The following is a 144,179-nucleotide window of genomic DNA, read 5'->3' on the forward strand; positions in this document are numbered from 1 at the left end:
TCACTTCTTCCAATAATTTCTCAATATGGACATTAAATTAAAGTTAATTCCTTTTTTTTTTCCATGCTGTGGGAGTACCGATAATTTGTAGCAATAGTTACTGGGCAGAAGGAAACCTAAGGTGCTAAACTGCATAAGACATTGAAACACAGTGATTTATAGCTTGAAGGGAAGGCACTGGGATCATCAAACACAACTCCCTTATTTATAAATAAAAGGCTGAAGCCATCCCACCCTGCACTCTTTACCTTTCGGTTTCTTTAAATAAATGATATCAATGCAAAGTGGTTGAATTTTTAAAATATTCTTCCCTTTATGTCTTAGATCTTAACTCCTTCTTACTAGCTGACTAGAGACAGAAGTTACCATTGTACCCCTCCGTCAAGGTCAAGGAGTCCAGCCACTGCGCTCCCCAAGGCTGCTCTCCACGCCCACATGCCCACATTCAGCGTCTCTTATACCCAGGCCAGTGCCCTTCACGGACTCTCCACCGGCTATCTACCTGTCTGACCACCAAAAAGAACAACTGTTAACCTCATCTGAACAAAACTGCACCACAGGAGGGTCTTCCCAAAGGGACAATAAAGGAACCGTGCGCTCTGCAGCCCGGAGCGCGTCAGTGTGGGTCACCGGCCGCAGGGCTGTGTGCGCAGCAGCTTCCCCCGGGCTTCTCCAGCGCGGAGGAAAGCTCTGGCTCTCCCGCACCCTTGGCTGTCAAGCTTTCCAGGCACCGCCAAGGAAATCTTGGCCGACAAGGAACCAGACAAACCGCAGAAAGCAAACCCTGGAACCCTGAAGCCGGGGCTGCGCTGGAAAGGAAGGGGTGCAGGCGCTCTGCGTGCGCAGTGGGCCCAGCCTCACCCCAACATTTCCCTCAGTCCCAGGCACGCCTTAGAAAATGCCAGGGGCTTATGGCCATTTTCCCGCACGCACACCCACCCTCCTGAGCCATGGCCCTGCTGGTTGTAGAATAAATTGCTTCCATTTCGATTTTCCTTCGTCTCTGGTCAAGAACAGAGGAGATTTCGGGTTCTGCTTGTATTTGGTCAAATACACACAACTCACCAAAAAAGCAGAAGAGGAAGAAGGGGGCCAGGAGGAAGGAAAGAGGGAAGGAGGAGAGGAGTCGGTGGACGAGGGGCAGGTGGTGGTGAGGGGGCCCGGCAGGAGAGGGAGATTTTCCCTGTATACATAAAAATTACTTTATAATAATCGGAGAGATTCACACATATCAAAAGAAAATAAAAATAGCATGCATAACTCACCATCTGATTAAATTCCTCACTGGCTTTTTAAAATTTCAGTTTTATTAAGGCATAATTGATATGCTGTTGGTAAGATGTTTAAACTGTACATCATGGTGATTCGATGTAGGTATATATTGTGAAAGCTTTTTGCTCATGTCATTAATTAACACATCTATCACCTCACACATTAATTTCTTTATTTAGTTAATTATTTTTTGGTGAGAACACTTACGTTCTGTCTGCCAGCTAATTCCAATTATACAGTACAGTGTTATCAACTACAATCACCATGTTTCACATGAGATCTTCAGACCCTGCTTGTCTCATAGCTGAAAGTCTGTGCCCTTCTACCAGTGTCTTCCCGTTGCCCTGTACCCCACCTCTCGCACACACCTTACCACTGTTGCTTTGATTTTGACTGTGTTTTTTTGTTTTGGTTTTTTAGGTTTCACATATAAGTGATACCATATAGCGCTTGTCTTTGTCTGCCTTGTCTTAATTTATTAACGATGCCCTCGAGACCCATTCGTATTGTCCCAGATGCCAGGATTTCTTGCCTTTCTCATGGCTGAATGGCAGCCCGCCCTTTTGGACCATTCAAGCACTGACGGACGCCTAGGCCGTTTCCACATCTCAGCGACTGTGACTAACACAGCAATGAGCACTGGGGGCAGACCCACAACCTTTCGGTGTACCGGACCAACTAACTGAGCCACACCAGTCAGGGCAATCCTCTATTTATATATATATATATTCTTTTACTTTATCAAGAGAGCATTTAACTTGCCCTCATCTGTGGAAAATCAACCAATCCATCTACACATATGTGGACTGGGAGCTCCTCCAAATTCTATTCTTGAGTCTCATCTGGAGATGAATTCTTCTTTATTTTTCCCATGTTTTGTTCATTAGCAGTAAAGAAACACTAATATTTTTGTATCTACCCATCACATGGCAATCCTGATGATTGATATATATTTTAATATTCATGAAATGATGTGGTAGAACATATAACAAAACACATTTAGTAGACACAAACTGAAACTTGGATCTAAGAAGGATCCTGCCTAGGAGAAGGAGACTGTAATCATGGTAAAGACAAAACCCAATCGCCTTTCTGCCTAAAGCTGTACTTGTGCTTTCTCTCCTGCTCCATCCCACTGAGCCCTTTAATCTCTTCATCAACACACAGAGAGTCTCTGCCAAGGCGTATCTGCCAAAATGCTTGGTGAAGAGGGTTGAATGGTGGCATGTCCTAACCTGAGAACCTACGAATGGGACCATATTTGAAAATAAAAAGTACTTGCAGATATAATTAAATTAAGGACCTTAAGATGAAGTCATCCTGTATTTTCTGGTGGGTCCTATATCCAATGACAGGCGTCCTTATAAGAGAGAGAAGAAAATTCACAGACCGGAGAGAAGGCCATGTAAAGACAAGAGGTAGAGATGGGAGTGATGCGGACACAAGGCATGCTGACGGCCACCAAAAGTCACCAAAAGCTGGGAGAGGCATAAAAATATCCTTCCCTAGAGCTTCTAGAGGGTTCCCAGCTTGGTTTACACCTTGATTTCAGACCTGTGCCTCCTGAACTGAGAGAGGAGCTTCTGTGTTTTAAGTCACCAGTTTGTAGTAATGTTATAGCAGCCCTAGAAAACTATTCCCCCTGGGTTTGCAACCTAGTTGACAACTTTTTTTGCTCTCTGATCTACAGAAATATATTAAAGCTCTCTGGGCATCGGTTTCATATCTATAAAATGAGGATGAAAGCAGCTATCCGGTTGTTTTTGTAATTAAATGATTAAATAAGTGCGAAATGCTTAAACATTGGATGGTGCAGAGTAAGCCCTCAGTAAATCTTAAGTAACTTTATGATTGATTTCTTATCCTGCCAACTAAATTTTAAACACGTAAAACAGGAACTAAAATATATTTATCTTAACATTCTGACAGAAGAGCCTAGCACTGTTCTTATTCAAAATCTTCACCAACTTGAAATAGGAAACAGCTACGCTTTACCAGCCAATTAAACTGCTCCACAGCAATTCTAGGGATATAGGTTAGTTAATAAGAAAACACCCATTATCTGAAATTAAACCACACTTTAGTCATTACTGAATTTTTACAACATCTTCCCGGTGATTCAATAATGTGGTGCTTATGGCACACATAGGAAGTTAAATGTAAAGGAGACTTTATAATTTCACCAAGTGGAAAAGCTTTTTAACAGTATATTTTTGGAAAATAACTGAAAATTCAATATGGTCTCCTCCCTCTAATTGCTTTAATTATCCCAAGATGATCAGCCTTTGACAAACCAAATTCAATATTTTTCATCAACATTACTTCCCAAGTACTCACCAAAATATGTTGGGCGTGGCTGCCCTTCACTGAGAGTGAACTTGGGAGCAAGACTGCTCCTCACAAACCAGCCAGAAGCGGCCCTTGCTTGGAGGGCTGGTTATCACAGCCGCATGACATCATCTGTTCATCTTGGCTAGCCCTTCCACAGACTGGGAGTCTTGGCGGTGTTGCTCTGGCTAGAGTTTCTTGTTTCACCCTATTAAGGAACTTCATTACCAGCAAGTCTGCCACTGTATTTCTCGGCTCCCCACCCAAGGAACTTTTATGCAAAGCCTTCTTGGCCCGTCAACAGGAGCTCGTCTGACAGGAATCTACCAGCCTGGACAGGGGAGTCCCAGGATTGGATTAATAACCTCTCTCTTGGTAAGTTTTTCAGCAAAACCAACTTATGTGGGTAACTGTTTCAAAAATTCATTATTGTCCCTATTTTATGTTAACATCACTAGAAATAACCTAGTGTGTGTGTCAGAAAAGTATAATGGGCACTTACTCAGTATAGGATTAAAGGAGCCTGTCTGGAGACAAAAGCTCTGAGTTCAAGTCTTGCTCTCTAATTAGTTGTGGGAATGTGGGCAAGTACTTGATCTCTTTGTTGTTCTTTTGCCTTGCATGTAACGTGGGTGAGTTAAAGACAAAACAAAACATGGGCTTACAATAAAAATTCTACGACCTCAGGAATGTATGATACACAGATGGGTAGTCAATAAATGTCAGCTGTTACTTTGATATGTTCCTTTCATCTTGAAGGAAAGCTTAGAAGACATTGAGTCTATGCTCTTAGGCTCCGGAACAGGTATAGTTGTCCTTTTCAGGAATGACTAACTATATATTTTCACAATGGTTGGATTTAACATAGGTACAGCTGAGCTCATGGATGGGAGTCTCTAAGAAGAAAAATGCATACTACTCTTTTTCCTTGTGACTGTGTGGGGCCAAGTGTGATGCAATAGAAAGGAGTTGGCCATCTCATAAAGACAAGGTTGGTGGCTATGTTCCAGGCTCTCTGTGACCTAGATGTCACCTTGGAGAACACTCCCATGTGAAAGATAGAGTCTGCAGAACAGGCCCAATGCCAGGTGGATGCCTTGCACTAGCTTGATGAGGAGTGCCTCAGCTGGTTCTGGCTCTACAAAAAAAATGCCATAAACTGGGTGGCTCAGAAAACACACCTCTATTTCACAGTTTTGGAGGCTGAGAAGTCCAAGCAACATCAAGGTGCTGGCAGAGGCCCCTGGTGAGGGCGCTCATTCTCATTCATAGATGGCCATCTTCTTGCTGTGTCCTCACAAGGCAGAAGGGGCAAGGGAGCTCACTGGGGTCTCTTTCATAAAGACATTAATCTCACTCATGAGGGCTCCACTTACATGACCTAATCACCTCCCAAAGGCCCCACCTCCCAATATCATCACACTGAGAATTGGTGTCAGCACATGAATTTTAGGGGGACACAAACATTCAGTGTATAGCAGGGGGAAGAAGGGAAGGACCTAAGCTATAGCATGTGCCCACTTTATACTCAGAAACTTTGCTAGACTTACTCACCACTGTTTAGAAATGTGGACCAAGGGCTGACCCCCACCAATCAAGCCTCTCTTGGTGGCTCAGGAAGGGCCCAGAGTATTCAGTGGATTAAACAATGAGTAAAGAGCATTGGGAGTAAGACACTGGAAAAGAGCTTCCTAGAGTCACAATGGGGTGGTCCTACAGGAGCTTTTGATCTTTCTAATGATGGCTTCACAAAGTCTCTTCTATTCTGTAGACATCAAACTAATGCTTGAGAGAGAAGAGACAATTTTTACAATTAAAAAATAATTGAAATAAATGGCTTATCTAACTAATGGGCTAAAATATATTTTAAATATACTAAACCATGACCTCCTAGATGTAATCCCGTGTACACTGATGGAAAGAAGGGACTCCAGAGTTAGTCATTCTGTCTTCACCCATTAGGAGCTGTGTGGCAGATAGCAAACCACGATGACCTTACTTAACCAATCTGAATCTCAGTTTTCACATGTAAAGCATAGTATGAGGTTTAAATGAATGAATACATTACTTAGAAGAGTCCCTAGCATGTAATACCTGCTCAATATTGATTAATAATATTATTGTTCTTAAAATTGCCTCTTCCCCCTTGAATTGCACACAGTAAATTGCACATAGCAGATGTCCAAAAAAAAAAAAAAATGTTTAATGGGACTATGAACCCAAAAACTTTACCAAATACTCTAGTACTATATTCCAAGGGCTTATTATTATATGACTATAATGGAAAAATTCTACAACTGAGCAAACTGCCATAAATGTAGGCAACCAGCAACTCAAACTTTACTTAGGTAGAAAGAAAATTGCTAAACAAAATTTGTAAAGAAACCTTACAATGAGCCATGTGAAAGTTTAGAATTGATTTATCAAACACATATTGAGAAGCATTTAATCAGGCCAATGTACCAAGGTGGAGCAGACATGGCAGTCATCTCCATTTCAGGGAAAGCATCTCTACGGAAGCCTTGACTTCATTGTGGGGGACAATGTCAATGGAATCACCATTTTTACACTGAAAAAGTGATATATACATGAGAGTCACAGGGAAGAAATTAGCATGGGCTGCGTGCCAGCCTCATGCTGGGAAATGCATAAGCACTTCAGATATTCAATCTTATTTAATCCTTACCATCACCCTAGAAAGCAGGTATAATTATCTTTTTATTTTCTTTCTTTCTCTCTTTTTTTTTCTTTACAGATGAAAAAAATAGATGCTCAAATGATTATATGAACTTTCAAGACCAGACAGCTATTAAGCGAAGGAGCTGGAAGGGGCACTCAGGTTTATTTAACTACAAACATCGTGCTGTTAGCAATATTGAGAGGAAGATAGGAAAAGCGAAAGGAAGGGCAGCATTTTACTACAATTCAAAATGGCTTTTCTGCTTCAGTAAAACTGTGCCTACATGTGTAACGATATTTTACTAAAAACGAAAATGCCATATTTAAAAAGAGAATAAAGGGATATAAATGAGAATTCATGTGCATGTGTTATTTTATGATTTTTAATATTACTGCACAAGAAATCCCATCAGCTGGAATTTAAAATATGAAGGCAGTTGAGAATTCCCATTAAGGCACAATAATTTGAATTCCACTCAATGATAGGTACTCCTTTGAACCTATCCTGCTATTACTAAAAATGAATTTAGCATCTAGATTGCTACCTGGGAAACAGCATCGCTGGTATGCTCGGGAGCTTGTGGGGCAGGTGAGCTTATGCTGCCAAAAATGCTTTTAGAAGACAGTGCAGAAATAAAATAGATCACATCAAATACATAATTTCTAGATGCGGTTATGTAAGTTGTATACATATTTTAGTAGTGGGCCCATGTACTGTGGAGGGGTCTGGAGAAAAAGTAGCCAAATTCTGCAGAGCGAACTTAATGTCACAAACAGCTCCCAACCCTCAACTCAAACTCACCATATATTAAAACCTCACTGACAAGAGTTTAAAACTTCCTCTTTCTCATATTATCACTGTGAGCTTTCCGATAAACACTATGTTATCAAGCGAATTTCCTTTTAGAAAGCTTGCTGGAATATTGTATGAAGAAAAACTCTGGGGTGATCCTTATGGTCCCCACCTTCTGGTAGCCCCACCCCTGCATAGTTCCCTTCCCTTGAGGGGGTACCTAGCCTGTGACTTGCTTCTAGCCAAGAGAATACAGCAAGGTGAAGAGATGCAATTGTAGGCGATCACTCCATGCAAGGTGTAACCCGTCTTTCCCATTCTCTTTTTCTGGCTTTCGGGAAGCAAGTAACCAGTTTGGGAAGGCTCACATGGCAAGGCACTGACGGAGGCCTCTGGTGGGCAGAGAGGAAGAAACTGAGGCCCTCAGTCCATACACCTGCTGGAAGCTCCATATTGCCAACAACCATGTGAGCTTGGAGCACAGTCCCCGGTCAAGCTGAGATGAGACTGCAGCCCTGGCTGACGCCCAATTGCAGCTTTGTGAGAACTGAAGTAAGGACTCTGCTAAGGCAGTCGGGATTCCTAACTCACAGATGCTGTAAAATAAGAAATATACACTGTTTTAAGCCTCTAATATTGTAGTAAAATTGTTTTGCAGCAATAGGTACCCAATAAATTACATATGCATATGCCCTTGGTTTAAGATTTTTGATCAACAGTTATTTATTAAGACCTACCATATGTCAAGGTCCATCCCAGGGTAAACATATGGTCACTGGCCTGAAGGATGTTTATTCTTTTGGAAAAGACCAGATGTGTATACCTCAAGGAGCAAAGCACAATACGAATCTCACGAGATTATAACAGCAAACAAATAAGACAGTGCATGAAAACACTTAGCAATATGTCTGATACATAATAGCTATTCAGCTATTCATTCACTTAAAGGACTTTTTTCTTAAAATTAAGTGCTGAGGGCACTAAGTAAAGGGCCGAGGGAGGGGAGGTGCTGACAGTTGGATAGATATTAAGGCCCATGTTTGCAAGGAAGGGAAAAATGGCCGTGCGATAGTAGGTGAACCTGTGAATGAGGGAGTCATAGAAGTGCTACCTTTGAATAGCAGCAGGAGGAAGAGGTGGAGTAAGAATAACAGTAGGAATGTGGTTTTTATATGGCGCAGGACAAAGGATAGATAATGGAGTTTTCACTGCCTGAAGCACTAAATATGCAGCCAGAAGTAACCCTGCTAATTAAATATCCTACTTCTTGAGTCATTGCAATTAGATTTTTATTATGTTTAAAAATTTGCCAACAAACATTCACCCAAATTAGAAAATATTCAGTCAGGAATGATAGCATCTTACCTCAAACATCGTGTTTGAACTTTCAGCTGTGACGTTTATTGGTAGCTGCTGCCACATACATTAGTGCTTAGGAAATCCATGCCAACTCAGTCGTTATTACTCACTCTCAGTTCTGCTTGGGAAATCTATTTCCAATTCAGAGTTATTACCGGGTCTGCCCGATTTTGCCTGGGAAGCCTATTGCCAGTGCATTGGTTGTCATGAATTGGGTTTGAAATTTCAGCTGTCGCGCTCAGCCTTCGTTGCTACCAGATACAATTATACATGGGAAAGCTGTTGCCAAATAAATCTAACATGCTGCTCCTTGCTATATGCTAATGAATTTTACTTTGCTTCTTAATTAGAATAGTCAATTTAGCCAATTAACAAATGCTTAAAAATAACACAATATTTTATAAAACAGGGAGGATCTGTAGCGATGGATTTATTTTGCAGCAGCCATTCAAATTATCACAGACCCAGAGGATTCACTGAAATTAGACCTGCCCAAAAGAAATCAGGAAGGAATCAAACATATTATCAATCAAAAGTAAAAGCAAAACCAAAAATCACATCACTAAAATAATAATATAATTTATTATCCAAACTGGGATGCTTGTGAGAATGAACACATCAATATCCAGATGACACCCTGAGTGAACAGGCAGAAGTCACAATGGTCACACAAACAGCCGGATGTGCAGTCACCTTCCCTACTGTTCATTGTTAATGGTCATTGTTACTAATCATATTGTTGGCCCTCAATAGTTTCTTTGTCCAGGATAAATTGCCCCATAGATGTATCAATGGTGGCCTGGAGGGGAGTAACGACAATATGAAAGTTAGAGTTTCTCTAGTTTATTGATGTTCACAATAATAACACTATATGTCTTTTTAGTTCTTTACAGGTAATAATTTTAGAGTCAACTTCCCACGAACTCGTTACATATGAAAGTTCTATGATCTAAATGGTCATTTATTCAGTAAATCCTCATTATCTTCTATGTGCCAGGCACTGTTGTAGTTACTGGGTATATACGGAGCAACAAGAGAGATGAGGTTCCTACACCCCGGAGTTTATATTGCGATGAAAAAGTAGAAAACGATTTCAGTAGAACACGGCTAACCAAATTAACACTGATACCGAAACATGCATCCAAGATCTATTAATATCCTATGCAAACCAACTGTGGGAAACAACTGGTCCACCTGCCAGCTATTACTGCCACTTTAGAGATCAACTAATCCTCAGATTCACCAAATGGAGCAGTGACAACTCTTTAACATAATTGATAATGAGCATGGGAACCAAGTTGAATATTAGAATTGAAAAGGTATTTTAGATATTGTGGAAGAGGCGGCTAGGCTGATCACCAAAATTCATATTTCCATTTTCTTCCTAAGGACACAGAGAAACTACAAGTCCAGCCTCCCTTTCAGTTAGATGTGTCTAGGTGAAATGAAACCCAGGCAGCAGAGAGTGGGTCGAAGCGATGGATGACATTTTCTGACCGGATCATACAAACTCTGATGTGACAACACTCTACAGCTCATCTCTATCACTTCACTTAGAACTGAAATCAAGTTCCCCAGGCTGGGTCACTGAGTGACTGAGTGGGAGTGCCCGTCACACCAATGGGTTCCCTTGTCAGGAGACAAAGTTCTATTGTGTCTCAGCCGGTCTTTGTTGCAGCAGTTCACCTACCTGGAGTAAAACAAATATCTTCTGCAAATGCCTTGCTGTTATATGGCCACTCCTCTCTACGCTTCCTTCTTCTGAATCTAGATAAAACTCAAAATCTTTCAAATCCCAGCACTACAGAGAGCCAATGTCAAACAAATGGAATCATGATACAAAGTGAAACATGGTGGTCATTATATTGACTGCCACTAATTTATACTTGATGGAATTGGGGCCTGGAGAGGTTATGAAATTGGACCTACATCACCTGGGACATGAAGCTAAACATAGAAATCAGAGCCAGCTGTCTACCAAAGCACGCTGAAGGCTCATCCCAAGAGGTAGATGAAGTTTATTGTTAAAAATTTGGGGGTAAACTTTTCAGTTAAAGTCTGTTGAAATATTACTTAATCTATATTCTAGAATCTTATTAAAACCAGTTTTCCTTATTTGGGGCCATCAGGAATAGGAAATAAGTCATATTTCCCTAAAATTAAGGTGTTGTTTTAATAGGACGTAAAGATATCTAATACAGCTTGAAATAATGGAGGAGTGACAAGATCTGAGGCCAATTTTTTTATAAGAAGTTTCTTTTAAAGTGACTGGTAGTGATCAAACTTTAGTTCTGTTACATTATTGAAACATAGACACAATAATAGGAAAGCTTAGTTATAATTTGGCATATAATAAGTTTTAATATATGGAAACTGTCATTTGGAATGGTTATTATTGTGCTATTTTTTCAAGAGAATATGGAGTATGGAGAATGGGTTTCACTATCACCCTACCCCTCTGACACTGACTCTCTGGTATTAACAAGCCACGTGCCCTCTGTGGTGTGGTTTCCTCTACTCAAACATCAGAAAACTGAAAACCAAACGACAACATAGATGTACTTAGAGAATGAAATAGAAACTGTATGTGAACTGCGTAAAACAACATTGGACACATAGCAACCACTCAATTAATGGTAGCTTTTATTAATACAAGGGACATGCAAAGGATTTCTTTCTTAAAAGTTGTCTGGAGTATTGGAATATCAACTATAATTGTTGTCATATATTTTTCATCCCAGAAATAACAACAAACAAACATAGGTAGTTCTAGAAGAAATGGTATCATTGTGTGCTGGAGGTTACACCATAAATACTTATTACAATATTAGTGTATTTATTGCAAAAAAAAAAAAAAAAGACAAATGGGAGTTAGAAAGCTTGAGTAACTTGTTTAAAATCACATAATAAGTGGAAAACTGGAATCCAAATGCTGTCTTTCTCACTCTGTGATGTACTTTTCTCTGAGATTGCCTCTCATTAGGCGATGCTGAGATCTCTTGTCTCTTAACTTTCCTGCATTAATCTCTATAGTACCTTTAAACTTTTTGGTTAACTCTGGCTAAAGCCTAATTCTGGTGTCTATGAAGCTATTAATGTTGTGAACTCTCAATGTCCATTGTCCTTTTAATCCTTTTATTCTTCTCCTTGTATCCACAGAGCTAAAAGGAGCCTACTTTGTAGAATATAGGCCTCAAGAGGAAAACAGTTTTAAGAACATTAAGTAGCAAAACTCTTGCAAATTTTTGAAGTATATTTTGAGCATGACTGCCTCTAGAACTGAATGCATAGTAGTCTGGCATTTGCTCTCCATTTCTAAGGACATTAGAGTAAACTTTTTTTAAAGTGGTATGGATCCCCAAGACCCTTCTTTGATAATTAAAAACACTTAATTAAAAATAATTTTGTCAAGTAGAATGTAATATCCATGTGAATACTTAAAGTAATCATTAATGAGCTGACAGGAAAATCTGTCCTACTAGCACTGACTTTGAGGTTGCATTTTCAACTGGGCTACCTTCGGGTGATTGCAATATTACAGTTTCTGTGAGGAAATAGATATCCTCAGATAACATATCACAGAGGTCAGTTCAAAGGCTATGATTAAAGGGAGAAATTGAAATTCAAATTTATCTTACTTTTCCTTATGTCTTTTTATTAAGTGACTGCATGCAATTGGAAAGGAAGATATTAATCAAAGAATAATTACCATCATTTTTCAAAGATGTTGGGAAGAAAAAAAAAAGTTGAAGGTTGGAAACCCAGCATTTTGGAAACTTTGCTAAGTCTTTGAAATTTGAATGTGAACTATAAGAAGCATGCAGGGAAAGAGCAAAATAAGCAGGTTTCATTGTATTTAATTTGGCCTCTTAAATATAACATGATGGAACTTGTAACCTAGAAATATTTTCTTAGGTATATTCACTGGGGAAGGTAAGCGTAATTACAGCTGCTCAGACTTCATGCAAACTAAATTGGCGTTATGGACAATTAATCTTTTGAAACATTAAGATACCTCTGTAATTTCTCACTTTTGTAAAAAGTAAAAGGAAAGCAACATAAATCAAACTTTAGTTAGGAGGCCAAAATTTTACTTAATTGACAATGTAAGACAAAGCGTCACTAAATTTTTATAACTTTGGTACAACCCATAATTCACAACAGTCTACATAGTCCTGAGCATGCATAATTATGTCCTAATTCTTACCTACCTAGGAGAGTTAAAAAAAAAAAAAAAAAGTGGGAATTGGGCTTTTTTTTTTCTTTCTTTCTTTCATTTTTCTCCTTTTCTTTGTTTTTTAAATAAGTTTGATGGAGATAGCTCACCAAAGGGTTGAGATTTCTTAGAATAAGTGATGTTTTAACCTATTCATCATCTATTCATGTAGAATGTGCTAAAAAAATAAAACAAACAACAAAAAAACAAAACAAAAAAACACAAACAACAAAAAAACAAAACAAAAAAACACATGGTTTCAGTGGTCTTGATGAATTGGAAATAAGAAGTTAGCTTCTATGGACCTAGCACTGTGCTATAATAAGAAATATTTTATCCTGGCACAAAGCTCCTCAAACCACTGGAATTTCCAAAGTGATAGGAGTGTCCTTTGCCATCATTAGGTGTGACTTCTGAGTTTTGTTAATGAGGTGACTTAGGGTGGGGTCCCTAGGCAGTCTCGGAATGGGGTGTTCACCAGAAAGGCTAGTGATTAGAAGGTTGGGACTTTCAGTCCCTGTATGGGTAGGGTAGCTCAGTTGGTTAGAGTGTCATCTGAATAAACCAAGATTGTGAGTTTGATTCCTGGACAGGGCACATACAAAGAATCAACCAATGAATGCATAAATAAGTGGAACAGCAAATCTCTCTTTCTCCCTCTTTTTATCTCAAATCAATAAATTAAAAAAAATAAAAGTTGGGACTTTCAGCCCTACCCACCAAACTCTGGGAAGGGGAATGGGGATAGGGAGGCATTAAGCTCTAGAAAAACTCTTGAATATTAGTATTTGATAAGCTTCCAGGCTAGTAAACAAGATGTGTCCACATGTCAGGAGGGTGGCACACCCCAAACTCACCAGGACAGAAGCTCCAGTGTTTGGAACCCTTCCAACCTCATCCTATGTATCTCTTCATCTGGCTGTTTATTTTATCATTTAATATCTTTAGTAACAAACCAGAAGTCTAGTAAGTAAACTGGTCTCCAGAGTGCTGTAACCCACTCTAGGAAATTAATGGAATCCAAGGAGAGTGTCATGCAAACCTCCAATTTATAGTCAATCATCAGAAGGACAGGTAATAACCAGGATTTGTGATTAGCCTCTGAATGAGGGGCAGTGTTGTGGGACTGAGCCCTTAACCTATAGGATCTGACACTATCTCCAGGTAGATAGCGCCTCAAATAAGTTAAATTTGTGGGACACATGGTCAATATCTGCTGAAAACTGGAGAATTGCTTAGTGATATGAAACAGACACAAACACACACACACACACACACACACACAGTGAACTTACCACTAAAGAAAGAAATTAAATTTTGGTTAGAATTATGCCCAATAGGATTGGGAGTAGATGTGTAAGTGATGAACTTGATATAAAACAAAGCTGAAGAAATTGGCCAAGTTAAAGTAGGGTGGGACAATGACCTATAATATTTCTGACACTTTTATTGACAGTCAAGGCTGCCTATTAGGTGAGTTTCTTATAAAAGTCAGAAATATACAGATTAGTATATGCAACTCTTAATTATGTTCCTGCACTTAACAGAGAGAAGCTAATTACATTGACCATATGCTTCCTCCCCTTTTCATTGGGACTCTCTCATGTTCTGCCTTTGCCCTCTTCTTGTACACTGCATTGCATTTTATTTTAATTGCCACCTTACTATCAAATGAAAGGGAAATATTGCTATAGGGATGGGTGGAAATTATAGGGTTTTCAACATTCCCCAGATGGGCTGGCTCCCAGACTTAGTGGCCTTGTTTTCCAGAATGTAAGTTTGAAGGTCATGGCCCAATTCCTAACCTGAGCTCTATGGGCAACAGCACAGTGTGTGGCTTGGAAAACAAGACTTTATGCAAAAGATCTGTAGCTGAAGGAACTCTGGTTTCCTAGTTCTTAGTCTCCATGGCCATGTCGTACAACCTCTTTGTCTCCACTCATTAAAATAAGTTTTGTGGGCTAGTTAACTTCTAATGCCTCTTTTAGTTATAACATCTTTTTCATTTAAAATTTAGATGAGGTTCCACCTCCTTTTGAAGACTTCCTCACACACATCCTCAACCATTCCCAAGACCAAGTTAGGTACGTTTCTTCATCGAAATACATTATTGGAATTCATGTCTCCCTGTGGACCTTTCCCAAGATCATAGACCTGCTTCTTACAGACAGAGACACTGCCTTATTCATCTTCAGATCATCATTTCTTTGCATAATGTCCAGCCCATGGCAGGCACTCAATAATCACTGGTTGAATCAATGAATGAATGAATTAATGAACAAGAAATAGAAATTAATAACTTAATGACTTCAATGACTCAATTAATTTCAAATGAAGAACCCAATTTTCTCTTCCTCATCTTCTGAGTCCAGTATTGACATTGTCGAGGCCTGGAAGGTAAGAGAAGATACACTTCTCATTTTGCACACAAGGATATGAACAATATTAACTAAAATGATTGAGCACTTAGTGTAGACCCATGCATAAAATTAACTTATTGATTAGACACAACAAACCTCTGTAATCAGTACAATTAGTAACATCACTCTAATGACAAGAAAGTTGAGATTTAGTTGTATAATACATTCAAGGTTTCACAGCTTGTGAGCAGGGAAGCCTGAATTTGTGGTTAGTCTGACACCAACACCATTGTTTAATCACATGGAATTATGCCTCAGGCTCCAAGCTTTACAGCCAACCAGTGGCTGAGCTAGGGCTCTAGCCCTAAACCACCATTCCAGCATTTTCCGTCAGTCTTCATGGAAGCAGACTCTACACATAACTATTTCTAGAACTTCCTGCCCACAGATTTTTGCAAGTAGACTAAACTTAATTCAGTAAAAGTTGCCCGTGTAACTCATGAGCTAATGAACAGGGGTTGCCTTCTATTCACACATTTCCTCTTAGGTCTAGTCACAAATAACAGCAGAGCATCACTGACTACAAAAAAAATGCAGAAACTAGATGGCCGATATAATCATGATATTTACATTTTATGAGAAGCAAAGGTACAATTAGGAAATAAGATTTGGTGAGATGTTTTGAAATAAGTAAGGTACTTGGATAATACTATAGCAAAGGACACATCTTAAAAGGAGAAACAGGGTGTCAATTGAGAGAAGTAAGTATTTGTGTGTATTGTATTTGTGTGTATATGTGCGTGTATTGTATGGAAACTGATAAACAACATATATATTCCATACATGTGTAGGTACGTCTAAAGGGTGCATGAAGTGAGGTAAGTGCTTATTGTTTCCCTTTATATGAATATCACTATGAATATTTTTTCTCAAGTCATGCATACCAGATGCCTTTGATAATGTCACAACATGACTTGCATTTTTTTTTGGCCTGTTTATGTGGAGAGTTAGCTCCCTCCCCCATGGCAGGACCCTCTCCGTTAAGAAGGTCTCATCACCTGGAGGCAAGGATGCATGTTCTTTTATGGTGGCCTTGGCCTCTTAACAACCATTTGCACTGAGCCTGAAACAGAGGCCTTCAGACCCGCTGTGAATCTCACTTTTCTGCTGCATAAGGCTTACGGTGTTAGAAATGATAACATTCCACTGAGATGTTTTCATTAACTGTCTTTTGTTCAACCACTGATAGGAAAATAGTACAAGAAGAAAATGAGAAAAACACAAACCTCCTTTCCATTTAGACTTATTAAATATTCAAGCGATTCCTCAAATGTACTCAGCCTTGCTGCGGCTTCATTAAAGTGCAGCTCCGTTGCATTTTACGATGGATCACAGTACAATATGCTTCCTGCAGTGGCTACCCACAAGCAAATAGACTGCTGCATTCCTCACCAGCCCAAGCTCAAAAGCAGCCCAAAGTCAAGAGTATTATAGTAATCAAGACCTCAGGTTAGAGGCATGGATAATGATGGTAAAATCCACATCAGTGAAAAAAGAGGCCACAACTTCCTCATCAAGTGCAGATGGAAATAACAAACAGCTATTTCTAGTCAAGGGTTAGTGGCCCTTATTCAAGAAGTCACTTCTAAAGACCTGCTTCAGAATCTACATGTCCATCAAGGGGTCATGTTCAAGAAAGACGGTATTGGAAATGAGTAAAAATGATCATTTGTAAGACTGTAAAGAAACAAAAACCCAACAATCTAATGTCTACTGTGAAATGATAAATGAAAAATAACAACCTAAAGACATCAAGGACACACATAAACTATGGTTGCAATGACTAAAATATGTGGGCATGGGAGAAGAGATGGGCAAACAACAGAGCAAACTGCAAAACCTGTAAAAATGAGCTTCATTGAGTAATTATTGTATGTCAGGCCTTTTCCAAAGCTTTAATTTATATTATTTTATATCATTCTTAAAAACTATCCAGGAATATAAATATTTGTACACATTTATAGATCAGAAAACTAAGCAAATACTAAGAAGTGAGAGTGATGTACCTACTGTCATATAGCTTGGTAAGAAGAGAAAACTATCTTCTGTTGAACTCTAGGTACTTCGTTCTCTGCTACAATGCTTTCTCCTGGTAAATGATGTTTGGTTGAATGATGAAATTATATACATTGTTATCTCCTTTATCTTTCTAATTTTATTATACTGGTTTTAAGTTTTTAAAATCTGTTTTGGGCTATACTCCATGCAGTGTTTCAGCCCTAGTTTGCAGAGATTTCTCTTACCGAAATGCACATTGTGAGTCCTGCTGGAGCTAGTTTTATCAACATTAGCTCAGATTATCTCTCTCTATATATAGAGCAGTCCACAGTCAACAATTAGCCCAGAAGATTCCATTTTGAAGAGGAATGTGCCCTCTACCTCTTGAGATGGGATTTTGAATCTACACAGGAATATGTGATATTCTTTTTCATAGCCTTTTATAAAACCTGATGATATATGAAGATCATAGCTCCTAAGGTTTCATGAGTCAACTTAACTGTGTGGGCAGGATTTATTTGTACAGAGAATACAATAAAAGAATTATGAAATGCATTAGTACTAAGCTCATTCAAAGTATGTAAACTTAACTTCTACATTGCCCCTACCCCCCAAATCTCTAGAAGGAACTAGCTTTAATTTTAGATTGTAGTAAGCTTTACATTCATTCCAGAAATATTTCTTGTGTGCCTATTTATTGTTGGGCATCTTCTAGGGGTGGGGAACGCCCAGCCCTTGGGCCATATACAGCTCACAAAATCATTTGGTCTTGCCCTGCCAAGGCAACTGTAGGCAGGACTCTTAATTCAATAAATTCAATTAAATGTTTGACCAAATATAACAGGCTAACTTTTAAGTTGATAATTTTGTATGGCCCGCAGATGATGTTATAAATAGCCAAATGGCTCTTGGCAGAAAAAAAGGTTTCCCATCCCTGTGACCCTAGGAAAGGAGGTGATTATCATCAATAAACTGACGGAATCAGAGGAGACAGTCAAGCAAACAGGTGATGACAGTTATAGACATGTGAAAAGATTAGTTTGTTGGCAAATATTAATAATATGAGTGCAAAAAAGCAGACAAGTAAACTTACAAAGGCCAGAGGACTTAGAAACGTTTTGTTTTCCTTCCCTTTCAATTGGCCATCATCACTCAGGCTCCCCTGAAAATTCAGGAATTGAGTGCAGTTCATAAAGCAAACAAATCGACACATTCAGCCTAAGTGCTCTCAATGCATTCAATTTTTGTTTTTTGCAAAATGCCAATAATTATCTTTACAATAATTGAATTCACCTCACCATCTCTTTTAAATATACTAAGACCAAGTAGAGAAAACTAGTGGAAAGTACAAAAGATCTAAACGGATTAAGAACCTTAGCTGGAATTCAAAGGGAACTTGAGGGTTATTTTGTCTGACCCATGTATTCATTTGTTTAAGCATTCGCTCTCATCACTGAGGCAAGACAGCGGCCGGGCGTGGGCTTACGGGGGAGCACGCTGGGGCGGCAGGTCCTCTGCCAGGCACTCTGCGAGGTCCGGAGTTGGTGAAGATGAGGTGACAATATTGGCTGATGAAGACGAGGCCAGCGCACAGAAGCTAAAACTGGCCTCTATCCCCAAGGAGCTTACGGTTGAGTATTCACACTAGAAATGGGTGGTTACACCATGAGGAAGGATGCCCTAAGCTAAAACAAGAGAATGCCAGTCGAAGCTCACCTGGTAAAAAGTTATGGATGCTATGCAATAAAAAAAACTAACCTCCAAAAAACTTAAACCCCAATGCCACAGATTTTTAGAGGAGAGAGCCAAAGAGGAAAGGTCTTCTTTCTACCTTTTAATCCAGTGATTTGCCCCAAAGCTATACATGCTCCAGGGTAAAAGCAATAATGAAAATCCTTTCTTCCTTGCCACATACCACACTCTATAGTTAAATGTTTTCTAATTGGGAAGTAAATGCTACTAAAGATGGCTATCAAGTTAACAATTAGACAGTGAATCAGAGAAAATTAGCATGTTTAAGATTTCTTTGCCCTTCCAAGCTATCTTTTCCACTGACAAATATAAAAGTATATTTGTGTCATGCTATTTCTTGTTTTACAGCATTATACATGGAACAATTAATAGAGAAAGGCTTTGAATAACATAAACTTCATGGTTTTGAGATATGTTTTGTTTGTTTAATGGCATTTAAAGGAAATATCTTTTTTCCATTTTTAGTGGTGTTTGTTTTTATTCATCCTCATACCCTGAGATGTAAAATAAAAGTGGGTAATAATTGAAAGTACAGGTACTATGTGTAGACGGCATGGGTGGGTGTAGGTGCGGGACAGCTGCTCTAATACAGACAGAAGCAGAGCAGGGGGTCCCAGGAATGCTTGCACTGTGCTTGCTAAGTGCACAGCTTTATTCTGATTTATTAGATGCATCAACTCCTCCATTCTCCCAACAAGCCTATGAAATAGACAGGTAGGCTCGTTTGCTTTGGCTGCGACAACCACCAGCCACAAACGAGGTGGTTTAAAACAACAGAACTTTATTCTTCATTTTTCTGCCCCCGTCTGCTCACGCCCTTCCTGCCTGTGCCCCCTCCTGTCCCTGTCAAGCTCCCTCTGCCTCTCTCATTACAGCCCAGAGGGAGGGAGCATCCAGGACAAACCCCATCGCCCCAGATCCTTACCTTAATCACACCTGTTAGGCTCTTTTCCCTGTTAGGGCACAGTGACCGTTTCTAAGAAGTAGGAACGGGTATGTGGGGATGCCTTTCGTTCGGCCCACTGCAAAAGGTTAGGAACCTAAGAGAAGGTCACACACCTTGTAATCCGTGGGACCTCTCAGGTGCTCTGCAGGTAAATTCTGTGGCTCAGTGATTGTTTTTGCTGACCACTGCCAACTGCCGACTTCTAAGAACACTGCAAAGCATTAATTTATTCTAAGGCAATGGTAGGTTTTAGTTTAATAACACGTTTAATTTAAACTTTATCCACTTCACTAAAGTCTGGGATTTTTCAAGACCCACTTTTACCTGAATGTAGCCAGCTTTTTATTATATATATATTTTAAACTTTCACGGTTTACAACTGGCCTGGAAAGGGTACTGGTAGTGCCCACCTGCCCCACTCAAAAATCAGTGTTCGAGTCCTATGATGACACCACAGTAGTGTAATAAAAAAAATAAGCATTTGTTTTAATTTTTAAAACTTTATTTCAAAGGCATGTCTTGATTCTAACAACAAGCTCTTTTTTTGCTTGCTTTCTGAATAATTATCTCATGTGGTTTAAGAATATTTTTGTAAATTTTTATCCATCTTATAATGTGAGGAAATCTTACAAAATAATGTTTGTTAAAACCATCCAGTGAATTACACAGACAATTCTACCAAGCTCTTAGGAGTTATCATTGCCATTAATAGCACTTAAAACATTATTTGGGGATATTTTAATACTGATTTTTCCCAAGTCCAGTAAACCACCTGCAAGACTGGTTGCTTTCATCAACCCCAGGCCAGAGAAGAATGTTCCAAAACCTACTGTTGATGTGATTTAAGTTCCTTAGTGATAGCACTGCCATGAAAATTAGTCAGAGGACAGACTTAATTTTACCCTATATAGGCAGCCTGATATTAATGATAAGGTTTGGTATAACTACCATTTTATGGATCGATTCCATAATCAACTGAATAATAATTTGCATCTGTATAAGAATCTAGCTGTCAAGTTTTTTAAAATGTTAAGTTTTGTGAATTTTTATTACATATATAGATATGTGTATATATGTACACATGTGATCACATATGCTTTATATATACATGATTGGCTATAACACACATGCATATATAATATACTTTCTTATAAACATCAGTGGAGATTTGACTACTTCTTAGAGAAAACTTGTGATCATGGTATGAGCTGAGTAACAGCATGAAGTCATGGAAACAGGATGGACTGAGTTCCAGTGAAGGATTTACTGCTGGCTCTCCATCAGTTACTGGCTGTGAAATCTTGGCAACTTTGCTGACTGCTCCAAGATTCAGTTTCTTCATCTACAAAATAGTGAGAACATTGACACCTAACTCATTGTATTGTTAATAAAACTCTACTGTATAAAGTGATATAGTCTCTCTAATTGATAAAGAAAAAAATTGAATTTAAGTAAGTTGCCCAGATATATTTAAGCCCAAAACTGTGGCACCTTTACTTGCCTTAGACTGAGCTCTTCCTATCTACCCAGCTTGGAGTTGCCTGAGGCGAAGGAGAAAGAATACATTACACTACAGAATTGAGATCCCCACTCACTCTTTATTACTTTTTAAAAATATATCTTTATTGATTTCAGAGAGAGGAAAGGAGAGGGAGAGAGAGTGATAGAAACATCAATGATGAGAGAGAGTTGTCATTGATCAGCTGCCTCCTACATGCTCCCTACTGGGGATCGAGCCCCCAACCCGGGCATGTGCCCTGACTGGGAATTGAACCTCGATCTCCTGGATCCTAGGTCGATGTTCAACCGCTGAGCCATGTGTGCTGGGCCCCGCTAATTCTTTAAATGAATGATAGCAGAATCATCCCCAAAGACCTGATACTTCCGTAACCCTGAATTCACAGTGCCAAGAACCTTGTATAATACAGTATTTGGGGAAAACCTTTAAGGTAATGTTTATGTTTTAACCATGTGATTCCATGGACTGACATTTATCATAAAAGATTTGATCCTATTGCCCGTGGTTTCTTTTTCTTTTCACTAATTTCTGACACAACATGCTCCTTGATGAAACTGTGAAGGGTTCATAGAATGCAGTCAGGGAAAATGAAGTCCCAACAAAGGTGATCACAATAATTAACAAGAGAGGAAACCCCACATAAAAGGAATTGATTGAGATTATTATTTTGGGGTTTTTTACTCCCAATCACAATATCCCATCACTGCTGATCAATAAGAAAACAGTTTCAACTTCTGTCTGTTCTTAAAACTGATTTCCTTTGGAAGCTCATCACAGAGCCAAGACTGGCTGCAGGATGTTACTTGCTGAGCATAGGGTCCCCTCATGGCTCCAGAGGCAGTTGTGTTGGCTGTGTTGGAGTTGCCACCGGGCCTAGGTTTGTGGAGCAGGCTCCTGTTCTATCTGTCTAGAATATCTTTCTTTCTGGAAGCTATTTTTCTTTGACTAACCTTCCATTTTCATTTGTGTTAGGAAAAATGGAACTAAAGATTCCTTTGGGCTATTTTCTTACCCTAGAAACATAAAGCAAGTCAAATATGCTAAAAACGTAATAGTCTTTATTTGCTACTCTGTAGTGAAAATTATGGAGTTATAAGTAATCATTTCCTATTATAACATTACATCTTTAGATATAGATTTAATAATAGGAATAATATATGTTTTAGGGTGTTTTATTTTATGAGCCTATTACTACCTATAAAACAATGTTTGATGAATGTTATTATTACTTAGCACTATGCCATGGGAAAGCCTTCTACCTCTCTGTTTTTTAATAAATTATGTTCCTCGTTTTTGCTGTTTTTATAATACCTGATCATCAAGATAATTTTTAAAGAAAAGAATAAAATATCTGAGCAACCTCTGGATATTAGGAACAATAAAAAGTTGAATTAAGCTAATAGTGAGAATTATATTGAACAGATCCAGCACGGACGTGTTTCACAGACTTTTGGAGTAGGCAAAATTACCATAACGAATAGATGATTTAAATTTTGTTAAAGAGACCATTTACAATTTTTATGTAGCAGACAGGGAGGTGGGTTGAGCAGGCCGAATGTGGAGGGTAGCAATATAGTGTGGAATATGGTAAAGAAAGAAGGGTGTCAGAGTACCAGTCATTAAAACCTGTACTGATGGCATGCCTAACAGAAAAGCTGGTGATTTTGCAAAGAGATTTCTTTCAGGCCTAGTAAAGGAGCACTATTCAAATGGGATTGAGGTTATAACAGGCCCTGAGCTTAGTCCAGGCTATGCCTGGACCAAAGCAGACTGTGCTGTCCAATATTCCCTGCCCTTGGTTTGCTCGCTGGTGATTCCATCTCCCCCACTCCAACATTTTGAATTCCATTTTATCTAAGGCTCTCTTTGTATTTGTGGCATAGTTAGAAAGCTAGAGGAGTGAGTTGGGTAGTTTTGGGATGTCATGAAGGGCACTCAAAAACTTCTTAAGAAAACATGACCTGTGCCCCTTAAGATTTATCTAAGTGTATATATTTGAAGGGGGCGGTTAGAGTGGGAAGACCCTGCCTAGGTACCCAGAGGATCACAATTTTTCTCCTTTGAATGGACACTGATTATTTGGGATTTGATGACAAAGGCAAGGGTTTGATGTAGGAGGCCAATGAGAACTATGTCGAATATCTTTGGGTAGGGGAGGGCTGATGCCAAAACCAACAAGCTCATGTATATGGCTCCTCACCCCACACACATGCAAGCTCACTCTCTCTCTCTCTCTCTCTCACCCCAAACACACACACATGCAAATTTTAAGACAAAGTATAGAATATAGGTTTCACTATCTGGTAGACCTGGATTTATGCCCCAGACCACTGCAAAGTTATTTAAACTCAAATAGCCTTAACTTCCTCACCTGTGAAAGGAGGAAACAAGTCCTTATTTCTGATTATTGGCTTGGAGATTAAATTAAAAGATAATTGTGTTCAGTGTTTCTAATGGAAGCACTGTCACAAAGGAAATGGCCAGTCAATGATACCTACAAATATGGTTCACAACGGTAGTAGTTTTAAGTTAACTAATGTAAGCTCAACCCAACACGTATCCTATATTCCCAGAAACATTCATGAGATCAATGAATTCTTCTAAGATTCCACAGCCAAAATCAGTCTCTGAGCTCACTAAGTTTCCACAGAAACTGAAAATTGTTTGGCTATAGGCAGGCTGGGAAGAGGGAGGTTCTTTGCAGTGGTGTGGCAGCTTGTATTTTCCAAAGATGGTCCTAATATTGCCCATCTCTGCCATGTCACATTGAGAGGAGATGCACCCTTGAATGAGGAGTGGGGTAGAAGGATACTGTAAGCACTTTGACCAATAGAATGGGCCAGAAGTGGGACTCTTCTATGAGTTCCAAGCGTGACCCTTAATGGGCCTGCCTGCTTTTGCTCCTGCCTCTTGAATTCTGGCTTTTATGGAAAAACTGTGACCACTCTGAGTCTACGATGTCGCAAGAAGCCCCAGCCAGATGGAAAGGTCCTAGAGGATGATCCGCCACGTGGAGAAATAGATCAAAAAGGATAAGGCACCAGATGTAAATAAAGAAGACATCTTTGTGTTTGAGCCTCCAGCCAGCTCCAGATGCCCCAACTGACACAACATGGCTCAGATAAACTGCCCAGATGAGTCCTTTCAATATTCCTGACCCACAAAACTGTGAGCAAAATAGATGGCTTTGTTAAGTTACTAAGATAGGAAGTGGTTTGTTACTCAGCAATAGATAAGCAGATGAATACTATCAGCTTAGTTAGGACTGAGGATAGTACTTTTAATTTTCTACCATTAGACCCAATTATATCAGCTTATCTCTTTTTTTATTCTTCAACTTAAAAATAGCTGTGTTATTACAACCTCTAGGTCTTTACACTAGTGACTGAGCCAGTCCACTTTGAACTAGTGACTGAGCCAATCTAAATGATTGTGAAGAAGAATCTCAAGACTGCAGTGATGAAGATGCTTTTGGTGATAGCAGCTGAGCTAAATTCTTGCCAGGTATTGGTCCCTACCTGAATAAACCTCTGTGTGTCTTTGAAGGTGACAGGAAACAGACAAAAATTTCATAAGAAAAATTGTGTAACATAAGAGTCATTTCCAAATTTGAGCCTCAACTCTGGGTTCCATATAGTAATATTCTGAAATTGTATGAAGCTAGATTCTAGTAGGTTTGAAGATAAGAGTGTGGATTTTGAAATGGATACACTTAGGTTTAATCTTTGACCCACCAGTAACATAAAATTCAAGTCACTTACTTAAATTCTCTAAGACTTAGTGAGTTTTCTCATTTATTAAAATGGCTGTTATGAGAATAAATGTGTAAAATGTACAAGGGGCTACAGAACTCGTGTGTCATCCCTCCAGTGTCCTAAGATCAGTTCCTGCTACTCAGTCATATAGCTAGAGCAGTAACTGTCATTCTCACTCACCACTCAACAAATGAATTAAATGAACTGTTTCTCATAACCAAACCAATGAATCAACTCAATGAATCCAGGGACAAGAGCTTAACCCAAGGCAGCCCAATCAGAAAACTTGCCCAAAATTTAAGAAAAAAAGTAAAATAAAAAAAAAAAAAATCAGTTCAAAACATGGTCACATGAAAACCTGCACATAGATTTATAGTAACATTATGCATAATTGCCAAAATTTGGAAAAACCAAGAATATCCTTCAATAGGTAAATGTGGGTAAAAACTGTGGTACGTCAGACAATAGAATAATATTCAGCCATAAAAAGAAATTAGCTATCAAACCATGAAAAGATGTGGAGAAACCTGAAATGCATATTAAGCAAAAGAAGTCAGTCTGGAAAAGCTGCAAACTCTATGATTCCAGCTAGACAATATTCCGGAAAAGGCAAGACTATGAAAACATTAAAAGGATAGAGATTGCCTGAGGTCTACCTGGGAGGGCAAAGAGGGAGGGTAATCAGGTGGAGCACAGGGGATTTTTAGGGCAGTGAAGCTATTGTGTACGATACTATGATGTGAATACATGTCATACATTTGCGAAAACCCTTAGAATGTACAACACAAAGGGCAAACTATAAACTATAAACTTTCATTAGTCACAATATCTCAATCTTGGCTGATCAATTATAACACAATAATTAACGCAAATTAATATGTACCATATTAATGCCGAATAATAGTCAGGAAAATGGTGAGGGCTGGTTGGCGAGGGGGTAAATGGGAACGCTGTTCCTTCTCATTTTTGTGTAAGCTTAAACTGGCTCTAAAAAAACAGTCTATTAAATAAAAAGTAAAATAAAATTAGCTCCTCTTTTAGGCAAAGTCAAGGAATGTGCTGTTGGCAGTCACTTGTCCCTCATGGGGAGGGATCCACCTGAAAGAGCATTAGGATGACACACTTCTCGGGAAAGCAGGGGTGAGAGACAAAGAGACAGATCCGGAGCATTTCAGTCCCTGGTTCCAGTTGCTCTGAAGTCCAGATTTATTCTGGACCTCCTTGTAGGTTTAGTGTTCAATGCTTAATTGAGTTCTGGGAGTCAGCATACTCCTGTCCCCAAATTGTCCTCCTAAAATGATTACGATTCAGTTTCTTTTACCTGCAGCTGAGAGCTGGAACTGCCCAGGCCCTGTGAGGGTCTTGTGCCCAGTTAGCACTCCACGCTCCACATTAGTTCCTTAACCTAACGACAAGGAGAGAAGTGGTATTTTGCACTGCTTATGTATTAGCAAGGAATTATCTTTCTTCATTTTTCATATTCTTATGTATTCTTCAAAGTGTATTATTATGTAGATTTCCCCCCATCACGTTCACCTAATTAAAGTAACCTCAACCCTAATATTCTAAAAACAATATTTTGATTTCCTAAGAACATTTTGAAGTGCTTAAATGTGTAAGTAAATAGAACCAGGATTATTTATTTTTACCAAAAAAAAAGTAACTTTAAAATTTACTTTACAAAAATAGTGTGTAAGGAATGTCAAACCACAATACATGTGTCTTGGGAAAATGCTAAAGCAGCCGTTTTCAGATGATTAGTGTTAAAAATGGCCTAGAATATGAGAGTTTCTTCAAAGCGCTCCAGCTCACCTTCACATACACTTGCTCCACTGCTCCTCACAACAGGGCTTTTCTTCTCTCCCCTTTACACCTGAGCAAAGAGTGAAGCCCAGAAAGTGCCCTGAAGCCAAACCACAGAGCTGAGCTGTGTGATTGCTTGAACTTGAACCTCCGGGCTCTCCCCTTACACTCAGCACCCTGTCTACTGGCCCACAATGACACTCACAGGTTCATTCAGAAAGTATTTAAGGGACACTGAGTACAGGCCAGGTGCAAAGGCTCCGTTGTAAAGTGGAAAACCTTATCATTTTCATCATGGTCTTTTCAATTTAATGGATAAAAGAATGGCACTTATAAGTAATCATTTAAAATATATGATAACAGTGTCTCAAAAAATTAAACATAGAATTACCATGGGATCTAGCAATTTTGCTCTGGATGTATATTCAAAAGAGCTCAAAGCATGGACTCACACAGATAGTTATACACCGATGCTCACAGTAGCTTTTTCCGCAATAGCCCACAGGTTAAAACAACCCAAATGTTCATTGGTGGATGAATGGAAAAACAAAACATGCTACGGACATTGAATGGAGTATTATTCAGCCTTAAAAAGGAAGGAAGTTCTGACACATGGTGCAACATGGATGGACCTTAAAGACATTATAGTCACAAAAAGACAAAATTCGCATGATGTCATATACGAAATTCTTCAGTAGTCCAATTCATAGACACAGAAAGCAGAATGGTAGTAGCCAAGGGCTGGGGAGAGAGGGTAAGAAGAATTAGTGTTTCGAGCACATGGAGTTTCTCTTTGAGAAGATTAAGAGTTCTGTAGGTTGTTTGCACAACAATGTGAATGTATTTAACACTAGTGGATTCTAGACTTAGTCAAGGTTAAAATGGTAAATTTTATGATATGTCTATTTTATCACAATAATGAAATAGAATAGCAAACATGTCATGTATCATACTAAACGTGTAATAGATATTGTTATCCTGTTTAGTCCCAATAACAACCCTAAGAGGAATATGCCATTATTTCCCCGTGTTATACACATGCAAGCTTAGGTGCAGAGGTTAAAAGCTTTGTTGATAGTCACTCAGCTACAGAGCACACAGGACGTGAGCACAGTGCTCTTTCACTCCAAAACCTGGCATATAAGTCACTGTGCTCAATGTTTATTGATAATGCATTGAGGTCATCATACTATTGCTTTGTGGCTCCCAACCTTTTGGGTGAGAGGCCATGACAGGTGTGTGTGTGTGTGTGATGCTCCTTTGAAAGAAATGTATCTTTTTTTTAATCACCTTTTCTTTTTCATTGCCAAAAAAAATACTATAATGTATCTGGGTATGATTTACCTTTGGTGGATACTGCATGGAGTTTGCGGAACTTTGTCAACCAATGGCTGTATGTCCTTTGTAAGTTTTGCAAAATTCTTGGCCATTTTCTTTTTAAAAATTGCTTCTGCTAACATAGTCTCTCTTTTTTTTAATCGATATTTATCAATGACTTTAATGTTAGATTTTTCACCATGACCCAGAAATCAGCATTCACTTTGCTCTACCATATTTTTCTTCCCTACTTCAACCTATCTGGGGTTTTGTTGTGCTGTTTATTTGGTTTGTTTTTGAAATTTTACTGCCCCATCTTCTGGTTCACTAACCTTTCAGTCTTTCCTTCAGTCATGGAAAGCTGCTCAATCAAGATTTTAATTTTAGTTATTTTATTTTTCATATCTAGAATTTGGTTTTAGTTACTTTTGTATAGATTCTGGTTTTCTGATTGAATTTTTTTTTCCTGTCATCATGAGCTTATTAGTTGCAGTTATTCTCAACTCTAGGTCTGCAGCAAAGCTTCTTCCATTTCCTGCTGTTGTTTTTTTTTTTTAGCACATAAATTTTCTAAAAGACAGTTTTGTAATTTCAAATAAGCACAGAAACTTTTACAAAGCTCTCCAAAGGAGCTACAAAGCCATTACTTAAGACATTTTCATGCCAGGCAGTATCTAAATTGTCTCAAGTGGAAAATAATTTTCATATTATATTCAGAGAAAGACAGATGCTAAAGTTTAGATTTTCAATGATTATTTACTAATGTTTGTTTAGTATGAATACTTTATGAAGTTAGTAGATCACATTTGAGGGTCTATATATATTTTTTATTAAATAAATATTTGGATGCCAATTTCTTTTATTGATAGTCTCTATTCCTCTAGTAGCAGGAAAGAGTCATAGAGGCATTTAAATGCATTTATGATAAATCCAGAGCTTGTTTTTCCTAGTGGAGAGTCGGGAGGAAAGCATTTTCCTGGGTTCTGGCAGATAACCTCAAAAAGCAAAAACAAAAAATTTTTTAAAAACCCATACACACAGGGAATGATGCATATTTTCCTGTTGCTTAAAAATTTAGTTTGGTCATGAGTCAGATGTCAAGAGCTAACCATAGAGGAAAATTCCTTTTATTGATGAGGCTAATATTCTAAAAAATAACAATCATGTGGATGCTTATAGACACTATATTTGAAAATTAAGATTCAACTGCAGTGGTTTTGTTTTGGTACTCGGTATATGATTAGGAAAATGGTTTAACTCACTGCTGAGTGAGTCATGCAGATGGGTTAAGAGAGGTAAATGTAAGCTTGTGGTTGGAAACCAACAAATTTTATAGTGATGAAATTGATATTTCTTGAGATCAAGTTGGTAATTGGTGGTGGCAGAATCATAATAGAAACACATACTGTATCCATTATGCCTTGGTTTGTGAAGTGTGTGTACATTGTTATCAGAATAGTATTTTGTTTTTAGTACCTTACCTCTGAGTTAAGTAGGGCAAACCTAGAAACAAAGACACAGAACTTGCCTGAGATCCTAAAATTAGAAATATAAAATAGAAATAATCTGATTTGAAATTTAAAACAAGCCTTCTATTTGTCTTCAAGAAATTTGCAACTTGAGTTTGTTGAGCACCTACTACAGGCAAAGTAGTGATGTTGGTACTTGGCGACCAATAATGGCCAAGATGCAAAGCCTCAGAGTTTAGGGGTTTCAAAGTCTAGTGAAAGACAGACCAACATAAAAGTATTAAAATTATATTATGCCACAGGTTGAAGAGATCTTTCACAGTGGAATGCACAGCATTGTACGAAATGCTAAGTGAAAGGCTAAAAACTAAAGGGTGCTTTTCCTAGGATTGTTAAAGGATTACCTACAGGCAGTTTTGTAGAGGAAAAGAGAAAATGACACCTCAGATGGAAAGTGTAGCATGCTCACAGGCACAAAGAGAAAGCACGGCCTGCCTATGCAAGGAGTAAAGGAAAATTGACATGAGCAGGTTAAAGAAAGTGCATTATGATATATGTTGGTGAGGTGAGATCAGCATGGCTAAAATTATAAAGGGCCCTTCCATTTCTATGTCTATAAAATGGAGATTTTAGTGGCTACACTGAAAGATACACTGATCAGACATCCTTCCTTCAGGAATAAAGAATGGACTTGCCCAATTGCTGGAGATATCGTGCTTATAGATTTCAGTGGACGTTTGCTGGGAACTGTGCTCTGCTGCACACAGCCTCCTTACCCATGGTCAAGTCTCCAGGCAATTCTTATCAACATGGGAGAATTCACCCAGGCCCTCTTGTCTCTATTTGGGACAACTCTGAAAGGCCACCTCAGCTCAGGGACTCCCTGTAGAATGAGCTGAGGACTTTGCTGTGACTGCCTTGCAGCTGGGGGTATTCTCCTGCCCAATCTTGCTCCCTTATTGCCACATGGGTGCTGATCCCTAGTGCTGTCCAACAAACTTCCAAAATAGAAATCTCTCCCAGAGTCTGTTTTCCAAGTGCCCTAACCAAATTTCCCAGGGTTGTTAAATATATACAGAAGTCATAAATGTGGAAAAATATTTCCCCCATATGAAACACTACATAAACACTAACTGTAAAATGAACTATTAGGTGAAACAAGTAGTGATTGTGAATAGCTGTAGAGGTTAAGAGTAATGGCTGGCATATCAAAGACAACCTATATGGCATTATGTCCAAACTTTATTATCTTTTCAGCTAGATTTATAAGATTTTCATTAATTCTTTAATGAAAATTAGCAAAATAATACTTGTATATGTTTTTTAAAATGCATGGAAAAGCTTATGAAAAAAGCAATAACCTCCTATCTAATGCCCTACCACCACACCACCATACACCCACCATTCAGCATCCCATTTCTTACCTACAATCATTCTCAACAAATTTTGTGTTTCTTCTCCTGAAGTTTCCTTCATCATGCTAAATTATATCTTTACTGACCTTCTTTGATTATCAATAATATATTGTCTCAACTTTCAGTTCCTATAATATATTGTCTCAACTTGCAGATTTAACTCTGTCTCCCATCTCCCTGTCTTAACTTGACATGTTAGATGATATTAGCAAGTGTCTCCCCTCCTTCCTTTGCTTCCTTCTATGTTCATCACCATCTGTTGTACCTTGATGTGTTAGTAGACAACCACTGATATGCCAGGTAACCAAAATTCAGCTCTTTACCCCATGAAAATCAACAAAGTGTACATTTTTGTGATTCCCTCAACATGTGTACTACAGACAAAAGATAGTGCCATAGCTGACATTGGGTTTACCACGGTCTCAGTCTAATAACCTTAATGCTGCTGTGGCAAATACATCCCTGGTATCAGGTCAAATCAATAGCTGCCTCTTTTCTTACCTTCTCAGAATCATGCCACATTTGGGGTTGCATATTATTTGGAAGGTACATATCTCTACTTCTCTTCACAAATTTTACTTTTATCTCTTTGTCTCTATTCTCTGGCATGTGTACCCTCCTTAACAGCTACTTCAGCCTCAAATTTTCTTTCTAGACTCTTCTTTTATGTTTTCTATTCTATGTTTTCTCCACTATTCACAATTTGGACTAAATAATACTATGTTCTGGGGCTGTCATGCATTGCTGGATGTTTACCAGCATCCCTCTACCCACCAGATGCCAGGAACATTCTCCCCTCCTCAACTGTGACAACCAAAAATGTCTCCAGACTTTGTCAAATGTCATCTGGGATTTAAAATCATTCCCAATTGAGAACCAATGATCAATACAAATTACTGTCAATAATATTGTAATAACTATATTGGGTGTCAGATGAGTGCTAGACTTATTGGGGTGATATAAGTTATATAAATGTCTAATCCTTATGTTGTATACCTGAAACTAACATAATATTGTATGTCAACTGTACCTGAAAAGTAAAAAAAAAAATAATTAAAATTATAAATTACTGATATAATCCAATTTACCCTGTGCATATTTTGAAAGTGACAGAACTGAAGATCCTTCCCTTTGGTAAGCTTCTTGCCTAGGCCTTTGGACTGGTTCATAGGGACTGGAATAGAGGCTGTTGTCCTCAACAGGCCCTGCACTGGGTTTATTTCTCTTTTAGGAAGATTGATAGGCAGGCTGACGTAACTACCGACAACACTAGCATGGTGCTGAATATGTTTTGCCAACTGAGCAAACTCCATTGATAAGGTTAAACATAATTTTCCAGACCTGCTTCCTCACAAAGGGCCTTGACACTGATGTGATTCTAGTCGTGGTTGCATGATGTCATCTCCAGGACCTTCTCATTATGAACCACGGTGCTGACTAGAGGCATCAACTAATAATCATCCAGGAGGAGGGTGTTAAGAATGCGTGTGGTGCTAAAAGTCCCAGCTCCGCATCCTGCCCATCCCCCAGGCAGCTTTTCAGGAATTATAAAGGGAAATCTGGATTTCGTTTTAAGAATAGGAAATCCAACTTAATATCCTTCAATTCAAACCAGTAGGCCCAGTGAGCACATTTTCACAACTTTTAATACCCCAATCAAGAGAAAACAGCATACTGGAAATCTATAGAAGGCAAGTAAGACTTCTTTTTTAGCCCCTCCTAAATCCAGATCCTCAGAGAGGACTTTTAACCTATCTAATCCTTTTAATGCTTACAGTGTTTATTCTTGCCCCTCCCCCCTCCCCCCAAGAAGTTAGATAATTTACTCAAGGTCTTATAGCTAGGGGCAAATAGCACTTAGGTTCAAGCCCCGTCTTCAGTCATCAGAACCCACTCTGCTGTTCTGCATTGAGTGAGGATGGATGAGCCTCTTCTTTAGGAAGGAGATGACCTTTTATATGCATTTGGGGGTGCCCAGCATAACCCATGTGGAGGAAGTAGTTGTTCCTCTCTGCTTATCTAGAGAGAGGTGTACTTCATGCACTTCTGCCTAGAGGACTTGGAAAAAAAGTTTCTAACACTAATAAACTGCTACTGGTTTGATTACTGAGCCTTACTAAGTCCATTTAAGAACCTTATTTATGAGAAATGGATTATCATTCCTACAGTGCATGAAGTGTGAAAAGAAACACATAAGTTCATAAAGAGTGAGAGTACAGACTTTTGATTCTGAAGACTTAACATCTATTTCCTGCATGTCACCCACAAGCCAGACTTTGTGTTAGTTTTATAAGCATAGTCTCTGTATTAGTTTCCTAAATATTTTGGATCAAATCATCAAAAAGGAGGTGACTTAAAACAACACACAATTTTCCATCACAGTTTGCAGCGATCAAGGCGTCAGCAGCACCAAGCTCTCTCTGAAGGCTGTAGGAAAGGACCCTGCCTTGCTCCTTCCACCTTCTGGTGGCTCCAGGTTTTCCTTGGCTTGTGGCTGCATCTCTCTGATCTCTGCTTCTTTCCCTCTTTGTTACAGAGGCATGTGGCATTGAATTTAGAGTATACCTAGATAACCCAGAATGATCTCACCTGGAGATCCTTAACTTAATTACATCAGCAAAGACTTTTCCCAAATAAGGTCACACAGGATCTAGGGTTTAGGGTGTGCACATAATTTGGTCAGGGCACCATTCAACCCACCACAATATCTTGTTTGGGGGAGCTTAGAGCTTAACATGGAAGATTAAATAAGCAAAATATATATTATATAGATGCTATGACCGAATTCTGTTGAAAGGCTAATGGAGACACAAAGGAATGAAACACATCACCTGGAGGGATTCAAGAAAGGCCTCACAAAGAAGGTATTCCTTGGGTTTGGTCTGGAAATACCAGAAGAATGAAAATATGGAAGCATAAAAGTAGTTTGGGCTTCTGAAGCAGAAGGATCACACTGTATCCCATCACCTGTAGATGTGTTTCATTTGGCTCACACAGTATTTGTCTACACAATGTTTAATGGTTAATTGAATGAATTGCCAACATTTAAGTCCTGGGACATTTGACACAATAATCTTAGTGTCCTGATTATTTTGAAAAAGTGAAGTATCTAGCAATGTTGGACCTGTATTAGCACAGGACACAAACCATATGAGGCTGAGAGCAAGTGTTGCCTTTGGATGGGACCTGTATGCTTCCGTTTTAAAATATTCCCACCATTACCTCTCATTTACCTTACCATTATGTCAAGTGTCAAGTGTCACTGTGGTTGTTAATGAACTTGTTCTGTTTACTAAAGTATGATAATTAGGGGGGAAGAAAATTTAATTTTATCTATGTTTCTGTTAAAAGTAGGAACATAAATGATAGAGCTTTGTGATTTTAAAAAATGTGAGAAATGATACTTGCATATGGAAGGGAAGATTTTGTTTTTTTCCAAATGCAAGGTGTGTCTGAGGTTGAAAGTAGAAATTTTATTGTTCTTGCACACTTCATTCATTTATATTTCCTGTGCATTTTGCTTCTGTGAGCATTTAAGCTTTCAGCGTTTGCCTTTACAGCTTAAATCTAGGAGGATATGTTGATAAGTAAGGGGCTTCTGCTATAGAAAATGTGATCAACTCTAGTCCCCATTGCTATGAGGATTTGTCAGCAATCTATAGCCAATTAAGTTTCATAATTTGTACTCATCTATTTCTGCCCCAATCAACTCTCATTACTGACATTTTTAATGCGGTGCAATTTGATGCTATTATCCCTAATAAATTTTCTTCCACTTTCCAGTTCAAGAATCCAACCTGTTGAGAACTTTATGAATCTTCCAAGACATAATCTATCATTTTCTGATTTATAGTAGCAGCAAATCTGTCTTCATACAAGGCATCAATAAAGATGTTGCAGGATGAAGCCCACTACAGCACCCTGAAGACCCAAGTCTCCTTTTATAGATCAATGTGGATCTAAAAATCAGTATTCAGTATTCTTCCTCGGCATTGCCATCTAACCCTACACTTCTTCCTGTTTCCAAAGTTAACCTGATAAACTGTTGAATTCTAGGCAGAGTGACACTAAAACTGAGACAGAGAAAATGGAAATGAAACAGAGACTGAGAGACAGAAGCATTGAGAATCACAAACATCGCTGAGGATCATTTGATATTGTTTACCTTTATTAAAAGTATTTTTGCTTCCTGTGATTGCTCTTTTATTTATGAGTCCTCACAAACTACGTGTACACTTAATGTGGGTTTTTTTACTAGAAAATCATCAATCCTTTCCCTGGTTTACAGTTTCTAAAATGTATATAGTTTCTTTTTTTAAAGAAATTTGAGAAAATATTTGTATAACAACTTTAACAATTTTGTAAAATACTGTTTTATGAATTACAATACCTTTTTGTAGTAAAAGAATAAATCTAGTTTATAACAAATATTTATTAGATGCTTGTTTTGTCAAAATATTAGAAAATTAATCCTGACTTAATAGATATTATATTTAACAGCTGCTTTAATCTTTCAAAAATAATTTTAGAATTCAACCTACTATAGAATTTAATAGCACCTCCACTTAATTTATTTAAATGACTCAAATATTAATTTCTTTCCAAAAAATTATTGTATTTGCAAAATAGTCAATTTGCAGAAGATTGGAGGGAGGAACAGGCAGTTCCAAAATTTCAAATGCTCATATTGTCTCTAGAAAACTTGTAGAAAAAATGACTACAAACATCAGAAACTTTTTTCATCAATTCTGATAGCTCAGACTTTGGACTCTAACTTCAGTTCTACCCATACAACTGTCGCTTACTAGATATGTACACTTTGGCAAACATTTTTAAAACCTTGCTGGGTCTTACCCCTCATTTGCATTAATAAGATAATTAATACTTTATATAACACATTTCTGTAAGATTAAAGGAAAGGGGGTAAATTTAAGGCACCTTTCATAGTGCTTAACATACAAAAGTAGCTCAATAAATGTTTCCTCTCCATAATGGCTTTCCTAATGAATGAATGACTTCAATTGCTCACTATTTTGCATTTGAACAATTCCCCTGTTCATTGTAACTGAGTTAGAATAGAATAGAAAACCATAACATGTATTTTTCTGCATGCATATCTGTAATCCTCCTTAAACAACTTGGGATCACCCATTCTAATTCAATCCAGATTTGACAGAGGCAGAGAAAAATTAGGTTAGGTGGGGCCTTATAAAGTTCATAACAGTCTGGGGCTGCTTTTAGAGTAAGACTCTGTTGAGCCAAAACACCAGTTTGAAGGAACAATGGGATATGGGCTGAGACTTGGTCCCAAGGACAACAAGCTTCATTAAGTCAGTCCCTTGACCAAAAACTCGAACTATGTTTTTGTTACTTTTCCCCGGAACTCAGAATAGTCTGTAGCTGTACTTATGTGGAATGAAAAGGTGCCCAAAGTTCAAGTGAGAAAACTATAATGAAATAAGGGAAGGAAAAGACCTGAACCAGTTGTGGTTTATCTACATTTTATAATAAAGAGGCTTAAATCGTTGAGATTTCTGGCTATCAGACTTCAGAGAAGTAGCTGAAAAAAACATCTTCATTAAGAATAAAACATGTGGTGGCCATATTAAAAATCAGAAAGACTAGTTTCCTCATTCCTTAAGAAAGTGTGTCATGAGGCTTAATTTTACCTTTAATTCTAGATTATGGAATTTTAAAAAAACAACTCATGAAAGAAACTATACTTAGGTTTATTTTGGTTTGAAATTATCTTTCCATTGTTTTAGGAGAAAAAAATTCAAGCAAAATGCCACATTATTATAAAATTAGATGCCCTTTGAGAATTTCCAAAGAAACTTCTATAATTCCACAGTCATGCTCTGAAGAATACTTAGAAACTTTCTCACTCAGATGGCAGCCCAGCCTGGCTATGATCAGAATAAGTGGGTTCGAATCTCAGCTACAGGCCCTCCTAACTGTGTGACTGTGGATTAATTTCTTAATCTCTCTAAGGCTTAATACTTTTATTTGTAGAAAGGTGGGTAACCATTGTTATTGTGAGCATTAAACATGATAAAGAATGTAAAGTACTTAGCATATGCCTGGTACACATCCTGTCATATTGTTATTGTTACTATATTATGAATTATATATTTATACACATGTATGCACGGAATACATATTGGACCATTAGGGTTTTAAGAAATAGACATATTTTGATATGTAAGAATATATAGTATTCATGTGATTTCAGATGAAGAATTTGACCAGTTAACCAGCTTCTTTGCTCTTATTTAAGCACTAGCATCAAGCCCTCCATGAAGTCAAAGGCGGCATTCACCTCAGACATCAGCAGGGCAACCCCGACCATTTACAGAATTCAGACGTAGCTGCCGTTCCTTTCGGTGGCATAGGGCCACAGGAGTGGAGGCAAATATCTCTGAGGCCTAAACAGGATCAGACATGACAGCAGATATCAAGGGGTTCTGGGTTGTGCTGCAATAGTGCTGAGCACGGGACCCTGAATCTCGGAGGCATCCATGAGTTCTTCAATAAAGGCATTTAGGTTTTCTATTTGTAACATGTGGGGGCCTCTAAAGTAAGGATTCAGGGAAAAGCCCCTTCTCGCCCAAATGTAAGGCTGATACTGAATGCGCATCACCCTCCACACTGAAAAAGTTGTCGTCAGTGGCCTGAGTGCCTAATCCCAAGCGTGGGCCCCTTGAAGGCAGAGGCTGATATTTTTCATCGTTTTTAACCAAGCAAGTAGCACAGTGCCTAGTATAAGATCTCACTTAATGCAAATTTTAAACAAGTGAATGAATGAATGAATGAATGAATGAATGAATGAATGAATGAATACCCTTGTGGTAAGTTCCCTCCAACTTCTACAGATACTTAGAAATGATGGGCTGGGCTAGCTTCCTTCTGGGACATTAAAACTCTAATAGAGCCTTCCTCCTTTCCTCCTCATTTCCCACCCCAGTTATTATAATTGACTTTACTGGCATTCAAGAGTAAAATTTCGATTTTTCTATCCATCTTTACTCATTATAGACAGGAAAACAATTTTTCCTCTGTGGGGTTTGGGCTAGTACATTGTTCACATTCTATTTCCTTCCCAAAACATTAAACACTCACCTTGATCTATACATATTATAGTACATGAAAAATCTCTGTATTATTTTATAGAGAAAATTATTGTATTTTTTTCATGTTTACTTCTCAAACATATACAAGATCATTAGATGGCTTGTAATTTTAAACTCTTTTAAGGAAGGAACTATGACATTATCTGACAAAACCACATTTCAGAATTATTTTCAGAATAATTTTCTGAAACACCAGTAAATTTCTGTGCATGCATGCACATGCACACACACACGCACGCAGAATCCCCTAGGATGAAGACATATCAGTGATGTTTGCCATGAAAATCTTTTGTATGTGTTTGTGCACGACCTGTATTATTAACTCAGCTTTCTTGAGAAAAATTAAGTAAAACCAGACAACGTGTTTTTTTCTGCTTTTTAGAACAGTTTTCCTCTTATAAGATATTCAAAGAGAATAGCTGTCAAAGGTTCTTTTGCAAGTTCACCTAATGAATTGTTTCCACATGTGTTGAACTTCTAGCTTACTGCTGACTTGGAGACAAGAGGATATCCAATTGCCAAAGCTTTCCCTGAAAGGCAGTTTTATTCCGTTTCACTGTGGAGCTATTGGGGGACATTCTTATTGAAGAAATTCTCAAAGGTTCCTTCCTGTAAACTGTAGCTTAACTTTAGACAATCTTCCCACTAATAAAGCCTTGATGTTTCATGTACGTGTCTGTTCTGGGACTTTAGAGCATATTGCTTATTTGAATTCTGTAGTAAAATTTACAGTCTCCTAGATCTTTTAATGTGATCATAGCAACAAAACTAAGCCAATATGCAGCCTAAAAGCCCATTAAATGTGTGGCCTACTCAGTGAAAACATTTTGTTTTAGCTCATCACCCTTAATATTTTGTTAATATTATTATTATTACTACTGTTTTAAATCCTCACCTAAAGATATGTTTTTATTGATTTTTTAGAGAGAGAGGAAGTGAGGAAGTGAGGGAGGGAGAGAGAGAGGGGAAGAGAGAGAGAGAGAGACATCTATGGGTCTACGGGTAGCCCCCTCCAAGCACCCCAACTGGGAATGGAACCAGCAGCCTTTTGCGTACAGACTATGCTCCAACCAACCAAGCCACCCAGCCAGAGCCACCCCTAATACTTTACATATGAGGATCCAAACATAATTACAGATTTTAAATTGGAAAAAAAAAAAAATCCAGGTATATACACCCTTGTGACTATAGTGCTCACTTGACATTTTAAAAAAATTGGTCTGTAGTTGTTATGGCCAAAATTTGTTATGTGTATTTTCGAGTCTCTCTCTCTCTCATTTCTCTCATTTACAACTCAACAAGTAACTGAGTGCTAAATATGTGCTAGGTGCTATTTTAGATTTTAGAAGGCAGAATTAGAATAGCACATAAGACAAGCAGAGTCCCTGACACAAGGAAGCTGATATTTGAAAGGCGGAACAGCCGGGCTGGTAAATAATCACATTAACATACAGCCTAGAGAATGATAGCCTTAGGGAGAAAATAAAAGTCAGCAGACGGACAGAGTTACTTGGGGACTCGGGGATGCCAAGTGAGACAGAGAGGGAAGGCCTCTCTCTGAACTGACAATGAAAGGGACATGCTTCTCCTGTCTAAAGCAGAGTGAGGTCTTCCTCTGTTTAGTAAGCGTCCTCTGACCTGTATCTTCAACTCCTCCTCGGGGCTGGACAGCTATTATTTTTGCTGCCAAGCCTCTCAGTTCCCCCCCTTCTGGAAACATTAGCCGTTCTACTGAGTACAATTCCTTCACTATCTCTACTTGTTCCTATGAGGTTCCAAGGCATAGTCCCGACCTCTGGCCCAGGCTGGCACCTGGTGCAGGCCTGATCAACTATATTTCACAATGCTCCTCCAGTTATCGCTAGTGGCTCAGTGATGGACAGTTGAGCCCGGCCTTGTCTGTCTTCCTCTAAGATGATACATGCTGACACTGAGAGAGAGAAGTTCTATTATTTCTTCAGAATGTAATACAAAATCAGTTGGATCCCTAGACTCTCCAAGTCAGCCTCACTGCAGAGTTTGTGTTAGTATTTATTTTTAAATTTTCTTTCTTAAGTAATTTGATATGGGTTGCTGTCCTACCCAGAAGAATCCTGAATATATATGCCCACACGGCTGGCTCCTTCTTTCCATTATGGGAATATGTTCAAGCCTCTCCTTTTAAACACAAATCAAGTTACCTAGTCCAATACCACATCTTAGCCAGGCACCAGTAGTCTCTCTCCCATTCCCTTCCCTAGCCCCTGAAGCTTTTTCAATCACCCCTTAATAAAATTGTACATCCTCAATGTCTCTAGTTCCTTACTTTCCAATAACTAGTCAGATTTCAGTCTGCATTCTGTTCTATCACACAATTTTTAACAACATTATTGCAAATGACGTGGCAAAATCCAATAGATACAGTTCAGATGTTGCTCTTTTTGACCTAAAATACAAAAGTGTTCTGCCATTGCTGGACAAACCATGACTCTACACTTCTTAAACTTTGTTCACATTTAGTACCCATGTCTTTCTTAAATATTGTGGTTCCCCATTGGTGTTCTCTTTGGATCTCTTGATGTCCTTTCTCTCTAGACCATCCCTGGCATTTTCAGGGCTTCAGTTGCCACATATTCTAAATCAATCTTTCCTGGCTAAACTTGACTTCAAAGATACACACACACACACACACACACACACACACACACACACACACACATAAAACATAGCCTTTTTGGCACTGTTGAACATAATCTCAAATTCAACATTTGCCAAACCTCATTGTAGTCTTCATGAAGCTCACCCCACCCCATGTTTCTCATCTCAGTAAAGACAGACACAAGTCACCGTGTTCCAAGGTAGATACAGCATCTATAAGGTGATTAAACTTATAGGACTGTTCTGAGAATCAACTTGCATAGAAATTACCTAACACACTACTTAGCCCAGAATGCTCATAAAAGAACCGGCATGAAAAATATGCTCTGAGGAGTGAAGAGAATTAAACCCATTTTAAGAAGATCACGATATACATAACATACATATACAACTTGCTAACCAGGTAAATAGGCTAAAACCATGCTAATTCATTTATTTAGTCTTTCACTGAAAAAAACTGATGGTGATAGTATCCACTTCTTCAACACAGAAACCTTCCTGACTCCTAACGGGCTGTGGGGGTGCCTGGAAATCATTTCTCAGCCTTCAACAGACGTGTCAAGCACTCAGTTCTCATGGAAGCCTCTGGGCATAGATTCCCAACTCCCTCCCAAGGGCTCCCCCAGCTTCCTGTGCATTCCTCTTTGTAAGAACATTCATCACACTGCATCAATATTATTTGTTTGTGAGCCTGTCTCTGCTATAAACTTTAAAATCTTGAGCTTGAGATCTCTGTCTACCATCATGCACCTCTAAGTTTGATTTGATGTGAACTCTCTATGAAACACACACATTGTAAGTGGACAATGACATCCCCCCCCTAATTACACACTCGTGAGCAGTGAGGCATTCCCAAAAAAGTGAAACGACCACAGCATTCGAGTCACTTCCCTTGTATTTAAGAGCCATGTGTAGTAAAGCAACATTTTTTTCAGCTTACCTCCCATAACAATAAGTACATGTAACTATGGTGCATCTAATGATTGGGTCTTCATATTGGGTACCTGCAAACTTGTACTGGGGATTGACCCCAACATCAGCTCAGTCTGAGGAAGCTTGTTGTGGAGAACATTGGCTTATCTCAGCTGTCTTTGATTTACTCTGTAGCTTGACTCCCAAGTGGAACCCTCTGAGTTGAGTTCATTTCATGGCTATGCTCTATGATGCTGATTGTTTGAATTAAAATCTCTTTCCTCCTCATGCCATTCACATGCAATCACTGATGTTAGCTTTCCAAGATGTAAAGCACTCTGTGCAGTGGTCCCTGGCCAGCTCAATAAGAAATGGCAAAGAGTGGCAGCAGGAAGGTGTCTAACTCCAGTGAGCTTCCAAGAAGTGTGTTTTCTAGGTCTTGGTTCAGATTTTTTACCCTCTTTTATAAAGTAATCACAATACAAGAATCAAGGGACCCAGCCTACCTTTTAGTTCAATGACCACCAGTGTCTTCATGAAAACACATGCATTACTTTACCATAGCTGCCATTAAAAAAATAGCACAACTTTATTGTTTTAAAAGCAATACAAATTTGCTATTTTATAGTTCTGGCGGTCAGAAGTCCAACAACGGTCTCAGGGGGCTAAAATCAAGATGTCGGAAAGGCTGAATTTCTTACCAGAGTCTCTGAGGGAGGATACCTTTTCTTGCCTTTTCCAGCTCTCCAGGCCACTCACTTTCTTTGGCTCAAGGCTCCTTCCTTCATCTTCAAGCCAGCAATGTTGGGCTGAGTCTTTCTCACACTTCCATTTCTGTGGTTCTCTCTTCTGCCTTTGTCTTTCCCTTCTAAGGACTTTTGTGATTACCTTGCGCCCATCTAGTTAATCCAGGATAATCTGCCCATATTGACATCAGCTGATTAGCAACCTTAATTCCATCTGCAACAGTATAACCTCAGGTTCTGGGGATTAGCACATGGACATCTTAGGCAGACCAGTATTCTGCCTATTACAATATGTAAAAAATATCTTTGTTGAATGTTGCTGGGAGAAACACAGGAGCAGATAATGGTAGTTTATCCTACTTCCCAAAGCAATGTTATTTTGATGATAGAGCTAGTTAGGCTCTATTGGAACAATATAGAGATAATTTGTATACATGAAATTTATTCACCATGTATGAATAGAAAATATTCTACATTGTGTATCATGGTCACTTAAAAAATATATACTCCGTTCAGTTCAAAAGTAAACAGTCAAATTATAGAGTCTGTTTCTTTTAAATTAAACTCATTCAAATGCCTGTTGGTCTAATAACACTTGAGGAAACACATCACATTGTGAGTATTTAAAACTGTGATATAATCACGCAGATAACAGTATCAGGAATCGCTGTCACACAACTTCAATGCCTTCGCTAATTAGCAACATTTGTGAGAACCTGGTCATTTCCAGCAACTTGCTCTTTTGATTAATGTCTTGAAAGGAAAGCCAGCTGTTAATTATGTTAACAACCAATTCCTTGGGAATCATCATAATCCATTTTAATGGACTGACAATTATTATTAATCAAACCCAGAGAACTGAAGAAGTGTTAGAGATTTGAAAATTCAGCTTTCCTGAGCATCAGAGAATAAGATATGTATGAAAGCAAAGAATGACAGAATAACCCTCATTTTTTTTATGGAGAAAGTAGGGTTGTTGTTTTCTAATTAGATGCAGTCCTTTGATTGTACTATTCAGCTGAGCCTACTTCCATGATGCAGAGCAGTCAGCCAGAGCGTGGAAAATGTAAGTCAGAATTAGTTGTTTGGCATATCACAGGGGGGGGAAAAGGGTTGCTAGATAGAAGTCAGCAGGAAACATAAAAACAAACAACACCTGACACTTCGGGCATAGGTTCAAGAGAAAGGTCACTGGAAGAAGAAAGACTCTGAAAAGAGTACCAAAAAGAACTTTGTGTTTTTCTTCTTGCACTCCCCCTCTATCATTTACTACTTCTAGTCATTTGTTTCTTGTAAGTGGGACAAATGACATTCAGACCATTCATATCATAGAGAATGTCACATGGATTAATTCCTAGCCCTGGAGCCACAGGCTTTAATGATGATAAATACTTGGTACATTTGAAAAAAGCTCAAGTGAAAGACTATGAGTACATTCTGTCTTGCATTTCCAGTTAACAGATTTATATCAATAGCATTCATTCATTCACTCATTCATTCATTCATTCATCCAATGCTAGTTATCCAGCACCTGTTTTGTGGAAGACTCTGTTGTAAGTGCTGTAGGTACACAGATGAGCAAGAAAGATAAGGCCTTGCCCTCGAAATGCTAATGTTGTGTGGAGAGAGCAGGGGTAGCAAGAGACTAAGTGAATACACAGTTCAAGTAACTCTAAGTTGATAATAAGAATTGCAGAAAACAATCAAAAGGGTGATGCAATAGAGACTCAAGAGTGGAGTCTCTATCAGACAGGAAGGTAGTGTTACTGTAGATGGGATAAACAAGGGAAAAGTCCTTGAGGATGTGACATCTGCACACAAGCCTGAATGACCAGAAAGAACCAGCTCAGTGTTCTGGGCAGAGGGTATTGGTACAAGATCGCTAATGTGGAAAGGGGTTCTCTTGAGTGCTAAGAGAGACCCGTGGGCTTGGAACCTAGTGAACAGTAAGGGGACAGTGATGAAATTAGAGCTGTAGGCAGGCAAAGCCCCGATTTCTGAGGGCCTCTAAGCCATACGAAGGGTTTATTGGATTACACTAGAGAGCGATTCATAGAGTGCTTAGCAGGGCACTGGCATGATCTGAAATTAGCATATTCCGAAGAGCAAAGGTTTTTCAGCTGATAATGGATGGTATAGACACAGGAGTAGATTCCAAAATCAAATCATATGTTTTCATCACCTTCCTTTTTGAACAAAGCACATTTAACTTTTAGCAACAACAACAAAAAGACTTCGGCTTTGAATTGGTAGGCATTAATTTATCTAATACTTATTTTTCTGTGAAACTGATTATAGGAAAAATTTTCCTCAATTAGAAGACACCCACTGATATATCATAATGAGCTTGGAAGTTTTCTGGTTGTATATTCAGGGTTCTCAGCACAGACAGGGTGTTAACATATAAGCAAAGATCAGGCACCACCAGATATTAACTTGCCCACTACTGAGTGATAGTTCATCTACCATTGCCCCCTTGATGCCTTTGAGCTCCAACCTCACTATCTTTGCATCACTTGTTACACTCAAAGGCTTTTGATAAGCATCTGACTGCCTGCTAGAAAGAGGTCCCTCCCATGGAAGGTTTGGGGAACATTACCAGGGATTAAAGAAAATGATAAATTCCCATGAGTTATTTTATTTAATTATGAAGCGATTGACATTCGGAATCTTGGAATTGTTTTTGATACTTAAGTTAATTTGGGGCAGGGGTATAACTAGAACTCGGGTCCCTGATTTTTTTATATCATGTACTTTTTAGGAAACACAGAGCCCATCCTGATTTATTTTTTATAGAAATCCAGGCTCCTCCACCTGCCAGAGCTTCTTCCAGCTACTTTTTTCTTCCTTGTTAATGTGAAAAATAAGCCTAGTGGTCACTTTAGCCTGTGTCTATTAATCACAATTTAAAACAGACAAAATATTTACCATTTGTAGATGTAAAGATCTTAGGAAAATACCTTATGTAAGAAATAGGCATGCTATACATGAATACTCATTGCTATACATGAATTATAAGTTTTAAATTGTCCGTGGGCTTTGTCATAGATCATTGTTTCATAGCAAAATAAAGGATATGAATCAGAATCTCAGGGAAATTTTGAAGATGTTGACCCCAATTAAGAAAGAATATACTGCTTTGCTTGATATATAATTGTTCTTCCCTGGTTAGAAGAAAATTAGACTTTGATGCTTAAATAATATGTAAGTATTGGGTCAAGCTTTTCTTCAATGCTCTTGGTAGGAACAGTGGTAGAGGCGAGGAGCTAGCCTAACTTTTGATCTTACCGAAGAAAACACAATGGCTGGGATACAGGAGACCTGGTTGCTAATTCTAGTCAAATTCTAGAAAGCTTTGTGATCTGGAGAAAATACTGGATCATTCTAAGTTCTCATTTATCCTTCTGTAAAATGAGATGGTTGTAGGGAAATCCTTCTAAAATTCCTCTTTATTTCTATATTTCTGTGATGTTGCATATGTGGAAAGAGTCACAGATTGTCAAGCTAGTCCTAACCATGCCACCAACTAGCTGTGTGACTTTGTGTACATCTCCTTCCCTCTCTGAGTGCCAGCCTTATCTATATACACAAAGGACTAAGACTTGCAATGCCCCTTATAGATTTAAAATTCAGTTTAATAACTACAAAGAAGAAAAGGTTTTCTTTGCTGTGTTGTTTTCCTGATGCCTCTGTGATGTAACTGTTTTTCCAGATCCCCTGCCCATTAAATATATGTTTATAGATTTAGCAGAATTGAACCAGCCAACTCTTGGTGCATGAATGAAGTTCTCAACCAACTGAGTGACGCTGGCCGGGGATCATTGCAATTTTTCTATTTTATATTCTTTGCTTCTAAATTATCATTCAATTTTCTGTTTTTCAATTTTTCTTATATCTTCTATTATTTTGCTTTTGACATTGTCATCGCGTATTATATACAGTTAATTCATGTATCCAACACTTACTGAGTGCTTTCCAAGCTCCCAGCAACATGTCAGGTCCTGGGAGACCCAATGATGAATAAATAACACTTAGTCCCTACCTCAGAGTTTGCATTTTAGAGACAGGAAAAGAAATCATGTAAAGAATGTAATAGGTATCATTGGACAAATAATAATAATAGTAATAATAATAATAATGAATTAGGAAAACAAAAAGCAGAACGAACTTAAATCTATTTAGTAGTGCTAGAGGAAAGAAAGAAGTTAGAACTGCATCTGAAATAAGGAGTGGGCATTTATCAGACCAAATATGTGGGAAAAGCATGTATAGGCAAAAATCCACATAATGAAAAATCCACTGTAATCAGGGAAATGTCTAGAATTCCCCAGACTAGCTCAAGCAAGGATTCAGAGTGAGTGACTGGTAATGAGCTAATAAAATAAACTAGAGCACCAGAAAGCCATATGGAAATGGATTTTGAAAAACAGTCTAATAACAAAACTAATGACGAAGATAACACTTACTGAATATTTGCTCTAGGCTAAACACTGTGCTAACCACTGACCACTCTGGGATTTCCACTCTTACTATGCTCGTCTCAGAGGTGAGAACCCTGAGTAACAGATGAAATAAGTAACTCAGTAGCACACGGCTACGGCAAAGCTGGAGCTTGACTCCACAGGCACTGTTCTCACCAACCTCCTAGCCAGAGCTCCACAAGGCCTCTCTGTCGGCCACAGCATGCCTCGCCATAGGCATCAAAGAACTGTAAGAATAGAAGTGAAAACCCCGAGCTGTACAAAGATCTCTCTATGGGGAAGAAAATATTTGTTTCTTCCTGTGGCAATCTCCCTTGCATCCTATATTGTGGCATTCTTGAATTACAATAAAGAAAACTCCTTTGATTTATATTTAGCTGAATTTGCTTCCTAGCACAGGGCTAGAGTAAGTTCCCTTCAATTGTTTAAAGCTTTGTTTCTTGACCACAGGCCAAGAAAAATGCTTTTCTCACCAACCTCCCTCATTTATCATTTTTCTACTGGGTCCTCAAGCAAATCTCCATAGTTCTCCTGTGATATTAACTTATTTATAGTAATGACAATATTTGCATAGTGGCTTCCCCCATGGATGCCATAGAATGTTCAAGTAATATTAATCAAATGCTGAATGTCATATTCTCAGGACCAAGCCTATTCCTGACAGGTGGACCTTGACTGGTAAATAAAGGAGCCCCTGGCAAGTTCATTAGCATTTTAGTGGCACACTTCAGTGGTAGATTTTCAGGAAAAGGACTCTGGGTGTGTGTGTTGCAACCTTTGACGATGATCTACTTACGAGACTGGGATATGTGGGTAAAGCTTTGTTAACCTCCTTAAAGTTACCTCCACCCAGAGTCTTCTTGCTCTTTCTCAAACTGCTTTAACCAGCTGGTTTTTTCCAAAAGACTTGAAATGTTTGTTCCACTTTGTGGCTCCATAGTTTTTTGCAGATATGGATACATGAATAACTTGGAAAATGCCTAAGAGAAGGTAATGGGAGTCATGGGGACGTGGGTCATGAAGACAAACCAGGGGAGCCAGAGGCGAGTGAAAAGGAAAAGATGCTTAATGAATTTTTATGTCCTGGGAGAGATAGTTTAAAGATGGAGGCAGTGAATACGTTTCCTCTCTTCTTATTTAGACAAGGGAAAGAACTTATATGTTTATAAGCATAACCCATGGACATGGACACTGGTCTGGGGAAGGCCTGGGGTGGGGTGGATGCAAGGTGGAGGGGATCAATGGGGGGAAAAGGGGACATCTGTAATCTTTCAACAATAAAGATAAAGAAACTTAAAAAAAAAAAAGTCATGGCAACAGTGAAGAGGAGGAATTAAGGTCAGACTTAAATAACAAGTATTATGAGGGGAGGGGGAAATGTTGGTAATTCTAAGGATCTCTGCAAGCTTCTACACTGGAGAGCCAGACAGCATATGTAGAGATGTTCTAAAGTTGAACCCACGTAACAGAGGAGATGGTGATAAAGAGGTTAAGGCTTCATTTCTTTCTTCCAAGAGCCAATCATCTACCTGGAAGAGAAAATGAAATGGTGAAAAAAATAGATTATTTTAACACATGACACCAGAATTCATATAATGGGAAGGCTCTCATTTATATGGTTTAAAACATGAGGCATCTTCCTTTCAAATAAAAGGGAAAGACCTTGTAACAATAGAGTATCTGGCATCTTCTGCAAGACAATATGAGATGTGCATTTGTCTCTGGTGATTGAAATTTGATGGTCTTTGTTAATATTGGAATGCTTAAATCAATTTAAAATTGTATCTGTTGCCCTGGCTGGTTTTGTTTAGTTGGTTGGGCCTAGTCCTGTGCACTGAAAGGTTGCTGGTTTAAATCCCAGTCAGGACACATGCCTGGGCTGTGGGATGGATCCTCAATAGGGGGCATGTGGGAGGCAGCTGATCGATATTTCTCACTGATGTTTATCTCTCTCCCTCTTCCTTCCTCCCCCTCTAAAAATCATTAAAATATCTTAAAAAGAAAACGCTACAGCAGGCAGTTGCAAATACTCTTGGGGGGAAAGAAAAGAAAGAAAGAAAGAAAGAAAGAAAGAAAGAAAGAAAGAAAGAAAGAAAGAAAGAAAGAAAGAAAGAAAGAAAGAAAGAAAGAAAGAAAGAAAGAAAGAGGGAGGGAGGGAGGGAGGGAGGGAGGGAGGGAGGGAGGGAGGGAGGAAGGAAGGAAGGAAGGAAGGAAGGAAGGAAGGAAGGAAGGAAGGAAGGAAGGAAGGAGAAAGAAAGAAGAAAGAAAGAAAGAAAGAAAGAAAGAAAGAAAGAAAGAAAGAAAGAAAGAAAGAAAGAAGAAAGAAAGAAAGAAAGAAAGAAAGAAAGAAAGAAAGAAAGAAAGAAAGAAAGAAAGAAAGAAAAAGAAAGAAAGAAAGAAATCATTAAAGATGCAGACAATACAAAATAGAACCAAATTAAAATTTTGAACTAAAAAATGCAGTTACAACAGCCACACCAACAAAACTAAACATCACTGGATGGGCTCAAATACAGAATGAAGATGACAGAAGGAAAAAAATCAGCAAACTGGAAGACCTATCCAATTGAACCATCTAATCTGTAAAACAGAAGGAAAGTAGACAGGAAAAAATTTGAAGAGAATCTCAGAGACCACAGACATCTCAGAACTACAACAAATCTAACATTCATGTGATCAGAGTTCCAGGATAAATGGAGAAAATGTAAGTCGGGAAAGAATATTTGTGTGATATTGGCATAAGGATAGACATGTACAATAGTAGAACAATGCAGTTTCTAGAACACATACATTCAATTGATTTTTGTCAAAAGTACTAGTAATTTAGTGAGAAAAAGAAAATGTTCTCAATAAATGGTGTTGGAACTAGATATACATATTTTTAAAAGATAATAATCTAATTTTTTACCATACATTATATGCAAAAATTGATTTCAAAATGAATCATGATCCAACCACAAAATCTAAAAATTCTAAAAGAAAACATAAAAGGAAATCTTGTGACCATGTGGTAAGCAACATGTTTTTAGATATAGACCCAAAATAAATAAATATAAAGAAAAATGTAATAAATTACATTTAATCAAAATTTTTAAACTTCTGTTTTTTGAAAGACACTATTCATGGAATGAAAAGACAAGTTGACAAGCCACATACTGGGAGAAAATGTTTGCCAAACATATTTATAACAAGAAACTTTATCCAAATTATATAAACAATTCATAATAAGAAAACAATCTAATTTTGAAAATGGGCAAAAATTTGAACAACACTCCATCAAAGAAAATACTCAAACAGCTAAGAAGCACATGAAAAAATACCCAACAGCATTCGTTTTGGGGAAGTAAAAATTAAAGCCACAGGAGATATCAATATTCCCACTAAAATGGCTACAACTAAAAAGACTGAAAATAGCAAGTTCTGGTAAAGAAATGGAACAACTGAAGTTACTACGCATTGCAGGGGGTGTGAAATATGCAGACCAGTTTGAAGTCACTAAGAACTACTTTGGCAGTGACTTAAAAATGTAAATAGACAAATTCTGAATGACAGAATCTCCACTCCTAGGTACATACCAATGGAAATGAAAGCATATGACCACAGACATTGTTCTCCCAGAATGTTCACAGAAGCCTTGTTATTCATAATACTCCCAAGTTAGAAACAACCTAGTTACCTATCAATAGGTGAATAGATAAGTTGTGCTACTCGTTCAATCAAATACCATTGAACAAAAAAAGAAATGTGTATGAATCTCAGGAACTTGACCATGGGCGAATGCAGAAATAGCCAAGCAGCACATGCTTACAAAATCCTGGAACAGGCGAAACAAATCAACAGCGGCAGAGTGCAGCTCGGGGTTTACTTCACCTGGAAGGAGACTGTGGCAACTGATTTTAAGGAGAACAAGGAACTTTGGGGGATGTTGGAACGTGGTACATCTCAACTATAGAGGGGGATACAATATTCTATACATCTTTCAAAACTGACCAACTCGTATAATAAAATGAATGCATTTTATTGAATATAAATTATGCCTCAATCAAATTATATACATATATTTACATATATACACATACACACACATACAGCTTGATTTATATATGTATGTATGTGTGTACATAGAAAAAAAGAGAGTGAAAACTTTATTAGTTTGCCCTAAAGAAAGATATTTATAGCAACATAATTCTTCTAGAAAATCCACTAATACACCACACAAAATAAGAGAATGAATGCCCACAGAATTAAATACTTTGAAAACCATAAAAATAATAATTGCATTTCATTATCATCAGTTATGCATTCAGTGACCTCCATTAAGATTTTATTTTAAAATCAACTATTAAGTGCAGTAAGGAATATATTGTTTAGAGGCACTTACAATAGCAGCTGATGGAGTGAATGCCGCATTTCTAAGGCAAACAATTTTCTCCTGATGTGACATTTTATAAAGCTGAATTATTATTTTAAGGTACCCTTAAAAGTCAAATGTATTTTTAGGTGTTATAGGCACAGATGCAAACAATATATTTCATTTTCTTCTGCAGCCAGAAAGATGGTTATCAATGCTGATTTCCTTTCTAAGAAAATTTGGAATCATCTCTTGGATTAGCCTTTTATAAAGTCTTTGCTTCACTATGAACACGGTTGTGATATTACTTAATAGGCACATTTTTATGTCTTAATTGACTATTAAATATAGAAAAAGACCACAAATTTGATGTGAATGATATTTGATAAGTGTGGTCTTTAGCGACAATTAATTAGTTCAATCCTTGATAACATTCCTAGGTCTCTAGAGAGAGATGGGGAAAAACCAATTTTCTTTTTTTTTTAATTTTATAACATCTGTGTTTGGATTAATGTTCCTTTTAAAGTGAAATTGTGTTGCTTATTTCAGAATCCCTAGTTTTCAATTTTTAAAAAAAGTAATTTGCATTTCAAAATTAATTTGAGACTTCCAAGTCATTGAACTTCCCTCTTTCTTTTTGTATAAAAGTAGAAAGTAACCTGAAGAAAACAAAGAACAAACCAAAAATATGTAGACAAAATTAGGCACCATTTTTACTTTGTAGCTAGCAACGGCATATACTCCTCAACTCACATTTTTACTTCAAATAGATTTATTAACAAAATTTCAAGGACTTAATAATTTTCAAAGACAAATATTGCCTCCGGGAGTCAAGGGCATTTGCGTTGTGAGCCAAGCCTGTCTTTTGTGTTCCAACTACCTCTCTACTTCCTGGAGGGAATTCTGCAACATGCCTTTTTTATTAAGGTTCAGCATTATTGGGTCAAATATGGATGCAAACCCAATCAAAAAATAAATTAACAATACATATTTGGAAAACATTTATTTTATTTCCCTAATACCATTTGCTCTTCGTTTGAACAGCTGTAATTCATGTCACTGCAGAGAGCACGTTCCATCTGGGCAGCTATCTTGGTAGCACACCCACGGAGTCTACCCAGAGTCCTCTGTTTAGTGAAGACAAACCAGCATGCTTTGTTTTTGCTTTCTCCTACTGACTCAGGAAATATAAGAAAGGTAAAAAACGAGTGCTCTCATCCTTCTACAACCCACATTTTCACCTCACCTAACCCGGGCCTATCACAAATATCACAAATCTGAGAGTATATTGAATATCTTGGCCTTTTTCTAATTAAAGACGGCTGCCCAATTCCCCAGATAGTGCAAAAACCCTTCAGGTCCTAAAAAGAAATGACTTCCAAATCAAAACCCCTGTAAATAAGTCAGTTTGAAGCCCAAAAGCAATTATCATTACAGGGAAGTATCTTGTTAAAAGTCTATTGTGAGTTGGCTAGTTTGGGTCTCCCAGTAACTGGAAGGCACACAGCAATTTTGATCCCAAACACTCATTCAAAGACAATTTATCCAGCTGGTCATGACAGTTATGTAAAGAGATTTATGCTAGAGATGCCTAAACAGTAACAGTGTTTGTCACTTGTCAAAAATCTGTGGGGAATGAGATGATTTTATTTTAACCTACATTTATTTAACTTGAATTCTACTGACATTTACCAAGAATTTTAACTGATTATATAATACAGTTCAATTCAGGGTCTGAGTCTTCATTTGAAGTTAAGCACTGCGCTTAAATTCAGAAGGGGGATGATTTTCGAGGTGGTTAAAATACAAGGGATTTGAAATTTCCAAGGGAAGGAGACCAAATCCCACTACCTAAGGCATAAGAGAAATTTTGTAAACAAAGTGCAAAGGGCTATGAAGACACAAGCAAGGAGAAATTACAGCATCTGAAGGTGAGAAAGGGCGAAGAAATGAGGAAAGATTTCATAGAGAAAGTCACATTTGAGATGGTCTTTGCAAGACAACATTATTTCCACAGGCAAAGCTGGGACATGAGGGCTTTCTAGAAAAAGGAAAGAAAATGGTTACAAGCCTAGAGACAGGGCAGAGTGGGGGTGTGTCACAGAAGCACACACCGTAGAAGTTCAATGGGGGAGAGCAAACGAGTAGGTAAAAATAGGCAACGTGTCTTCCCTACAGTCTGCCACAAATCTGTGAAATTTCTCATTTTTAAGGCATGGGCAGCCACAAAATTATTTTTAGAAGGAGTAATATGATAGCAGCTATTTGGGGAGAAATAAATATACCTACATGGAGAATAGTAGATTGGAGCTGGAGACACCAAAGGAAGGAGAAGCTGTGAATTACCAGAGGTGGCTGAGCAGCGGAATGAGAGGAAATGAGCGCGGATTAACTCTGATGCCCTTGGAATGAAGAGAAGGGAGTAAATGTGAAAGGCACAGTGTGAATAATTTATAAAATGCTTAAAGGCGTGGAAGAAAGAGCAGGGGAGTCAGTATGACTCAAGGTTTAAGATGTAAAAATTGGGCAAGATTGGGTAGAAACAAATGTAGGAAATTCAGGTGGTGGTATATGTTAAAAAGAAGTGGCAGTAAGAATAAATGAGCACAATGTTTTTATTGATTTGAGAGAGAGAGGAAGGGAGATAGAAACATCTCTCGACTGCCTCCTGCGCATCTCCTACCTGTGATCGGGCCTGGAACCCTGGCGTGTGCCCTGACAGGGAACAGAACCAGTGAGCTTTTGGTGCAAGGGACAGTGCCCAATCAACCTCGCCACATGGGCCTGGACTGTACAGTCATTTAAACCTCACAATTATATTATCTCTATTTGATAGATGAAAAGCTTAGCGGGGCTGGGAAACTTGCTCAAGGACACACAGCTAGTATACAGTGTGGAGTAAAATTAGGTTTACGGTTGTGAAGATGTGAAACAGAGTTTTCCTTGTATTATTATTTATTAATTATATTGCTTTCCATATAATACAACTGTAGATGTACTTTTGCCCCATCCTGTATATCACAAGAAATTTGTGTCTAAAATACCTGCCTTTAGTCTGCATTATGCTATCTAGGTTGCTATTGGAACCCAAGGGATAACTGTGGGTGAAATGATAGCAAGAGTCATCTCAGAAAACAATGATTGCGTAGCTGAATCTTGTGGGATGAAAGAGAGGCAGCTGCGTTTCAATAGGTCTAGAGAGAGCCAGGAGAGAAGGGCTTGCCGAGCACTGAGAACAGCCTGTGCAAAGGCCTGGGGGTGAAAATCAAGAAATGCTCAGGGGATTGTAATCCATCATGAAGCTTATTATATTGTCACAGGGAGCATCTCTGGGGAGGACTACACTATTATGTCACCCTGGCATTACTCCATGAAAATGGTATCAGAAAATTATTAAATTAGATCTCAATTAAGCAGAGGCTTTGATTAGTCAGACTGAATCTCGCAGAATATTATTCTTAATAAGAAACTATGAATGACAAGCATTCAACCCTATGTGTGGCAGTCTCTTGGGCACAATGAAGCCTCAATCCTTCATCTGTTAAGTGAAGTTTGATGAGAACTTCTCTGAGGTCTGTTGAAAAGAAGAAAGAAAATGTAATTTCTTTGATTTACCATTTTTTCATAGAAGATCCATGAAAGACATGATTTAAAGTGAAATATGGAGTTCATGACCTCTTTTGTCAGGGTTAGTTTGGGGTGGGATGATCATGGTGGGCTTGTCGCTAAGATAGGCAACAAGAGGTGTTGGTTAAAAACAGATTCTGGAGAGTACTGTCTGGGTTTGGATCCTGGTTCTGACTTTCATGAAATGTGTGACCTTACACAAATGTATTAGTTATCACCTTCTGTGTAACAAACTATCCCAAATTTTTACACACAATTTATGAAGGCCAGGAATCCTGGAGAAGCTTAGCTGGCTGATTGTGGTTCAGGATCTCTCATGAGACTGGACTAATCTGAAGAAGCTGGAAAATTTTCTGTAAATATTGGCAGGAGATTTCAATTCCTCACTAAGTGGACCACTTCATTATGCTCACAGGCATAATAACATAACTGGAGAGAGAGACCAAGACAGAGGAGAATCCATCACATCTGCCTTGTACTATTCATTGGAAATGAATCACTGAGTTCAGACCAACTCAAGGGGAGAGGAATTCAGTTTCATCTCTTAAAAGGGGAGTATTAAAGAATTTGCAAAATACCTTTATACCATCACAGAAAATTACCTAACTTCTTAGTGCGTGTTTCTCCATCTATAAAATGGACATATCAATAGTACCTACAACACAGGGTTTCTATCAGCCAGAGCTCTCCTGAGAAACAGAACAAATAGGGTGTGTGTGTGTGTGTGTGTGTGTGTGTGTGTGTGTGTGTGTGTGTGTAGGAGAGAGATTTGTTATAAGAAAAAGACTCATACAATTATGGAGGCTGACAAGTTCTAATATCTGCAGCCAACATGTATTCCAGTCTGATGACCAGCAAGCTCAAGACCAAAAGGGGCCAATGTTTTAGTCTGAGTCCCAAGACCAGAACAGACCAATGGCCCAGCTCAAGCAGTCAGACAGGAGTTCCCCCTACTCAGCCTTTTTGTTCTATCCAGGTCTTCAACTAATCAGACAAGACCCACCCACACTAGGGAGGTCAATCTGCTTACTCAGTTTACCAATTCAAGTGTTCATCTCATCCAGAAACACCCTCACAGACACACCCAGCGTAACCTGACCAAATGTTTGAGCATCCAGTGGCCCAGGCAAATTGCCATATAATTAGCCATCACCAGGTTGCAATGTAAATTTAGTTATTTGATAGTTGAAAAATTCTTAGAACAAGGCACAATGAGAATTTGTTACTCCCATTTTCAGATGAGACTGATTTCTTTAAAACAACTTGCTGTTTAGCAATACACATTAGGTATTAAATCTTCACCTCTCTTCTATGAATCTTTTTCTGTCACTTTAGAGACAGTCAAAAACCTACAGTCCCCTTGCCCTCTAATCAAAATAGCTTCTGCATTAAATTGATAATGATATAAGATATTGACAATTTAGTGCTTTTCTGCATTCATATTTACCTTCTCCAGGTAATTTCCTTATAAAATGAAAAAGGATTCATTAAAGGATATTTATAAATGACTACTACATAAGCCTGACATCCTGGAAGGGAAACATTAGATCCAGCTCACCGTGTTGTGTATTAGCTACAATTGGGCTGTTTTTCCTCACATAAAAGCACTGAGAGGCAAAGCAGAGGTAATATAGGGGTATATAGAAAAAGGGAGCTGGACAAAGGAAGCCTTCACCTTACTTTCCTCAGATTAACTGTCTATCAGAGTGAGGAGAAATGACAAAGCGCTGGGAACCAAAGGAGCACCTGAAGCTCAGCTCCTGTGTCCTAACCACTCCTCTGAAGTCTCGCTCTCACAGGTTTGTGTGGGGCCAATTAATTAAACATGAAGGATCTACCCAGGCAGCTTTCCACCACACAGCTGCGTCTGAATGTCTTGCTTCTGGTCTCTGAAGAGGAAATAATCAAGGGAATGTTCCTCCAAATATATAAAATCTCTCCAAATCCCAAAGCGCTGGTCCCTCTTGCTTTTGGCAGGCAGTAAGATGTTTCAACTTTTAAGCTAGAGTTCCTTCTTCAAGGTCAGCAGGTTATTGTGGAATTGCAGTAAAACAAAGACAGGCTTCCCATGGAGAGTTTTCAGTAAAGTCCTCATGAACATGAGGAAAATGCATCAACATATTAGCCCCTGTTGTCTTCTCTGGCTCTTTATTGAAGGGAAACGAACAAAAACAAATGGGGAGGGGGGGGGACGAAATGGATCTCTGAGCAGAAATGAATAAAGTCATCTTCCAAGTCTTAAGAACAATGTCAGAACGTCTTTTAACATTTTTTAATGTATCATGGCATTTGAACAAGGCAGGGACACTTGGGAGACTGAAAGCTGTAAAAAAAAGAATTGCGTGTAATGTCTGGTACAAAATGTGTATTCAGTAGATATCTGGTGAATGAATCTGATCAATGAAAGGTGAAGCAATAGGGAGTTACCTTCTGCATAAATCGGACTTTCCTTAAATATCCATTTCTTCTCAGTCCTAACCTCTACACCTGAAGAGATCTTTAAAAAAGTCTGGCTTAAATGGGAAGAAAGGCGTGATGCTTTAGGTAGCAAAACAAGAGAAGGTCTGATGTGATGTATCAGAATCACTCGACGGGCTTGTTAGCATAGATCCCTGAACCCCATCCCCAGACCTTCTAGTTCATTAGGTCTGGGCAGAGCCCACACTTGTATTTCTACTAAGTTCCTAGGTGATGCCGATGCTGCTAGTCCCAGGAACACACTTTCAGAACCAGTGTTGTAAGAGGGGAAAAAATAGTGATCTGAAAATTCAGAAAGGTGTTTTATCATTATCTGTTCTCTTTTATACCAGGATATATTAGTTCAGATACGCCAAACCTGGAAAATTACTTACACACAATAAACTATATAAGTCTACTTGATGTAATCGTACTTTTTACAATTAACATTTTTCACATATATTATCAAATGTAATTCTCCAAATAGCATAATGAGATCGAAGGGGCAGTGTTTATTATAATAATATTTTCAATAGATGAGAAAAAGCTAAACGCAGATGGCATAGAGTAAGCATCCTGAAGACGGGGATGGTCTCTCATTTACATTAGCATCCCTACGACTTAGCGATGTGAACACATACACAGGGCTTAAGAAGGACTTAATTAGTTTACTTTTGCACGTAACTCATAAGTGGTGGAAGCAGGTATCAAACAGAGTCACGCGACTCCAAATCCGGAGGTCTTTCTAACTTTCCCTATTACTGTCATATCAGAGTGTCTCTGCCCCTAATTTCCTTTCTTTGTACAACAGGAGCGGATCGATGAGCACATCAACAACAATAGCCTAAGCCACAGAACTGTAAGCCACTGAAGGGAGGTGCGATGGCATCTTTATCCCTTCCTTCCTTGGAGCTTGGAGGGTGTCTGCGACACAGTAGACACACCACCCATGTCTTTGGGATTGAATATTGTGTCTCTCTTCCCCACCAGCTACAAAACCATGGATATATGTATCTGCCATCACGGAATTGCTGGCAGGCCTCAACTTTGGAAAATAAGTTTCAGGGAAACCACAAGCCATGGAGGGGAGCCACCTGGGGTTTGGGCCATATGGTTCTGGCTTCTTCCTTGTGGGAGGGAAGCAGCCTCTTTAGACCAAAAAGCTTAGGAGGGGTGCCTGCCAATTCTTCTAACTGGCAGCTTCAGACAGTAACCCTTGAGCTTGCTCTGCTCTGCTTCCAAGTCCCCAAATGTGTTTAAATCAGGGGAATGCTGCTGAATTGAAATGGATTTCCCCATCGCTGCGAGGAAACAAGGCAAGCCTTAACTTTGACTTGTAAGCAGAGTCCCAGAGGGAGTATGCCTAATTAGACCAAGGATCAAACTCCTTCATGCCCTGCCAGAGAGGCCCACAGAGTTTCTGTGGGCTGAGGGCCATAGAATCTGTTTTCTGCTCAAAGTGGCCTGGCTCTCCAGAGAAAAAACATAATGCATGTTATCTTATCCAAATAATTTATAGCGCTGGAAGATGTTTCCTAAACCAGTAAAGGTTTAGGAAACTAAACCTTTACTACTAAACTCTGTAGTTGGGTATTTTTACAAAAAGAAACAGCTCTCTTAAATGTCCCATTAATCATATATGTACACATCTCTTGGTTATTTAAATAATTGTATGCAAAATAAAAAGTTAGGCCTTCTTTATAAATTATGAGCAACTTAAAAAAAATTCCATAAAATCCAGGACATTTGTCTTTGTTTACAAATTTAGCTTTAATATTAATATAAGAGACAATCGCCATATACAACTGAAAGTTTGCTGAAAGCATTTTAAAACTAAGAATCAGATTATGCCTCTTTAGAGAACTCATACCTTAAATAGAAATAAAATTATTTTTACTAACTATTTTCCTCTCAGGTATCTCAGTGACAAAGCCTTGTATTTACTCATCAAATGAGCATATTTGAGCACTCTATTTGTATTATTAAGCTCCACACTATGGAGCTGTCTGGACATCTTTATGTCCCAACCAACTTAAAAAATCCCAGTTGCCCCAAGAGAAGGGCCTAAATCCTGGAGATTAGAAAGACAAATCTCTAAGTGCCAGGTGCATTGAGCCAAGAGTCCAATAAGCCAGAGTGAAAACGAGAAGTGGAGGTTAGGGGTGATTTGTAAAGGGCAGTTGTAGCTGATGAAACATCAAATTATGGGGGGGGGGGGAGTGTATCAGGACAGCAGGGACAGAAAGAAGCCAGATGAGAGGAAGGCTGTGGTTTAGAAAAAGAGATGGGACTGCAGTCAAGGTCCTTGAGCAGGATCTACTGGACAAAGAGTGACAAATTATAACTGCCTTCTCTTGCCTCTTTTGTGGTCTCAACTCCTCTGATATAAAAAGACAGTAACCAGAGGCTGCTGTTGCCTGACATCTGCATAGTTTCTAGGAAAGTGTCTTATGAGAGGAGACCCATTTATGTAGCAAATATTTATTAAGCATTAATATATACCAGACACTACACTACATGCTACTTATATATCCTGTTTGCTCACAACCTGGTGGGGGAGACAAGCATTTAATATTATTTGACCCAAATAAATGTTTTCTGAATTACTGACTGAATGTGTTGGCGTGTGTGTGTGCTCACGCACAAACAATGAAAGAAACCTGCACTTGGAATAATTTCAAGATCCTGAAATAATTAATACCAGATTAAATATTCAGGTCAACCACCAAAATACTTCTAAGTTGATCCAACATCACAGGTTAGTGCCTGAGAATGAGTAAGGCACCGGCTAAGGAGACAGGAAGGTCGTGTTTCTGTCTCGTTACTGTTCCTCTCCGAGTCACCTGAACTACTTAGAGTCTCAGCTTTGTTCCATCTCATTGATTTGTAAAAATTAGATTGAATGTGTGGCGCATAGAAAAGGTCTATCAATTATCCATCTTAGTATAATAAGAAGGTGCCAATGTCACCCTGTGAGAGAGCCAGACACTTTATCCAGCCTCTGAATGGTGAGAGCGGGAGGGTCTCATCCACAGCTTCCACGGGGTGGGGATGGTGTCAAGAAGGGACCGTTCTCATTTCTTCTCTTTCACATGTACACTTACCTGCAAGTCCTATCCTATGTGTCCCCTTTGCCTAGGGAAGTGTGTCTTTACTGGTGTGTCCCCCAAGTGCGCGCGCACACACACACACACACACACACACACATGCTTGCGGGAGCAACATATCTTAAGACATGATTTTATACACCGCTGCTGTATAAACCTCTGCAACATCACTGCTGCCTGTAAAGCTGTGCTTTTCTCTTTATTTTCAGTGCCTTATTAACAGTGGCTTCTAGAGCTGGCATTCCAGCTCAAGGGAGGACCAGAGTCACCTTGGCATGTTAAATGTGGGGACGGTTCTACAGGCGTCTGAAAAAGCACCGGGGAACGATCTCCTCTGTAGCGATAAGCACAGTATCCCCTTCATCAGCCCCACTGAAGCTTACTAACACCCTGGCAAGACCTACCAGCCTTGAGACTCAGGCCAGTTAGTACATTTGCCCCGAACACAGTGTCCTCTAAGTCAAATCCAGCTAATAATATCTGTCTTTCATGTTGCTATGAGTGCTTAGAGCACAAGGCCTGGGTGGTGCCTGGCACAGTGCCTGTTTGGAGTAGGCAACTAATGCATAGACACTAGAAGGTCATTTACAGCCTGGTTCCAGACTAATAACCAATGTGTCTCTCCTTTATTACTCTCGTGCACATACATGCTCAAGTTACACTTTCCAGGATGACACTTTCTATGTTTCTTCATCATACTTAATGATATTTCTTTGCTTTCTACTATTTTTAACCTTCATGGTCCAATACAAATGTTACATCTTCTCCTGAGTTCTTTGTTGAAGTTACCCACAAAAACCTCAAGGGAATTAATTAGCCCTGACCTATGCTTCCTGTGTTCACATGGAATTTTCTTTATCTCTCTATTATAACATATATCATAATTTTAGATAAATAAATGTATAGATGGATCCATAGATGATAGAAAGACAGGTTAAAAGACAGATGGAGGGACATCCTGAGTCACCAGGACCTCTCTAAGATCAAGGATAATTCCCTGTTCTTTTTTGTTCTTTTTAAATTAATGGATTGTTTTTAGAGTAGTTTTATGTTCATAGCAAAACTGAGAGGAAAGCATAGAGTTTACACATGCTCCCACCTCCTCCTCCTACACACACAGCCTCCCTTACCATCAACATGTCCCACTACTGTGGCACACTTGTCACAATTGATAATCCACCATTGACACATGATTATCAACTAAAGTCTATAGCTTACATTAGGCCTCACTCTTTGTGTCATAAATTCTCTGGGTTTTGACAAATATATAACAACACATATCTACTATTACACTATTATAGAGAATAGTTTCACCATATAAAAATGCCCCCTGCTCCACTTATGCATCCCTCCTCCCTCACCCCTGAACCTCTTCAGCCAATAATCTTTCTCGTGTCTCAATTGTTTTTTTCTTTTCCAGAATGTCATATAGTTAGAATCATACTGTATGTAGCAGTTCCAGATTGGCTTCTTTCACTTAGCAATAAGCACTTAAGTTCCCTGTGTATGGTTTTGTGGCTTGACAGCTCATTTCTTTTTATTGTTGAATAATATTTCATTGTTGAATATACCACAGTTTGTTTATCCATTCACATACTGAAGGATATCTTGGCCACTTCCATGTTTGGCTAGTCATGAATAAAGCTTCCATAAACACTGGTTTGCAGGCTTTTGTGTGGAAGTAAGTTTTCAACTCCTTTGGGTAAGTCCAAGGAGACCAATTGCTGAATCATATGGTAAGAGTATGTTTAGTTTATAAGAAACTACTAAACTGTTTTCCAAAGTGGCTGTACCATTCTGCATTCCCACCAGCAATGAATGAGAGTTCTTTTTTTTTTAAATAATCTTTTTTTAAAATTTATCTTTATTGTTGAAAGTATTACAGGTGTCCCCTTTTCCCCCATTGATCTTATTGCTCCACATTTTTGCCAGTGTTTGGTGATGTCAGTGTTTTAAATTTTTACAATTCTAGATTTGTTGTGGTATCTCAGTGTTGTTTAAATTTGCAATTATTAATGATGTACAAGGTTGGACATCTTGTCATATACATAATTGCCATCTGTATATCTTCTTTGGTGAGGTATCTGTTCAGATCCTTTGCACATTTTTAATTGGCCTGTTTTGTTTCCTTCTTGTTGAGTGTCAAGAGTTTATTCTATATTTTATATAACAGTCCTTTATCAGATATGTATTTTGCAAAAATTTTCTACTACCTATGACTTGTCTTTTCAGTCCCTTAACAGAGTCTTTTGCAGAACAGAAGTTTTTAATTTTAATGAAGTCCAACTTAATATTTGTTTCAGGAATTATACTTTAGGTGTTGTCAAAGTCATCGCCAAACACAAGGCCACCTAGATTTTCTCCTATGTAGTCTTCTTAAAGTTTTATAGATTTGCATTTTATATTTAGATCCACTATCTATTTCACTTAAATTTTTGAAAGGTGTAAAGTCTGTGACTAGATTAATTTTTTTGGCACATGGATGTCTAGTTGTCCTAGCACCGTCTTTTCTTGGTTTGCCTTCCCTCTTTATCAAAATCAGTAGACTGTGCTTGTGTGAGTCTACTTCAGGCTCTGTTCTTTTCCACTGATCCTTTGTCCATTCTTTCATCAACACCACCCTGTCTTGATTACTTTAGCTTTATAGTAAGTCTTAAAGTTGCATAGCATCAGGCCTCCAACTTTGTTCTCTTTCAATATTATGTTGGCTATACTGGGTTTTTCTGCCTTTAAAATCAGTTCATCAATATCTACAAGACACTCACTGGAGTTTTGATTGGGATTGCATTGAATCTATATAGAGCACACGTTCATCTTTTTACTGCCTGAACCCATCACAGTACTTGCACATTTTGGGAGCCCCATTAATTTTTGTTGATGTCAGACATCCATCAAGACAAATTAAAGGCAGAAAATTAAAGGCAGATAATTACTCCCAAATCTTAAGACAATAGGTTTTTAGTGATTGCTGTTGTAATATAATCAATCACTCCCTTTCCCTATAGGAGAGGAGGGAAGAGGGAACCAGTGGGGATGGATTGTGTGATATTCTCTACAAAGAAAAGAAATCTTCCTTGGTTTGCTAATGGTCATACCCTAAACACCTGGACCACTTCCTGCTATAGCATAAGAACCAAAAAATAAAAAGGTATTTTTGAATGTTGAATGAATATGGTTTTTGGCCAGAGACCAACATGCTGAAGCAATATCACTTTTCAAATATACCACAATTTCTTTGCATCTAAGTTCCTGCCTGAGCTATTTCCTCTGCCTGGGACCCTCTCTCCTTAGTTTCCCTTAGTTTCCATCTAACTCACTCTTAGACAGCTTTCAAGGATCTGCTTACACATTTCTTCCTCCTTGTTTGTATCCCCCAAGTGTGTTGTTCTCTAGGCTACTTCCAAGGATCAGAACATGTTGACATGACTCAACACATAATTGCTGCTTAAAATAATATATCTCACCCTGCTCAAGGACTCACTCAATATCATAAAAACACATATTTATAAATAATTCCTGAAAGAGCTTTTTATATACAGGCCAAATCTACACTCTAGAGTCCATAATGTGTCTTTGGATGTAGTACTGCACTCATAAGAGTATCTGGCATTTTCATCTCCCTTATCTATGGTGCAAACAGAATGGACCCACAAAATTCAAGTTCTCTGTCTTATTGGAAAAATTGCCTCTAATAGAAGAAGGCATCTTGCATCTCATCACTTTAAAGGCAGCTGTTATCCATTTCCCAAGTGTTCCAGTTGCAGCTTCTGGTCTTCTGCTGAAAGGTTTCATTCTATTATTTATAACTCAACCTATTAAATGTCGATGGGAAGATTCCCTGGAAAGGTGTGTTACTGTGGTTACCAAGAGCTTCTCTCATCCCAGGAAGAGTCTGCTTTCTGGGGTGCAGAACTGGCTTTAAAATTAGCAGGAACCACATGTGCTTAAGCAAAGATGTGTGAAGGGCACAAAGAACCTGCTATTACTTTCAAAGCATCCTGGGAAATGCCAGGAAGGATTCTGGGGTTTTCTTTCAAAATGATAACTTATAGACAGTTTGAGGCAGAACCATAGAAATTAAAGGATTTGATTCTCCTGCCATCGATAGAACACTGACTTTTTATTCTATTGCTATCTTCCCCCATCTCAAAAAAAATGCATTTTTTATGAGAAAGTAAAATTGGCCTTGTCTTGCAGGCAAACACTCCCCATAGAACAAATGAGCCTTTTTTGTTAAATTACAGAAACAGCGAAAGATTTATGATTCTGCTGGACAAAATCCTTTTGTTTTAAATAGTTGCCATTTTTCCATGAAGAAATCAGACACCTTGTTGGTGTTTTCTTATAGTAAACATAAGGTCACTGAAAGGAAACAGGCTAGATGAAAGATCACCATGGTATTAAATTACTTCCATCTGCAAACCCTGTAAATCCCGTAGACATAAAAAGAAAAGTTATGGTTTGAGCTCTGAAGTGTCATGTTTTTGGACTTGAAAAAAGTCCTTCTGCTGAGGACTTTATTCTATTGCCAAGATTAAGAAACATGAAGTCGTGACGCAGTCACTGGACCATGTCAAAAGCATTCTACAGCAAAAATCTCACTCGCTTGCTTTTTCCCTGCCCTTTTCCTCCATTCACTTCTTGCACTATCTAACTTTCAAGTTTATATTGGAAGGAATTGCTATGAATTAGAATCAAAGTCCCATAGCATTAGTTCTCAACCGATTTTAAAGAACTTACTCAAAGCATGCAATTATTCTGTTCAGTTTTTCTTTTTACTGATTAAAAACTGTGCTTGGGATAGAACTCAAAATGGTATCTTTTAGAAACAAGGACATTTACATTTGTAATCAATTAACATTACCCACAGTCGCAATTTTACTAAATTGTATGGTAGTCGTTAAGTAGGGCTTAGCTTTTTTCATCCAAGGTTATTAGAAGTGACTATAACAGACGGCTGTGCCTGTTGTGCTCTTCTGGCTGCTAAGCCTCTGAACTTCATTCCCGGGTCTGAGAAATCTATTATTGCGTGAGTCCCACCATCAAAGGCTGGGCTCTTGCTTCTCAGTCTCCTAGAAGGCAGGACACGGATCTGAAACACACATGCCCAGTGTTGGGATCCGGAACAAGCGATGCAAAGCAGCAGGCTGGTGCCCAGTGCTTCGTGGCAGTGAAGGTGGTGGTCAGAGCAGCCCTGTATGGTGAGTCGCAGAAGCAGGAGTAACATCCGAAGAAGGATGTTCCTATAGCATGGGCTTAACTGCTGCTCCAGCTCTGCTATTTAATAGTGTAATGTCCTTGGACAAAAGCTTCAACAACTTTGCCTCAATTTCTTCATCTGTAAAGTGGGGATAATAATAGTCATTATCCCATAATACTGACCCAAGGGTTGAATTAGTTAATGCACATAGAACCTTATCCACCCATAGGAAGGTCTTCACTGACGTTACCTGAATGGTAACCATTATTACTTTCCTGTGTGTGTGAACATAGACTGAACCATGTTCCTCAACTTTTTCTTCATTATTTCCATTTTTTTTCTTAAATTAACCACAATAGTTTTCTGTTGAAGACAACCAAGAATCGTGACTGAAGTTCATCCCTAAGCTGATTTGTATTTTCAACAAAAAACATACTCTCACAGTTGAGACTCAGAAGCAGGGTATTTGGGAGAAAATCATTTTCTTTGATAGTGCTCGTTGTTACAATGCTATCATGTAAAAATTCTGTTTTGTTTTGACAATGACCATCCTGGCAATAATGCCACATTTATTTCTTGATGTATAATTAAAAGGGTGATCCAGATTCTTGAAGTAACTGCAAGACCTTCTGAAGTTTTTATGTTAAAGTAGAATGATTTTTAGAGTTCTGCTGCAAAGAGGGAGAGAGGTCATTCGTCTATTTGTGTTGACTTGTGAGTCCTCAAATATGCCTCAAGGAAGGAGAAAGAGCCAGCCAGAACAACATGGACCTTCAACTCCCGAAAATGCGGGGCAGAGGTGAGAGCTCTGTTTGGCTTTTATCCACACAGCCTGAAGACATATGGAGAGATCACCAGGGAGAAAACACCAGTGCAAACTACATCATGACTGTCAGGAATCTGGCTCCATGTTTAAGAATTCCAGAAAGCTGTCTGGGAAATAGTAACACCAGAAGCTTCCTTTGATTCCCTCTTTTATATGATCTCTTCTCGGAGGGTCTGAAGCAAAAGAGAGAGATAAAAGATGATATTGACAAACGTTGTAGTGGCTTCAAAGGAAACCCATGTGGCCTGCACGCCTTATATAGCTCTTCCTAAAAAAGGCAGACAGCTGTTTACTGTAGGAAGGCCCAGACCGCTGCGGCCAGTAGCTTCAGGCCACTAATTACAGTCAGAGGCACCAGAGAAGGAAGGCCCAGCCTTTAAAATCTATCTCATATCCTTCAATATCCTTTCTTTCTTCTAAGTATGAGCTGCTCCTTACGACCTGAGATTGGCCTAGAAGAAAAGGTATTGCCCTACCTTGCTATGGAATAACTATTATCATTTTTACTGAAAGGCGGTAGAATGTAGGGCTCTCGATAAGCATTTATTGAGTTTCAACCCGGCCTAGAAGACTCAGCAAGTTTTGTTAACATGCACACATTTTGATAAATTAAACCCATTTTGATGACTGGTTAACTGGGGAAAATGTTTTCTTCATCAACAATGACATGTTGGCACAGCAGCGACATAGGGAGGCTGGGTAGCACCAGAGTAGGGCGCAGCCCACCGCGGCTGCAATTCTGGCTCAGGTATTAACTGCCTGTGTGACTTTAAATGTGACCTCACACCTCTGTTGTCATCAGTGTTCTTACTTAAAAAATGAGAGAGTTGACTGACATCACCTCCAAGGGAGTCTCTAAGTCTAAATTATATAACTTTTCATTTTAGAGAGAACTTTTTTGTAGTTCTAAACAACCGTAACAACAAAATTCACAACATTGACATAGGCCACATGTGTCAGAAAACAGATCTGTACTCATAGTTACAACCATTCACTTTATAACATAGATACATATACATGTTGACGTATCTTATGACAAATATTTTACTAAAAATGTTGAGAAATAGTTTATTACTAATATCTAGTTATTAGAGGGGTAACGAACCATCCCTAAAAATCATACGATACGATGACAAAAATCATGAAGATCATAACCAACAGGTAGTATTTACTGAGCATTTATCACATGCCAAGCACTGGTGTAAACACTTTAGATATATTCAATTATTCAGTCTTCAAGCCATCCTGGCTACGAGAATTATAATTCATTTTAGAAATTAAAAAACTGAGGCAAGTTCACACACCCAAAATGTGGAGGAGACTGGTTTGGAACCATGGTGGTCTCGCCCCAGATTCTGCGCTTTCATTCATTCTATGATAAGCCTTTTAAAGTTGAAGGTATATTTGGAGAGCAGGTTAATACAACTATTTTGTTAAGACTATGACAAAAGTCTTCAAATTAGAATTAGTTCACATTCTAATTGTGTGATTTATTACCTCTATAATGTGGGAAAATTACTCAAGCTTCTAACAGTCACTTTCTTCATTGGGAGCATGAAGAAATTAATTTAGGGATAATAATAAGGATAATATTATAGGGAATCATCCAATGGGTTTGATGAGATTAAGAATGTGAAATTATCCAGCCCAATTAATAAAAGAGCTAATGTATTTAGCAAATATTTATGGAATACCTACTATGTGTCAGTCACTGGTATGAAGCTCAGACAGCCTCAGCTGAGATGCAAACACGTGATATCTCCAACATGTTAAGATTTATGCAGAGAATTAAAATAGAATGATAGGATATGATATGAGTGACTGGGGGGGTTAATTTGGAAAGTGTTCAAGGAAAGCCTCTCTGAAGAGTTAACAAAGTTGAGACTTGAAGACAGAGCAGGAGCCAGCAAAGTAAAGATGAGGGAGGAGAATTCCAGGCAGAGCTGATACTAAAGCCCTGAGGAGCGAACATGAAGCACAGCAGGGTGTGGAATGCGATATGGCCAATGATGTGGACAGGGACCAGGTTAAGTGTGGCTTTCTAAGCCCGGTTAAAGAGTCGGGATCTTCTTATAGGTCTATGGGAAGCTATTGGAAAGTTTTGAGTAGAAGAGCAATAGGAACATTAAAATAAAACAGAAGAAAACAAAGAAACATGATAAAAGAAACAACAACAAAATGAGATCCTACTTCAATTTCTTCCGACTACGTCTACTAAGCCACTTCTGGTATCTTCACAGTGATTCCTAATTACCAACTCTCTTCATCTCCTATTCTGATTGTTAATAAAATAAAACATTTAAATCTTTTTTCCTATTCTAACCATATATATAAATATGTTTACAAAATTAACATTCATCTAAAATGGGGACAAAATATTTGGGGGCTGCTGAATCTTATAAAATTATTGATTTCACTCCAAATTGAGACAAGAGCATTTCATTCATTTATCATTCATTTAGGCAACTATTCACTCAGTCATCTTTCCACTTATCCCCAGGTATCAATAAGTGCCAGTAACATAAAAATGTGTCACAGAGTTTCTGTTTTCACGGCATATCTATGGCATGGAGTATTTTTTATTTTTTATTTTATTTTTTGTAGAGGGTGCTATTGGAACACAAAGGAAGAAAAAGAGTAGCTGATACCCCAACGAAAACACTGAAGATGGTTTAGTAAGTTATGTGCCCTGAGAAAATACACTTAAACTAATTAAAGTGGAATTTGTATCAACTGTTTATCTCTTGACCCAAGGAGCTCTTGTCATACTTCTAGAAAACCCTGCATTTGGGTGAGTCCATCAAGAGTTACTTAAGTAAACTGAAAATGGAACTCTTACTTATGGTCTTTCCTTGCAGAGTGTTTGTCCATTGTCAACAGTTCTCAGGAATTGGATTCCTTCCACATGAAAGGAATTCCAAAACTCAACAAATTCCTTAGCTTCCAAAGCAGAACCAAAATCTTAGACGATTGTTCCAGATGAATGGCATCACACACACACACACACACACACACACACACACACACACAATTTGCAGAGAGAGGACTGATGAGAAATGCCTTAGTAATTATTTCTTTGTCTGTTGTTGTCTCTTATCTGACACCTCCCTTGAAAATTACTATAGTCTTCTCTAGGTAAATATATTGGACCAGACTTAAAAGACAATTATAAGGCTGGGATTCTCCAAAATAAATATTTTAAACCTGAAATTCTAAGCGATTAATTCTTTCTCCATAATCTGTTACTGGCTTTCCAAAAGGAACGGATTGTCTCTAATTATCACATCCACCCCAAAGTCAGGGGCAGTGTCAAAATCTCAAAACCAAGACCATTGCAAGTCAATCATTTGTTTTTGGTTTTTCTTAATCAGATATTTAAATATTTGAAACTAAGTTTTTTCTATGCTATCTTAATAAGAAACATAGAAACAGAATTTATGCCAGTACCTATTCTCCTATAACTTACCTTCCCATAATCCATGCAGGCACCCATTCTCATAGCAAATCATTTTATGCACAGCCATAATGATCATGCTATCCCATTTTCTCTCTCTATGGTCATATTACCTAATGGTTTGCAACATGGTGCTTAGAGTCAAATATCTGGGTCCTAATCTTGTATCCACACTTTCCATGTGACCTTGGACAGAGTTACTTAACCTCTATGTCTCAGTGTTCCAATGGGAATATAATACCTACATTATTAGGAGAATTGATGTAGTTTGTACATGCAAAATGTTTGGAAGTAAGTGCTGAGCTCTTGTAAATCTTGGCTCTTGTAAATAATGCTGCAATGAACATAGCGGTGCGTATATTCCATTTATATTGAATCAATGCAATATTCCTAGGAATTAAGTTACAGTTTTTGTTTAGTTTTGGGCTTTCATTTTCCTCCCTAGCATCCCTGTCTACTTTCTTATTTCTCAAAACTAGGAATACAAATTTTTATCCTCAAGAACATATCTTTATCACACCCCATTGTTAAAAGTCACTGACAGCTTCATACAGAAGCTCAAATACTTCCTGAAAATGAGAAAAGTTGAAGAGTAAAGTGAGGGGGGAAAGGCACTCTAGCATCAGATGTGCAGGAGTTTCCAGAAGAGCAGGAACCCTGTAATGCAGCCAATTGTCCATTGTCACAGACGTATATGATCAAATATCATAAAGGCTGTCAAACAGTCTGTTTATAGATTCACCAATTCACATTAGGGTCAGAGCAATGGGAGATATAAAAAAAAATTTTCTTAACACTAACATGCTTTTAGATGACTATATATATATATATATATATGAAGAATAGGGAGGAAAATGATAAATAAGCTACTTTTAAAAATTGCATTCTGTTTTTAGTTATGTTCCCCTCAAGAAATAATGGAAGGAGGAAAGGGAAGAAAAAATAGACTGGTGGAGATAGGAGCAAAAGAAGGGAAATTTAAAATACACAAATAATTTTGTTTGCGCAAATGCCTTATTACCCAGCAATTCCACATCTGGGAATATATCCAAAGAAACATGAAACACTAAAGAATATATGCACCCCTATGTTCATTGCAGCATTATTTACAAGAGCCAACATTTGGAAGCAGCCCAAGTGCCCATCAGCAGATGAGTGAATAAAAAAGCTGTGGGACATTTACACAATGGAATACTACTCAGCCATAAAAAAGAAGAAAATCTTACCTTTTATGACAACATGGATGGACCTGGAAAGTATTATGCTAAGTGAAATAAGCCAGTCAGAAATATAAGTACTATATGATTTCACTTATCTGTGGAATCTAGTGAACAAAATAAATTAAGAAGCAAAGTGGAGACATAATCACAGATACAGAGAACAGTTGTCAGAAGGGAGGGTTTGGGGGCTGGGTGAGAGGGTGAAGGGATTAAGCAAAGGAAAAAGGAAAAGGCACAGGGACACATGGTGATTCCCAGAGGGAAAGGGGTATGAGGGAGGCAGAAGAGGGTAAAGGGGAGGATAAATGGTGATGGAAGGAGGCTTGACTTGGGGTGGTGAACACAATACAGTGTACAGATGATGTATTGTAGAATTGCATACCTGAATCCTGTAAATTTTTATTAGCCAATGTCACCCCAATAAATTCAATTTAAAAAAAAAGGGAAAAAATTAAATAAAATACATGAGGAATTTTAAAAATTCACTGACCAATCTGAGTATTGAGGAAAAGCAAAAAGATTCTAGATGGAAAGACAGGATAGTTTGGGATGGGAGTGGATCAGATCTCAAAGATACAAATGGTGGCCTGATTTTGTTAGGAGGGTCAAAACCACACAGGCCAGGCTCTCCTAGCTGTATGTCATCATGGCAACGACTGACTCTGAGAACACAAAGTGAACAAGGTACACTGACCTTGCTCAGGAGCACAGAGAAGTTCAGGCACTCCTATTTTCAAACCAGATTTAATGCACTGTTTGGCAGCCTGTGAAGTATGAGACTGTATCATATGATGTCTTCCACAGCGATGCTGACCAGGATAAAAACCAGATGGCTAGTAGGAATCCACATTTTTCTGGGTCTAGTAACATAATTAGTCATTAATCACAGATCAATACACATGGCACAGATTTTGAGCACAAACTCTCCCTCTCGGTTTGTACTGGTCAACAAAGATGTAATAATCACAGATGCACCCCCACACATTTGGATGCTCTGAAGTCAGATTCCCAATAACCAACACAATGTTATCTCTGTTATCACAATTTACCTGCTTAAATTTAAGGTGATCATCAACAAAACATCCTACTTCTGCTCCCGTGTCCTCTTATCAGAGTCTTCTACTGAAGAATGGGCCAAGAGATGTGTTGCTAGAACATACCTGTATTTGACTTAACTTTCCATCTCCAGTATCCAACACAATATCAGTGAAGATAAGGTATTCAGTGCAACTTTTTTTGAATGAATAAATTACTGAATACAAAAAATAATTCCATTTGGAAGATGTTAAATGGAAGACTGAAAGGACAAATGAGTAAATAAATGAATAAAAGAAAAAATAGTAGGTTTGTCAAAGATTTATGATGAAATAATGAAAAAATAAATGAGCTACTGAATCATACATTATGCCCATAATTACGGTTCCTGGTAGCTATTGTGATATGGAGAATAAACTCTGTATTTTGAACAGTTAAGTCGGGTGCTGTCAGCTGACTACTTTTGTTAAGTACGTGTGATGTTCTGTATGTTCTTCTGCCTCGTTGAAGAATGCTTTGTTGTAGAAGTTAACTTTAAATCGATCCTTGAAGGAGGCCATCCAAAAATAGCCCAGCATGAGAAGTGCAGCATGCTGTTTCTTTCACTTCCCTAGGCAACTCCCCTATAAAAAATATTTTGATGTAGTTGGTTCATTTCATGTAATGGCAGTATGAATGATCACTTTAGAGAGGACATCAGCAAAAGGATAGAAATTTACCACTAAAACAGAGTGAAACTAAAACTATTTTGGACTCCCTCTGGATTTGTTGAAGATAAATGATTATAATGTCAGTGAAATTTGAAAGAATATTAAATCAGAGGCTGAAAATATCTAGCAGTTCCAACTCCCTCGCATCACAAGGTCCAGTTTCTCACAAACTCTAAAAACTAAGATGGTTCTCTCATTCTTAAAACACAAATAGTTTTCCTGTAACTAGTCTCAGGACACATTGGGTGAAAAAATTTCTCTTTGCTCATGATGGTTTTATACCTAAATTGACTACATACTTTGGTTTTCATCATGATGCTTTCTAAATATAACTCAGATACAATACATAAAACATAGCAGGCCCTAAAAATTCACCCAAGAAGGAAACAAATATATGCCACAAGTATGAGACTGCTGCTTCCTTAGGGCTTTTTAGATTTTTCCATTTTATTCTTAGAGAATCTCTTCAACATTTCTTTTTGGACCTATGAGAAGACTGTTCGAGGTAATGAAAATGGGGAAAAGAGCAATTAGGTTCACCTTGACTCCAACATTGGTAGAAGAGGAGACAGTGGATGACATTCATTGCATGCCTATTTGTGCCAATACCTGTGCTAAGTGCCTGTGATAGGCTGAATAACGCCCCCTCCCAAAGAGATCCTTATGTCCAGAACTTGTGAATATGTTACATTATATGGCAAAATGGACTTCATAGATGTGATTAAGTTAATAATTTTGTGATAGGCAGATTATCCTGGTGTGTCCTGTAATCACAAAATTCCTTATAAGATGAAGGTAGGAGGTTAGATAGGGGAGAAGGCAATGTGATGATGAGAGCAAAGATTGGAGATGTGGCCAAAAGCCAAGGAATGATGAATGGCAGCCTCTAAAAGCTGGAAGAGCCAAGAAATAAGCTTTCCTGGAGCCCCCAGATGGAACCATCTCTGTCAACCCCTTGATTTTAGCCCTGTAAGATTGATTTTGGGACTTCTGATCTCCAGAACTGTAAGAGAATAAATTTGTGTTATTTTATACCACTAAGCTTGTGATAATTTCTTACAGCACTAATAGCAAAATGAATACTCCATTAGTTTAATTAGTCAATGGGCATTATCTTAGGAAGGACTTGTAACACTACAAAGAACTATCGTCTGCATTTTACAGTGACACCCAAGGCTTGGAGAGGCTCACCCACTTTCTCACTGCTAATTAATTCTGGGGATAACAAATCCAGACTTGTTATCCAATACAGCCCATGATTTTTCTCTAGGATTGTGTATCCAATCATTTGTTCCAGGTCTCCTTCTTCCCCATTAATGCCAACCACATAAATTGTTCACAGTTACGAGTAATGGAGGAGCCCATTCTGCCTCATAAACCGTAGTCCCCACTGGATGACCACTACGCTGTGTGAATTTTCTTAAAATCTTGCTTTAATTTACACTGTCACTCTTCACCCAACTGCAAAATGTGGGATTATTTGCTTTTCAAGGGGAGGCAGAGAAGAATGGAGAAGAAAGTGTAAGTCAAGACAGACCTCACTGCATGAATCGTGACCAAGAAGTAGTTTTCCAGACTAGTCTGAGTCTGGAGGGAGGAGTGTAGGGCTTTTATTTTTCCTTTATGACATCAGCAGGAAGTTACTCCAACACCCAGTCCCTGACACAAAAAAATAAAAATGAAAATCTTGCTTTGAGGGATGTTCCTGGAAATGATTGAAATAGATCCCTGCTCCCTAAGCTACCGGGGAGCTGTCCCTAACATCTTTAAGGGCAGCTTGGCCTTCTTCCAGGAGAGATGCTATCTGATTTACTGCCATGCCTACTGTGATGCTGGTGCAGAGCCACTTCCCACCTGACCATGGGAAACATCTGCAGGAGGGTGTCCCCCTTGGCAGCCTCATTCTAGAGGGAGGGAGGAGCCCAGCCCAACAGCTGCCTTTCTTATCGGTTAGCAATGTGCAGAGTACACGTTTCTTGGTGGTTGTTTGTCAAAGGGGCTTTCAAGCATGTAAGTTATTCCTGCTCTACTTCTTGTTTGGATCCTCCTGCAACTCATTTGAGATCCTCAAAAAATAAAAACAATTCCTCCTGCGTGGAGCTTAACTAGAGAATGGTAAAGCAGATACACATTTTATGGATTAGTCCTTCCTAATGTATCTCCACTGTTTTCATTATAAAAATGAAGTCATGGGGAGCAAGACTAAAAGGTGGGTGTGCAGCATGTCAGCCCCCATTATGGTAATGAGACTTGGGGTCTTGACAAAAGTGAGATCAGGATTTGAAAAAGTGCAGCGGTTACTAGCGTTTCCTCTATATTTTCCTTTTATCTGTTTCCCTGCTTGCCCTCCCCAGGACGTCAAATGTGTCCTCTTGGAGATGGAACGAAGCATTCCATGGCAACTTTTGTAGCTCCCACCCAGCTCATCTGATCAGCTCCAAACTTGGCTCATTTTATATAACCTCCATTTCTGCTGTGTGCATGGGGGGGGGGGGGGGATAGGAAGGAAGTGAGATATAAGAAAAAATTATGAATGAGACAGTGTGCCTAATAAATTATAGCAAAACCTATTATTTGTGTGAGGATTTTTGGGGGGGGGGGGTGGAGCAAAAGAAAACTCTAGAATGACTATCTTGAGCCTACTGGTATTTTATTATTTGTTATAGTCTAATTCACTACCACAGGGAAGTAAAAGGAGAACCTGCAATTCATTTTAAGGAAAGTTGGATGAAGACTTTGAATAGATATTGTAAATTTAAGGAGGAAAATGCAGATGAGAAATATATAGAAGGTAGACAGTAAATTTCATTATTAAATCTGCCAGTGAGAAAGTGCTAGAAGGTAATACTATTAGATTTCTAATTTTAAAAATATGCAGAGAAAAAAATTTAGAAGAAAGTGAAAGTTATTAAACTAACATACTTGTATGAATTATAATTCAAGTGTTTCTTAATAACTGAATAGAAAGGCGAGTTGAGAATTGATGCTGGTTTCCAGAACAGAGGAATCCAGTGAGGTGGGGTGTGTTAGAAGATGATTCTGGAACATTTTATGCTAAAATCTTGCCCATTTTTAATCAAATGGAAGAAAATGATGATTCATACCTTTCAGTAAGGTTTTGGGGAGCGTGCCATGGATCAGCTTGTACTATGAAGCCTGAAAGTTTTCAGACCCTTCCATTGATTTATTCATAGATTTTTTAAAAACTTTTACCTGCCCTGCCGTCTTATGGACTCTTCTATTTCAGTCTTCTTGGGATATATTTAGTTGCCCAGATAGAGTCCCACCTGGACCTCCTGTTATATTCTTACCTGATGAATCTTGATCCATTTTCTCAGCCCCCATTTCAAACACATCTTCTTCCAAATAGAGACCCCTCCTTCCTTAGAAACCCACATATGCAGTCACAATGTTTCCAGTATGTTGCTGAAATAAATCTACCTTCAATTATATGTATCTATATATTTATGCTTTCTATTGGTTGGCAAACTCCCTGAGATGAATTGTGCCATTTTTATCTCATCTCCTTTCAAGTAAATCTCACAATGCCTAGAACAATGATGACAATACATAGATATTTATTGCAAAATGGTAAATTATTAGATTTTGTTTTTGACTTTCTATTACCTAACTGAACATAGATTTTGAAGTATGAGATAAACCATAGAAAAGGAGCAGCTATGAGTAATGATAGCCAGTTTTTATTGAACCGATTATGCTCAAGGCTATATGCCAGTCCCTCAATTTATATTTTCTCAACTTATTCTTACAATAATTATTGATCCTTTTGGGAAAAACTTGAGTAGCTATTATGTGCAAATCTAAGTACACTGTGTATGCCTATTTTACTTATGAAAAAAGTGAGGCCTAAAAAATTAAGGTCACAGAGCTAGTAAGTAGAACGACTGAGATTCAAATCTGGGTATGTTTTCATCCCAATCTTTTTACTGACAGACTTCATTAGAAATAAACTATTTTTAACTGAAACAAAGGAAAGAGAAGATAACTTCAGAATTTATTCCCAGCCCATCAGTCACATTGATTTGTATTTCTTTCCTTAAGGTATTAAAGGAAAGTCATTCTGCAACATTTTTCGAACATGTCTATGGTTTTTAACTTCTGTTAAATTGCTAGAACTATTTTAGAGACAGCTAATTCTAAGCCCTTAATAACTATTAGTCAATCCCTTCTTGCAACTAAGAAAGAAGAACTTGTGATCACCATCCTTTGCGGCCAACATTTTATACATCATCTTTTGTTTTAGGACCCTTTCATTTACAAATGACAGAAAACCAACTCCAACTGACTAAGCAAAAGAAGAAGTAAACAAACGAGGTGGTTTATTGGCTTATGGAACTAAAACAAAAATCAAGTTAAATTTGTTTCAGGCACTGCTAAGACCATAGGTTCCAATACAGCAAGTCTTAGTGCCTCTAATTCTCACTCATAGTCTCTCTTTCTTTTCTAACTCTCTCCCTCTCATCCTCCTGAATTCCCTCTAGTTTTATCTTTCTCTATGGCTTCACTTTTCTCACCTTTCTTTTGTTCCATCTTCAGACAGGTTTCCTCTGACTTTAGGAAGGTGGCTACCAAGAGCTCTAGAGTTCCAACCAATACTATCAGCAATACAAGAGAAAAAAGATCTCTTCCCATTTAGCTCAAACAAAAGTCCATGTACATACAATGCATTCTCTTTATTTTAATCAGTTCTGTTCTATAAAGTTGCTACAAACACTACGTCTAGGTGAAAGACAAGAATACAGGGTGAGGTTCCTGTGAGCCCCCCGGTCATGGCATTCTCATAAACCAATTAATAATAACCTTGCTTTACGTTTGCTTCTGTTTTAACACACCTTACTTACTATAGATTGTTCATTCATTAACATTAAGCTCATACCTCAGGGCACTCTACCTTATGCTTGAATGAAGTTTATCTACCACACATTTTCTCCCTAAGGCATATCAGCACTTCACCACTGTGCTTGGGGTCATTTTAAATAGTAAAATCAGCAACCACAGGCACAAAAATGTGAAAAAGCCTTGGCACTAAAATAGATTTTGAAAAAGACCTTTGTTTACAGTAGGGGAGCTGAAACAAAATGTCAGAGCTTCACCGTGTTCAACCTGAGCTGGGAACATAGGCATCGAGTGACTGAAATATTTTGCCATTCAGTGTCCATCTGTGAATGACTGGGAAGTCATTGTGAGTGCTCTTTTTGGGATTACAAATATATTTTATCAAGTAAGAGAGTTCAGAATTACAGAATCCGTGAATAATGGAGATGGATTCCAAGCCTTGTTGGCTGTGTTCGACTAAGCCTGAGTCACATACCCACAACTGAACAAAAAGAACAGTGTCTGCTCCCCTTGAGCAACACAGAAAATTCAGTCAATTTAGGAGTGCCATCTAAAAAAAAAAAAAAAAGATGGGATTAGCAATAAAAGGAGAGGTTGGATGATGGGCAGGAAAAAGATCTACTAGACATCTGTAACACCCATTTTCAGGTTACTACTCCTTCCAGGGTAAGAGAGATCTACTTCTTAGGACTATTACCTTCCTAAAATTCTCTCCTCTTAGCTTCTAGCTTCCTCCATGTGGAATTGATCAGCTTTATATCTAGGGATTCATGCAGAAAATATTTACCCCAGGTCATGTTTATTAACCAGTATAAAACCATCAAACTGTCCTATATAATAGTATATATTATTTCAAATTTATCCACATTTTTAAATAAAAGATAACATTTAATTTGGGTTGATTCTGCTCTTATTTTTTTATTGGAGGCTAATAACTAGTGAAATTACTAAGGAATAAAGTTTTTATATTATCTGGAAAAAATTGATTGCATTCTACTTATGTCAGGACAGATTCATCTTTACTTTTCAAAGGATAAAGAAGTAATGCTTTTTTTTTTTTTTTTTTTGCCTTATTGTGTATCAGGTCCTGGACTTGTATCAGATCCTGGACTTGTGTATCAGGTCGTGGACTTGTGACATTTATAGATAATACTTTGTATTATCAGAAATGCTTCTTCTGAGACAAGGAAAGCGAAGCTCAGTTTGGTGAAGTGATTTCACTCATTTATGTGAAGACTCAGCTAGTGCTTGCTGAGTGTCTAAGTCTGTGCTTGGTGTAGGAGATGCAGTGCTCCCGAAGATAGAGCGGTAAACACAGGGTTAATTAATGCATTCACTCAAGGAATAATTAATTTTTAAAGGCATCTTCATGCTATCATTGAACTAGATCAGGAAAAAAATAGGCCCTGTCTTTTTGGAGTGTGCAGTCAATCAAGAAATGCTTGAGCACAGTTTGAGAAGTGTCATTACAGAGGTGAGCACCGCTCATGATGGTAGCACGTATATGGAAGCAGAGATGAAGGTGAGTAAGGAAGGACATTTTAGTGACATCTTAAAGGGTGAGTAAATGCATCTGAGGTGATCAGGAGGTTTGGGAGTCATTTTGGCAGCTTACTATCATTTGGTTGACTCGTCCTTTGGGTACACACAGGATGGCATTTCCCTTCTCTGTTGACCTCAAGCCCTGTGAAATGTGAATGGGAGTGAGACTCATAGGTGAAAGCTCCTAGAGCCAGCATGCTGGGGGAACATCAGACACTCCCGTGAATTGGGATCGGGCCTTCCCATGGGAGTGCAGAGCTTCTCAACCACTGCTCCCCAGAATAGTTTCCTGGGATGTTGATTAATATTGGGAGCAGAAAGGTTCTGATATCAAATAAATGCCAGAATTGATTTGTTAAAGAAGTTAAATATGTACGTGTACCACAGTATTTCTGGGTACTCTCAGTGATCTGATGAGCCTTAGGAAGTCACAAAGGAAGCTCAAATAGGGAGCATTCCTGATACTTGTTTTACTCACATGTCACTAAATCCAGTAGTCATTTTCCAGTCCTTACATTATTTGACTGCTCAGGAATGTTTGACACTGTTGCCCTCCTTTCCCAATGTGTCTTGGTTTATCCATTCATACACATGTGTATTAACTATTCCAATAACTGTTTATTGACTGTGTTGCATGTGCTGATCACTGAGGATAAAGCAGGGAGCACAAACAGGTGTGACCCATTCTTCCATGGGGCACAAGTCCACTGGTGGAAGCAGACTTCACATCAGCAAAAGGATGCTTAATTAAGTAGTGTTGAAAAGAAGAACCTTAAAACCAACGAGACTGATCTATCCAGAAAGGTATTGCTGAGGCTAAGAATGTGGGGGTGACAGGACAGAACAAGCTTTTCAAAGCCTCCAAACCCTGCTTGAAAAGACCAGTACAAGCCAGAGAAAATGCTAATAAGTCTCATATGGCTTAAGCACAGAGAAATTAATTATTAGGCAGTAACCACCAGGTAGTAAAGACCTTATGTAGGTTTTGTGGAGAAGAGGTACTCTTTCGGGCCCTTATCACAGTTGATCATCATAGATGTACATGTGAGTTTACTTGACTTACATGGAGATTAAGCTTGATGAAAGTGACGATTCTACCTGTAAAGATTCACCATTGTGTTCCTGGGGTCCACCATAGTGACTAGTCCATAGTATTATGTATATTATCAGTGGGTGATTGAAAGAATAAATTATACAACACTTTCTACCTTAAATCCTCTCCCATAAATTTTCCAAAAATTGAAAAGCAACATTCTAATTCACATTTTTTTCAAATTCCACTATGTAAAAAGCAACACCCTCGTTGAGAGCTTTTCAAACTTTAAGGTGACTATGAATCATCCAAGGATCTTGTTAAATTACAGCAGATCTAGGGTGGGGCTTAAGGTTCTTCAGTTATAGCAACCCTCAGGTGAGACTGGTGGCCTCTGGAACACACTTGAATAGCAACATCCTAAGTATTGAATACAAACCTGGATGTACAGAGCAAAGGGAACTCAGCACATTACCTTCTCAGGTAGCATCTCTCATAGCCGACCGCCCATAAAAAAATTTGAAAAGTTAAAATAATTACACTGTCTAGACCCCTCACTAGAGATTTGGAATCAATTGATTGGGAATGAGGTGTGAGCACTGAAAGTCTGAGACAGCTCTCCTTGTCAGCCTAACCAACAGCCACGGCTGAGGTTCAGCATTTTGTAGGAAGGTCCACATCTGGACTGCTTGGAGTTAAATCTGACCACATCGCCCTCTCCTCTCGCTCCCTCAGTCCCTGGCCAACCCCTACATACTTCGCTCATTAGCCTAGCTTCTGCACAGATGGTGTTTGTGTACATGTTGATGACTTCCATCACCATCAGGCTGTTCATTGCCTCAGGGTGAGGCAAATAAATCATCTGTGCAGGTATAACAGGGGAAGGAGGGATGTCTTCTCTTGTGATGTATTCTATCAAACTCAAAATCCCCTTGGTTGACTTGCAAGGAAGTGTACTTTGTCATGTTAATATGAAAAAAAGCCAATGACACTTACATATATTTTCTTTTATTTTCTCTTCTTCTGTTTTTTTGTTTGTTTGTTTTTTAAACCTTCCAGATGTTCAGAAGCTTGGCATTTAATATCCCATGTTTAACCTTTCAGTCTTCTGCCATCTGCCATACAGGGTGTTTCAGCAAGCTAATGTGAGGAGGCATTTGATAACAGATGAACTCAGTTGTGACACATTTTGATGATCCTAGTCAAGGCAAAAATTTCAATGCTAATAATTAGCTAAATAAGGATTCTCATGTATCTCCCCCAAATTTTCTTATAGCATCAGTCTCTTGCCACTGTGCAAAGACAGGATTTCATCTCAGCATAGCCTGTTAAGTCTTCATCAAATTATACTCTTTCACCCTTTCACTGGTACCAGGGACAGTCTACTTCTAATTTATAAGGAAAACAGATCTGACTTCTAAGAGTTAAGAAATTCTCAGAAAAGATAATTCCAGTAAGATTAATATCAACATATTAATATATAGTATTCAAGTATGTTGCTTAACCAATCAACAGGATGATAATGGAAACAATTTCATGTTTTAGGGAAAAAGAAAGAAGAACCCTATGAACAAGATGAATATTGTATCTTCTATGCTAATTGCACTGGAGCCTATTTGCTCACAGCATCTATTTCACTACAAAAAGTCTCCTTGATAGCTCCCTGTTAGCATTGTCTCATGTTATAACTATATTTTTTTTAAAAAAACTCTTTTGGTAAAAGAGCCTTTCCTTTTAGGCTGGGAGGTTTATAAATTCCCTATTCATTCTTTCGTTTCCCCTCTGATTTTTCCTTCTGAACAGAGATCTCACTAAGCTTATTTTCTCTTCATCCAGCACATGTGTCTACTTCACTTTTGCTTGGATGCTGATATAATTCCAATCTCACATATTCAAGTTGACAAGTGCAGTTCCAAATCACATTGCTGGATATGAGAAGAATTTAACCAGTGCAAGGTCTATGGGTGGTGGGTGTGTGCTAATGAATCTGTGGCCAATGGGTGCAAGGAGAGTAATTTATGAAAGTGAGATGTTAAAGTTCTCTCATGATTCAGAAAGTAGTTTTCTAGCATTTGGGTGGGAGCCAGAGTAAAATTTTCAAGTTGGCCCAGGAATAAGTTCTCTTAGTTCAAGGCTCAACACTGAGATGTGTAAAAGCCGTAATCTCTACTCTCAAGCTTTGTCCTATTTCAGAGGTTAGAACCTGAGCTGAAAGCTGGTAGGTCCTCAGTGGTGCTCTGTCTGTGCTCTAGTTAGCAGATATTCCTCCTAAAGACCAGAAATGTTTATTAATATTCTTAGTTTCTAGCTCAGTTGCTATTTTGAGCATCTTAGCGTGACTTAATTTCAATTAAGTAGTAAATAAGGAACTGAGTGAAGCATTAGTGGAAGCCTCTGTATTAATTATGATCAGCATAGTACATGTCATTAATCATCAATCTGATAGTACCCATAGAGAAGGAGGACAATAATGAAATTCTCCTATGGATTTTCAAAATAACTAGTTTCCTATTTCTTGAAAGCCTGAAGAAATTCTTCCTCTGGAAAGACATTCCTTCCTTAATGTAAACTCTCCCCGAACACATTCATTCTCCTGAAAACAGCATCTAGTCTTCTGAATTTCCCTGTAGTGTCCCTTTCTCCAGTTGGATTAGCTTATTTGCTCTGGCACCTTTGTTAAGATATTTTTACATACACTGCTTAAATTAGAATCAGTATTAGAATCCTAGTAGATGTGTGTAACTTTGGGCAAGCTCCTTATTTAATCATGCTCCTATAAAATGGAAATAAGAGTACAATTAATGGTGCAGTCACTATGAAAGAGTATGGCGGTTCCTCAAAAAATTAAAAACGGAATTATCATTTGAGGCAGAAATTCCATTTTGGGGTATTTATCCAGAGGAAATGAAATTACCATCCTGAAGCGATATCTGCATCCCCATGTTCACTGTAGCATTACTTATAATAGCCAAGACATGGAAGTATTCCAATTCTCTTCAAGAGAGAGGTCGCTGTCACAGACAACAAAGGAACCTATGTCTAAGGCTACACGCTGCCCCCACCAAAGTTGCCAATGCCCGATGTCAAAAGTTTTGTGCCCATGGAAGTGTGACACTGATGCTTCCACGATAACACACTGAGCATGGTTCCTCGGGCATCCCCAAGGTACAGCTGCCCTGTCTAATTATTGTCAACTGATTGTCACTGGCACCAATTCTACAAGAATCCCCAATTTGGGGTGTGGTGAAGAAGAAAACTGTATTCAGTGGAAAGCAGCTCAATTGTAGTATAGCAGGGCTGTGAAAACAGCATGGCTGTGAAACAGCTCTGGGGCCAGGTGGCCCCAGGGCCGGGCCACCTCCTGCTAGACAGCTTTGCTCTGCTCCCCCATGGCCTTCTCCGCTCTGCTCCAGGGAGACAGCTTTGGTGTTCCAGCTCCAGCAAGGGAGATCCATGCTTCAGTCTGACCTGGAAAGTGCACTCTCTGAGCCAGAGCTGAGCTGGCTTATGTGGACAGGACTCTGAACTCTGGTCCCTGACTGGTCTTCATGCAAATGAGGTCTCCAAGTCCTCACAGTTTGATTGGCTCAAAAGGCACTGTCCTGGTGAGTCACAAAATTGCCCTAATTGGTCAGAGTTGCCAGCTGTGATTGGATAGGACAAGTGTCAATCCTATAGGTTGAAATAGGATTCCAGGGCCTTTAGAAGGGATGGCTCAGATGGCAGCACAGCGTAGGCAGGCAGTTTAGCACAGGCTTCACCAAGAGGCACAGTTTGCGTGAGCAGCTCCATGCAGAAATGGGTGCTAGGCTCTGCTTTTTTTTTTTTAAGACCACTTTGCCACTAGGAGTCCTTCTTAGTTGGTGTCTTTTTTTTTTTCTTCTTTTTTTCCCCCTCAGGCCTCACATTATGACCCACAATTTTTAGGACTGTTTCTAGACTTTTTCTTACTTAAGGATAAATTATTCCTAGGCAGCTTCTTAATCCCTCTCTAAATAGTTTCCTAACTGCTACCTTCACTACCTGCAATTCTGGCCAACTGGCATGCCAGACATTTCTTATTATCAATGAACATCTAGCAGATATCCATTATAGATGTTCCTAAAATAAAGCCATGGTAATATAAATTAGAAGTCTCCAAAAGCCCAGATATCAGTACAATCTTAAACTGCATCAGTATAATTTGAGTTCTAAAATGCACAGACATGAGCGGTGTAGTTATTTATTCATTCTGGAATAGTGTACCAGAAAGAACATTGAAGTGAAAATCAAAAGATGGATTAATGCCTGTGATTCCCTGAATTAGCTTGATAAGCTTGGGTAACTCTCAACATTTCTAGTTCATTTTAAAAATTAAGCAGTTAAGGTTTCTTTCAAGGTTCCTTTCAGTGCCAAATGGGAATACTTTAAGGGAGCTTGTTTTGGGGAGCAGCAGTGAGGAGGTGCTTGCCAGCAGAATTAGGTTCTGTAGTTTAATGCCAACACATCAGTTTGCATGATCTGTTTTAGTTAAACCAAACAGGGGAATCTCATCAGAGAGATGTTTTATGCCACACTTTCAAACTTTTGTTTCAGAGTTTGTAGGTGGAAGGAGGCTTTAACCTTGCTTTCAAGTTGTATTTCTATCTATACAAGAGAAAATGGGTCTTCCAAAGAATATCCAGCTCTGAGAACCATCACAGTACAATTTAGGAAGGATGGCAAACAAGGCAGTTTAAGAGCACAATATAAAATAGAGAGCCAGGTTCGAGATGAAAAAGACATCTCTAAGTTTAGTAAGAATCCTCAGCCACTCTTTAGTCAATGAATATAAGTCTTTTCAAAAAAAATCCCACTGAGATTCAAATGACATAGAGAAGGAAAGAGAAGGTATGAGTTATTTAGGGCAGTTTTACTAAGGTAAATTCACATGCCACTACCAAGTGGCTGTGTTGGTAATGGTATTATGTAGGTTGTGTGCATTTTTTTTCCTCGTATCTACTACTGGATTTGAAAGTAAAACTTCAATTGCAGTTCAAATAGAAAGAAGAGATAGTTTTGTACCTAGAAAAAAGATTCATCTCTTTTTAATTTACTCTTTGATCAGAATAAAGATTTATAAGAAGAAAATGCAATATGCCTCTAATAAAGAATTAAGGATGATGAATGGGCCCATCATTAGCATTCTCAGGATTCCTGGAGGACATATGCTTTAGGACGAAGTAACCTTTATTGAAGCAAGATAATTTAAGATGTAAACTTACTGGTTAGATTCTAATTTATTTGTAAAAAAACTTAACAGTCCTAGTAACAAAATTCCAGTTCTCGCATTGTTACAATAGCAATTTAGAACAAGTTCTTCTTGTCTTTATTAGGTACTTGACAAAGACACAGGGTAGCCTAAGAAACTCTATAAAAGCAGGGAGAATGGTGTGTATATTTTCCATAAAGGTCTCAGCTCACAATGAATGCTAAGTGGATGCCAACTTCGAGTCATGAAAATGCCTCTGGAATGAGTACTAGAGGATTCCCAGAGTAAGATCATGTCTTTGTAACTAGTGTCAAAAAGCAATCTCTCCTGCCTATGAATCAGAATGGTCCTCAGAAGCTCTCTGCCCATAATCTTTTATCATCCACAGGCCAGGTACTCAGTAAATATTAATTAAATTAATTGGAGAGTTTTGTTGAAATAAGATGGTGTGCCAAAGAGGTCTTAGTAGAACTCATCTTTCCAGCCCTAATATTATGTAATGAAAAGGTGTTTTCTTAAGCTCTAATATAATACTAGTAAAATTCCAGTTTTAATTTCACAGAAAATCATTATTATCATTCCCCTGCACACAGGCTCAACTTTCTCCCCTTTCTTTCTTTATCCTACTCACTTTACACTGCTATCCCTGGTTATATTTTACTTTGCAGATGCACCAGCACACCTAAACATAGTTGGAGACCAGAGCTCTGCTGGTTGGTCTCTTTTAAAGTCAATGATCATTAACCTCAAGTGGGCCCTAATGCTGCCCAGAGATCAGAACACATTCCCTAGCGTCTTTAGTCTCCCTCTCTCCTGAACACCACGTCATACTCTTCCATCTCTCCGGGAACACCCAACATATTGGCTCCTGATATCACTTTCTGCTGATAAACTTTCATATTATTTCACTAGAAAATGGAAATAATCTCACCATTCCATCTATCCGCTAATGGTATTGGTTCAACATATTCTGTCATCTCTCCTAATACCTTTGATAAACTTTCCCCTCAAGAATATTGATGCAGCAATTATCCCCTTAATCCTGCAATAATTTCTCCCTCTACTGGATCATTCCTATTAGCATTTAGACACGCTGTTACTTGTCCCATCTTAAAGAACAAAACAGAAATCTCTTTATTTGTCTTAATCATACTCCTCCAAATGATGCTCCTCTTTCTCTTTGCCCTGTCACAGTATTAGTCCTTGAAAGAATTGCCTAGGGTTGCATCTCTAATTCCTATTCTCCCTTTTCCTTGAACCCAGGCCAAGTAGGTTTTTGCCTCCACTGCTCCACTGAAGCTTTTTTGTCAAGGTCACCATGACTTTCAAAGTTAAGTCCAATGGTCAATTTAGTTTTTCTTTAACTTAAAGTGCCAGCATCCTTTGAGAGTTATCCTCACTTTCATCTTTTATTCACTTCCTTCCTTTGTCCTGCTCTCCTCATATTGCTTCTATTTCACTGGCCTTTCTTCCTTAATCTCCTTTTCTGATTTCTTATCTTTTCTCCAGTCACTTAAAGTGGGAGTATCCCAGGGCAAAGCTCTGTGGCCTTTTCTCTTACTTACGTATGGCTCTCTCTTTGTGATCATATGAAGTCACTGATGGCTACCAAATGTCTAGTTCTGGCATGATATTCTCACCTAACTCCTGAAACAAATACATAACTGCCCACTTATTATTGCCATATTCATGTCTAATTTAAGCATCCCCAAATTAATATCTAATAAAACAAAATCTTATGCCCCAAACTGCCTCTCCTGCTAGCTTCCTGTGCTTACAGTTCCTTGAACAAAAACTTTAGAATCATTCTTGACTCCACTATTCTAACACCACACAGTTAATTCATTAACAAATTATGTTGTCTCTACCTTAAAAATGTATCCAGAATCTGACTACTTCTTACTACTTTCACATTTAACTCCCCTGGTCCAAGGGTTCTACTCTCATGTTAGGATTAACATAACACCTCCTAACCAGTCTACCAACTTTTACTCTTGTCTGACACCATCCCTTCTTAAGAGTGATCTTAAAACTTAACTCAGATCATGACTCTACCTAGGAACATGCAATAAATACTGGTATGGCTCTCTATTACGCATAACAACTTACAATAAAATATAATGGTTTTAAACATCAATTTTTTATTCTCTCTCATGAATCTGTTTGTTGACTGGTCTTAGCCAAGTGGCTCTGAATTAGAGCCATTCAAGGGTTGTATGTCAATAGATAGTTACTGGGGCTGGAATCATCTGAAAGCTTGACTGGGAAAGATATTCAAGATAACTCATCCACTTGGCTGGCAGTAGATGCCGGCAGCTAACTGGGAGGTCAGCTAACTATCAATCAGATTGTCTATCATGGTCTTCCCACATGAGTTGGGATTCTCAGTGCAAGAAGCCCTCCAAAAGTAAATACTCCAAATAACAGGAAGTAGGAGCTGCCAGTCTGTAAAGACCTGGCCCAGATACTGGCACAGTGCCACTTGCATTGGGTCTGTTAGTCAAAGCAGTCACAAAGCCTACCTTCATTCAAGGGAAGGGGACATATACCTTATCTCTCCCTGGAATAAAGGTCAAGAGTTTTGTGACCATTCTTAATCTGCCACAGTTTCTATCTCATTCATAGTAAGAAGCCACATTCATGGTCTTCAAATATCTACACATTAAGGACTCCAGTTACTTCTCTGACCTCATCTTCTGTTAACTTCCTATTATCTCACTGTACTCCAGCTTCGCTGACCTCCCACCCATTCCTCAGAGCCTCAGTGTCATAATGTTTGCCATTTCCTCTTTCCAGACTCCTTTTCCCTTGAGTATTTATATGTCTATATAGCTTGACCTTCCTTGAAATCTCTGTTCAAATGTAACCTTCTCAGTGAGGCCTTCCCTGAAAACCCAGGAAAGTTGTCTGCCTCTCATCACTAGAATGCAAGATCCAAAGAGCAGAGATTTTTGACTGTTTTGTTTACTGCTGCACCTGTGGTGCCTAGAATAGTTCTTGGAATATTGAGAAAGCTCAATTTTTTTTTTTTGAATGAGAGAACATATGCCATATTTATTTAATTCTTTTTTTTATATATAGCTGCAAAAAATTCCGCTGTAGAAAGTGTCATGATTTATTTAACCAGCCCCATATTTATGGGACTTGATTATTTCCAGTCATTTGTGACTACAGACAATGCAGCAATGAATATCTTAGTAGTAGTAGTTTTATTCCATTCAATTGTAGCAATTTAAGACTTTGCCCACTGAGTGACTTTGACTTCATTAAAGACCCCTTTGTGGAAGGGCTTCACTTACCTAATCACACTCAGGGAACAATTCCTGGTTCATTCAGCCTTTAGAAGAGTGACTTGTTCTGAACACATAATGGTTAAACTATTGACTATGATAAAATGAGATTGCGTTGGGAAGCAAATGTGGCAATAGAAGATAAATTCACTTTCCAACACCACTTTGGAACTTGAAGATTCCAAAACTTGAAATGATTGCTTAATAGTATTTTAAGATTTTCAGGTCTAGAAGCCCACTTTCCAGTATTTATATGTACATAGATTTAAGTCAGGATAAATTTAGGCTAAATGTTATAAGGTCAGAAGTCATCCATTCAAGACTTCTAGTGTCTCTTGACCTTCCATCTATTTCTCTATCCATCCAACCATATTACCCCCAGCAAGCAAATCGGAGCTTTACCGGGTGAGCACTCACTTTACGCCTTCATTCCTGAGACTCTCCTAAGATTTCTCATGGGTTCAGTGTCATTTAACACTTTAAGAGATAAAAAAGCTGTTGAAGTGCAGAAATATCCTTTTTACCTTGGACATTAGTCATTATTAAAAATTGTAAATTTCACAGCTGATTAATTGAAATTCTATTTTGGTTGCTGCCAATTATTTTTCAGAGTTGTGTTGTCAACCCACTATTGTTTGGAACATATTTACTAGTTAACTTACCAGTGCTGCAGCTGGACTATGGGATGCACAGTGAAGTTTTCCAAAGGCTTGAACAAAATTTGATCCTTGTTGGTAAGACATCAAGCACCACATGTAAAAAGAATGAAAGGGGAAGCTTCTAGTATAAATATGTTATAAAGACAAAGTCACGTCACTGGGCTCTTAGCAACAGGGGCAGCTGAACCCGGGAAATGTATCCTGCATGTTATCTGCAGATCAGCACGGAACAGCAGCCCCTGTTCCATCTGTGCAGGGTTTCACTGATGCAGGGGTTGAGTGCAAGTTCAACAGGCAAAAGGGTGACCCTGTGAAAGATGTCATTCAAAATTGGCTTGAGGGATGCCTAGGAACCATCTAGTGGTTTGCTTCTCTTGATATCAGGAGATAATTATTCACTTGGCAGCAAATTCCAGAAATTTTTTCATATTCAGTAGGTCAAAATGTTTCAGGATCCTGCATTGATTACAATAATTACAATTTTGCTAACCTTTATCGAGGACTTATGCTGTGCCAGAACAATCACTAAATACAGGTATTATATCATTAATCCCAAAACAACACCAAGCCCTTTGATTTCTCCTTCTTATGCATGGTAACCTGCTAGTATGTGTCCATATCCACTATAGCCACCAGCCCACACTATATTTCACCTGAAGCATTTCAATAGCCTCCAGGAGCTCTCCCTGATTCCATTCTTAACCTTAATCAGGTCTTTACACAGAAGAGAGATTAATGTTTTAATACAGTCATGATATATCACATGCAATCTGGCTCCTCCCTACCCTACCAGTTTAATTTTGTATCACTTTCCTCTTCAGTTTCTGTATTCTAGTTGCATTAGACTTTTTAAAAAATTTTTATTTGAATTTATTTGGGTGACATTCATTAGTAAAACTATGTAGGTTTCAAGCGTATGATTATATGATATATCGTCTGTGTATTGTACTGTGTGTTCACCACCCCAAGCGAACTCTCCTTCCATCACCATTGATCCTTCCTAGACCTGCTTCTCCCTCCCCCAACCCTGCTTCCCCTCTGGTAATCACCAAGCCTTTGTCTATGTCCATGAGTTTTTTGTTTTTTTGGACTTTGTTTTGCTTAGTCCCTTCACCTTTTTCTCCCAGCCCCACAACACCCCTCCCCTCTCACAGCTGTCAGTCTGCTCTCTATCTAGGAGTCTGCTTCTATTTTCTTCGCTAGTTTATTTGTTCATTAGATTCCACATATGAGTGAAATCATATGTACTTGTCTTTCCCTGACTGGCTTATTTCACTCGGCATGATTGTTAGGTTTTTGAACAAGCCTTGCCTCTTCATGACCTACAGACACTCCTGTATCAGGCACATTTTCCATACCTATTTTCTCTCACACTACCAGTCACACTCCTGCTCTTCATTCCCCCAAGTCTCGATCCTGTTACACACACCCTTAGCCCATACCTCTCTTCCACAGTATTTACTGTACTTGAATGTAAATAGTCCATTGTGCAATTATTTCATCTCTATCTCTGATGCACTAGAATGTAAGCTTCATAAGGGCAGGGACCCTTATGTTCATTTCCCATATCCCTAGTAAGTAGCTATATGACGTGCACATAATTAACTCTAAACATAAGTCACTGAATAAATTAATGGACTTTTATGCCTATACCATTAGGAGAAAAAGACATTTTAAATGAGAAGCATAATTTTCCCAGAGAAAATATCACATATAAAAAATGGAAAAAGTAATTATTTGCAGACACATCTCCCTAATGTTTTGGTCAACATTAGATTGTAATAATGCCCCCAAAAGAAGGTGTCCATGGGAAACGGCAGCATACATCTCTGGAAACTCACAAGCAGAACTGAGGGCCAACTCACATATATATGCAGGCATAACATCAATCCACTTTAAAGGGAGAAATGTTTCTTTTTCTTTAACCCAAAAAAAGAATTGACATATGAGACAAAGATTAATGACTGTCCACACTGATTTGACTTTCCTGAGGCATTTGGCTCTGTCCTTTGCTCACTTTTCCTTAGTGCGTTTTCCTTCCTTAGCTGAATGTGCTCCTCCCCTGTGTTGTTCTTGGACTTGCTTCCCTGACATTTCATTCTCAATCTCTTCTCTAAAGCACTGTTTTTTTCCCAGTGTCCTGGCCTTAGTCTGTGTACATATGTATGTGTGTATGTGTATAAATATGTATACGTGTGTGTGTATGTATATATACACATGTGCATACATACACACACATATATGTATCTTACTTTCCAAGTCTCTATATTAACTAGACCTTAATCACCAAAAGTTAGAGCTAAAAAATTCCAAGTTTTTTTTGTTTGTTTGTTTGATGTCAGCATCTCTGTCTTTATATCCTACTCAGAATATCTGTTGAATGTCCATTGTGAGTGGATGTGCTATCCATGGAGTTGGCAATTCGGAACAAAAGAGGAAAGATCTATGCCCTCATTGAATTAGCAAATGAGCACAAGAGAGACACTAAACTGATAAACATAAATATAATACTCAAAATCAGATATATTAGGACTATGAAGAAAATGCATGATATGAGAAAAGAGACAAAAGAAACAAATTTAATAGGTGACAAAAATGACCTTTCTGATAAAGAGCTGAATCCCAGGGGCATGCATTCTTTAGACATGCCAAGAATATGAAGAAGAAAAATCTGGCCCAAAGATAAGAAAGGGATTGTGTCTTTGAGGATGAATTGGAGTTGTTGGCTAGGAAAAAAAAACACAAATACCTCTAGTTCACAAAATCTTTAGTCATCACATCATTAAACTGGAGCATGTGAGATGGCAAGTAAAGGAAGTGGGATGCTTTATGACCCTCTAAGGGTTGTGAGATCTCCAAGGTTTCAAAAGAAACATAAGGCTCTGACTATGAATAAATCTAATGCCCCAGAAGAGGCAGGGACTTTGATGGGGATGATATATGGTGTTTGAGTGGACCAGGTACTAATTGCTACAGCTTTGGAAGATTTGGTAAAGTTTCCTATAGTCCAGCTTGATATCACAGGGTTGGGTGAACCAAAAGAACAGTTCAGATGCTTTCTGGGAAAGAGTTCATTATTGCAGTGGTTGGGCCAAGAGCCCTCTCCAACCCATTGCCTGTTTATTTTACATACAGTCTTAATGAACACAATCACACTCATTTAAATGATCTATAGCTGCTCTCACACTACAACAGAAATGTTTAATTGTTGCAATCCACACTGTATGGCCCCAAACTTAAAATATCATTATCTGGTTCTTCTCAGAAAAAGTTTTCTGAGCACTGCTCTAATTCATATTTTCTATGTCTTCTGTCTGGACTGTCCTTTAAGTGATCTTTTTTATCTATAGAACCCCTAATCATCCTTCAGCACAGCCCAAGTGTCACCTCTGCTGAGAAGACTTCTCCAAATCCAACTTTAGTCTCATGCCACAGAACTGATCACTCTGAACACATCATGTACTGTATTTATCACACAGTATTACAATCATTATATGTCTCCTGTAATAGGCTCTCATTCCGTCTCATTCACTACTCTATATCTCACGTAGCTTAAAATGTATCTGGCACACAGCACGGCACAATAAATATTTGACTGGGTAAGGGAGGGCATCAATGTTAAATAGATATCAGGTTCTTTATATAAAAGATGTATTTTTCTTCCTTAGATATGTCAGAACTTAATTGTAAGTTAACATTATACTGCACTCATGGGTCTTTTGCAAAACATTTTATAACAGTTTGTTTCAGAGAGTACAGGAGTCAATTGGCTCTATTAACACAAATGACCAGGCTGATTTTCAAACGAAAGATTTGTTTTTGTTAGTCCTGAGAACTAAATCATTTGGATATTTTTGCATTTCCATAAAATGCTAATATATTCACTAATGTAACCCAGCAGTCCTCTTCTAGACATGCAATTAAAGTCTGTTCCCATCTCAATCACCATTTATCAGAAACTTACTGGCCCTGAAGGTCATCAGAATTTAGCTCCAACAGAATGCAGAGAAAGCAAATGTCCCTTTGTAGAGAATTACCCAAATAAATTTTTCCTGAGCAATGAATTAACAGAAAGTATTGTAATAGCTCACACTTAGTACTCGGTTGGAAGGTGGTTTTTAAGATAACTATTAAGAAAAAGGGATTTCAACCATAAATGTTCATTAAATTTTCTATTGATTTCAAACAGCAATTAGATAGAACTGGTGTTCACTGATCAATGTGTGCCAACATCAACAGAATGTATTTATTTCATTTCCATACTTGGCATAATTTTTATGCTTAGCATTGATGAGACACCAAAGTATTTTTCATAATAATTGTAGGAAAGTAGTAAGAGATATAGTCCCCATAATTTTTTCCAAAGGAAGGCTAAGTTCCCCTAGGTGACAATAGAGACTCTGTAAACAGTGACCTCAAAGAGTTAGTTAAAGACGAACAAAATGATTGGCATTTCCTTTGACACAGTAGATTCTGAATAATGAATTCAGATATCTGTTTTATTTTTTAAATGTTTCTTCACTATACATGTTTGTGATATGAATAAGCAAAAGAGATAAAAGCAAAATATAGCTTTTCTGTAACATGCTTATAATAATTCACATACATATTTAATCACACGTGGTCTTGTTTATGTACCCATCTCTCCTCACCCTAGAGATAGGTGGCTAGAATCAGAGTCTTGGTTCTAATGCTGGTTCTCTCCCTTATCTCTATTTTTATCTTCACAAAACTAGACTCCTCAGTTAGCTAGGGGGGCTTGCATACTGAGGCTTTGCCCAGGGACTGATCAGGACTCCAGTCTCATGCCAGATCAAGACCTTTTATCCTCACCATAATCTCTTTTCTGCCGCAGTGGCTACTCTTGCTCTGTTTCTCCTGCATTTCATACCTCTAAATTTCCTTAATGTTCTTCCCCCAGAACTCCTCTCCTTTGATTACCAATTTTGAAAAGAAGTTTTAGACCTCCTAATCTGGTAAAGGATTCTACTCTTGGTGGGACAGTTCTAATGACCTCACTGGTCACATATCTCTGTATTATTGCTGATCACACTGACTGCCTTGTCTATTCTCCCCATGGCTGTGGTCTATCTTTCTATCAATTATCATACCTATCTTTTTAAACTTTTTATATATACTCTGATGGCATGATTATTCTATGAGATAGAGATAATTAGCTCCATTTATCCAATGTAAAAACCGAGGTTCCAAGAAGTTAAATGACATTTCCAAAGTTACTGACCAATATTTAGTTGCAAAAGTCAGCATCCAAACTCAGATATAATTTGAAAACATCAGTGAGTTGCAACACTGGAAATCAATAATTTCTGTATATAAGGTTACAGTTTCTTTTGAATTACCAGAAGTTCATGGCATCTCATCAACCTGTTATAGCCAATTAACCAATGAGTACTTGCAGGGTACTTTCTCAGTGGCCAAGTCTAGGCCAGGTATTTTAAGATTATAGAGAAAGGCAAAACAACTTACCTTGGGAAGCTGAGGATCTTATTGAAGAGGATAAACAATGGTAAAAAGAACATTTTGAGAATCTTTTAAGAGAGTGTAAGCAGGTATAAAATATTTGGAAGGAGAAAAATGAGTGACTGTCAGTAACAACAAATGGAAGAGAAAACAAATACTGGCCTAAAAATTAGCGAAAGTCACATGAACGAAGTCACCGAAGGGAGATGTGCTAGTCTGGATATGACTACGGGTTGGTCCAGTGTATTGGTCTGGTTCCCTGGGAAGCAGACAAGAGACAAGGAATTGACTTCAAGGAGTTTCTTTGAGAGACACCCAGAAAGTAATGATAGAGAAGGGAGGTAAGGAAAGAAAGAGGGTCAGGTAAAGTAAAAATGTAAAAACCACTTAATACATGGCAAAATAACAGGTTATTACTGTGAACAACTAGGGTTTAATCTCAATGGGTATTCTGGCAGACCATGTCCAGTATACCCCATAGTTATGTCAACTGAGGGATGAAAAAGTTAAGATATTTATTCACAAGTTCTCCATATGTTATTAGCTAAGGGTAGATCCAAGAGGCATTAACTCCTCTGTATTGCTGGTTCTCTGTACACAAGTGGAATTTTCTCCCTCAGCCAGAATAAATTGTTCTTGGTAGAGAGTCCAAGATGTTAAAAATATGAGCCCTTAGTATGTGGAGATGAGTGCTATGAGGATGTAGGTGGGTCACTGATAGAGTCAGCAATAAGAGGGCCAAAGACAAAGATTTTGGGAAAGGGAAGGGGAAAAGAAAGGATTTTTATGATAGAAGCATAAGTATATATAAGGATTTGAATCTACTCAACATAATAATTCTTTTCTGTATCATTTTATAATGTATGTCACTTTTGCATATAAAATATCATCAAATAGAGTTTATATGGGACTGTGAGAAGACCTCCAGGGGACTAAATTCAAGGGGCGTACTAAGGAGTAATAAGAATTGGAGGTGAGTAGGTCTTAGTTCTAGATTCCCTGAAAGGCTGATGACCATTTGTGTTGTTTACAACAGAGAAGAGGGAGGAACTGGTGGATCTGAACAGGGAAACGCTATGATAAACAGCATTTCTAAAAGGTTTTCTGACAACCACGTAACCATTCATTCATTCATTGCAAAAATATTGATCTTCCTCTATATGCCAGATCCTAAGGAAGAATAAAATGGAATAAGGTGGAAGATATGCACATGTGGGCAGATACCATCAAAACTAGTGGGGTGGATGCAAATAAAGAGGCATTTACAACACAAATAGGGGAGATTGATGAGCAGCAGGAGCAACTGGTATTCAGAAAGTAGACAGATAGTACTCCCACAGCGGTCCCAGTGTAAGTCCTGAGACTTCCTCAAATAAGAAATTTGGGGAGGAGAGAATGGATAGTGTGGAAGGCATTGCTAGTTCCCTGCTCAAGGAGGCTCGCTAAAGGGGTCCTGGTTTGCTTGGAATTATAATGTGGCCTGGAAGAAATGAAAGTATGCTACATCTACATCAACCAAAACAAGTCCATTCCCTTTACCTGATATATGCAGCCTCCTGTGACGCTAGAAGAGGCTATGCGAGCTAGTTATGGCCAAGGAGATATTTACAGAAATATAATGGGGAGAGTGTGGTTCTCCCTGATAAAACTAAAGACCTTCTAAGTCTTACCTTCAAAATAGCCCATGAATATGATTCTTAGAGCTGCCTGTTCATGTGTAGTGACTTGGATGAAAGAAAAGGCAAAATGATCATAATAACAGAAAAATGGTGGGGAAAGCCTGGAATATTATTAACCTGGTTAGGCCATTGAATGAGCCCTACAATCATAGGTCACAGTTTTATTGTGAGTTCACGATTACAGTAGTCTTCTCTCTTATCCAAAAGGGATATGTTCCAAAGCCACAGTGGATGCCTGAAACCAAACCCTATATATACCATGCTGTGTTTTTTCTATACATACACACCTAGGCACTGTGGTACTGCAACAGTCAACCTGATAACCAAGATGACTACTAAGTGGCTAACAGATGGGTAATGTATACAGTGTGGATACTCTGGACACAGGGATGATTAATATCCCAGGCAGGATGAACACTTTTCCTTCAGTAGGTAAAATACACTCTGACAAGCTTACTAGCTGTCAATAACATAACAAAATCTCCTATGTATTTGAATGGCAGTAGACTAACATCAAAAGCTCATTCATTCATTTATTCCAGTAAAAGTTATTAAACACCTACTATGTGCTAAGCATTGTCTTCCTTAGGGCATTTTAATGTTTAGAAGGTAATAAAAGGAAGTAGCAAGAACATCAGGGTTGACATTTTCTCTTGAGAGGAGTTCCAGAACTAACGAAAGAGCAATTTAAGATGGAAAGTTTTATCAGGGATGTCTTACGTTGGTGTGAGAGAATCATTAAAAAAAGGAATGAGAATTGACCATTCAATTTGGCACAATGAATACGACAGTAATTGGAAACTTTGTTTATTAAGTAGACTGGTGGGAATTAAGGGATAACAGAAGAGAATTAGAGGTAAAAAAATGAAAGAAATCAGCACAGGAAAATGCTGTTTGAAGTTTACCTATAAATTGTGTTGAGAGATGAAGGTGTCCCCAAAGAGGCAGCCAATCTGGGGAGGGGGTTAAATATATACAATATTATAGCACATGTACCTGGTGGGACAAAAGTAGGTTTACAGTTGTGAGTAGGCGAAACAGAGTTTATTCTTGTATTATTATTTATTAATCATTGTATTATTTTTCATAAGAACAGCTGTAAACGCACTTTTGCTCCACTCTGTATATACTGAGAATAACCCAGCAGAGAGGAAGAATTTGATACTGAAAGACAGAGCAGGAGTTATCGTAAGGGTAGCAAGGCCTGAAGTAAGTCAGTAGGCACAACATGATATTTCTTTACACATATGGTGATAGTCCTTCCATTTTAACAGAAAATAGTGCAGGATGCATGAGTCCTTTAACAAGTAGGCGTATAGACCAGGGGGAAGGATCAAGGTGTGATCTTCTAAGTGTTATTTTTTTGGTGAAATAAGAAGTAGGTCATCTGACTGAGGCAGTGGAAAGGAAGGGTTGAAAGGTTAGGAGAAAGATTTGAAATAGCATCTTATCAATCAGGATATACCATGTAATGCTGAAGTAACAAATAACCCCTGGGTTTCAGTGGCTTAATGCAAAATGTATTTGTCACTCATTCTAAATGACCAGCCCAGGTTAGCAGGGAGACCTGTCAAACTGTAGTCACTCAAAGACCACGATCAACAGAGAATCCACCTTGCTTTGTTACTGCGGTAACTAACACAATACGAAAGGAATGTGTTCTCTGTACACTGGCTTTAAAAGTCTTCTGCTTGTGCTAATTGATATGTGGGTTACAAAGCAAGTATAGTTATGTAATGTAATATGCATATTTACCTTGCCTAAAATCAACCATGGGTTTTGGGTTGGAATTTGTTCAAGTGTGTTGACTGCATAGTGTAACCATCATGCATAAATACGGTCAGTGCATTTTTGCAAACCTATGACCAGTAATTGTATGAACTGTTCCCAAGCATTAACAGTGTTTGTACTCTGTAGATAACCTATGGCACTGTCAACAAAAATTGTGGATTGCTTTTTCTTTCTAAACACTGATTTTATCATCTGTTCCCCATGTATGAGGCAACTGAACAATAAAATTCTCTATATAAGCTACTTATTTTCTAAATGACAATTTTATTTGATCAAAAATATTTGACTCAGCAAAATAAGCTTTGTGAGAAATGGTTAAAAAATTCATCTAGTGTTCACCTTCATCGACAGTCATTTTGTTCATTTCTACAACTAAATTCTTACCACTGGGCAAGCTGCTCACTGGGTTCCTTAAAGATTTTTAATTCCATGAGTAGAAAAAACTAAGCTGCATATCTGGTGAAGGGTAAGGAAAAATAAAAAGTAAAAGCTATGTAGTAGGTCCCGACAGTAAAGCAAGGCCTATTGTTAGTATGGCTTATTCTCATTAAAGGACACAGTAATTTCTTGGATAAATATGTTTTTAAATCAGTGAGAACTCAAACTCAACTTAAGTATCTTTAGGAATTAACTTCCAAATAGAAAAACAGAGCTAAGTGTACATTGCCTGGAGCCAATGAGAAAAGAGAATGGGAGAACCATCTAACATCATCTGAAGCACGTGATATGTTAAATATCACAGAGAGAAAGAAGTTAAAAAGGGTGATCCATGTATACAGAACACACACACACACACACACACTTTATGAAAACATTTTTTTTAACCAGGAAATTACTGAGTCGCTGAGCACAGAGATGAATCTTTCACGGGAAGCATTAAGAACTCAGCTGTCTGAACAAATTAAAACTGAATGGACCACATGACACTTTATACCAGCCAGCAAGCAGGGCTCAGGTAGGAAGGACTAACCAATGGATTATTTCCCTACTCATATATCGATGCTCCTATGAAATGAATCCACAGAGACCAAAGCACTGTGATCCCAAATATTACCTATTCATCTCTTCCAATAAAGGATTGTTTCCCTCACCTTCTCGGTGTGGTAAGACATTCCTTGTAAATAAACAGGGTAAGGGTGGTACTTACAGAGGGAAAGGAATTTGTAACAAAACAGAGCATGGAAAACCCAGTGTGTGGACAGACTTTTTAAGAAATTGTTAAGAGGAGAAAGTTGGATTAGGTGAATGGTAAAAAATAATATTGGAAGGTAAGTAAAAATTCCTGAATTCACTCGTTGCTCAAAGAACCTTAGGTTATAAAATCAAGATAAAAACCAAATTGAAGAAATAAACACTTTCTACTCAATTTCATCAATAAAAGCATCAAGCCTGGCTATAGTCATTGGGAAACCAGAGCCACTCAGCCAGAATACTGCATTGACCAATTTAATCAAATTATGGCTTCCACTGGCTTAGCCCTATTTTACTGAGAGCACAAAAATGCCCACGGAAAACTCACATCTCTTTAAACAATTCTCTAATATCAAGAGTCAAAAGTATTTATGATATCATTTCTCTTATCCAATAGATGTGATAAGCCACCCAGCTACCTATGTACACTGAGTCTTTTTTTTTTTTTTTAATATGTCTTTATTGACTTCAGGGAGGAACAGGGAGAGGGAGAGATAGAAACATCATTGATGAGAGAGTCATTGATCGGCTGCCACCTGCACATCCCCTACTGGGGATGGAACCTGCAACCCTAGCGTGTGCCCTGACCATGAATTGAACTGAGATCTCCTGGACCCTAGGTAGATGCTCATCCACTGAGTCATGCCAGCCCGGCACTAATGAGTCTTATATCACACATCATGTGCTTTCACAACAAGCCCGGCTCCCATTTTGTCATAAATCAGCTGACTCTTAACCTACTTAGGAGAAATAATGTGAGAAGTTGAAAATAAAATTTTGTGTTCTAAAAAGTTGATGGCTAATACTTTCAGGTGCTTCTTTTGAAGAGACCCTGTCGGGCTCTGCCTGTTTCCTCAGTTAACACCACAATGCTTTAGAATAATACAAAATGAATTGATTTAAAAAGCAAGTGAAACCAAGAGAGTAAATATATTTCAATTTTAAAAAAAGTAAAAGTACAGTGTTGAGACTTAGCACAACCTAAAACTACAAGGGACGGTGTCACCTTCACTACTTTGGATGCAGGCCATTTTTCCATGTCTTGAAGTCTACCTTGAATTGTGACATAGTTTGTTTGGGCTGCTAAAACAAAAATATCATACACTGTGTAGTTTTAACAATAAATATGTGTTTCTCACAGTTCTAGAGGCTGGTAAGTCCAAGGTCAAGGTGCAGGCAAATTTGGTGTCAGGTGAGAGTCTACACAGCAAGAAGATGGTTGGTTCATAGCCATCTTCTTGCTGTGCCTTCACATGGCAGAAGGGGCCAGGGATCCCTCTGGAATTTCTTTTATAAGGTCATTAATCCCATTTATGAGGGCTCTGCTCTCACCATCTAAACAGTTGTCAAGGCCCCACCTCCTAACATCATCACCTTGGCGGGGGGAGGTTAAGATTTCAATATATACATTTTGGGGGGTCTGGGACGCAAACATTTAGTCTATAGTACATTGCCAAACACTACTCTGAGAAAACTGTATTGGTAAAATATTTACTTAAAATACAGTGTTTTATTTTTCATTTATTTATCTAATCCTCCTACGAAGATATTTTTTCCACTGCTTTTTCAGAGAGTGGAAGGGAGAGAGAGAGAGAAAAACAAAAAACATCGATGCGAGAGAGACACATCGATTGGTTGCAAATCGGTGTTTTAAAGCAAACTAAAACACTTAATGTAGCATATAAAGAACTCTTGGGATAGAGTTCATAGTCTGTGATGTTAGAGAAGTATAAAAAAGCTTCTCCTGTTGTGGGTGAGAGAAGAGCAAAAGCAAAAAGGGGATATCCTTGGCCATCAAATGGAACTCAACACTGAAAGTCCGGCATTTCCAAAAACTTGATTTGCCATTTCCCAAACCTGCAATATGAGGTTTGAAAATGAGATGATTATGCCTGGAGAGGAAATGGGTGTGGGTTTTGAGGCTTCCAGACAGCGGAAGGGAAAATCATTGTCTCAGGCCAGGGTCATGGTTTTCTCAGGCTTGGGAGTGTTGATGGTACTTAGGTAAAGGCAAGAAGACAACCTGGTCATCGGGCTTTTACTTTTCCACCTCCAGGGTCAGTCCGCAAGCAATTCTGTGTGCAGGAAGGCAGGAGGGAAAGGAAAGCTGGCCCATCTTTTAACCTCTCCAAACCTGATTCAAGATGTCATAAAAGCAGCTGCCAGAAATGAAGAGGAAGGAATTCCATCAGAGTGTAGGAAAAACGGAAAGGAAGGGAGTCTTTTGAGAAGCTACCATATAATCTGTAATGGATCTGACAGCTGGCAAGGAGACATGTCTGCAGGGGGCAACTGAGATGAGAAATTGAATTTTGATTTCTACATTTTCACTTCGTACCTAAATTTTAAACACAGGAAAATTGGGGGAAATGTACTGTTCTCCAAGTTTGTTTCATGGGATACAGGAAACATCTGGAGCAAGATCAAGCGAGTTTAATGGCCGTCTGAACAGCTCGTGGTTGGACTGTTTTGTTATGGACCTACAACGTGTAGTTAAAATTCATTTGAGGGTTTCCCCTAAATATATGTGACGATGTCAGCTTTTCTCAGAATCTAGCCTGAAACAAAACAAAAGATCCCTCAAAACACACGTCAGCCAAGGGAACAGTAAACAGCAATGCTATGGGGCGAACCCTCATTCACCCCACTGGAGCTGGTAAGTTGGCTTGTGAAACTCTGACAGCTACATAGCTGGCTGGCACTACTGTTATCTTGTTACCCAGTCACACAGGGGATGACGCAATCGGTCACGTTGAGGTTTTGAGGCTTAAATCGGGGGACACAGTTGCATTCTGCTCTTATCCCAATTTGGGAGAAATAAAAGGCAAGGGGATACATGAAATAAATGGGAGATTCTATTCTTCCTTCCATAAATTTCTGAGGCTTAAGGCACAATAAATATGCAAAGAACATAAATGCATCAAGCACAGGGCTTACAACCGTAAACTGTCAATAAACTCAACATTTTACTCTTTCCCCCTGACCTTCACCAGACCCCCTGCAAAGTTTAGCCAGTCATTTCCCTCAAGTCTGCATATGGACTATTTCATCTCATAAGAGAATTCAAAAACATTGATACTTGGTTGGCGCATTGACTGAGTAAACATTTACAGAGCACCTACTACGTGCCAGGCACTGTGGAAATCACTGGGTTGTGAAGCAGCAGGACAAGGTCTTGATTCTCATGGAATGATGACCTAATTCTCTGGGAGTGAGAAGGGGCAGAAATAGAGTGGTTAAAGAGCTCAAGCTCTGCAGACAGACCGCTTAATCCACATCTAACCCCTGCCTCTTAGCAGTCACTTTTAGGTATCTCTATTTAGCCTGTGTTTTGACTATACATATGTGAAATGGGGATAGTGACATTAGCCGACTCATAGGGTTAAAAATAAAGCCAGTTTAGCACATGCAAAGGACATAGAGCAGTGTGCTGGTGCCCAGGATACAGTAAGTGCTCCATCAATGTTCGTGCTACAGCTTGTTGCAGGGAACGTTTTAATGGAGACCATCAGCTCAGTTTAGTGATGAGATGATGCGATAATTTGGATTAAAGAGAACCCTTTTCTAACCCTCCAGAAACCTGGCTTCTATATAAGAAACGGCGTCCTGTGCTTGGTTGGAGGCCTGAAGAAAGGTTGGTGTGTGGATGAAAGAAAGACTGGATAGAGATCTCATTAGATTTTGTTATCTGTGGCTCCTAGTAGTGGCACTAGTCTAGACATTACAGAATTATGGAAAGAAATACAAATGACAGATGACAGAAAGGGATTTGGGTCCCAGCACTAAATATCAGTTTGCAATTATACTGCTTAGTTTGGAGCAGTTCCTTTTAAAAGCACTTTATGGGAATTAAATTGCTTAATGCTCACAATATGGCTCTCATAGTGGGTTTTAAACATTTTATGAATTAGAACACTGAAGGATAGAGAAGTAAAATGACTTACTTAAGTTTATACGGATAGAGGGGGAGCCAAGTTTTTAAATAAGACCAACTGAACCACAGCTTTTAACTCATTCACTCCACTGCTTCTCTTTGAAAGTGCAATTAAAATCAACTATGATATCCAGAAATATTAGCATGCTATCATGCTCCAGCGCAGATGTCAGATCACAAAAACTATGAGTCATTCCTCATGTAGAAGATATAAAACTGTCATTCTCAAAAGAAAACTAAGACATTGCAGTACATATATGTAATATCCAGGAGAAAAACTTCAGGGCAAAAGAAAGATATTTTCTAGAGACAGACTTATAGGTACAGAGAACAGACTGATGGCCCTCAGAGGGGAGGGGCATTGAGAGCCTGGGGCTAAGGTGAAGGGATTAAGCAAAGAAAAAACAACAACCTCATAGACACAGATAACAGTATGGTGATTACCAGAGGCAAAGGGGGGTAGTGGGAGCTGGAAGAGGGTAGAGAGGGGACAAAGGGTGATGGAAGGAGACTTGACCTAGGATGGTGAACACAATACAATATGCAGAGGATGTATAATAGAATTGTACACCTGAAACCTATATAATTTCATTAACCAATGTCACCCCAATAAATTCAATAAAAATGTTTAAAAATCTAAAAAAAAAAAGATATTTCATACTCTAAATAGATAAGCTCCAAATTGTTAATAGATATGAAGTAATCACTAATGAATCTGTATATTCAGTCTTGTGCCAAGTACTAGAAAACCATGACCTTTTCTAGAAAATCACACTATCATATCCATAAATACAGCATCCAGTGACCCTAAGATTCTTCTTTCTGATGAACAGTCACTACAAAAAGAAACCATTTCATTTTGTTACTTTTATAGCAGGGTTGGGTGGGAGAGGAAGTTTCCCAGAAAGTAAAAGCACCTAGTTCAAAACCGAAAGAAAACGAAGAACCCTTAAAGATAAGAATTCTGCAACACCAGGGGACAGAAAGGGCCCTTATTGAGACTATGACACATCCATCTCATGATTCGGCTGCCAAACACGTGTGCACACGCAGGTGTGCACCAAATCACCCCAGCCTGGGCCACGAGTGGGACTCACACTGCGTCTAAGGCCAGGGCCCACCCGCAGGGGAGCAGTGAGGTCATCCCACGGTGAGTCTCCGACACATTATTGTCTGTGCAGCGGTGTCAGATGTTGCTGGGACAGGACTGTTCTGGAAGCACTGGTATATTGCAGCAGAGAGCTGCATTGCTAGGATGAGTCATGCTCAACAAATTTGTGGTCAGTCTTTAAACCATAAGAAGAAAAAAAGGACAGGATGGAGTAACAGAGACCCGGGGAGTGAGAAAGTCCTCACTGCCAGAGGGACGCCTCCACTCTGGAAGGTGGAGGGGCTACCACCCGTGGTTCCCGCAGAGCTCAGGGGACCTTCGCTAGCTCAAGGCCTACGTGGAATGTAGTGTAGTGACTTCCGCTGGAGGAAGAGCGCTTTCCACCTGGGAGTCACTTTGGGGAAGGGAGCGCATGAAACACTGTCGCCTCTTCTTGGTTACTATGGGGCTTGGATGCCTGCCCAAAAGGGAGGGCTGGAATAGCATGACCACGGCTAAGACCTGGAGGAGAAACCCCCAGCATTTTGGAGGGAGGAGAGGAAAAGCCATCTGAAACATGAATGTGTCCAGAACACCCGTTCATTTATGGAGTCCATGGGGGTTGGTGGGTATTTGCTGCCTTGCAGGAGCCAGTCCTCCAACAACAAAACGGACACATCTCGAGGGACAGGAAGGAATCCTTAGAAGGAAATGTATGCACGTTTCCTCACCACTCCACGATTTTAAAGGCCAAAGCCATTGCCTGCGGCCATAGTCACGGTCACACAAAGCAAATCTGCTTGACATTCCCCCAAACTCTCTGTTTTCTATAGGATGAGATGCAAACATCCCTCCACATCACGTGTGCACCCTCCAGAGTCCCTCTAGCCAGTTTCTGGGATTCCTTTCCTGCCAGCATTTCTTCCCACTTTCCCTACTCTCTGGCCACACTCCACTAGTAACACAGCTGGAAGGAGCTTTTTTCACACTGCATCCATTGGCACAAGCCTGCCTCTAACCAGCACTCCCTGCGCACCCCACCCACCTGGCAAAATCATACTCTGCTCTCAAAATACAGCTCCAATATTCTCCTGTATAAAAGACATCCAGGGGCATACCCCAGGCCACCCCACCTTATCACTCCCTCCACCCTCTGTCCCCAGCTAATGAAAGAAAACCCTCCTTGCACTTATCCTGTACCAGGCACGATTCTAAGACCTGATTTCGTAAATTAACTCAGTTAATCCTCACAATGACCCCATGGGAGAGGTACTGATAATAGCTCCATTTTACAGGTTAGGAGACTGAGGCACAGGGATAAAAATCATCACACTTTATTTCAAGTGTTTGTTGGCCAACCTGTCTCGGCAGTTTTGTGTCAGGGCCTTGAGGGCAGGAGCTGAGCTACATCTATTTGCATTTTGAGCACCTATTGCAGGAACTGTGATAGCAGGTGCTTTGATAATAAAATGACAAATAAGCCAGTGTGCTCTCTCTGTGGATCAGAACTTGGAGGGAGGGAGGCAGGGAGGGGAGTTCCCTGGCACATGGGGCCTCCAACAGAGAACCTCGGGTGGAAGATGTCTGTACTGGTGGTGCTGGGGGACCACCTTCAGAACCCAGAGGATGTTCACAAGGGACCTGGGAGCAGGTGAGCAAACTCTGAGAGGCAAGTCTAGCTGACAGACACATCCTTGAGCTCACTGTGAACTGGGCTTCCAAACATAAGTAAGAAGACCGTAGGGAACTGTGTGAACAGGCAGGGGCAGAAGTCAACAAAACCTGAGTTACTATATTACGATTAGTATCCCATAAATAGCCAATGACCTGTCAGGCTTTGGGAAATGCAGGTTATATTACGTCAAAAGAGAGCTGGGAGCAGAGCTCATGGCAGATATTCTGAGCTGGCCTTTTCGTTCAGAATGAATACGTTGTTTGTGAAAAGAGAAGCCTTGTGTAAAAAGTGACCTTGAGTTCTCTTGCCAAGAGATTGAAGTTTGGAGACAGAAAGATCTGAGTTCAAATATCAGGTCTCCCATTAGCAGCTTTGTGATTAGATGCAAACCCCATAGCCTCTCTGAGCCTCGCTTCCTGGAGAGAATGTGCGCTCTGTAGTCACCCCCAGCCTTCTCTGATCACGCTGATAAACAAGATTAAGGTAAACAACTTGCGTTGCATTTTGTAGGAAATTATAATAAATAAGAAACCTAATACATGAAAATTTCCATTTGATTCATTTAGAAAAAATATAATGTCACATACCATTACTGGATCAGATCAAAGAAAACAGTAAAAAATCCTGAGCGAAGAAAGACTGATTTGCTTTTGAATCTCCACTGGGCTACTATGTAAGTTACAATTTTGAGGTTAAGTTAGACACACTCTCCAAAACTCAGTTAGCTCATCTGTAACATGGGAAAAAAGCACCCAGATTAAAATCCCAATTGCTATGATCTTGCCTCTTCAGAGCACCTATTTAGCAATAAACTTGTATAGCTCAAACCCCAGTTTCTGCTTCTGAGCAAAGGAGATAGAACTTTCCAGAAGCAACATCTAGTTACAACATTTGGTGGCACCAAGAATAAAGATTGTTCTTTTCTGCAAGTAATTTAATCTGGTTTACCCAGTGGGAAAGCACTAAAGGCTATCATTTTGTTTTCCTTAGTTGAAGCTATTAACTGTAATTGCTTTCGTTAATAATACTTTAGTTATTACAATAATCAAAGCTCAATTTCTGTACTTATACCCTGGGGCCAGTTTGCAGCGGCACAATTTATAAATGGATGAAAAACAATTAATAACAACTAGAAAAACCATTAATGATCTTATCAACAAAGTGCCATGTAATCTCCAATTGAAAAATCATACACACAGAGAAGAACGCTTGGCCTCAGCTAGTGCTGCGGGCTCCCCTACTACTGACCAAACACAGGGTATTTCAAACACAGAAAAATAATGCCTTTGAGGACATTCTCCTCCTGGGCTTACCAGGGGATGTTCCTATTAATCTCCTGAAGGTGAGACACAGCCTATTTCAGTTCCTGTGGGGTGTGAGCCTTCAAAGAGAGAAACCACAATAATTTGAAGAGAAAAAGATTCCATCATCTCCCCAGATCAGTGGCCCCTCACTGTGATCAGTAAAGCAGTATGTGATTCCCACCCTGTCATATCAGGCCACCCACTTGCCCTTTAAATGCCCCCTTAACTCCAGAGCCCACTTCTATTATTAATACTCACCTTGACGTTTCTTGCAGAGTCTTTGCCTGGAATAAATCCCCCCCATTCCCAGCCTTTGCCTGCAAATACTCTTTCATGGATGCTTTCTTCTTGTACTCAGCTCTCAGCTCTGAGATAGCATCCCCTGACCCCCTGTCTAATGCTGCTCTCAGAAAACCTAGTCACTCTTTGTCACAGTCTCTGTTACTATCCAAAATTACTGAATTACTCATTCAGTGCCTTGCTTATGACAGTACCCTTGGCACCTCAATCAGGGTCAGAACCATCGCAAGTAAGTACTCTATACATATTTGTTGAATCAATGGACTAGATAAATTCATGAATTTCCACCTGCTGTTGGATCAAGGCAAATAATTCCTTTCCCCTGCCTTTCCTGTCTGGAGAACTGCAGTTGTAATGGATCTTTCCTCCCCTCTACTCACATCCCACCCATCCTCTCCTTCTCCCTCTCACCCATAGGTTGATCGAAGCATAGGCTCAGGTGTCCAGCAGCCTGGGGATTTAGGCTGCACTTAGAGGCAGGTCCATGAGGCCAAGTATTTGTCAAATTTATTCACAATATGTTCCTCGGGCTAGCACAGGGCTAGCAGATGCTCAATGTTTATTCGTTACCAAATGAGAGAAAAAAAATTTTAATAGATAAATGCTTTCTACTTTTTTGCATTCTAGTTGAGTGATGTGAGCTATGTTACTTAACCTCTTTAACTCCATTTCCCTCTTAAGAAATAATTTAAAAATACCATTTGCCACATGGGATTATGACAAAGACCAAATGAGTCCGCATATGCCCACAGAGAGTAAGCTTTCAATAAATGATTATGGAATTATTAAAATAGCCTCTGTTCATAATTAAAATATAATTAGCTTTGTTCCAATCATTCTGTTTGGATGCTTCCATCCCTGCTTCAATGTATGGCCTCTCTTCCCAGGAACCATGCCACCTCCACAAAACATCTACCCCCCCCCCATCTTTGAAGGTGTAGTTACCTCCTCCCACCTGTGATTCCAATATCAAGGCTAATTGTAACCTGAAGCTGAGGATGTATGGCTTGGAAAGTCACTCTCTTCCTGGCCTCTCTAACTTGCTTCCCAAGACCCAGGACTTTCCCCACCCCTCAGGGCCACCTTCCTGACAATGAACATTTCTGCTTTGAATTCCTGAATTTGCACCCTTACCACATACTATTTCTTCTTTGATGCCAAGGCTGAATGAGTTTCATCAAATATCTGGCTGCAGAAATGTTATTTCCTTATCTACCTGTTCTTGCAACAAATCCAGATGAAGCGAAAGCATCGAGAAGTACACCCAGCATGAACTAGTTCCACTCTCACAACATCCACGTGGATACTGGGTCCTGAGCTTTGTGTGTGTGTGTGTGTGCACCATCCTTCCTATCTCAGGCCTCACTGATTGTCTTAGAGCATCCCTTGACCTACATGAAGCCAACATTTAAACACACTTCAATCTTCAGTTTCAGCATTATTCCCTTGTAGAAACTTCAAAGTCTCAAATAAAGCAAGCAGGATTGTCTTCTACATGCCTCGAACTTCTCATGAATTCATTCATTCTACATTTTTGTTTTCAGAACTGCACTTGCTAGGCATTCTTTTAGACATTAGTTAATACAGCAATGAGAAACAGTAATAATACCAATAACAAGGTAAAACAGGTAAACATGTCTAATGAAGAGGCCTTACATTATGATAGAAAGACAGGAAGTTAGAAAAGTAAGTAAAATAAAAATGTGTTACACGGTTTCTGAGCAGAAAGATAAAGGGGATAGGAAGACAGGAGAAATCCAGGGGAGATGCAATTTTACATAAAGGGGCCTGGAAACCCACCTTGTTGGGATACCCATCCTGAAGTGGACTATGGGTTTGATCAGCCAGGCTGATATATAATGGGGTACAAAAATATTACTTGAAATGGAAGTCTTTGGAGAAAATGTATCTCTTACGCATCTTCTTATTTTGGCTGAGAAGATAAATTTGGTAAGCTGTAAAGAAGGTCAGGTTTACACACTCAAGGACCATGCTTTTAAACACTTGATATCATTGAACTGTTCATTAGTCCACTTGGGCTACTACAACAAAAGACTGGGTGGCGAAACAACAGATATTCATCTTGCACAGTTCTGGAAGCTATGGGTTAGGTGCTAGCAGATTCTGTTCCTGGTGAGGAGCTTCTTCCTGGCTGCAGACAGCTAATATCTCAGTGGCCTCACACGGTAGAGCTCGCTCGCTCGCTCTCTATCTCTCTCTCTCTCTTTCTTTAATTTGGACAATAATCCCATTGGGGGTCTTACCTTCATGACCTCATCCAAACCTAATTATCTCCCAAAGGCCTCATCTCCAAATACCATTACATTGGGGGTTAGAATTTCAACCTATGATTTGGGGGGGTTCACATTCAGTCCATAACAAACTACCTGTGAAGGGAAGTATAAGAATTATTAAAAATGCATCACTCAGTCTTCCAGGGATGTAAAGCAATGAGGGAAAGTTGAATAAGTGAAGCACTTGGCATCAGTCAGCTGGGCAACATTTACACCTAGCTCCGGGTCTTTGAAGTCAAGACTTCATTTCTTTTCTTTTTTCTTTTCTTTTTTCTTTTCTTTTTTCTTTTCTTTTCTTTTCTTTTCTTTTCTTTTCTTTCTTTTCTTTTCTTTCTTTCTTTTTTTTTTTTTTGCATTTCAATAGAACTAGCTTTGTTCTTTTCTAAAAAACAAAAGAAATGGTCTAAAAGCAAATGCCCATTTGTACCAAGGGATGGACATGACCCGGAACTTACAAAGGAGCTGCTGTGTCATAAATGAAAACAGCACGTTAGGAGAAAAGTAATATGTCCGGTGCTGTGTGCTTGAGTAACCTGGAGAGGCGAGGTAAGGGAGAGGGGGTGCCTGCCAAGCCACCCGAGTGAACACCACCAGAGCTGCTCCCAGAGACCTGTGTGGTGGCAGCACAAGTGCCGGAACCGACTCACAGTCTTCCCTCTCTCCCCGTCTCCCATGATTTTCCCCTTCTCATCTGTTTTCTGCCTGAAGATGTTGTTTCAGTAAAACTGAAGTTCTCTGATGCTTTTGCTAATGTCACCCAGCGCCCTGTGAGAAGCAGCCTTCTTTGGTGCAAATTCATAATCTACTGGATGCCAGCGTCTGCACAGTTCTTTAACAGTGCCCACAACAATTATTCTATAATGAAGATGTTTCATGAACTGGGGCATGTATGTGTCAAGAAACTTCTTATCTGCATGAACCGAATTTCCTGCAAGTGGACAGAGCCCCAGAGGAGTCTGCTGTCCTACAAAGGACAGAAATTCATAGCCTGCCAGCTGCAATGTCATTGTACTCTCAGTCACGAGTCACTGCTTTGGTTAGATCAGACTTCCCACGATGCTCCTTACACCAATCTGACCTGCTGGCCAGTAACTCATCTGGCTGTTTTATACTCAGGTTAGGACCTTCAGCCAAAATATTGAGATCAGAGCCCATTATCAGACAGGCCAGCTCAATAATCTGGTCTTTCTCAATGTCCAATCCTATAATCTCCAGGTCCATCCAGGCCATCCGCTGGGCCAAGCTCTCCCTGGCTGCCATGGCTGCCCATCTTCATGGACACCCTGTGCCCCAAACTGCCCATGGAACCCACCTGCACCTCATGACAGCCAAGACTTCATTTATTTTCTGCTATAGAAAGTAAAGTGTCACATAAGTGAATTCACACTGATAATAGTATACCTCAGTCACTGTTATCATAGTAACATTGTTTAATCAACTACTACCTGGTCTTAAAGGCACTGATGGTAAGCAATGGCTTCTCACTCCCACATCTGCAGTCGGCTGGGGTTCAGCTACCCTAGGCTGGACTTGGCTGCGACTGACTTTGATTCTGGGTAACACCAGTGGCTGCCCTAGGTATATTCTCACGGGGAAAGGCAGGAACGAGAAGGGCAAGTTTGATAGTGCAAGCGCCCTTCAAGTCTCTACCATCATGTTTGCTAACATGCAAATCTTTGGACAACCCTTAACTCTCTAAGTCACATCAAGCCCAAAGTTAAGGTGCAGGGAAGAATATTCCACCCACCACAAGAACAACACAGGGGCATGGATATGTAATAATATAATACTCTAGGGGAAGGCAGCATTGGGATTACTAATTTAACCAACCACACAATCTATTTCATTGCAAGGGGTCATTCAATAGAGATAATACTTGGGTTCAAGCCTGAGGATTAAGAACTTTTGAAGACTAAATTTAAGTACTAACGCAGTGAACTCTGTAAATCTCAGGCAATTATAACTTGCTTATATACTACTACAGTATAGTTTATTTTTTCACATGCCTAATACTCCTTGGACTTTATTTTTTCTATTTTTTATTATGGAGGCAATATGGTGCCTTGGAAAGAATGTTAGTGGGAAGTCAAACTCCCAGTCTCCAGTCCTGTATCTGCCACTGATGAACTCTGAGACCATCAGCAAGTTATCTCAAATTATCTGGCCATGTTTCCCTCTTCTGTAAAGTGAGGGTTTGAACTAGAGAGTTACACTTCCTTCCATCACTGCAAGTTCATAAGTATATGTTTACTGACATGGATGTAGGCCAACAGGCCTTGACTCATCCTACTTTTTATTATATTATTATTATTGCATCATATTATGAGTTCCCTGCACCAAAAATACATGTGTAAGCCAAAGTTGGGGTCTTGTCTAAAGTCATAAACAGCATTAAAACATTCCTTGGATGGACCAGAGTGAAGTGGGCCCTCCATTTCTTAGCCATGCACCGTCAAATGTGGTTGATTCCTGACCATGAGATAAAGATCACCCACAATCCCAAACTTTAAATTGTGTCCAGAACAGAGAGGATTTGCAGAGCTGAAATGTTACACAAAACATGTTTATTTATATCTCCCAGGTTTGCGTGGAAATCCAAAGTATGTTTTGTAAATACGATGGTACTTGTCTTTCTGAAATTAACAGGAACTGCATGTTTGTTTGGGAAGTTAATGTTATCCCATGTGCTTCTGACAGTGAGATACCAGTGAACTGCATGTACTATTACCACACCACAGCTGAGGTCTGATTCAGGCTGAAGCCCCAAGTGACTATAAACCAAACAATTATTTTTTTAGTCCTAATGTGTTTGCTTCCTAATGACCCACAGCCTTAAACTCACACTGGGCAGGACCACAAAAACTTTCTTTTTTTATGCTCCAGGCCCCAGCAGGGCCAGGCACATTCTGGAAGACTAGTTGTGGGTGACCAAAATGCAATTTAAAACATCAGCAGCCTTTGATCAGGGCAGCTTGCTTACTTTTAATTGTTTCCAGAGTGCTTGTTTGAAAATTTGTTAGATTTCACATCACATGCAATGGGAATTGATGGCTGAATTCACTGCCTTAATTCTTGGCTCAAAAAGGAGTTATGCTTATTTCAGTTAAATTTAGGAAGCTGAATTTGGGGCCAAGCAACTCGAAGGTGATTTCAGTTGCTGTCTCTTTTCACCCATACTCAAAATAACAAGAAATGAACTCAGGGAACCTTTAGGAAAATGTGACATAATTGGTTGCTGGTATTTTTTTCTCTCCAGCTGCACTAACTTTAATCAAATCCTTTTTTTCTTTCTTCTTTATGGATAAGAGTGACTATGAGAACAATAAAGTTGTCCCTAAATAAATTTGAGAAGTCAGAGCAAAATTAACGTCAAAGACAATTTTTTTTAAAACCAGATATGTCAAAATCCTTCAGTATTTGTGGGTGAGAACCTGTCTCTCCTGACACTAAGTAAGTGAAAAGACACAAAGAATGAGAGAAACCAACTTTTTCTTAGCAGCCCAATACTCAGAACTTCCTCTTCTGACCCTCATAATCTCTTGGGGTGACCTCACATAAGTCCCACAGATTCAGCAGTGACTTTTGTGTGGTTAACATTTAAAGTTTCATTTCCAGCCTCAAGCTCAGCTCTTCAGCCTACACTTGGGACTACCAACTAGACATCATTGACCAAATGGAGATCACGCATATACCCCAGGTTCAAAGTAGCTAATAAATTGAATATCTTTACCCACCCCACACCTCAGGACAGCTTCCATTTCTTTCCATATTTTTAATTTTGTGACTGGCTCTACCATTCCACTCTTCTAACCATCGCCAAAAACTTAGATATTATCTTCAATTGCTTCCTGTCCCCTGTGTTTTACATTAAATTGGTCATAAGCTTTATCAATTGTATACCTCCACCCCCAGGTTTTTCCTACATTCATCATACTTTTCTATCCGCAATGCCTTGGAAACATATATTCAATAGGATCCCGAGTCTTCTAACTTGCCAGGTGCCAACTCTTCCCATATTTTAATGTCAGAATTCTCTTCCTGAAGCCCATTAGATGATGTCTCTTCCAGGTTAGGGTTGGTTAATTCTCTCTATAGCCCAAAGGCTAAATGCCTAGATTCCTGTTGCCAGTGCTATCCTAGGTCTTGAATTTGCTTATTGCCAATTCTGCAAATAGCACCCTGGGTTACAGTGATAAGATTATTTGCACACTATTCTATGTGCTCTCTAATCCTCGGTGGTCAGCACCTGCCCCATCCTTTGCCAGGAAGCCTGCCACCTCCCAGTCCTAACTTTATCTTTGAAAACTCAAGAGCAAATGTGACATATTTTTTGTAAATCCCACTGGCAAAGTCAAACATGCTCTTCTGTGCTCTCGCAGAACCCAGTGGAAGCACATATCAGTAGGGTTACCAATTGTCGCTGATTACAGGGGACTTTCCCTATTTTAATATGGAAAGTGCTTCACCAAGGAAATCACTCCGTCCCTGGAAAGGCAGGACTGAGGCTCACCCTTGACGCAGTTTGTGGTCACTGTTTGTACGTGTCTCATCCCTTAGGTTGTGAGCTGCTTGAAATCAAGGAAAAGATCTAATTCATCTTTGTAGCCCTAAAAGTTAGTACTGTGTCTGCAAAATAATAGCTTTAATGACAGATTTAATACTGCAATGTTTTGCTCTTTTCTGTTTAACACTCAAAATCTTTAAAGGATATTGGTATCAATTTCAATTTTTATACATAAAAAGAATACACCCAAGAGAAATGCAATGACCTGCCCAAAGTTACCCAGGCACACTGTACACAGATGTTTTACTGATTACTAAATGTGCTTGTTCCCCCATAAAAACTGAGTAAATCGTTGACTGGGATATTCTGTGATGTGTAAGATTGAGTATTTTTCTACACACAGACTGACTAGAGGAAGAAAATGATTAAAATCAGATAAGCAGTTAATTATCAGCCCTTCCACTCAATTACATGTTGAAATAGTTATTTGTTTAAATTAGACATCTTCAAACAAGATTGACTGTCTACATATCACTAGTGCAACCAAAACAGTGCAAAATTAAAATAAATGTTATTTTCACAAGAACTAAATGAGTTAATTTAGAAAAGGAGACCACTGAGTTTTCCCAGTTAACATATTTATAATTCTCAGTCACACACCTACTGTTTAACACAGTGATTCTCAACTGAGAGAAATGTTGTTTGCCCTAAGAGGCAATTGGCAATGTCTGGAGACATTTTTAATTTCACGACTTGGGGAGAGATAGAGAGACCAGAGATGCTGCTAAATATCCTACAATGCACAGAAAGGCTCCCCATAACAAAGAATTTTCCAGCCCCAAAAGTCAATAGGGTTAAGGTTCAGAAATCTTTTTAAACTGTAAAAGAGGTAAAGTGAAGATTGTCACATACATATTTTAAATAACCCTGTTTTACAAGATGTGATATATAAATAGAAGATTCCACAAATATTTTGAAAATGTCTATTATCTATTTCTTCTCCATCTATGGGGGTCACTCTCATTGATTTAACAACAGTGAATGAAGGAGCGTGCAGATTATTTATTCTGGTAAACTAGAATCCAGTTTTTCTATATAATTAAAACTAATTAAAATTTTATATTAATTAATTTTCTTAACATATAATATAAATATTATATATACTATTGTTATATAATATATAGTCATAACAATGTTGAAGTATATGTATATAACATATATTCAAAAGTAAATGTATATTATATATACAGGGTGTGGCAAAAGTAGGTTTACAGTTGTTCATATGGAAAATAATAAAATAATTAATAAATAATAAAACAAAAATGAACTCTGTTTCATGTACTCACAATTGGAAACCTACTTTTGCCACACCTTGTATGTAATATTCTAGTTTAACAAAATTTGTATCTGTACACTTATTAAAATACATATATTTTTAATAGTGAAAATAGAGGTTGTGTTTATGTTCAATTCTCCAATATCAACAAACAACCTTTTTATGTTTTTCAAAAATTGTGTTCTTTTTCTTGTTCTAATGAAACAATTTATGCTTACTGCAGATATCTTTACTCAGATAGGAAAGGTTGTTTCAAAAAATCCTATAATCCAAGCATTATAAAGGAAAAGAAATGAAAGCATTTAAGCATATATGCTTTAGTTGGTATTTTGTAAAATATTTTAAATTTTTTATTATACTTGTATGAATAGTTTTGAATGATTCTTTCTTTCCTCAACATTATATCATGAAATAACCTTCTAAAAATGTCATTTCTCTATTGAGCAAACTCCATCATATGTATAGACCATAATATATTCAATAAATCTCCTTAAAGTTGGATATTTGGGATTTTTCTTCTGTTTTGCTATAATAAATAACACCACAAGGAACATTCCTATACATAAATCTCTAGCTCTTTCTCTGATTATTTACTTGGGATAGATTCCATGAACTAAAATGTTGGGGTCAAAATGGAGCCATTTAAGGTTTAGAGTTTCAGTGATATAATCCATAGAGCAGAAATAATAAACTATGGCCTCTCCCTCGTCCACAGTATGAAAGGGTCATGGAACAGCGATTTATTAACATAAACGGTAGACAAGGCATCCGACTGTGAAGTTATCTCTGCATGTGCAAATACAGGTGGGGGGCGGAGACTACACAAAGGCTCTGCTACAGAAATAGACCTGCTCATGTTTATTCTTGCTCTGGTTCAAAAGCTTTGAGTCACGTAAGACCCCCTATTTCAGGTAGAATGTGGCAGGAAGACTGTTCCGAAGAGAGCTATATTGTGATGCCTACTTCCCCCAAAGGTATGGTAAAAGAAAAATGCATCCCCTGCTTACACTTACTGTAACATGCGTACTATATATCATTCAGTACTTATTTCATGAAAGTTTAGTGAAATTATTCGAGAAACTGTGCTGTCTTTACATTGCTTATTGCACATTTGGTTTCAGACATTTCTGTAACATTACTATAGCAGGTATTATCTCTATTTCACAGATAAGAACCCTGAGGATCTGAGGGTGTTAATTGGCCATGTGAACAGGTTAGCAAGTGGAGAACCTAGTATCTAACCTCTCATCTCTATGAGCCCTAGGTAATTGTTCTTATGCCCAGCAGTGTCTTCACGTTTACAATATGCATAGCTACACATACAAGTCTACTAAAAGTAATTATATAGGCATATAGAATCAACACCTTATTTCCCTCTATTTAGTATGTTTCTAAGCCTGACCATCTATCCATCAGTGTAGCCCATCACACTTCACTAGCCTTCTCCATGCACTGTGCATGCAGATATCACCCAATCTTGTTTGCAGTGAAGTCAGAGACCCAAGGAAATACACTTGAATTCCCTCTATGAAGGCCTCACTCTGGACAGGAATTAACATACTGGTATTCCTTTTAGGTTACTGCCTTGGAAACCTGGTGCTATCTTGGAAACCTCACGTGTGAGGAAACCATTCCCAATAACCTGGGGCCTGCTGTTCTGACATTAAGACCCGACCATTCTGTGAGAGCACATTGCAGATGGTGCACTGGCTGCCACATGTAAAGAAACTAATATCTGAGCTCTAGTTTGGTTTCGTTTCATGTTTTTTTAATTGCTTGCACTTAAGGACTTTCTTTATTCTGAAATTGCCTTTCCTCCTGGCTAAATATACAAGAAGCATGCTTTGTCTTCGTTGTTCCTCCATCATTCCTCTTTTCAGTCCATATTTCCCGGCCCCCTTCTTCCCACCTGCCTATCCATGTATCACTTGGGGTCAGGCTGTCTTTCTCTTCCTGATGGGCTTCCTCAGGCCAACCCCCATGACCCACATGCCTACAGGACTCCATGATGACATTTTCTAGATTCATCTTCAGACTTAACATGTACTTTATCTCCTTTAGCAACCAAGTTTCACACATCTGATTTAGCTAACCCTAGATTGCGTCTCACATCTCTAAATGTTTCCTGAGTCACCCTCTTTCTTCCTTTTAATCATTCATCTTCCCCATGAAGTCTGGGTTCCCAAACCACAGTTCCCTGGATACTAGAATTTGGCCTATTGTAAATAAATTATGGGTGCTTTATAAATGCTATACTTAAAACTCATTGGATAGCTCTGGTCTCCATCAACAAGCAATCAGTGAAGATAATCGAGTCTCTGTGAGCAGTGTCCATTGCCCTTAAAGCAGAGATTCAGATTGGCATTGTTCAACTTGATATTCCTCTCTGTTAGTGCTGCCATATGGCAGGAAATGTGCTCTGAACTGGCAGTGCAAACTTCCACAGACCAGGAATCACATCCAGTGAGGTGAAATGACTTGCCCAGCTAGTCATGGGCAGCCAGAGCTCTGCGGACGAGACCCCACATCTCACTCAGGCTTTCAGAAACATCTGCTACGGTCACTTTCCCACCTGCAATACGTTCACTTCCTCTGTCTCTTCAACCTGTTCTTCATAGTGAAATCCTTGAAAACACAGGTTTGAACATCCCCTCTCTCGGAAGCCTTTCTCTTTCATTATCCCGCATCAGGAAGAACTGTTCACATCTCTCTCTAACAGCATATGGCTCTAGTAGAGCAGTCATAGCATTAAGGCCGTGGAGTCATACATCCCATGGTAAAAGCTGATAGTGTGATCTTAGGCAAGTTAAACGGCCTGGTTCATTTTCGTCACCTAAAAAACAGGGCTAATATTATCCCCACACAGGGAGTTTTAGTATCTTATATGTAACAATAAATTTTAAAAGCAGTTGAGGGCTTAGTTGCAGGAGGCAGAATAATGGCCCCAGATGTCCAGATGCTAGTGTCCAGAACCTATGAATATGTTGCCTTCGTAAAAAGGACTCTGCAGATGTGATTAAGGTGAAGGACCTTGTGATGGGAAGACTATTTGGGGCCCAATATAGTTACAAGGGTTCTTCAAAGGAGAGAACCTGCCCAGCTGTGTTCAGAAAAAGGGAGCAACAGGAGAATGGCCAGAGAAATACAATTACAGGCTGTATCGATGGAGGAAGGATAGTTTCCTGAAGTTGGAAAAGACAAGGAGATTGATTTTTCCCTGGAGCCTCCAGAAAGGAATGTAGTCCAACTGATACCTTGGTTTTAGCCTGGTGAGACCCCTGTCGGACTTCTGACTGAAGGTAATATATTTGTGTTGTCTTAAGCCATTAATTGTGGTAATGAAATGCTCATCCTGGCCTCACTGAAATGCTGTTTCATCGTATGGACTTCTAATAAAAACAAAAAGGATGCTTATAAGAAGTTCATGGATTATGTTTATATCTAGGATGGCTAGTCAAGTGAACAATTGTTTGAGCTAATGGAGTGAAGACTTGTTCAATGACCATTTTAAGCTCTTTCTCTCATGGCTTGTATTAGGAGTTGGTTGCAAGATTCTGTAGCTTCTAAAGGGCTTGCTGTTATGCAACAGATTAAATGATGAATATTAAACCAAATTATTTGCATTACTCATTCACTTACTGTTCCACAAATATCTTTTGGGAATGAATTAACCCAAAGAAAGAAAGCATTAAAAATTTTAAAATGCACTTAATAAACCTGTTCTGTTCTCGTGGAGCATCTAGAGCAGTAAAATACAAATAACCAAAATGCAATAATCTGAGAGCCTCGAGGTCTTACTCTCCATTGCAACTCCCGGTCTCAGCACGGTTCCTGGCACAGAGTAGGTACACAAAGTAATTGGGGAACTGCTGAGTTGACTGTTGCATATGTCATATTATAATAACTTAATAGCTTACAAAAAAGCAATGAGCAAAAGTTTTACAGAAGAGGTGCAGCTTTACTCAGTGAAAGATGAGTAGAAACTGATTTTTAAAAAGGCGGAGGACTTGGCCAAGGTCAAAGGCCAGGAAGAAGTGAAAATGTTTAGGAAGTACAGATAATTGAATTTGAAAACCTGGATTCTGTATGAAAACACAATAATGAAAAATAGGGCTAAAGTAAGTTTCATACAGATCATAAAAATCTGGATTTACAAAGCGAGTTTCAGCACTAGAAATTTGAACAAAGTTGGTGAGTAGCAACAACAAATGCCTATTTAGTCATATAAATTTGACCAGATTAAACAAAGATAATCAGGCTTTTTCAGTGCAGTATTTTTAGGCCTCGCAAGGTTAACATGCAGTAGGTGTTTCATGTAAAAGAAAATATGTCTATATGTCTTACCTATTGCTTCATGAACAACTACTACAAAAGAAGGGCTTTAAATCACCCTTTATTATTTCTCATGACTTTGTGGGTTAGATGAGCAGTTCTGTGTTTAGTTAGCTGGTGGACGTGATTGTCAAATGTGCTTTTTAAAATCTTTTGAGATGATCATATGATTTTTATCCTTTATTTGGCTAATGTGATGTATCACATTGATTGATTTGTAGATGTTAAACCATCCTTGCATCCCTGGAATATATCTTACTTGGTCATGGTTTATTACCCTTTTAATGTATTATTGAATTTGGTCTGCTAATATTTTGTTGAGGATTTTTGCAACTATGTTCTTCAATGATACTGGCCTGTAATTTCCTTTTCTTGTAGTGTCCTTGTCTGGCTTTGGTTTCAGTGTACTCCTGGCCTGATAGTATATGTTTTAAAGTGTTCCCTTCCCTCTAATTTTTTGGAGGAGTTTGAGAAAAATTGGTATTTATTCTTCTTTAAATACTTGGTAGAATTCACTGTGAAGTCATCTTGTCTGGACTTTTCTTTGGGGGCTCTGTCTGGAACAAGACAAGGATGCCCACTTTCTCTACTTTTATTCAACATAGTACTGGAAGTTCTAGCCAGAAAATATAGTCCCCAAAACATCAAAATCAAAAAGGAAGAAGTAAAACTGTCTTTGTTTGCAGGTAACAGGATATTATATAGAGAAAACCCTGAAGACACAACCAAAAAATTGTTAGAACTAGTAAATTCAGAAAAGTTAAAGGATATAAGATCTAAGTATGAAAGTCAGGTGTATCTCTATATGCTAAAAATAAACTATCAGAAAGAGATACTAAAAAACAATCTTATTTACAAGTTCAAAAAAATTAATAAAAAACCTAGGATCAATTTTAACCAAATAGGTGAAAGATCTGTGGAAACCATAGGACACTGATGAAGGAAACTAAAGAACACACATACTGCCTCTATCCTGGTTTTCTGGGCTACCTGGCTTTTCTCCCTAGAAGACTTTCAACCTTTGGAAGGTAGGATGCAATCACTTCAATTCTGCACTCCTATGGATGCTTGGTGAATACACCTTTACTCAGTTATAACAAGGACATACTCTAGTCCAAGGAATAGTTAATATGATGGTTACTTCCTCTAAATCTATTCAAATCATAAATCCAATAAGAAAAATGTAATAACTTCAGAAGGCATATGAAATGAGACATTATTAGTTTAGCAGAATTAAGAATGGAATAAAGAAAGAATTAGGGTTAAAGGCACCAAAGCCTTAATTTTATGAGAGTGCATATTATTATTTGATATCTCAGGTTTTTATAATATAGCAGGAAGCCTAAAGATTTGCATATGGTTCACTTAAACACTGCTTACATGCTGTAACAAAGAGAATGAACTGTGTTTACCAAAATGCCTCACTGCATAAACAATTTACTTAATATGACTTGCATAATTTCTCAAAATGAATTTAATATCCCATTATTTATAATGATCTCAAAAAGAGCTTTTGGCAATTTGCTTCTCTGATATCCTCTCTCATTCATAATCCACAGCTGAAAATAAGATTAATATTCAGAAGCTAGAAAATGCTGAGACTTGGTGATAGGAAATTCTTAGAGAAGATAGCTTTTAGAGTCATAGAATATTTTCCTAAAGGAGATGCACATAATACGCTTCATCTTTTGAATCCATGAGGTTAATGAAAATAAAGTCATTGAGATGACTTTGGTAGAAATAAACTAGGCTCAAGAAAAGAAACAATTGAAGGTGCTGAGAACTGGGGCAGAAGGAGGAATGAGGGAGAGAGAGACGGAGCCAGAGGCGGGGCTCCTCCCTCAGTCTGTGCCGATAACTCTCCAGCGGAAGGCTTTGGGAGTATCCGAAACGAACGAGCTGTGGAAAGGTAATATTTCATTTGATTTCTGTCTCTTCCTTGCAAAAAGGTTTGAGGAAACACATACATTTTTCTAAATCATCTTTCTGCTCAAGGAACTTGTAAATATAATTCAACGGCAGATTAGCATAGGGGAAAGTGCCTCAAAGACCCAAATTTAAATATCTGCTCAGCTCCCTCTAGAATCTTAGCGTGAGTTATTTACTTATTTCTCCTGTACCCTCAGGTGCACTGTATGCTCGTGAAGCTTATGTTTCATGTCCTCTCTTGGATGAGTCCCGTCTGTAGTGGACTGAACGGTGCCCACTCCAATACCCTCAAAGATGTGACTGTGTGGTCCTAATCTCTGGCACATGTGACTGTGAATTTATTTGGAAAAGGGGACTTTGTGGGTGTAGTTAAGGATCTTGAGTTGAGATCCTCCTGGATTATTTGGGTAGGCCCCAAATCCAATGAAAATGTCCTTATAAGAAACACACAAAGGAGAGACACACAGAGAAGGAAAAGATGGAGGCAGAGTTGTACAGCCACAAGCCACGGAACTCCTGGAGCCACCAGAAGCTGGAAGGGGCAAGGGAGAAATCCAAATGTCTCTTATTTTAAGCCACCAGGGTTGTGTTAATTTTTTATGGCAGCCCTGGGAAACTAACACACCTTCCAAGAGCTTAGAGAGACAGCAGCTATGTGTTAACAGGTTTTATGTGTTGTAAACACTCTACCACCCCTGTTTCCCTTCTGTCACACTTTCACTTGTGTCAGGTGATAGTGGAGTGGCCACAACTTTATTTGGATCCAGCTAAGACAAAGTTGACATGGGGAGACATTTACTTGGGGACTGGTGGGGTGTGTTTATGTGGTTCTGCCTAGTTACTATCTGTCCTGATTTGGGAGTGGCTTCCAGGAATGTCCCTACCACCTACTGTGTCGACTCAGGACAGTGACATGAAGGACAAGGGCAGAGGTCTCATCTCTAAAAGGAGCTGGAAAGATGTTCTGCAAAGGATCATAAGGCAGTCCTAACAAGATAAAGTTGTAAAAGTGCCTGTACAATAACTTGGTGATGAAATATGTTCTTTGTTGCTGGCTCTTATAAGACTTGAGTTACCCATAAAACTGGCTAGGTTTATTTTACCCCTTTGTTTCCTAGGTAGGGACAGATTGAGATTATGGAACTCTTTCTTTGGGACGTCTTTCCTTTCTCTCCCTTGATGTTCCTGTCCTTTCTTTTTCTTTGTTTATCTCTCTTTATCTTTCCCCATCCTCTACTGCCATCTTTTTATACAAACATACAAACACACCTACACACGCACATACACACGCTCACACTCACATACGGTGACTGGACAGACAAGGATAGAAATGACAGTTTCCATTTAATCTCTTAGTCTCAGCCTGTCACTCAGCTAGTAGAAAGAATGCTCTGGTCCCAAGCCCATGATGATACATATAAATAAACCCACAGGAGTTTCAAGTATAAAGGGAATTTTAGAGCCTCTATCTTCGAACTTCCAGAGGTTAGCAAGGTCCACTTACTGGACTAGCAGCAGCAGCACCTGGAACCTTGTTAGAAATGCGTCATCTCAGGAACCACCCCTCTCCTTCTGAATCACATAGGGCAGGTGGGCCCAGAAACCTGAGTTTTAACCAGTGCCCCAGGCGGCTGAGCATGCTGAAGTTCCAGAACCTCTGGGCTAGAAAAAGCCCCATTTTTCCTATGCCGCCTCCTAGGGTTGGTAACAGAGACCGTTGCTTAATGGCTCATCTTGCTGAAAAAACAGATTTGGCAAAATGATGACCACAATCAGTGATTTATTAATTATATAATACAGCCCTTCTCAATTGCAGGTTTCTATGGAAAACTGAATAGCTGCATTGCATTTGTTTTACCAAAACATGCAGAAAATTTAGGACAAATCTAATTAGAGGTTTTTGCTTACACAGATTGCCAAGAAAGAAAAAAATATAATAAAGCAAACAAATGAATAAAAGTGATTTAGCTCATTGACATTTGAACCAGAAAAACAACCAAAAGAGAACAGAGCTCTATCCTCATATTACACATTTAATGGATCCCAACATGTAGAATCATCTTTGGAAACCAGTTCTATAATGAGATTTTTTTCTTTTTCAAAGGGTCTGGTTCTTTTTAGTTGAATTCTAGTCATTAATATTCCTCCAGTAACAACAGATGGTTCAGATTTTACAAATCTACCCTGTTCCTCAAAGAAAAATAGAACGTAAGCTCCGTGAAGGCAACATTTTCTTTTCTCTTCTTTACCCGTGAAGTATCCCAAACACCAGAAACATTATTTGGCACACTGTAGGTGTTTATTAACCATCCACTGAATGAGTGAGTGAATAAAAGCTGCCTTTCTATAAATTGCTCTTATCTCTTGCTTCTTCATGGCTCAAAAAGCCAGGTCCCTGAGTGTTCAGCACCAGCGAGGAACATAAGACCTGGCCCTCAGAAGGTCCCATGGCTGGGGTCATGCTCTGCTGTTACTGTCCTGAAGTTCTTAATAACTTTACCTATGAAAATATGTTTTGTAAGTGACATCCTATGGGATAGTGGAGCACCTGCAAAAGCAGATCTATATGAATGAGAATGTCCACTGTGACTTGTCGCTCCATTTGAATATAGTGCTCACTACACCACAGGGGCGCAGAATCCCCCTGGGCCTACAATGCCTGGGAGCTCGGCAGCACTCGGAGTAAGTGTGAAGTGTGTTGCCTCTCTGAGTAAGTGGGGCCCCGACACCCTCCAGAGACCATGTCTTCTGTTCAAACCAGACTCTCTTCAATCAGAAAGAAGACAATGGTGTTCTAAGAAACACAAATGACCAGGGAATGCCATCATATCCTTTCTTACTGAAATTGCTGCTCCATTTTAGCCAGTCACTTATGATGAGAATCATGGCATAAAAGGAAAGGAAAATATAGGGCAAACTAGAGTTTCTTATCTTTTACATTCCTCCCTGTTCATCAGTAAGCTGAAGACAGGGAGTGTGGGTAGAACTTCAAAAAGTGAAATAAAACCAGCTGAGTTAGTTTTATGCTGTGTTTTTACTCTACTGGTAAGAATGAATTACATTTGGATGCACGAGCTACAAAATACGAACTGTATAAATTTGGTGATTCCATAATGCCTAAAATATGGTTATATTTTTGTTTGAAACTGGCATTGTACAGTAAAAAGATGACAAGAAAGACATGCTAATAATTTAAAATTGTGATTTTTATTTGCTTAGAATGATATTAAATAGCAAATAAAAAGCCATATAAATTGAGAGTGTGTGGAAGAAAAGAGAAATTTATATTTTAATACTCTTAAAATTTTTCCTGCTTTTTGCGTGAGGGATACTGCATTACTATGTTTCACATTATATGGGTGGCCCTGACTATAAATCCTAAAAAAAGGCCCACTCAATTGGGAAAACTCTCTCAGCATGCCAACCATTCCCCAGTTCTCTGTCTTTACATGTGTGATTTCTTCTGTCTGAAGGTCAGTGTTGGATCTAAACAGATTTGAGTTTATATCCTGGCTGCTGCTTTTACGTGTATGACTTAACCTTTACCTTTTCTTGGCCTTTATCTCTCTCTCTGAAAATGGGGGCTTTAGAGTTGTTAAGAGAATAAAATAAAATGCTTTATGGGAAGTTAAAATAGGATAATATGTATAAAGCTCCTGCTACCAGGAGGCTGGTATTTTCCTTCTGGGATCCCACAGTACTGGGTTCACTATTTTACTATAGCTCTCAACTGGAGTCACACTTCTTGGGTCTGAATTTTGGCTCTACTACTTATTACCATGCGACCTTCAACAAGTTATTAACTCTTGGCCTTGAATTCCTTTATCTAGAATATGTACAAAATAATAATACCCTCTTCTGTAAGTTGTTGAGGGATGATATAAGATATACAAAGCATTTGGAATAGTTTCTGGCACGTGGTAAAGAGAAATCAGTAAATGTGACTTTTTTCATTGTGATTACCAGCATTAACATTTTTTTACTCCATCTGCTTATGTCTATCTTTCCCATTATTCTAGAAGTCCCTCCTGGGCAATGAGTGTGTCTTGCTCATCTGGTCTCCAGCATCTGCAGGAAGTGCTCCTTAAGTATCTAATGAATCAGTGAGTGGGTGAGTCAGAACCTCTCTACCTATTCACATTTCCTAGTTACTTGAGAGTGACTAATGGGAACTTAGTCATGCTGACCTTCACAAGTGCTGAGGAAATATTTTTCTTCTTTTCTACTGAAGCAGTCAAGCTTAACCTTTATTTGTTAGGCTCTCTGCCAAGAAGAAGGCACAGAAGAGTACTTCATCCAATTTATGAAGGCATCGTAAAAGTGAGGGCCCCACAGACATCCTGAAGTCACGGGATGCCTGCAGCTGGGCGGTGAACAACCTGGTAGGTGCTCTGCGAGCCTACAAAACTCATCACACCAAAGCACAAGCACCAACATTGAGAAGATAAACAGAGTGTGTGTGGGTCCTACTTCAGTCCTTTCCAGAGAACGGAGATTTATTTTCAGGAAACAAGCTGTGCCTCGCACAATGCCATTTTCAAGACACTGCAAATCCAAGTCCTGTTAGGAGAGTGATGGGCCCTAAGGGAAGTAGCAGTAGGTGAGATGGACCCAGTAGGGGAGTCGTGTAGGGGCAGACTGCCTCATTTCCTATAATAAATACATCTCTAAGTAGGTTCAGGGTTTCAGTATTGCTTTGCTTAGACATGTGTACCTTTCAAACATTAATTCTGTCAATGACTTCATATTTTTGTGATTACAAAAGCAACATACGCCTATTTTAAAACATGTAGAAATATATTGTTGAAGAAAAAACTGATACCCATTCAGAAACGGCCACTATTGAAATATGGTTGAATTCCTAAGGTTTTCTGCAAATTTATAATTTCTGTAACAAAGCAGAAACTAACCAGGGAATTCCCAGACTTCATTCACATTTTGTGCCTGTCAAAGAGATTCCTGTCTGGGCCTACCAATTGCTCTCTCCACTTCCTTTGTTTCTCTATTTCTAGAGCATCCACCTGTTTCTAGACCTGCTCTTTGGCTATCAGGCGTTCCAAATCAGGGTAAGTGGGGACGTTAAAAGGAGAAGCTTTGGCTTGAAGTAGGGGAAACATTTGAGAGGAGATGCTAGGTGATGGTGGTAAGAGAAAGCTGGGGCATGTATAGGAAGGGAAAGGGAGCATTTGAAAATGTGTTGTTAGGTGGTATGACTTATATTCATGGTGTTTCAGAAAAACATGGAAAATATTTGAGTGATTGAAAAATTATTGTTTTGGTTTTCAGACTGTTTCCTGAATAATAGTCAGGGTTCATAACCTTTTCTGAGGCAAAACTGACTCTCAACATAACAACTTGTTAATATAAAAGTAGGTATCAATGTGAACATAGAAGTAAGCACAAGTGCAAGCATAGACATGCATGTAAGAGGTGTAACTGTAGATATATATTCACATAAGCATCAATATCAATACCAGTAAACCTGGGAGAGAGAGGTGAAGAAAAGATAAGAGATGTTTGAAACCAAATGATATTCTTTTAAGGAACTTTTCTCAGCAAACATAAAATGAACATGGTTCCACATCAATAAATTCTTTAGCTAAGTTTTTTTTTTCTATTAAAGGATTAGTCATCTATATTCAACAGTTCAATTGAACAAAATTACATGAAGATACATGGAGAAATAAGGGATAGGGATTTAACAGTATTTTTTCTTAAGGGATGTTCAAACTCATGGAGATCAGAACTGGAGAACTGCCTGGATTCCCAGCAGCTCTGAGATGTTGGCACTGGGAGCTCCATGAAATGGCACCAGGGTGCCAAGATACTAGCTATCTATAAAGTAATTGCCCTTTTTTTCTTGTTTCTTTGAAAGAATCATAAAATCTACCCATTTTTCTAGTTTAAATTTCAAGATAGCTAGGGGAGAGAGGAGGAGGGAAGAAAAAAAGGAAGGAGGGATGGAGAAAGGGGGGGTGAAGGAAAGGGAGAGAGAGAGAAGCTGAATAATCTGAACCTGATTAGGCCAGGTATCAACTATCACCTGAATCTGAGAGCACAGTTTGTCACACAAAGTTATGACATAGATAGCTGACCAGCATAAGAATAAGGCCATGGCCCTGGGGTGAGGGGATAAGGTCACATGATATTTATATTGTTCAGGAACCTTTGTTGCAACTGAAATTAGAAGAAAAAAAAAAGGGTGTTTCTCAGCTCACATATCTTTTGAGTTCATGGATTGTTCAAGGTAAAGATATGACTAAAGATATGTGGTTGAATTCTATCATCAGGAATACGTTGGTCTTCATTTCCCAATTCTGCTTTGACTGTCTTGCCATCATTCTCTCAGGCATTTCCCATGTGGGGACAGAAATGGCCACCAGACATATTAGGCTTTCAGTGGACCAGGGGAAAGATCAATACAATGGGAAGAGATTGCTTTTTTTCCTTTGACTAAAGCAGAAACCTATGCTTGCCTCTGATCACCCAGCTCAGGAAGTTCTATGTCCATCCCCAAGTCAATCGATGTCCATCCCCAAGTCAATCGATGTCCTTTGAGGAATGAAATAATCATATTGGCCAAACTGTGGCTCCACCCTGGGTTAACCTCACCTGAGGTAGGGGGGTTCCATCAGGGAATTAGAGTTAATAAGTACTGGAGAGGGGCATTTGACATGAAAGAAACAGTTCCACATTCAGAATGGATAAGTGAAGTATCATCATGACTGTTGACAAAGGTGTGGGCAAGTACTTGGGGAAAGTAACAATAGAGCGATGTCTCAGCGATAGTCACAGACAGCCATTACTTTTAGGTCAAAGAGGCAAGAAAGAAGCAGTTCCAGAAACGAGAGAGAGATCTGTATGAGGAGGGCTGCCTGTCGAGGGAAGTGGCTTTTAATAGTGGGACACAGCCAATCCATGATGACCTGACAGGACAGGGAGTGTTGGAACAAATGCTCTTAACTCAGATTCTCCTTATATTTCTTCTGGGTAACTTGGATATCTCCCAGCCCTACTGCAAGCCAGAGGGCAAGGATATTGATTATTAATTACTCTTAATTATTTTGTGTATAAAGTAAAACAAGATAATCTCCCAAAGACAAACACTCTTTTCATTATTGCTGTTGTTGGTTTATTTTACCTTTCCTTTATAATTATTGAATGTTAGCTTCATTTCAGGTTGGTTTTCCTACATTTATGTTATTCTTATGTGAATTGCTTGGGTGTTTTTATTTTTAAAATTTTTATTTTATTATGATTAGAATACATAAAATGAGATCTAACCTCTTGGTAAATATTTAGGTGTACAATACATTGTTGACTATGGGTACCATGCTGTACAGCAGATCTCTAGACCTTAGTGACCTTGCTTGACTGAAACTCTATGCCCATTGATTAATAACTCTATACCCATTGTTACCCCCTCCCCCAGCACCTGGGCCCTACTCTGATTCTATGACTTGATGATTTTAGATTCCTCCTATAAATGAAATCATGTAGCATATGTCTTTCTGTGATGAGTTTATTTCACTGTTTTTCAAAAATTATTTCTTATTAAGTAGTAGGGGATTTAAAATGTATTACAGATAATAGATCTACATTGGAAAATGCATTAAAAGCATTTTCTATCATTTAGTCAGTTATTTTTTTGTTTTAATTTATATTGTCTTCTGCCAAACAAAATTTATATTTTTTGCATACTCAAACCAGTCAACACTTTTCTAAATACATTGTGAAGTTCGCTTCATACTTCAGAAACTTCAAGCTTATGAAAATACCCCGGGAAGGTGGAGGAGAATATTGGGGGGAAATGGTGATGGGTGGAGACTTGGCTTGGGGTGGGGAGCACACGATACTGTGTACAGATGACGTGCTGCAGAATTGTGCTCCTGAAACCTGTATCATTTTGTTAACTAGTGTCACCCCAGTAAATTCAATGAAAAAAGAAAAGAAAAATATTCCCCTGTAGCTTATGCTAATTTTTAGCCTTTAAATTAAACCTTGAGAGTTTTAATTCATTGGGAACTTATTTTTGTGTATGCTGTGTGGAAGAGCGTTAACACTTTCTTCAATATAAACAGCATTTTGTATCAAAATCATTTATCATATAGCCTTTTATTTTCTCACTCTTTTGAAACATTATATCTCATAAAATTTCATTATATGTTGTTCTGTTTTTCTGGACTTCTGAATTTGATTTCTATCACCCTTGTGTATAATTATTTAATGTTACTCTGTAGTATATTTTGTATTCTAATCACATACGCACACCTTCATTAGTCAAATTTATCAATATTTTCTTGACCTTTCTGTTACATTTACTCTTACAGCTGGCATTTGGAATTTCTTGCAAAAGACAGAATTCTGATTTCCATTAAATTAAATAAATGTACATTTTATTTGAGGAGAGACATCATCCCATCCTACAGAAGAATACAACTCTCTAATTATTAAAATCTTGTTTTATATATTTTAGTAACACTTTATAGATTTCTTATTATTGGTCTTATATAGATTTATATTAAATGTCTATCCTCAGGTTTTATAATTTTAGCTTTGATTTTTGTTTGTTTTGTTTTGTATTTTATCGTTTGGATTTGGCTTTTTTTCCCAATACATATTCTGGTTTGTTTTTGTAAACATAAATAAAATAACTTGAATTTATTTCCCTTTTAGCAAGTCACCTGATTGAATTTTCCTAATTTTTGGTTAAAATATAACAATATAACAATACTTACGATGGAGATGATATAGGTACTAGCCATATTATTAATTAAGAGCTGATTAAGTATCAGCCATTTTGCTAATCACTTTACAAATCCTCATAGATTAAATCCTCATAGTCCTCCTAAGAGAGAGATCAATGAGCTTTTCCACGGGTGAAAAACTGAAGCTTACAAGGGTTAAGGAATTGCTCAAGATCTTCCAGGTAATAAACGTCTGTCCAGCCACCTCCCAAAAATGCCTGTCCCAGAATTAGAATCAGAGCCTGTCTCTGACTTCTACGGTCAGGGGGCCAAACATAAAGCTATTATGTCGTCTCTTCTTTCGCTGGAAACTCTAAAGCAATGCTGAGTGAGGTGTGGTGGTGACAGTCAGCGTTCCTATTTGATCTGGACTTTAACGAAATGTGTCAGCACACTTACAACAGCATTTGTTGCTGTTAAATATATAGTTTACAACTTTTTAAGGAGAGTCTGTTCTATTTTTATTTACTATTTTTAAAACAGTAGCAAATGTAGAATGTTATTAATGTATTTATCTATTAACACAATCATACCTTAAAACACTAGAGCATACTAGGTGGTTAGTTTTCTAAGGTTTTCCACCTTGCATTCTTGAAATAATTGCTACTTCCACATGGCATATAATATCAGTATTTCTGTGAATGCTATTTACATTATATTTTTCTTCATTTACACCTCAACTATATTCTTCTGTAGTGTGATTTTTCAATGCCATCTTTATCACATTTTGATATAAAATTACATGAACTTAATAAGATATCTATATTTGTCTATGTCCCAAAATAATCTTATAATATACAATTTTCCCGCTAAAAGAGTTGATAAAATTTACCTGCAAATTCATGTTGGTTGGTAGAGTTTTTAAGGTTAGACATGAAAACTTTTAATATATTTTTTAAAGTATTATCTTTTTGTGCTTTCTAACTCTGAGTTTATTTTGTAAAGTTATCCTAGAATATTTTTTTTGGCCTTAAATTATTTGTATTCACTTTTCATAAAGTGTTACATAAAGTTGTTTATAATATTTACTAACTGAAATTTCTCTGGTAGCTCTGATTACTTTTCTTGTTGCAAATATTTATTTCTACAAACTTATAATTATCCATTTAATTTAACCAACTTTTAATTTTATTAATATTTCCTCCTTGGTATATTTTTTTGTTCACACTTCTTATATAAATTTCTCTATTTTTAAAATTTCTTTTTCATGTTTAAAATTTCTTGAGTTTAAGATTAACCCATTTTTATCGTCTTTCTTGTTTATTAATAAAATAATTCTAAGCACTAATTTTTCTTCTGAGTATGCTTTTAGATGCATTCCATATGGTTTTATATGAAGTGATCTAATTTTTGTTAATCTTTAAATTATTTGGAATTATGATTTTATTTCATATGTATTTCTATTTATTTAAATTAATTTTTATTATAGACAATTAAAATGTTTTATTGTTTTATTTTACAAGTCTGTGCTTTGGGGTTTTTAGCCAAAAAATGTGGCCTCTGAATTTTCCACCTTTGGGAATTTATGAAGGTTTGTGCTATAGTCAGTTATATGTTGTTATTTATTTATTTTGTTACCTATGGTTCTTGGTCACAAGAGAAAAGTTTGCATTTTATAAGGCACACAATCCCATGACTTTTGCCAGTTTTGTAACATAATCTTGTATATCCTTATGGTTTTAAAAACGATTTGATCTGCCAGGTTCTTACTCTCACTGAGCTTTACTTTGCTAATTTTCTTTGCCCTGGTGTTAGGCATTCAACGGTTCACAGGTCCTTCATATTCTCCGTGGATTATCTTTATTTATGGCTCCCCATGTTGATTAAGGCTTTCGGTTACTTCATCTGAATTGTTATCACCTCTGGTATTTTATTTCTGTGCTGCCATTTGTCTAATATATTACTCTGTGTGTGTGTGTGTGTGTGTGTGTGGTGTGTGTGTGTGTGTGTGTGTGTATAATACAAGCATCGTGTGGCATTTTATTTTAGATGTGTCTGTCATAAAGAGTAGGTGGCTAGATTTGTATCCTAATTTAAGTGAATTCTCTAATTTTAGTATAAAATCCTCAACCCTGGAATGTTTACCTTATAATTTAAGTCTAAGAAAAAATGTGAAGTGTAAGGAGTTTTGTAGATTTAAATTCTCTTTCATATTAAAAGCTCTTTTTATAGATAATTGAATGTTTTCCTCACTGTTTTTATATTTTGATTACTTTTGGAAAGCTTACATCAACTGTATTGTTTAAAATCTATAAGGTATTAAAAAGCAGTATATAGATCCCTATAATCTTTGCCTTGTGTCATCACAGTCAGTCTCCATAGAATTGATTTCACATAGGAAAATAAAACAGTATAATATTTGAATGCCATCCCATAAAGAAACATTTAAACACATTCAAAAATACACTGGGATTATAAATGGTAAATAAGGATTTCCACACAGAAAGAAATGCCTCCCCCTTTCCAAAGTCCTTCCTTAGCTTTATTTCCTGGTAAATTGAAATGTCCTTCAAGAAAATGTTCATCGTCTCTCACTTTTTCAAGATCAGATTGGAAGCAGAAAACAAAATAATTTGAATGGGACAGAAAAATTTGCCAATGGGTGAGTAAAACTGTTCAGGAATTAGAGTATTCCTTGGCAACGTCGATGGCAACTTTGCCATTTTACTGACGGGGAAATTGTTTCTAAGAGCTTCCATAGCTTGTCTGAAGTTACATTTGCTCAGTGAGGTTACTAAAGCCACAGCCAAGGCTTTCCCCCTGAGGGAGCCAGCCTGGCACAGGAAAAAAGATTCCCAGGTTTCCAACCAGTTGGCCTGGTGCTGCATCTTGATTCCACACATACCAACCTGAAGATAGGCCCCTGGCATTTGTCAGCAGTGAAAACTTGGTAAAAGCACTTTTCCCCTAAGCTTGGATTTTCTCTTCTGAGGGTGAGGAGGACCAGCTCTAGTTTCAAGCTCACGCAGTGCCCCAAGGAGCAGACAAGCCAACATGTATGAAGTACCTACACTGTGTCCACCACCTAGTTACACCCCCAAATCTTAGCTTTCGGGCCCCTCTCCTTGATTACACTGGTGCGTACTGGCTTCTGGGGCCAGATTCGTTACAGGAACGACGCTCTGTGCCACTGCTGGAACCCACGGCCCCTGGGGGACGCAGCTGATGCCCCAGGCAGAAAGTGTCATCTGGGAAAGCGGGTTGGGAGCACGGAGCAGGAATAAGTAAACGGGGCAGTCTCTCCCTCGTCCCTGATTTCTAGGAGGAGCTCCAGATTTCCAACTCAGGCATAAGCTCAAACGTGACTCTTCATTGATCATAACTCCCGGGAAAACCTAGTGGTACCGGTGGGAACCATCAAAAGGAATCAAATGGTTATGTTTCCCAGGGTTAGAAAAAAATGGAGAAAAAAGCATATACAAAGGCCTGTTTCATGTCACCCTGCCGTAGCGCTGTTTTCCAACGATCACTTAGCTTCTCATTAGTGTGGTCTCAGAATAGATTTGGCTCATTCTGGCACTGCCTGAGCCTAACCCTCAGGTTAGACACCCATTGATTTTAGCTTCCATTGCTCCGTAAAACACATCTGGGTCCTCAATTAATAATTCGTTAAGTTGGAGACAAAATTGCTATTGCATGAGCATGCCTAATTGAAAGTGCAGACAGTGCTCATAAAATGCTGGGGAAAAAAGTAATTGAGAAATAAAGTAATTGAAAATAAGATTATACATTACTCTTGGCTTTAGGCTTTCCTCAAGCTATGCAAAGCAAAAAAATAAAATAAAATAAAATAAAAACATAAAAACACAATTCTTTATCTTTGGAGATGGAATTAGCCTTTTTTGTGTTACCTGATCAAGGCCCATTCTTTTCCCAGCCTGGCTCTCTGGATCGCTCGGGAAGCTAAAAGGAGACCCCACTTTGCTCGGGTGTTCACTCTGTCCCACATTCTTCATTTCTTTCTTGTTTGAAATTCTTCTAAAAATTACCTTTGCTGAGCACACAGGCAAAACAGGTCAATATCTGTACTTAGTGACCTCGTTTTCAGTCCCCATCACCCGTGAGAACTGACTTTATCAACACCCCTATTTCACTAAAGGAATGCTGAGTAAGAAGAATCTGCTGCGTTAAGCATTTTTAAATACACGCTGGAAATTCAGATGGGTCTCGAAGCCACTGCATTACGCAAACATGCCGTTGACATATGTTTGCAACAGCGTTTGAGGCTTTATTCCTGAGGCATAGACTTGCATTCATTTTGTGAAAGCTGCTTGGTTCTTAATAATTCACTTGGGCACTCGCAGCATAGATACAGCAGTGCAGATTCAAAACAACTGGAAAGTATTTCATTCCAGATTTAAGACTCGCTTGTATTCATTTTCTGCCACAGTTAGGGTAGTTTAGCAAACCAGGATCCCCACTTCTGATTCCGCACACAAGCCCAACTCTCCAAATCCAGAGAAAGGGGGAAAAAAAACAAACAAAAAAAAACAGGAAAGAAAAAAAAGATGCCTCTTTTTGCCTTTTTCACACATTCCTCAACCCAGAAGCAGAGGTCTCATCAAAGATTCCCTTTCAGGAGCTGTGGGACCCAACATGAGTCACTTAACTTCCCAGCTTCGGTTTCCTCGTGTTTAGAAGGGAGAGAGTGAGACAGCCCTAAGAGAGGGTGTCCTCTCTGGACCCGCCCCTTCCCAGGGCCGTCACACTGCTCTGTGATGAAGGGGACTCTCGCTGCCTCCCTCGCAGGACTGAGGGCCATGGGACAACAGATACACCCAGCCACGTATTACTAACTCCTGCCCAGCCCTCTTCCCAGCTCTCCCTAACCTGTCACTCTCCTGCCCAGGGCCCCTCATTGTTGCAGACAATGAAATATAAGAAACATGTAATAAATGCTTATGAAATAAAAGGTTTTCGATGGTTCCTCCCCCCACAGAGATCCCTGTCCTTGAGGTGTTTCTATAGCAGCACCCCCTCCTCGGGAAGCCAGGAGGAGGGACTAGGGTAGTTCATGGGACAAAGTGGGGAGGAGGGTTGCATTGGCTTTGTTGTTTATTTTATACTCATGCTACAAATATCAGTACGGCTCCCTCCACTCTTTCCCTATTTGTGATCACAGCCCTGAAAGGCTATGTACCATAACACAGTCTTTATTTCTCCCAAGGGAAAGTTGGGAAGAGAAAATATCCTTTCCTTTCCTATATGATAAGACACCAAAGACAGCCTTCTGGTTAACAATGGCCCTCTCTTCACCCACAGGCAGGTTTCCACTCTTCAACTAGTTATTCTTAGTCTGGCAAGGATTTCATCCTTTCATGAGTTTACTGGGTACATATTAAAAGTGCAGCAGTGCGAAATTCTCCAGATTTCTTCCTCAGATTTCAAAAATTGCTTGCAAGAGAGTCTGAAACTTGTCCTGTCCCAGCTGTTCTCTCCTTCTAGTCCCCGGGGCTCTGCCCACTGTCTTGGGTCCACCAAGAGGATTCCTGTGCGGAGAGCAGAAAGAGGGCACTTGTCCTGCTTTACCTCCATGTGGGGGAAGCCACTTTGTATACAGACTCCATGGCATTGAGGGGGAGGAGCAAAGTCATAGGCAGAAGACATGAAAACCACCGGTGTTTTCCACGCCGGGCATGGCTCAGTGTTTGAGCATCGACCTAGGATCCAGGAGATCAGATCACGACTCGATTCCTGGTCAGGGCACATGCCCAGGTGTGCAGGAGTCAGCCAAGCAATGATGACTCTCTCATCATTGATGTTTTGACTCTCTCTCTCCCTCTCCCTTCCTCTCTCTGGAATCAATAAAGATATATTAAAAAAACAAACAAACACCAGTGTTTGAAGGACTGAGTATAAACTTCAGAATCAATTGAGAAGTAGATACAGAAATTAGATACCAAATTCTTGGGTTCCCTGGGCAAGTGGGCTTGCTAATAATTATGAGCCCTCACCCGGAAGCTCTACCTAACTTGAGGAAGAGCTGGACCTCATCAGTCCTTCTGCATTGAGGCCTGACCCTGTGCAAGTTAAGGCTGGATGAGCAGGGAGTGTGTTCCCTGCAGGCAGACACTTCCCAGAAAGAAAGTTTACTAGTATTAGTATTTGTCAGAGCCCTGGCAGGAAGCAGAATCTACTCTAGAAGACTCAAACAGAATTTAATGAAGGGACTATTTATAGAGAGGAGGTCAGAGTTTAGGAAATAAAAGTTAGAGAGGTACCCAGAGCCCAGCAACAGGTGGAAACTGTTGTACCCACTAGGGCTTAAGGGCCTTGGGAAGGAAACCATACATTTGGAGACCAGTGAAAATTAGGACCATAGAGAAAGAGCCACCAGTGAAAGAGCCACCAGTGGTTGCTATACTGTAAAATAACAGCTACTTCTGGAGAAATGGGACTAAGGCAGAGAGGAACTAGGAAGGAGGAAAGACACAGTCAAACTCTCTCCTCTTGCCCTGTAATCTCCTGCTGGTAGACGCCATTGGCCAAACCCAACAAGAAGCCATAGAGTGACCCAGTCCACAGGGGTCATATCACAACCCTCCCTCTACCCACACTGGCGCACAGCAGACAGAGGAGGGTGGGGAATAGGTCCAGCAGAGGAAATAACGGCTAATGAGAACATTGATCCACAAGGAACAATACCTGCCCCACTGGAAGGAATAGATAAGGGGGCGGAGGAAGGCTAGGGAGAGCAGGTATTCAAATGATTTTTTTTTCCATTTGTAAAGACAAGACTGAGAGGCAACTTTGAGCCATAGGTAAGAGCAGATATCTCCATTGCTTCAATCTTCTCTAGTCAACCCAACTCAGACAACCGAGTCATACCTTCTACTAGGGCCTTCGCTGGTCCAGGCTGTTCTAGAGAGCTTCGCCCTGTACCTCGGAACCTGGCCTTTAATGTATATCCTTACACATTTCAAATGGCACTGACTGCTAAGTGTCACCAAGGACCTTCCTTTCTGGCCCAGGTAGGCTGTTTCCTCCAGGGCTGCTTCTTTCAAGCTGACCTCTGATTTCACTGCTTCTATCATTAAACATGATAGTAGTAAGGAGCCGGGAAAATTAAGTCAGATGCAGATGTCCTCTATCAATGAACCTACAGGGTCTATCGTCATCTAATTCTTCTGAGACATTTTTCTATTAGTCAAGGATAAACCTTTTATGGTAAGGTTGCTGTATGGATTAAATGAAATAATTTTGACAGAGTGTGCATCCAATTCTTAGCAAGGGGCCTGGCACAGAATTAGCCCTCAGTAACTAGTGCTTATTGTCCTCATCAAGCCTTGCATGTGGTGTGCCCTTTCTCCTGCAGCCAAGCCTTCTCTCCATTGTAGAGTCAACATCTGAGGAGAGAATGCCAGATTGGGAGGTTCACTGAATAAACTGTGGGTCAGCCAAAATGCTCTTACTTTTTTATAGAGAGAGATGGAAGTACTAGAGACACTATGCTAGTATTCTGTATCTTTACATAGGAAACCATCTAGAAGTTTAAACCAAATTCACTTATCTTGCTTCTCCATTAACCTTTGACAAATTGCAAGCCCCAGAATTTCTCTGGGTGTGAACGTGGCCAGCCAGGCCATTACCCAGGCCTGTTAAAATAAGGCCTAACAGGCAGCTTCCTGTGTGCACTCACATCAGCCAGAAATTCTTTAGATAGAATTTATCATGCATTATTTATGTTACTCTGAACCTCTAATGCAAATTTATAGAATATAATGGAAACATCCTGTACATCACAGTGTCCCACCCCCTTTCTAAGTCTGCCACAAGGGACTTACAAAATTACTTATGTGGACTAATCCTATATACATTGTTATAGCTCAGCTATAATCCCTGGGAATATTTCAATGCTTGGCTTTCCCTTCACTGTGCAGATTTTATTTGCTCTTCCATGGTCCAAAGTATTTATTGCCCACAGCACGCTTATAACAACATATCTCCCTTAAAGCAGGGAAAGTATGGTGCATTACCAGTCTCCTTTCATTTAGTGAAGGCTATTTGGGTGGGGAGAAGAAGGAGGTGATCTAAGTAACACTTTATATGTATACAATTAATTTTTCTCCTGCATAATATTTTATCAGTTTACCACCAGTCTGGTCTTTATTAAGAGCAGTAAATGGCATAGCATTTGGTGGAAACAAGGACACTTTCTACATTAAAGACACACATAGAAAGGAGTCATAGATACCTATGAGGAGCAATTTGTTGATTCTACACGAAGGTAGAGGTCATTTTGTACAATCAGGTCAAATCACCCTGGTAGAACACCAGTCCAGAAAGTCTACATTAATCCTATGTACATGGAGCCTTCAATTTCATTGCTATGGGGATTTTCACTGGTGAAAAGTGAACAACCCAGGTGACCAGGTATTTTTTCAGCTCATCTTTTCAATTCTCAGCTGCTAAACTTTCCCCACATTACAGGAGTCCATTATGCCTAGGAACGAGATATAGACAAAACTCCTCATTATAGAAAATCCATCACTGCTTGATTGATCGTGTACTCTACTAATAGTTTTTATCCCATACCCTCATTTCTACAACTAAACTTTTCATAAACTTATAAAGCTTTGTTATCTCCATTTTTTCCCTACACTACCTATAGCCTTAAATTTATTGGTCAATAAATATAAAGGCTGTAGTCTTAGCATGATGAATGGATTGTCTACATGAACTATTTCCACCATTAGTGGTACAATTTATCAACCAACTGTACCATGATTCACAACATGATATATTGTAATTTATTAGCCAGATAGATATATTGTCTTCAAATATAATATTAATTTTGGAAAATGACAACATTACCATGTAATTGTCTTGCTCCATGGATTAGATCAGAGAATATTTAGAAAAGTACTCTTAAATCTTGTCTGTACATAAAATAGAAGAAACTGTGCAAATCATATCCCAAGGATTTGGGGTTCAAATTACTAAAAAATATTGTAATTAAATGATAGGAAAAAACTTACAAAAATACTTTATTTTTTTTAGTGACTTAAAATAATACAAATTTATTTTCTGACAGTTAACAGAGGCCAAAAGTCTGAAATTGGTTTCACTTGGCTAAAGTAAAGGTGCTGGCAGGGCTTTTTCCTTCTGAAGGATCCAGGAGAGCATCTGTTTCTTCGCCTTTGTTTCAAAGTTTCTGGAGACCTCCTGCATTCCTTGGCTCATGGTCCCTTCCTGCCATCACTCCAACCTCTGTTCAGTCCATCACATCTCCTACTTTCTTTGTAGTCAGATCTCCCTCTGCCTCCCTCTGATGAGAACACTTGTGAATACATTTGGAGCCCATCCTACAATCCAGATTTCAAGATCGTATCTTAAAATCCTTAATCTCTCATCTCAAGACCCTTAAGTTAATCACATCAGCAAAGTCCCCTCTTCTTTAAAAAAAGGGGGACACAGATTGTCACTATGCAATTTTGTTCAGTGGCTATACAGCTCACCACAGTAAATGCTGTATATTTTATACATATACAGAAGTGTAAAGTAAACAAGTGCTATGCTTAACATACACACTTGAGCTGAAAACAGATCCAACTCTGCATAAAATTGTGAAACAAGCAATGATGTGTTGTACTCGCTGTGAGAATGTTAACTGCTTTTATTTCTCGGTGTACTCTACTCAAAATAACTTTACTTTTTAACAGCAGAGGGGTCACATAAACAACAGTGTATCTTAAAATTTTTCCAATTCAAATGCATGAACTTATTTATTTCAAAAATGCCATTTGTTAGTAGTTGAGTCACATTTCTCCAGAAAATTTAAAATATAATTGTTTCAAACTGTAATCCATAAGCACAGACTGCATTTAGTCGTTCCTTTATCCCCTTTAGCTGTTGGTACAGTGCACTGCACAGAGTAGTCACTGAATTATTTATTGAACTGATAACACGAAGGCTGTTTTCTTAGCGTAATCACAGGTTGTGGAAGAACTAAGGACTCTCAACCATATCTGATTGTATTAGTTTGCTTGGGCTGTCATAACTAAATACCACAGGCTGAGTGACTTAAACAACAGGAATTTATTGTCTCACAGTTCCAGAGTCTAAAACTGTCTGTGAAGAAAAGATCTGTTGTTCTTGGCTCGTAGATATTCATCTTCATATATCTTTTCACATCACCTTTCCTCTATGCATATCTGTCTCCAATATCCCCTTTTTATGAAGATCCAAGTCCTATTTGATTAGGACCTACTCTAATGACCTCATTTTACTTTCATTACCTCTGTGAAGGTTCAATCTTCCAATATGGTAACATTTGGAGGCCCTGGGGATTAGGACCTCAATATATAAATTCTATAGGGACACAGTTATACCCATAACAGCCTGACCTCTGACCTTTCCAAAACTGTATGTTCTTCTCACAAGCAAAATATATTCATTTTGTACTAACATCCCCCAAAGTCTTAACCCATTTTTTCATCAAGTGTAAGTCCAAAATCTATCCAAATATCATCTAATTCAGTTATGTGTGAGACTTAGGATATAACTGATTCTGGGGCAAAATTCATCTCCATCTATAAGCCCATAAAACCAGACAAATTGTGTGCTTCCAAAATATGATGCTAGAACAGACATGAGACAGAGGTCTCATTCCTAAAGATTACTAGAGGGATAAAGGGGTCATAGAATCTTTTGCAAGCGTGAAGGCTATAGGGTAAATTTCATTAGATTTTAAGGCTTGAAAATATCCTTTTTTGATTTATGCTCTCTCTGTAGGCCCGCTGGAGTGGCAACTCAGCCTCCTCAGCAGTGGTCCACCCTCTGAAACCACAGAGGTGGCTCTGCCCCATGGAATCCAGGGGAAAGTGGTCCTGAGTCTATGGGCCTGTGCCCACTGGGTCCATGGTACCTCTGGCAGTCCTGCTGGCCTCTGCACCTGCAGCTTGGCCCTCAAAGTCATTCTTCCTTCATTATATCCTCTGACCCTTTGAATCCAGGCTGACAATGTTTCTGCTGGTATAAATTTCTCAAACTCCTTGTAGGTCCTCACATGTAATTCACGAGTCCAAGCCTACAGAAAAGAGGTCCTTCACAGACATTTCCTGGATAAATGCATCTCTAGTCCTGGCTTCTTCTGAGATGGTTGATTGGATCCCTGAGTCACATACTTAACTTTTCAGCAAAAGTGACCCAGCCACACACTGAGCCTTATTTCCAAAACACACTATCTGGATAGGCTGAGAATCTTCCAAATCACCCAGTGCTGATTCCTCTTTGCTTAGCACCCCTTCATCATTTTATCTCTCCCCTCTGGTGTTCTACTGTAAGCAGCAGGAAGAAACCAGGCTGCGCTTTCAACACTTTGCTTAGAAACATCCTCAGCTAAATATCCAAATTCCTCACTTACAAGCCCTACCTTTCAAAAAGCATTGACGCACATTGGTCCAAATCGTCTGCCAGTGTTATTTCTTCCAGAAGCTTTCAAATTTGCTTTTAACATAGCTCAACCTTCTCTTTTCCCTTGAGGTAAAAGGACTGTTCTACTATGAGAGTCTAAGGAAAAGAGTTGCAAAGGACCACCTTCTCAGACTGCTCATGGGCTGGGGAGAGGGAGTCCACTGTCAGGTTCCCTCAGGCCTAGGGGGGAGGGAGGACCCGCATTCCTGTTCTTTGTTAGCCACAGTCAGTATTAAGGCACAAGGGGATCAACAAGCATGGGGTTCAGCTCAGCCCAGCTCTCTTCATGTCAGAGCAGCCTGGAGACATAGCCACCACTTTTCCAGGAATGACCCCCACCTTGACCATGGAGTGCACAATCAAAGTAAGTAGTGTTGCTGTTCCCCCCTCCCCTTGCCCCCGATTATACACCACTGATGTGCATTTCTGTGGAAAGCTGCACGGCATGACCCTGCTTTCTTTAAATTCTTCATTCTACCCGTGGAGAAAGCTTCTTAGGTAGAAACCCGTAGCAGAAATGAGTTTCTCAGTGGGCCTTTTTAATTTCTCCTAAACAGAAGCACTGATATCTCCTTATTTTCTGAAACTGATGCTTGATGGACAGCAGAGTTTCTTGAGAAAAATACCTGGAAACTGTTGAGCATACCTGGTCTTTATTTCTGTCCTCAAACCATTTGATGATATTTTTATCTGCCTTAATCAGACATGGAACAGGTTAAGCATTAGGCTTTCTCTAGCAGCTGGTTTAAAAATAAATTTGTTGTATTAAAACAGTTTAACTTTGTTGTCTTCAATACAAAGAAGAATATTTTGTTGAATAATTAGAAATTTGTTTTCCAGCATATTGGAAAAACAGGAGCACCTGCATAAGTGCTGAACTAAATGGAAACATGGAGGCTATGGGTGGCAAATATCCCTCACCAACCATCAGAATGTAATGTCTTAACACCTGCTCCAAGTCCGCCAATGCATCCTACAGGCCAGGCAATGGGAGAAACCCATTGGAAAGTGGTAGAACATGAAAGATGATAATATGTATACTAGTTGCATTGAGTGTTTCTTTGAAACAGAAGCACTATATGTTACACCATAAATGTAAAAGTCATGAGTTGTGGTCAATGTAGAAGTATCAAAACAAAGGAAATATGTCATCTTCTCTGCCCCATAACTAAGATATCCCTGAATGATCCCTTTAGCCAAATATTTTTGTTTATTTTTTGCACTGGACCTATAGGTTTCAGATAATGAAAATTTACATTAAGAAGGAATTAATTCATCTGGAATTCTGTGTAGTTTCTCTTTCGATCTTCCTGATAATTTTTGTAAATAACTTAAATATTAGTTATCAGCATATAAAACAGTATCTCTTTAAATAAGCCCTGTGTGGCAGGAAACTGTTATTGCAGTTTTTACTTTATGATATAGTAGGCTAAACGGCAAACATTTTCACCTGTCTCTATTTAACGCCGATTTCCCGGCAAGGTAATACATGGCAAATATATTTTAAGGACTGACGAGGCTGAAAGATGCACAAAGATTCTGGCTTTAGTATTCGCTTCACATGTCCAGTGGGAACCTGTGTAAGGGACAAAGTCTGCTTTAAACGCACAGCCTGGGACGGGCGTCTCCCCC

General features: G+C 38.8%; 1 pseudogene across 1 annotated transcript; it reads right to left on the bottom strand.

Annotated features, from left to right (window-relative positions):
* Positions 1-18,547: 18,547 nt before the first annotated feature.
* Positions 18,548-111,544, bottom strand: LOC308566483 (oligoribonuclease, mitochondrial pseudogene; annotated as a pseudogene). The gene is made up of 3 exons: positions 110,932-111,544; positions 20,908-21,105; positions 18,548-18,709 (listed from the first exon to the last, which is right to left on the bottom strand). The product of its transcript is annotated as an oligoribonuclease, mitochondrial pseudogene (transcript).
* Between the last annotated feature and the right edge of the window lie 32,635 nt (positions 111,545-144,179).

The sequence above is a fragment of the Miniopterus schreibersii genome (genome assembly GCF_964146895.1).
Source record: "Miniopterus schreibersii genome assembly, chromosome: 1".
Classification (NCBI taxonomy): domain Eukaryota; kingdom Metazoa; phylum Chordata; class Mammalia; order Chiroptera; family Miniopteridae; genus Miniopterus; species Miniopterus schreibersii.